General features: G+C 43.5%; 5 protein-coding genes across 8 annotated transcripts; 4 read left to right on the top strand and 1 right to left on the bottom strand.

Moving 5' to 3' along the window:
* Positions 1-37,502: 37,502 nt before the first annotated feature.
* On the bottom strand, positions 37,503-42,551 carry LOC110486238 (neurogenic differentiation factor 2-like). Of its 3 annotated transcripts, none has more exons than XM_021557684.2 (2): positions 42,360-42,551; positions 37,503-40,126 (listed from the first exon to the last, which is right to left on the bottom strand). In XM_021557684.2, exon 2 carries the CDS (start codon positions 40,117-40,119, stop codon positions 39,040-39,042), a length of 1,080 nt encoding a protein of 359 aa, XP_021413359.2. In that variant the 5' UTR covers positions 40,120-40,126; positions 42,360-42,551; the 3' UTR covers positions 37,503-39,039. The 3 variants fall into 3 exon arrangements, with proteins under 3 accessions (XP_021413359.2, XP_021413360.2, XP_036794124.1); XM_021557685.2 differs by lacking the exon at positions 42,360-42,551 and adding an exon at positions 40,942-42,277; XM_036938229.1 differs by lacking the exon at positions 42,360-42,551 and adding an exon at positions 40,743-40,909.
* Positions 42,552-54,416: 11,865 nt separating this feature from the next.
* LOC110538167 (protein phosphatase 1 regulatory subunit 1B) lies at positions 54,417-89,155 on the top strand. The gene is made up of 5 exons (XM_021624804.2): positions 54,417-54,946; positions 82,967-83,050; positions 83,166-83,241; positions 84,526-84,672; positions 87,263-89,155. Exons 1-5 carry the CDS (start codon positions 54,833-54,835, stop codon positions 87,409-87,411), a joined length of 570 nt encoding a protein of 189 aa, XP_021480479.2. The 5' UTR covers positions 54,417-54,832; the 3' UTR covers positions 87,412-89,155.
* Positions 89,156-89,604: 449 nt separating this feature from the next.
* LOC110538166 (stAR-related lipid transfer protein 3) lies at positions 89,605-104,963 on the top strand. 2 transcript variants are annotated; one of them, XM_021624801.2, is made up of 14 exons: positions 89,605-89,712; positions 92,461-92,705; positions 94,285-94,362; positions 94,577-94,654; positions 94,783-94,836; positions 95,404-95,521; positions 95,963-96,064; positions 96,217-96,365; positions 96,681-96,743; positions 99,164-99,259; positions 102,167-102,246; positions 102,419-102,523; positions 102,695-102,788; positions 102,897-104,963. In XM_021624801.2, exons 2-14 carry the CDS (start codon positions 92,487-92,489, stop codon positions 102,999-103,001), a joined length of 1,341 nt encoding a protein of 446 aa, XP_021480476.2. In that variant the 5' UTR covers positions 89,605-89,712; positions 92,461-92,486; the 3' UTR covers positions 103,002-104,963. The 2 variants fall into 2 exon arrangements, with proteins under 2 accessions (XP_021480476.2, XP_021480477.2); XM_021624802.2 differs by lacking the exon at positions 94,783-94,836.
* A 2,425-nt stretch (positions 104,964-107,388) lies between these two features.
* On the top strand, positions 107,389-111,402 carry LOC110538165 (melanoregulin). Its single transcript, XM_021624799.2, has 6 exons — positions 107,389-108,207; positions 108,335-108,431; positions 109,152-109,314; positions 109,797-109,887; positions 110,076-110,239; positions 110,473-111,402. Exons 2-6 carry the CDS (start codon positions 108,337-108,339, stop codon positions 110,692-110,694), a joined length of 735 nt encoding a protein of 244 aa, XP_021480474.1. The 5' UTR covers positions 107,389-108,207; positions 108,335-108,336; the 3' UTR covers positions 110,695-111,402.
* A 7,237-nt stretch (positions 111,403-118,639) lies between these two features.
* Positions 118,640-121,260, top strand: LOC110538164 (telethonin). Its single transcript, XM_021624798.2, has 2 exons — positions 118,640-119,043; positions 119,386-121,260. Exons 1-2 carry the CDS (start codon positions 118,895-118,897, stop codon positions 119,774-119,776), a joined length of 540 nt encoding a protein of 179 aa, XP_021480473.2. The 5' UTR covers positions 118,640-118,894; the 3' UTR covers positions 119,777-121,260.
* Positions 121,261-139,227: the final 17,967 nt, after the last annotated feature.

Here is a 139,227-nt window from a genome sequence, read left to right as displayed (position 1 = left end):
CTACCTCAATCAGCCTGACTAACCGGTGTCTGTATGTAGCCTCGTATGTAGCCTCGCTACTGTTACTATTCAGTTTTTACAGTTTTTTTTCCCCCTTACTTAACTATTGTTCACCTAATACCTATTTTTTACTTAAAAATTGCACTGTTGGTTAGGGCCTGTAAGTAAGCCTTTTTCTACACCTGTTGTATTCGGCGCACGTGACAAAGAAACTTTGATTTGATGTTAATGGTTTGTATGCTCAGTGTATTTTGCTTGTTAGAATTCAGAATGGCCACTAGGTGGCACATTGAATCATCTTTCTCTCACACATACACACAGGGCCGCTGGAAAACGTGTGGCTATGCATACACATACACACAGGGACGCTGGAAAACGTGTGAAAAGGCATACTTTACCACAGGACTTCTCAATCAGGTGTGGCGCTATTACTGATTTAGTTTAATAAAATGTATTGCCGCACATTTTTTAAAAGAGGGGCAAATAACCAATTTTTATTTTTTATTTTTATCGATTTGACAACTCATGCACAATTTCAGTACTAAACATCGAGTGCTGCTGCAGGCTCTGTGCGTGTCTTGATCAATCAGTCACGGAAATTGCAGTTTCGCGCGGACCAGGCACAAATCTCTCCTTTCTTCCGGTATTTATTTAGAAGGCGCGATGAGCAAAAACTCATACATAAATGTAGCAGCATTAGTGATCTGACATGCTTTATTGGATGGAAACGAGACAATTTTTCAGTCTGATCAACTGTAGGCTACAAACAGCAGCTGTCCCTCTGGCCAAGGTAAACGAAGCGGTAAAGTTGTGCATTTATAGCCCATTTGTTTGTGAGCATGTGAATGGGATCAAATTTGGTTTATACTGATTTTTTTTTTTAAGTAATCATTTCAAAGATATTACTGAGTTACAGTTCATATAAGGAAATGAGTCAATCTCGAGAAATTCACATGGCTGGGCAGGGGTGCAGCCATGGGTGGGTCTTGGAGGGCATAAGCCCAACACTTGGCATCCAGGCCCAGCCAATCAGAGTGAGTGGTTGGATGCACTGACAAATTCTCTAAAATTATGTTGGAAGCAGCTTGCAGTAGAGAAATGAACATTCAGTTCTCTGTCAATAACTCGTGTGGACATTCATGCAGTCAGCATGCCAATTGCACGCCCCTTCAACTTGAGACATCTGTGGCGTTTTGTTGTGTGCACATTCTCAAGTGGCCTTTTACTGTCCCCAGCACAAGGCGCACCTGTGTAATGATCATGCTGTTTAATCAGCTTCTTATATGCCACACCTGTCAGGTGGATGGATTATCTTGGCAAAGGAGAAATGCTCACTAACATGGATGTAAACAAATTTGCGCATCACATTTTTGAGAGAAGCTTTTTGTGCAAATGAAAAATGTCTGGGATTTTTTTATTGCAGTTTCCCATGAAACATAGGACAAACACTTTACATGTTGCATTTATATTTTTGTTCAGGGTATATTCCAATTTGGCAGACTAGGCTAGACTTTTTCAATCCCAAATTATTAACTGGAATGAATCAATAAACGCAATAGCTGACAAGACTGTAATTGTTTTATTAGACCTACAGTTGCATAGGGCAGGACTACGTGATGCAAACCTGCATGATGCAAACCTGCATGATGCACACCTGCATGATGCACACCTGCATGATGCACACCTGCATGATGCACACCTGCATGATGCAAGTTCAGCCCTGTGAGTTTTACTGTCCAATCATGTTGCTTTCTCTGTGTGTCACAGGAGGTTGGTGGCACCTTAATTGGGGAGAACAGGCTCATGGTAATGGCTGGAGCAGAATGTTATCAAACACATGGTTTCCATGTGATGATTCTATTCACTCGGTTTCAGACATCTATTATGAGCCGTCCTCCCCTCAGCAGACTACAGTGGCTGTGTTAAGGAACCCCCCAAGTCCTTCTTTAAGATACACAGCACCAGTCAAAAGTTTGGACACGCCTACTCATTCAAGGGTTTTTCTTAATTTTTTTACTAATTTCTACATTGTAGGATAATAGTGAAGACATCGAAACTATGAAATAACACATATGGAATCATGTAGTAACCAAAAAAGTGTTAGAAAATTATTCAAAGTAGCCACCCTTTGCCTTGATGACATCTTTGCGCACTCTTGGCATTCTCTCAACCAGCTTCACCTGGAATAGATTTCCAACCGTCTTGAAGTTCCCACATATGCTGTGCACCTGTTGGCTGCATTCCCTTCAATCTGCGGTCCATCTGTTTTGCATTTAGTGGGACTATCATTTGTTTCTCAAAAGTACAATGACCCAACACACCTCCGGGCTGTGTAAGGGCTATTTGACCAAGGAGAGTGATGGAGTGCTGCATCAGATGACCTGGCCTCCACAATCACCCAACCTCAACACAATTGAGATGGTTTGGGATGAGTTGGATGGCAGAGTAAAGGAAAAGCAGCCAACAAGTGCTCAGCATATGTGGGAACTCCTTCAAGACTGTTGGAAAAGCATTCCAGGTGAAGCTGGTTAAGAGAATGCTAAGAGTGTGCAAAGCTGTCACCTTTTATACAACAGATTAATCATGTCATACCATATTAGGTACAGAGTTTTACCTGGTTAGCTTATCAGATCAGGAAAAACTACAGGCCCCAGAAAATGATTTACATCACACACACACAATTCATTCAACTATTTTCTCTGTATACATCAATGATGTAGCAGCACCCACTCCAGCAGGTATATTTCACTGGTCACCCCCAAAGCCAATTCCTCCTTCGGCCGCCTTTCCTTCCTTCCAGTTCTCTGCTGCCAATGACTGGAACGAACTGCAAAAATCACTGAAGCTGGAGATTCCTATCTCCCTCACTAGCTTTAAGCACCAGCTGTCAGAACAGCTCACAGATCACTGCACCTGTACATAGCCCATCTGTAAATAGCCCATCCAACTACCTCAGCCCTATACTGTAATTTATTTTATTTGGCTCCTTTGCACCCCAGTATCACTAATTGCACACTCACTTCTGCACATCTGTCACTCCAGTGTTTATTGCTATATTGTAATTATTTTGCCACTATGGCCTATTTATTGCCTTACCTCCCTTATCCTACCTCATTTGCACACACTGTAAATATACCTTTTCTATTGTATTATTTACTGTATGTTTGTTTATTCCATGTGTAACACTGCTTTGCTTTATCTTGGCCAGGTTGCAGTTGCAAATGAGAACTTGTTCTCAACTAGCCTACCTGGTTAAATAAAGGTGAAATAAAAAAAACTGCATTAAAACACAAAATCAGATTTCATGGAATACTTGATATGATTAATCATGTAGTTTACAGTACTGTATTGCTAACAAGCAAACATTTACAGTTGAAGTCGGAAGTTTACATACACTTAGGTTGGAGTCATTCAAACTTTTTAATGGTTTTTCAACCACTCCACACATTTCTTGGTAACAAACTATAGTTTTGGCAAGTTGGTTAGGGCATCTACTTTATGCATGACACAAGTCATTTTCCCAACAATTGTTTACAGACAGATTATTTCACTTATAGTTCACTGTATCACAATTCCAGTGGGTCAGAAGTTTACATACACTAAGTTGACTGTGCTTTTAAACAGCTTGGAAAATTCCAGAAAATTATGTGGCTTTAGAAGCTTCTGATAGCCTAATTGGCATCATTTGAGTCAATTGTACCTGTGGATGTATTTCAAGAACTACCTTCAAGCCTCTTTGCTTGACATCATGGGAAATTCAAAAGAAATCAGCCAAGACCTCAGAATTGTTTTTAGGCCTCCACAAGTCTGGTTTGTCCTTGGGAGCAATTTCCAAACGCCTGGAGGTACCGTGTTCATCTGTACAAACAATAGTACGCAAGTATAAACACCATGGGACCACGCAGCCATCATACCGCTCAGGAAGGAGATGTGTTCTGTCTCCTAGAGATTAATGTACTTTGGTGCGAAAAGTGTACATCAATCCCAGAACAACAGCAAAGGACCTTGTGAAGATGCTGGAGGAAACCGGTACAAAAGTATCTATATCCACAGTAAACCGAGTCCTATATTGACATAACCTGAAAGTCCGCTCAGCAAGGAAGAAGCCACTGCTCCAAAACCGCCATAAAAAAGCCAGACTACGGTTTGCAACTACACATAGGGACAAAGATTGTACTTTTTGGAGAAATGTCCTCAGGTCTGATGAAACAAAAATAGAACTGTTTGACCATAATGAACATCGTTTTGTTTGAAGGAAAAAGGGGGAGGCTTGCAAGCCAAAGAACACCATCCCAACCGTGAAGCACGGTAGTCGCAGCATCATGTTGTGGGGGTGATTTGTTGCAGGAGGGACTGGTGCACTTCACAAAATTGATGACATCATAGGTAGGAAAATTATGTGGATATATTGAATCAACATCTCAAGACATCAGTCAGGAATTTAGAGCTTGGTCGCATATGGGTCTTCCAAATGGACAATGACCCCAAGCATCCTTCCAAAGTTGTGGCAAAATGGCTTAAGGACAACAAAGTCAAGGTATTGGAGTGGCCATCACAAAGCCCTGACCTCAATCCTATAGACAATTTGTGGGCAGAACTGAAAAAGTGTGTGTGAGCACTAAGTTACACCAGCTCTGTCAGGAGGAATGGGCCAAAATTCACCCAATTTATTGTGGGAGGCTTGTGGAAGGCTACCCAAAACGTTTGACCCACTCTAAAGGCAATGCTACCAAATACTAATTGAGTGTATGTAAACTTCTGACCCACTGGGAATGTGATTAAAGAAATAAAAGCTTAAATAAATTCTCTCAACTATTATTCTGACATTTCACATTCTTAAAATAAAGTGGTGATCCTAACTGACCTAAAACAGGGAATTTTTACTCGGATTAAATGTCAGGAATTGTGAAAAACGGAGTTTAAATGTATTTGGCTAAAGTGTATGTAAACTTCCGACTTCAACTGTACATTGCTTTAAATTGAAATATATCCTCTATTTCAGTTCTGATTACTGGGAGTTCGCTCAAGGGGCTGTTCTGTTGTCCACTGACAGAATAAGGTGTTGGATATGCCAGGCTAGCTGCAGCTCAGTGTTAGCCTGGAGCTGGGCCGTTACTCATAGTAGGTTGATGTCCGTGTCCACTGACAGAATAAGGTGTTGGATATGAATGTGCCTTGAATGTGCTGTACGTATAACATGTGGAAGAGATAGCAAGGGGTTAGACAAATCCATGACACATTCAACAAAAGTATCTATCTGAATATTAGGCTCATATAGTTCAAATATTGAAGTAGCCAAATTAAATATGTTAGCCTACTGAGAAAAGAGAAGATCCATTAAACAGTTTTGCTTACATATGAGAGCGGAGAAGGACACACCCTGGTCCTGTTCCGTCTCCTTCGCTTATTCCGGGGTGTCTTCTCAGTAGGCCTGGTCTCGTTCACTAACACCAGTCCAACGGAGGGTGCTGCCCGTCTTTGTCCTAGGGGAATAAGAAACTGACCCTGCGCGCTCTTCCGAATTTAGGTTGACAACCCGTTGGGACCTCCGTAGTCTAGGGAGGGCAATGTTTGGATCCTGAGGGACAGGGATGGGGTTTAGTCTTCTGGGTGGCACTGGCACATTAGGTTGCAAGGACTGTGTTGAAGACGCCGGCTCCGCATATGCCTCCTGTGGGGGCACTGGGGGCACTCACATGAAAAGAGTCGTTTGACAATTCTGAGACACCAAACCCATTTCGGTAGCAATAAAAAAATGGTGCGCAAAAACCTTAAACGTAATCCAGTTTAGACCTACCTATATTTTATCCAGACGGTAACACGATTTATTCGGTTGGAACCACAGACTATTTGTCTTCTAAAAATATCGTTGTCCTGTCCAGCACTTTATGGGCAGCACGGCCATTCGCACATTTTGATGAGGCGGGAAGCGTGAGAAACCGTGTTATTTACCTTGACAAAGACAACACTTGAATCGTCAAGAGCACATTGCATAAGCAATTGACTGGTGCTTCATTTGGGTAGGCCAAAACTGTATCTCATAGACTCCCAACGTAAATGCAGATGGTACATCATGTACGCAATTAATACCTACAGCATGCTATGGATGCTAAGTCATGAGAGGAGGACCCAAGGCCGAAACTGTAATAGATTGTCTGTCATTTTCTTAACTCCATGGCTTAAACATTTGGTTGCAATTCAAAAGTAGCTGGACATCATGTGAAATTGTGGATGATACCTGGTTAATTAAAGAGTTTGTCTAACTCAGGGAGGAACATAAGGGAAGCCAGGGGTAAGGTCACTCAATACAAGATACTACATACAGTAGGTTATATTGGACTCCAACAAGGCTTTATAAAATGGGTTTTGTCGACAATCTGTGCTGGAAAAGTACATTTGACACAGGGACATCCTTACAGGCTATATAGGAATGCATAGCTACGTTTCTGGAAGGATATTCTGAAACATTTGGGAGAATGGTCAGAATCAACGATCCCGGTTTCACCAATAATATGTCTCTTAGGTGACAACATAATTACCTAATGTATCAAATAAAGAATTTTCACTGATGGTATCATTACAGCTTCTAGATTGATCCTTCTACTTTGAAACAGCCATGCCACTCCTACTATGAAACAGTGGATAGAATCAATACTGGAAGTGGCATCTTATGAACAAATACTTACGCAAATCACTGGTAGAAATGAAAACGTTAAGAGAATCCGGACACACTTTCTTGGTCATGTCGTTTCTGGGACTGGGAGGTGATAGTCCAGGTTGAATGTTAATACTGTGCTTGTGAACCCATGTTGTATTGTATCTTATGCGATGCTGAAGTAGTATTAGATTGTGAATGCGTGTTATCCTGGAGGGTATGCCTGGATGTCATGCTCAATGTTTTTTATGGCTTTACAATGTGTTTGTTTGATTTAAAAAAAGGACTAAACTAATAACTTAAATAACCCCAATTTGTTTTTGCTGGACATCATTCTAGCCCATGTAGCCTAATGAACAGGAGGAAGTAAAGAATGGGGCAAATGTAGAGGTGGGGCTGAACAGTCTAATGGCAGGCTGTGTGTGTTGGTGTTGAGTTCTCCTCTCGCCCTATTTTGCCCACAGACTAGTTCTACATTTGGCACACGTACAGACACGCTTACCCCCTGCCCCACCAGCCAGACACAGGCCCAGCTGAGCCCTCTGGGTGAGTGATCCTTTATGAGTGGTGATGGTGGGGGGCTCACCTGCCCCAAATGCAGAGTGTGTGACTGAGAGGGTTGTGTGTGTGTGTGCGTGCGCATATATATATGTCTGTTTGTGCGTTCCCATGCTTGTGTGTGTGTGTGTGTGTGTGTCTGTCCTATAGGGGCTTTATATGATAGTAAATGTGCCCGCGGGGAGCTGCCACAGGAGAAGTAGTGGACATGCCAGTGCCAAGTCTTAGAGACAAGAGGAATACATTGAGGAGCGGGGGTAGACAAGGTTTTACCATCAATCAGGGAATGCCCATAAGTGGCACCCTGCCATTTTGATTCTCATACTCAGTATGGCCCATCCAGACAACCCATGGACTATGTCTGTGCTAAGACCCTCCATTTTGACTGTTGTCATCGGTTTCATCCCACAGCTTGTTCCACACGCTTCTTTTTGATATGGTTCTGGAGGAATAAGAAATATTATAAACTGGGTGGTTCGAGCCCTGAATGCTGATTGGCTGACAGCTGTGGTATATCTGACCATATATCCCAGGTATGACAAAACATGTATTTTTACTGCTCTAATTTTGTTGGTAACCAGTTTATAATAGCAATAAAGCACCTCTGAGGTTTGTGGTAAATGGTCAATATACCACGGCTAAAGGCTGTATCCAGGCACTCCGCGTTGCATTGTGCATAAGAACAGCCCTTAGCCGTGGTATATTGGCCATATGCCACCCCCCCTGGCCTTATTGCTTAATTCTACTACAAGTAATTTTTTGTACCCATAGAACAGTAGACCAAGATACTTTTATATGTTCGTCTGGAATATGGTGTTTGTGTGTGTGTGTGTGTATTTTTGTTGTTGTTGCTTATGCTTGTTGTTTGCTTGTGTCTGGGCCACAATTTCCTCCTGCGCCCTGCTAGAGTTTGATGTTCAGTTTGATGACTGAGGCTCTTTGATCCAAGGCTGTGTAAATTCAGGGAACGGAGACAGACTCCTGCGGCCCCAGAGCTAAGACATAGTTATATATATATATGCACGCACAGATACACACACACACACACACCACTGGAACACAGAGAAGGGAACAGGCGTCGCTGCTGAGCACGTGTCACGTTCAAAGCCCATATAGAGTTGCATGAACAGAAAAATTGCAACATTTTGTTTAATAATGGCTGAGCACTTACAACGAACCACTCTCATGGCTTAACCTATAGCGTTGCGGAGTCCTTACTTCCTTTTTTCCTGGGGAAACGGAAGTTAGGTTGAAAAATACTGCATCCCTGAAAACCAGAAACATCTGCTTTCTGCCAACGACGCTAAGGGCGCTCATGGCTAAGACACAGTTATAAACGTTGGAAAATGTTTGAAATATGAATTCAACTCAGGCCACGTGGTGAAAATGTAGCACAATGTTTAATTAGCTGTCTCTTCTCACCATCTTTGCAACCAAATTGTGTGTCAGTCGTTCCAGTTATGGCTACATATTTATTGATTGGGCTCTTTGAAAAACCCGTTGACTTTATTCCTCCAGTGATATATGTTTTACTGCTGCTGCAGAGTGCTTTATTGCTGTTTTAAACACCAAATACTAATCCTCCTCAGTTTATAGTTCACAGACAAAATGGTGCCACAGTTTCTTGTTCGCTGTTTCATCAATAATGAGTAACAGCCACAGAAAGACAGTAACAGAATCGCTAGTCGAACCACTAGACAGAGATGAGAGAAACCGATCAGCGTTCACAGTGTTTGAGGAGGGTGGGTTAAGACTGGGGTGAGTCAATAGAAAGCTCCATCGACCAAGTATAGACAGAGATGAGAGAAACCGATCAGCGTTCAGTGTTTGAGGGGGGTAAGACTGGGGTTAGTCAATAGAAAGCTCCATCGACCAAGTAAAGTCACTGCATAATCCCACATTTCCAGTGGATAAAAGTGACCGTTGTCACCCATCGCTCTGCCACTTTCTATTTCTCACTCAGGTCTGCCTCTTTAAGGGAGCAGGGGCTGCTGGGATGGCAGACTGTTGGGGTTGGGGGGGGGGGGGGGGTGGCCCTGCAGGACCATTTGTGCTGAAGCTCATTTGCACAGCGACACTTAATTGGCTACAACAATTAATTAATGTGTTGGAAAGTTGGCACAAAAAGTTCATTTAAGAGGGTTTTAATAAGCAATTAGAGGAAAACCAGGAGAGAAAGGGAATTACCAGACTGGAAAAGAGGAGAGATGGACATGAGAGATGGAGGGAGGAGGAGAAATAGAGATGGAGGGGAAAACCTGATCACAAAAGGCAGGTGTATGTTTTGATATAATATATCGGTCAAGTTCAACTCTCTCATGACCGAATGTGAAAAGCATAGTTTTCAATACATAACAAATGATCTGAGGTCATTATTCTCCTTTCTGACAATGTTGTTACTGTTATTAAGTAGACTTAAGCCTCATGCTATATGTAGTGTGTGCTGACCCCTGACCCCAGACCCAACTTGTCCCGGCGCCAGCCAGGCCCAGTGTAAAATATCACATGACTAATGAGAAGAGGTGGTTGGAATCCTGGGGAAGATGTCCTTGGAAGACGAATGCATTTTCAGCAGAATAATTAACTTAATTAACAAATTCACATGCATATTCATCAGCCTATTAATGTCTGCTCTGCGCTGCTTGATGAGCAATGCGGTAATAACCATTTCATTTGCATACTGCGATCACACTACTCTCTCCCGTCCCCAAAAAAAGAGAGAGGGAAGGAAATTCAAAAAACGGGCGAAATAGGACGCACTCATGAACACTCATACTGTCGCTCAAACTTACGTACACTTTCATATACTATACACACAGGTACATGTAGTCAGTACCCACAGTACTCACAACCCCACATTCAAACGTTCAGTTTAACTAGAGCTTCTGCTAGTTGTGTATGCAGTGAATAATGTAGTTCCTGCTGTCTATTAAGTTTCAACAGCTGTGAGTATTGGTATTAGGCTCAATAGGAAAGTGAGATGGGGGTCTACCCTCCCCAGCTGTCTCGGTCTTCACTCTCACTCCCTCTCTCTCTTGCTCTTGTTTCCTGTTTGCATCTCTCTTCTCCATGTTATTAATTCATCTCTAACACACTTGTCTTTTATTTATTTATTTGTTGCTTTTTGAAGTTTCTCTCGTCTGCCTGTCAGTCCGTGTTTGTGGGAGAGTGTTTGTGTGGATGACTGTGTGAGCACTTGTGACAGTTTTTTTTTTTTTTGTGCTTGTGAACGTGTGGAACCTTCTCCTTTTTACATGATATGTGTGTGTGTGTGTGCTTACGTTCTATCTCTCTCCATTGGTATTCTGAGTGGCACTGACTCTGTATGTGCTGTTGTCACTGATGAACTGTTTGTGTGTATTACCTCAGAGTCTGTACACGCATCATGGGCTTGCTTAGATGGCTGTGTAGTTCTGTTAATGTCTTTGATGGAACTTGTATTTGATGGTGTTTGAATTGGGAGATTGCATGTCAAAATACAGCTTGTTCTTTATCTGTGAGCTTGAAAGAATGAGTGTGTGTGGTTTAAAATTGAAAGTGTGTGTGTGTGTAGATCTGCACTTGTATGGGTGGGATCTTAAGTAAGTGTCTGTGTTTTTAGTGTGCCAGGGAGAGTGTGTGTGTGTGTGTGTGTGTGTGTGTGTGTGTGTATATAGATCTGTATGTGTATGGGTGGGATCTTAAGTAAGTGTCTGTGTTTTAGTGTGTGCCAGGGAGTGTGTGTGTGTGTGTATAGATCTGTACGTGTATGGGTGGGATCTTAAGTAAGTGTCTGTGTTTTAGTGTGTGCCAGGGAGTGTGTGTGTGTGGTGTGCCAGCTTGTGCTCAGACAGCAGCAGTTTGCGGAGCGAGAATAAAAAGTGAGGAGTGATGCCAAGTGAGTCCCAGGAGACAAATTCAGGGGATAGAGAGAGAAGAAAGAGGAAATAAAATAGGATTTCAGACACACACACACACACACACACACACACAAAGAGATGTGCTGTGTCGAACATACAATCTAACACACACAATGCACACAGTCACACCAACACATATAATTGTACTCATTTACAAACAAACATTTGAATACTTTCATCAATTCATACACCAACACATCAGCACTGAGAAGACCAAGTACACACAAACACACTTGCAGTCCATCCTTTCTTTTACCATCCCTCTCTCCCACTCTTTGTCAGAGGGTGGTGACACATTGTGTGCAGTGTGACACGGTGAGGTCTGGTTTGACTTCCAACTACTCCCAGCCTTCACACCTCTGCCCCCTACTGGGCTAGCCGCATCACAGCATCTGACCTTCTTCCCTCCCCCCACTGCCTGCCAACTGTGTCCAATAGAAATGAATGGTAAATAATGTGTTGTTTCATTTGAGTCTCTTTTATTATAATTAAGAATACAATATGTTTCTTAACGTTTCTATATGAATGTGGATGCTATCATTATTACTGATAATCCTGAATGAATCGTGAATATTGATGAGTGAGAAAGTTACAGATGCACAAATACCAAAATGCTAACCTCTCCTGTTATTGTAATGGTTAGAGGTTAGCTTGTCTTAAGGCTATGATATTTGTGCGTCTAACTTTCTCACTTATCATTATTCAAGATTCATTCAGGAATATCCATAATCATGGTAGCATCCACATTAATGTAGAAGTGTTTAGAAACTATTCTATTCTTATTTACTATAAAAGTGACTTCAAAATGACACAATAGATTATTTACCATTCATTTCTATTGGGCACAAAATAATCTGAAACAACCAAAACAAAACAGTCACAAGTTTAATCTAGGCATTGCGTGCTATGAATATGGTACTAAATACTTAACTTTTTATTACTTTAATACACAAGTGAATTTGTCCAAATAATTTTTGTCTCCTAAAATAGGGGTATAATATACAAAAAGTGTTGTAATATCTAAACGCTTCACCCGATATGGATGAAAATACCCTCAAATTAAAGCTGCACTTTAACCTCAGTCATTGCTTGATTTCCAATCCAAACTTTTGGAGTATAGAGCCAAATGAAGAAAAAAATCCTTCACTCTCTCAATACTTACGGAGGACATTGTATGTCATACATTGCCATAACTGTTGCTGCATACTGCTGTGTAAGCTCACCTCGGTCTCCAGTTGTACATGGAACCCAAAAGGTTTCTGAACGGAAACGGGGGGCAGGTAGCCTAGTGGTTAGAGCGTTGGACTGGTAACTGGAAGGTTGCAAGATCAAATCCCCGAGCTGACAAGGTAAAAATCTGTCGTACTGCCCCTGAACAAGGCAGTTAACCCACTGTTCCTAGGCCGCCATTGAAAATAAGAGTTTGTTCTTAACTGACTTGCCTAGTTAAATAAAGGTAAAATATAAAAAACAGAGCCCATTTTTTCTAAGAGTGTACATTTCATGAATATCACAATGAATTGATCCAGAAGTTGAGGTCAACACTTTATTGGTTGATGCAGCTGGAACCATTTAGTCACTTGTCAGTACACCTGTAAAAAATATTATATAAAACACAATTCTATACATATGTACAACAGCTAGCAATATCTATACCACAATGCAGTGGTGAGCATAATAGGCATTCATAATTATACTACAACATCAGTCCAACTGAATATGGATGTTGTGTTGGTTCCAGGCAGGTTCCAGAATGTTCTTCAGCTGGTGAACCTCTTCTTGTGTTGGGTAATGGCAGCTGGTTTAGCAGGCTTTGGCACTGTGCCGATGTTGGCAGAGATGTTGAGTTTGGGGAGCTGTGATTCAGGCTCCTTGTAGACAACCGTCTGGTTCTTTCTGAACTCCATAGCCAGGTGTACAAGCCTCTCGTACACTTTCTTCCCCACCCACTGCTTGGACCTCTTGCAGAAGATTTGTTTCTACTGCAAGTCTATTGGAAAGACATGAAGGCTGAACACAAGGATGTGTAAAACATGAAGGCTGAACACAAGGATGTGTAAAACATGAAGGCTGAACACAAGGATGTGTAAAACATGAAGGCTGAACACAAGGATGTGTAAAACATGAAGGCTGAACACAAGGATGTGTAAAACATGAAGGCTGAACACGAGGATGTGTAAAACATGAAGGCTGAACACGAGGATGTGTAAAACATGAAGGCTGAACACGAGGATGTGTAAAACATGAAGGCTGAACACGAGGATGTGTAAAACATGAAGGCTGAACACGAGGATGTGTAAAACATGAAGGCTGAACACAAGGATGTGTAAAACATGAAGGCTGAACACGAGGATGTGTAAAACACGAAGGCTGATCACGAGGACGTGTAAAACACGAAGGCTGATCACGAGGACGTGTAAAACACGAAGACTGATCACGAGGACGTGTAAAACACGAAGACTGATCACGAGGACGTGTAAAACACGAAGACTGATCACGAGGACGTGTAAAACACGAAGACTGATCACGAGGACGTGTAAAACACGAAGACTGATCACGAGGACGTGTAAAACACGAAGACTGATCACGAGGACGTGTAAAACACGAAGACTGTTGGGGATTTTTTTATTTTTATCAAGAGGGTATTGTGCTTTCATAAATACTGTTGGCTGTGCAGGTAGCCTAGTGGTTAGAGTGTTGGGCCAGTAACCGAAAGGTTGCTGGATCTAATCCCTGAGCTGACAAGGTAAAAAAAGCAAGGCAGTTAACCCATTGTTCCCCGGGCGTCGAAGACGTGGATGTCGATTACGGCAGCCCCCCGCACCTCTGATTCAGAGCTGGGTTAAATGCAGAAGACACATTTCAGTCGAACAAGCCCTTTCCCGGCTTGTTTAAAAGTCAGATGATGTTGAGCTTATTCCAGGCTGAAAGCTTTCATCTAATGGGTCTACAAACTCTGTACTACTAAAGCTGGGGTCAAGAACATCATCAACATCAACAGCAGGATTAGTAGTCAGTGATTTGACTACTTTGTCCCCATCAATACACACTCAAACAAGGTACTATATCCACCCACACACCTCATATCAATAGATCATGCATTTTAACCTTCACACGCAATACCCATCCCCAACAGGCACCAAAACCATCCCCAACAGACACCCGTCAGGCACCAACACCATCCCCAACAGACACCCGTCAGGCACCAACACCATCCCCTCCTCACTCATACCTCCTTTTCTCCAATTGAGACTTCAAGCCTTGCAACAGAGAAAACAACACTGACCATGTTTATTCCTAGCTCAAGTATATTGATTTTCTCATCATGGAGACATGGAAAGATTTAGTAGATTTTAGTCCGATTTTAGAAAGCATCTTACGCTAATTACTGGTGCTGAGCTTGATGTTGATTTGATAGGACACTAAATAGAACATATAGTCACATTGACCTCTGCGGTAGGTAGTGAGCTATTTTTCTAACTGTTAGCTAACGTAACCTAACAAAGCTAACTTTAGCTTGCAAAGTTACAATTGACATTGTCATATAGCAGCTGACTAATTACATTGAAATGCTTTGGAATGTCTAGCCAGCATATTATGAAAGCTAGCTAGCTAGATTTTGGTTCAGCCAAACAAATGTAGTTTGCCAGCTCGCTAGCTAACGTTAATTATCCATGTAAAGTTAGCTACGTTACCTCAGCTTGACTTATTTTCTGCTGCTCTGATGCCTTCCTCTTTGAAGGGGAAAGTCTATGGAATAGCATCACCTTTCAACATTCAACGACATCAGTTGAGACAGCCCCATCTGTTTTGAAATCCTCTGGCTGACAGTGCTGGCTACAAACACAGACATTTTCTACTGGATACACATCTATGGGGCGGTATGTCCTGAAATCGCTATGAATTCTGGATATTGTGGTATGCTTATAACTAGGAAATGTAAGCTGTCCCGTTTCTGCTGGTGAAATGAAGAAACGCTCGTATTTGCATGTTGTGAGGAAATTCTACATTTTATGACACATATGATATGTTAGTAACATATTAATGGGCATATATAGTGAAATAGAGCAGCTGTGAAATTTTCCTTTAAGCCAATCACAGTCTCACCAATTGCAGTCTGACTGTGGATCACCAGTGGGGTCATCTGTACATATGCTAGCCTGCCCTGTTGCCTTATGGGTAGATGAATGGGCTCAACTCCAGGAGGTGTGGCTCAGCCAACACTCTGAGTCATCACTCTAATATGGCTGAACTCTATGGAGGTGTGTGTGTGCACGTGTGCGCGTGCAGGCGTGTGTGTTCTTTGTGTCTATCAAAATCTGTATCAGTCTGTCGATGTCTGAGGATGATGCCTTTCCTTCACATGATGTATATGGTTTTGTAATTTGGGTTTGTGCAATGTGCTGATACTATAAACTATAAGTGCGTGTGTCCTGGCAGGGCAATGGCTAGCAGGGCCGGAGTGATTGAGATATAGAGCATTAGCTGGTGTCAGGAGTAAATGAGGGGCCAGATCTGTTTTATAATCAGAGCACAAGCAGCGTGTTAGAGGAATTAGGGCGACAGCTGCTGGGAGCTTTTTATTCCTCTCTCTCTCTCAGCCAGAGACAGGCAGAGCCCAGCTCAGGGACCACCTCTTTACTGGAGCCACCTGTCAACACAACAGAGTGTGTATGTGTATGTGTATGTGTGTGTGTGTGTGTGTGTGTGTTCCACTCCCATTTGCATGCACACACTCTACTCATACACGTATGGGTGCACACACATATTAGCAGTTAGAAGCTAGCGCATGTGCATGGACGTACACACACCATGCCGGTATGCACAAACGTGCGAAAACACACACATACACCGTCTGTTGGTACACTGACCTTTCTCCAGCTCTTACATTAATGACAGTGCAGGTTTGGTGTGTGTGAACCCATTGGTTAGTTTTTGTTTTATGTACAGTATGTGTGAAAGGGCCTGGTTCAATTTAAACATGGTAGTGCAGTGCGTGACCTTGCACATGTCGGTTTACTATGCAGATCAGGCCATAATGCAATGTGAAATTAGCTCTGGTTTTGTACCGCTCTATGGGGCAGTCTCAGGGCTTTAGAAATTCATTTGATATTGGCATCATCCCTCCTCGTGCCTTGCTGCCCACTCGCTCTTGTGGAAGCCCTTGTCCGTGTCCAATCAGAGGAAGCATGCAGGAATGCCAATGACAGAACGTAGAGATGCAGTGACCGAGAGAGGCGCCTCAAAGTGACCAGGTGGAACTGTAAGGAGGTACAGTGCCTTGCAAAAGTATTCATCCCCCTTGGCGTTTTTCCTATTATGTTGCATTACAACCTGTAATTTAAATCGATTTTTATTTGGATTTCATGTAATGGACATAAGCCATTTTGCCACAACATTGGAAGTATGCTTGGAGTCATTGTCCATTTGGAAGACCCATTTGTGAACAAGCTTTAACTTCCTGGCTGATGTCTTGAGATGTTGCTTCAATATTTCCACATCATTTCCCCTCATGATGCCATCTATTTGTGAAGTGCACCAGTCCCTCCTGCAACAAATCACCCCCACAACATGATGCTGCCACTCCCGTGCTTCACGGTTGGGATGGTGTTCTTTGGCTTGCAAGCCTCCCTCTTTTTCCTCCAAACATAACGAAGGTAATTTTGGCCAAAAAGTTATATTTTTGTTTCATCAGACCAGAGGACATTTCTCCAAAAAGTATGATATTTTTCCCTATGTGCAGTTGCAAACCGTAGTCTGACTTTTTTTTTATGGCGGTTTTGGAGCAGTGGCTTCTTCCTTGCTGAGCGGCCTTTCAGGTTATGTCGATATAGGACTCGTTTTACTGTGGATATAGATACTTTTTTACGTTTCCACCAGCATCTTCACACGGTTCTTTGCTGTTGTTCTGGGATTGAGTTGCACTTTTCGAACACCAAAGTACATTTATCTCTAGGATACAGAACGCGTCTCCTTCCTGAGCGGTATGACGGCTGCGTGGTCCCATGGTGTTTATACTTGCGTACTATTGTTTGTACAGATGAACATGGTACCTTCAGGCGTTTCGGAAATTGCTCCCAAGTATGAACCAGATTTGTGGAGGTCTACAATCTTTCTGAGGTCTTGGCTGATTTCTTTGGATTTTTCCCATGATGTCAAGCAAAGAGGCACTGAGTTTGAAGGTAGGCCTTGAAATACATCCACAGGTACACCTCCAATTGACTCAAATGATGTCAATTAGCCTATCAGAAGCTTCTAAAGCCATGACATAATTTTCTGCAATTCTCCAAGCTGCTTAAAGGCACAGTCAACTTAATGTAAACTTCTGACCCATTGGAATTGTGATACAGTGAATTATAAGTTAAATAATCTAACTGTAAACAATTGTTGGAAAATTACTTGTGTCATGCACAAAGTAGATGTCCTAACTGACTTGCCAAAACTATAGTTTAACAAGAAATCTGTGGAGTGGTTGAAAAACTACTTTTAATGACTTCAACCTAATGTAAATTTCCGACTTCAACTGTATGTATTCACCCCCTTTGCTATGAACCCCCTAAATGTTGCAACCAATTACCTTCAGAAGTCACATAATTAGTTAGATTGCACACAGGTGGACTTTAAGTGTCACATGATCTGTCACATGATCTCTGTATATTATATATATATATATATATATATATATATACCTGTTCTGAAAGGCCGCAGAGTCTGCAACATCACTAAGCAAGGGGCACCACCAAGCAAGCGGCAGCATTAAGACCAAGGAGCTCTCCAAACATGTCAGGGACAAAGTTCTGGAGAAGTACAGATCAGGGTTGGGTTATAAAAAAATATCTGAAACTTTGAACATCCCACGGAGCACCATTTAAATCCATTATTAACAAATGGAAAGAATATGACACCACAACAAACCTGCCAAGAGAGGGCCGCCCACCAAAACTCACGGACTAGGCAATTAATGCCCTCTCTTGGCAGGTTTGTTGTGGTGTCATATTCTTTCCATTTGTTAATAATGGATTTAAATGGTGCTCCGTGGGATGTTCAAAGTTTCAGATATTTTTTTATAACCCAACCCTGATCTGTACTTCTCCAGAACTTTGTCCCTGACATGTTTGGAGAGCTCCTTGGTCTTAATGCTGCCGCTTGCTTGGTGGTGCCCCTTGCTTAGTGATCTCACATTAATCAGAGAGGCAACAAAGAGACCAAAGATAACCCTGAAGGAGCTGCAAACTTCACAGCGGAGATTGGAGTATCTGTCCATAGGACCACTTTAAGCCTTACACTCCACAGAGCTGGCCTTTACAGAAGAGTGTCCAGAAAAAAAGCCATTGCTTAAAGAAAACAGGCATGTGGGAGACTCCCCAAACATATGGAAGAAGGTACTCCGGTCAGATGAGACTAAAATGTAGCTTTTTGGCCATCAAGGAAAATGCTATGTCTGGCGCAAACCCAACACTTCACATCAGCCCGAGAACCACATCCCCACAGTGAAGCATGGTGGTGGCAGCATCATGCTGCGGGGATGTTTTTCATCGGCAGGGACTGGGAAACTGGTCAGAATTGAAGGAATGATGGATGCCGCTAAATGTAGGGGAATTCTTGAGGGAAAACCTGTTTCAGTCTTCCAAAGATTTAAGACTGGGACGAAGGTTCACCTTCCAGCAGCATTATGACCCTAAGCATACTGCTAAAGCAACACTCTGGTGGTTTAAGGGGAAACATTTAAATGTCTTGGAATGGCCTTGTCAAAGCCCAGACATCAATCCAATTGAGAATCTGTGGTATGACTTAAAGATCGCATGTTGTGTAAATCAAATGATACAAACCCCCCAAAAAATCTATTTTAATTCCAGGTTGTAAGGCAATGAAGTCGGAAAAATGCCAAGGGGGGTGAATACTTTCGCAAGCCACTGTAAACCCTTGGCCCCATGCACACAACCTAACATACCCTAATCTCTCTCTCTCTGCCTCTCTTTCTCTCTGCCTCTCTCTCTCTCTGCCTCTCTCATTCCCCACCCCATGTCTCTCTCTCTTTTCCACATCCCACACACATGCCCGGCCACACACTCATACATACACACATCTACAATCAGAGGCCTGGAGAGGAGCCAGATCTGCAGCAGCTCAGGAGTTAAATTATTAACATCAACTGGGAGAGACAAAGAGAGGAGAGAAGCAGGGAGGAGATGAGAGCAGAGGAGGAGATGCAGGGAGGGAGAAGAAGAGGGGACATATAGGCAGAAGATGAGTGAGAGTAAAGAGGATCAATTCATAAAAGGGGTGACAAAAAGAAAAGCGAGAAGAGAAGAGGAGAGAGAGAGAGAGAGAGAATGGTGTAAAGACGTAGAGAATGTGGGGATGTTGGTTCTGATCCAGAGAGTTAATGTTGCGATCACTGATGGATAGAGTGCCAGCCGCGAGGCTCCTTACCCACACAAGATGGATGGAAGACCAGCCTCCCTCTCTCTCTTTCTCTCTCTCTCTCTCTCGGCCCTACTGAATCTAAATAACAGAAAGATCCAGATCACAATCAAAATCCCCATCACAAATCACACTCAACTCCTTCTCGTGGACAACCGAAATGCAGCATGTGTGTGCATGCTTCATGCAGCTTGTCATGTATGCGGCCTGTTTCACTGTTTTAATATGTATGGGGTGCAATATAAAAGTGTGTGCATGTGTGTTTGTGCGAGTGAGAGACTGTGTAAGAAAGAGAGAGTGTAAGCTTGAGAATTTTGTGCGTGCGTGCCCCCCCCAGCACCCCTCATTTCTGGCGGGGGCATCAGGGGTGAAGTGATCTGTGCGAAAGCCTCCTGTTCTGCTGTAGCGCGGGGCTAAGGCAGAGGGGAATTGTGGGTAGCTGTCTGCGGGGGGGGCAGCAGATGGCATGCCACACTGTGAGGGCCGTCGGCTGGCATCCAGAGGAGGGGGAAGGGGGCACAGGGATTGGAGAGGCACTGCTTCCAAAGTGCCAGCAGGCATCAGGAGAGAGGGAAAGGGAGACCGAGAGAGAGAGAGGGGCGAGAGGATTGGTGGGAGATGGAGTGACAGACAGACAGAGATTGAGCGGGAAGCGGGTGACAGCAGCAGGAAGCTGAACCCTGAAATGAGGGATTTACTAGAGCTTCAGTGGAGGTTTCAGGGCTAATTGCCTCCACTGAAGGAGAACAGAACGACAGATCTGATCTGCCTGGAATCCAAGCTCACTAGTGACTTTTGACCTTCTCAGCTCCGTACAGATAGTCAGGTGTCTTAAACCCCCACAGAACAAGTGATTTACATACGCACATACCAGATTGGGAGAGAGGAGGGGTGATGGTGGGTGCTCTGGCATAGGATTGATATAGGACTGCCATTAAGGGGGCACGAGGTTGGCGTGTGTGTGGCATAGGGTTGGCATGTGGAGGGTATGGATTTGACACTGGGTCTGTTTGGCAGAGGTCTGGTGTTGAGGTGGCATAAGATTTGCCCAGAGTTGGCACTGGGTTACTGTGTGTGTGTGTGTGTGTGTGTGTGTGAACATGGCAGGAACTCTCCCTGTCACAGTCACTCAGGAGACAGCACACAAAGCAGCTGAATATTTCATGGTTAAAACTTTGCCGTAATTTCGCATACAGATGTGAACTCACGTACACACACATCTATCGTTGCGTCTCTCGCCCACTCTAGCTCACACACACACACACAAATAGGCTTACACACTACCACACTTATGTGTTAAACAGTTGATTTAGGCACAGAAATTAGATAATCAGTCAATACATAGAAAATAACTCTGTCTGTCTGTCTGTCTGTCAAGGGGGTTGTGGACTCTGTTACAGAGGTGATCTCAGTGTCGTGGTGTTGAATGGTACTGTTTGTATTCTCTTGGTGTGTCTGAGAGCACTACAGGTTACCTGGTGTTATTGTTGAAAATGAGTCTCTGTCTACCTCTCATTAAAGATCCGGTAGCAGGACGCAGAACACACACACACACACACAGACACACTTAAATAACCAGCTCCTACTTCCGAGCTCAGCAGAACAGATGTTGAGGAATTTAAGATGCAAACTGCAACTGGGACTCTCCCTCCCTCTCCACCATCTCTCCCCACCCCACGTCTCACACATACATACATGCACAACATTATCATACATACCTAACACAGAAAGCACACAGATGCACACTGTCCGTCTCTCATAAACACAAGCATGCACGCGTGCACACACACACCCCTCATCCCCCTCCAGACTGGCCCTGCTCGTGGGGGCACCATGTGGCACTCCATTCCCCCCTGGTACCATGCTCCCACTCTTCCAGATTTGCATTGTCCTCTGCCGACTGGAGAGCAGGCACCCAGATCACGCCTTCTCTATTCCACTGTTATTTTCCTCCCTTTCTCTCTCTCTTTCCCCTTCTCTCTTTTTCTCTCGTTTCCCTTTCCCTTACTGAGATGGATGGCGGTGGCAAGCTTTTGGTCTCTGAATTGTAAAAAGTTCAGATAAATATCTGTGCGTTACTATGTGCCATTGGGGAATCCTATTTCCCATGACGATGCCGGTAGCTCATTGTTTTCTTTTGTTTTCTACTTTCCCAAACGGCCAAAATGAATCTCTGTACTTCCTCAGATAATTGATATGCATGTCTCCATTAGGACAATTCAATACTATACCAACATTATAGCAATATTTACTTTATTGTGAGCTGACATACTCAACTGATTCATTAGGGTCTGCATAAAAAAAAAAAAATCTTCAAAGTTATTTTATGCTGGTTTATTCATTGAGGAAAGGAGCAAAAATATAAATGTTTTGGTTGTTCGGTCATCATCAATGTGTATGCCTACTCAATTGACATAGGGCCAAATCACATTGAATCACAATTTGACATGCACTCACTCACATAACCTGAATGTATGTGCAAATATCCCACCGACATGAATGTTCTGTAGGACAATACAATTATTCAGCCCATGGTGCTGGCTTGGGTCAAAGAAACCAGGACCAGTCTGAAAGAGCAAGAGAACGCAATGGAGAGAAACTGACAATAAAACACCAAGGTTCCCATGATAGTAATGCATTGAGGATGAAGGCTGTTGGTTCCCTGCTACCCTGGAGAGTAAAGGGAACATGCTCTATCCCATCACAGATGTCGCTGTGCAGAGAGGGTCCATGGGGCTCGGGGTAGTTTAGCTAGTTTAGCTCCCTGTGTCTGGGTGAGAATTAGCCAGCTTTACCGCTTCGCCTTGCTCTCTAATCTCTTAATCTGGCCTTCTGAAGAAGAGAAGGGCTGCAGGGAGATGTGGAGACGAGGATTGACACCCCGTCATTCTCTCAACCCATTTCTATTTCCTGTCCTGGCTGGCAGTAGAGACACAATGATGGGAGAAAAGTTAACGGAGAGAGTGGGGAGGGAAGTTCCAGGTTGTGAGTTGTGCCCTGTTTTGATTTACAGAGAGAAAGTGGGAGGTGTGTGGGTGGTGTGAGAAGAGTGCATGAGGGAGCATGAATTAAGTGGTGCCTTGCTTGTGTGAATGATGGATGCTAATGTCTTCTTTAATATTACCCCAACACACATTAGGTGTATTAACATGGAACGATGGTCCTTGGATTCTTGGAGCTTGCCACTGAAGTCTTAACCCTTTTAATCTAATCATTGTAATCCTTTAATCTAGTAATGTGATCAGGTAAGGAATATATACAGTATATATGTATATTATATTTAGGGCTGTGACGATACTAGTATCGCATTATTTTTTCCATGGCAAAAATAAAAACATGAAGCAGACCAAACCCTTTGGTACTTTAAAAACCTGCTGGAGACTAGAGCTGCCGCTTTCAAGGAGCAGGACACTAATCCAGACGCTTATAAGAAATCCCGCTACAACCTCTGACTCCGACACTGTGGCAGAGCTTGCAAACTATCACGGATTACAAAGGGAAACCCAGCTGCGAGCTGCCCAGTGATGCGAGCCTGCCAGACAAGCTAAATGCCTTTTATAATCGCTTCAAGGCAAGCAACACTGAACCATGCATGAGAACACCAGCTGTTCCGGACGACTGTGTGATCTCGCTCTTCATAGCCGATGTGAGTAAGACCTTAAAGGTTAACATTCACAAGACCACAAGGCCAGGCGGATTTCCAGGACATGCACTCAGAGAATGTGTCTTCACTGACATTTTCAACCTCTCACTGACCCATTCCATAATACCTACATGTTTCCAGCAAACCACCACAGTCCCTGTGCCCAACAATGTCAAGGTAATCTGTCTAAATGACTATTACCCCGTAGCACTCACATCTGTAGCTATGAAATGCTTTGAAAGACTGGTCATGGCTCACATCAACACCATCATCCCAGACACCCTGGACTCACTAGAATTCGCATACCGCCCCAACAGATCCAAAGATGATGCAATCTCTATTGCACTCCACAATGCCCTCTCCCACCTGGACAAGATGAACACTTACACTGCATTTGGAAAGTATTCAGACCCCTTCCCCTTTTCCACATTTTGTTACGTTACAGCCTTATTCTAAAATTGATTAAATAAATACAAATCCTCATCATTCAACACACAATAACCCATAATCAAAGTAAAAACAGGTTTTTAGAAATGTTTGCAAATGTATTAAAAATACCTTATGCAGACCCTTTGCTATGAGACTCGAAATTGAGCTGCATCCTGTTTCCATTGCTCATCCTTGAGATGTTTCTACAACTTGATTGGAGTCCACCTGTAGTAAATTCAATTGATTGGCACACCTGTCCATATAAGATCCCACAGTTGACAGTGTATGTCCGAGCAAAAACCAAGCCATGAGTTCGAAGGAATAGTCCGTAGAGCTCCGAGACAAGATTGTGTCGAGACACAGATCTGGGGAAGGGTACCCAAAAATGTCTACAGCATTGAAGGTCCCCAAGAATACAGTGGCCTACATTATTCTTAAATGAAAAAGTTTGAAAACAGCAAGACTCTTCCTAGAGCTGGCCGCCCGGCCAAACTGAGCAATCAGGAGGAGAAAAGCCTTGGTCAGGGAGGTGACCAAGAACCTGATGGTCTCGCTGACAGAGCTAGAGAGTTCCTCTGTGGAGATGGGAGAACCTTCCAGAAGGACAACCATCTCTGCAGCATTCCACCAATCAGGCCTTTATGGTAGAGTGGCCCGATGGAAGCCACTCCTCAGTAAAAGGCACATGACAGTCCGCTTGGAGTTTGCCAAAAGGCATCTAAAGGACTCTCAGGCCAAAAGAAACAAGATTATCTGGGCTGATGAAACCAAGATTTAACTCTTTGGCCTGAATGCCAAGCGTCACGTCTGGAGGAAACCTAGCACAATTCCTACAGTGAAGCATGGTGGTTGGTGGCATCATGCTGTGGGGATGTTTATCAGTGGCAGGGACAGGGAGACTAGTCAGGATCGAGGGAAAGATGAATGGAGCAAAGTACAGAGAGATCCTTATTGAAAACTGGTTACAGAGCGCTCAGGACCTCAGACTGGGGTGAAGGTTCACCTTCCAACAGGACAACGACCCTAAGCACACAACCAAGACAATGCAGGAGATGCTTCAGGGCAAGTATCTGATTGTCCTTGAGTGGCACAGCCAGAGCCCGGACTTGAACCCAATCAAACAGACCTGAAAATAGCTGTGCAGCGACGCTCCCCATCAGACCTCACAAAGTTTGTGAGGATCTGAGGAGAAGAATGGGAGAAACCACACAAATACAGATGTGCTAAGCTTGTAGCGTCATACCCAAGAAGACTCGAGGCTGTAATTGCTGCCAAATGTGCTTCAACAAAGTACTGAGTAAAGGGTCTGAATGTTTATGTAAATGCGGTATTTAAAAAATATATATATATAAATTTGCAAACATTTCTCAACCTGTTTTTGCTTTGTCATTATGGGGTATTGTGTGTAGATTGATAAGGGGGGGGGGGGGGGATATAATCCATTTTAGAATAAGGCTGTAACGTAGCAAAATGTAGAACATGTCAAGGGGTCTGAATACTTTCCGAATGCACTGTATGTGAGAATGCTGTTCAGCTCACCATTCAAAAGCATAAGGCACTCCAAGCTCATCACTAAGCTCTGGGGCTGAACACCTCTGCCTGCAACTGGATCCTGGACTTCTTGACAGTCCGCCCCCAGGTGGTGAGGGAAGGCAACAACACATCCGCCACACAGACCCTCAACACGGGGACCCCTCAGGGGTACGTGCTTAGTACCCTCCTGTACTCCCTGTTCACCTACGTGTGGCCACGCACGACTCCAACACCATTGTTAATTAAGTAACACGCCCCATTCCACATCGGCGGGGTTGAAGTGAAACGGGTGGAGAGCTTCAAGTTCCTCGGTGTCAACATCACTAAGGGATTTTCATGGTCCACAGACACCAACACAGTTGTGAAGAAGGCACGACAACGCCTCCCTGCCATCCAGGACCTCTATACAAGGTGGTGTCAGAGGAGGACCTTAAAATTGTAAAATACTTTAGCCACCCAAGTCATAGGCTGTTCTCGCTTCTACCGCACAGCAGGCGGTACCGATGCACCAAGTCTGGAACCAAAAGGACCCTGAACAGCTTCTGTCCCCAAGCCATAAGACTGCTTAATTGTTAGTCCAGTTACAGTTGAAGTCGGAAGTTTACATACACTTAGGTTGGAGTCATTAAAACTTGTTTTTCAACCACTCCACAAATTTCTTGTCAATGAACTATAGTTTTGGCAAGTCAGTTAGGACATCTACTTTGTGCATGACACAAGTAATTTTTCCAACATATGTTTACAGACAGATTATTTCACTTATAATTCACTGTATCACAATTCCAGTGGGTCAGAAGTGTACATACACTAAGTTGACTGTGTCTTTAACCTCTCTGATCTCCCAAACCCGGATCCGGTATCGTGACTACAGCCTCAAGCTCATTACCATAACGCAACGTTAACTATTCATGAAAATCGCAAATGAAATGAAATAAATATGCCATCTCGCAAGCTTAGCCTTTTGTAAACAACACTGTCATCTCAGATTTTCAAAATATGCTTCTCAACCATAGGAAAACAATCATTTGTGTAAAAGTAGCTAGCCAGCAAAGCATTTAGCGTTAGCATTAGCGTTAGCATCCAGCACGCAACATTTCAACAAAAACATAAAAGCCTTCAAATAAAATCATTTACCTTTGAAGAACTTCTGATGTTTTCAATGAGGATACTCTCAGTTAGATAGCAGATGCTCAGTTTTTCCAAAAAGATTCTTTGTGTATTAGAAATAGCTCAGTTTTATACATCACATTTGGCTACCAAAAAAAACCCGAAAATTCAGTCCTCAAAACGCGAACTTTTTTCCAAATTAACTCCATAATATCGACTGAAAACATGGCAAACGTTGTTTAGAATCAATCATCAAGGTGTTTTTCACATATCTCTTCATTGATACATCGTTCTTGGACACATGGTTTCTCCCCTGAATCAAATGGTAAAGTACAAGCAGCTGGCAATTGCGCACCGAATTCCACGCAGGACACCAGGCGGACACTTGGAAAATGTAGTCTCTTATGGTCAATCTTCCAATGATATGCCTACAAATACGTCACAATGCTGCTAAGACCTTGGGCGAACGACAGAAAGTGTAGGCTCATTCCTTGCGCAATCACAGCCATATAAGGAGACAATGGAAAACAGAGCTTCAGAAATTCTGCTAATTCCTGGTTGATGCATCATCTTGGTTTCGCCTGTAGAATGAGTTCTGGGGCACTTACAGACAAAATATTTGCAGATTCTGAAACTTCAGAGTGTTTTCTTTCCAAAACTGTCAATAATATGCATAGTCGAGCATCTTTTCGTGACAAAATATCGCGCTTAAAACGGGAACGTTTTTTATCCAAAAATGAAATAGCGCCCCTAGAGATCTAACAGGTTAAACAGCTTGGAAAATTCCAGAAAATGTAATGGCTTTAAAAGCTTCTGATAGACTAATTGACATCATTTGACTCAATTGGAGGTGTACCTGTGGATGTATTTCAAGGCATACCTTCAAACTCAGTGCCACTTTGCTTGACATCATGGGAAAATCAAAAGAAATCAGCCAAGACCTCAGAAAAGAAATGTAGACCTCCACAAGCCTGGTTCATCCTTGGGAGATATTTCCAAACGCCTGAAGGTACCACATTCATCTGTACAAACAATAGTACGCAAGTATAAACACCATGGGACCACGCAGCCGTCATACTGCTCAGGAAGGAGACGCGTTCTGTATCCTAGAGATAAATCGCAAATCAATCCCAGAACAACAGCAAAGGACCTTGTGAAGATGCTGGAGGAAACAGGTACAAAAGTATCTATATCCACAGTAAACCGAGTCCTATATCGACATAACCTGAAAGGCCGCTCAGCAAGGAAGAAGCCACTGCACCAAAACCGCCATAAAAAATCCAGACTACAGTTTACAACTGCACATGGTGACAAAGATTGTACTTTTTGGAGAAATATCCTCTGGTCTGATGAAACAAAAATAGAAATGTTTGGCCATAATGACCATTGTTATGTTTGAAGGAAAAATGGGGAGGCTTGCAAGTCGAAGAACACCATCCCAACCGTGAAGCACAGGGGTGGCAACATCATACTGTCGGGGTGCTTTGCTGCAGGAGGGACTGGTGCACTTCACAAAATAGATGACATCATGAGGTAGGAAAATTATGTGGATATATTGAAGCAACATCTCAAGACATCAGTCAGGAAGTTTAAAGCATGGTCGCAAATGGGTCTTCCAAATGGACAATGACCCCAAGCATACTTCCAAAGTTGTGGCAAAATGGCTTAAGGACAACAAAGTCAAGGTAGTGGAGTGGCCATAGCAAAGCCCTGACCTCAGTCCTATAGAAAATGTGTGGGCAGAACTGAAAAAAGTGTGTGCGGGCAAGGAGGCCTACAAACCCGACTCAGTTACACCAGCTCATTCAGTAGGAATGGGCCAAAATTCACCCAACTTATTGTGGGAAGCTTGTGGAAGGCTACCCAAAACGTTTGACCCAAGTTAAACAATTTTCATGCAATGCTACTAAATACTAATTGATTGTATGTTAACTTCTAACCCACTGGGAATGTGATGAAAGAAATAAGCTGAAATAAATAATTATCTCTACTATTATTCTGACATTTCACATTCTTAAAATGAAGTGGTGATCCTAACTGACCTGAGACAGGGATTTTTTACTAGGATTAAGTGTCAGGAATTGTGAAAGACTGACTTTAAATGTATGTGGCTAGGATATATATATACTTCCGACTTCAACTGTAGCTATTTGGTTAACTATATAACTGTCTGCATTGACCCTTTTTGCACTAACCCGTTTAACTAATCACATATGCTGCTGCTACAGTTTACTACCATGTGATGTGACTCTGGATGACAACATGTTTGTTTCCAACTTTATGGCTGTTTTCCTAAAGAAGTTAAATCTGCTTCCTGTTTTGTTTCCTTGCCACAATACTAACGAGTATCGCGATACTGGTATTGTCCCAACCCTAATTATTGTCCTTTAAGGGTACTACCTGTATCATAACCCCTCTTCTTCTTCTTCTTCATCCTCCTCTCTCATGTTGTCTCTCTCCCTCTCTCTGTTCCTCCTTCTCTCAGACACATGCGACATATTGAGTGCCTGCAGCGAGATTCTTCCCCTTGAGCGGCATTCCAGAGCAGGCCATCCCATGGGGGGAGGAGAGTAGGACTGGACAGGGCGGGCCAGAGGCTCCTTAGAGTAGATGGAGCCTGAGTGGAGGGAGAGATCCCCATTGATGTACCCCATCATTACACACACACATACACGTGAGTACATGCACGTACACATACACAGGCACACACACGCACACACCGTCAGTGAGTGTGTTCTGGACCAATCTAGGGAGAAATGTCCCAACTCCCACATTGTTTGTCTGGTGTGGTTGGTTCTTGCATCAGCCTCAGTCATGCCAAGCAGGCCTCTCTCCAGTCCCCCAGTCTGCAGAGGGGACATCAATTCAAACAGCTCCTATCCACCTATAGGAAAGGCCTGTAGCTGGAAGAAGCAGGTAGTAGAGGCCCAGTTCATTGTAGTCTGTCTCTGTTGAGCATCAGTCACATGTAAATGAGTGTGAATGTGAATGATCATATGAAATCAAATCAAGAACACAAGCTATAGTTTAGTCTTTTCCGTCCTTATGTCCTGTTTTAGTTCACCCTGGCCTGTTTTCACCACAAACTGTAATGTATGTCCTGACACATCACATCATACTGCTCATATGGGAGTGTGTTAGGGTGAGTTCTGGATTCGTCAGACTCTGTTCCTTGCTTAATTCAATTAGAACAGGGACTTTGAGTGTGCGATGCAATGCTTATCCCTGTTTGTGTGTGTGCATTTTTGTCACATTATCTTATCACTTCTCTCGTTCTTTCCCTTCGTCCTTGCCTCTTTCTTCATTCTTTCTGTCTGCCGCTAAATATTTAATTTGCTGTGCAGTAGAGGCAGGCTGCTACATTAACCAGAGGTGCCAATTGAGCTCTCTGCTTGTGGCTCGCTGTATAAAAATAAACACACTCTACTTGTAATGAACAGATGTCACAGAATTTAAACGTGCACTCACCCCATCCTCTCCCTCTTCCTCCCCCTTCCTGCACATGCACACACAGCATACATACAGATGCACTAGTGCAATCACACACACACTCACTCCTACACACATAGCGCAACTCGGTGGCCATATTCACATGAACACTCTCTGAAACACACATACACACACGTACGCACACACATACATTAACATGCATATGTAGAGCACACACACACCTATTCCCATGTGCACTTTACTTGGGAAACAAGACTTCTGTCTGCCAGCTATGTCTCCCCTCTTCTCTCTCTCTCTCTCTCTCGCTTGCTCTCTCTCTCAGAAGGTAACACAGCATGTGGGCCTGTTGTTAAGTTATTGCATCTGCACTGTTTTCCTGTAGTCCTCCCATCTCTCTCCCAAAGCCAGCCAGCCATCCCAGAATCCCTAGCGACAGCATCGGCTCCCATGTCTGTGCCGAGGGGAAGGGTTGTGTGTGTGTTTCCCGACCCCCTGTTGTTCCCACCCTTTTCCCAGGGTGTGTGTGCCAACTCTCCATGTTTCCTGGCTGATAAGAGTGAAGGAGAGACGATGGAGAGACTTGCTACGTACCTGGAGACTCCCGGATGCCAAGGCTGGGCATGGCTTCCTCTAGCTGGGGATGAGCCTTCAGACTGCTCATAGCAAACCTTCACGACCTGTCTGTATTCAGAGAGCTGAGACGTCGGTATTAGTCCAGTAATACATGGCACATTAATTACAAGTTTTTATATTATTGTTAGTGACCTACATGTAACTGAACCCTAAGGAGTGAAGAGGTGGTAGAGGACTAGGAGGAGAGTTGAGAGGGTAGAGCTGAGGAGAGGAGTGGAAAGGACAGGTGGTGAAGTGTAGGAGAGGATAGGAAAGGGAGGAGAAGAGAGGAGGAGAAGACAGGAGATGAAAGGAGAGGTGCTGGAGGGATGGAGAAAAAGAGAAAAGGAAGATGGTGGAGAGGTCGTCAGGGGGGTGATCAGTGAGGTGGATGGGATGCTGTCTGACAGGTCCAGCTGGGAGACTGCCCGCCCCCCCAGTACTGCAAACTGGTCAATATGGAGGCCAATTACTGCTACCCATGTGACCGTAGCATCATCCAACCCTATCACACACACACACACACAAGCACGCAAGAGCACACTCACACACAATCCTATAACACATGCCATCTGTGCAGACCAGCAACAACCCACAGCTACCCCCTCTGATCCAACAGTGTCCCCATACACACTCCTACTTAACCTCCTAAACATGGTTCAACCACGCCCAACCCAGGGAGGGTCTCACTGGTGACCAGCCAGAACATAGCTACACTGCCCTCGACAGAGATGACTGACAGTTGTCAGATGGAAGCATCCATCTGCAGAGAGTAAACAATAAACTATAGTTACCAAGCCATTGTCCCCTATAGGCCTCACCCTCCCTGGTGTCTTCCCAATCTCTACCCCTGCCTGCATTGTCCCCAAAACCTCTAAACCTATGTGGCAACCCCCCTAAGGTTCCAAACCTACCTGGCACCCCTCCTAATCTCCACCCCTGTCTGTCACCCTCCCTGCTACCCTTCCTGTTGTCCCCCTCGTTCCTCCACTGGCATTCAGTCCAACAGTAGCAGATTCTCCATTTAGCTTCTGCCTCGTCTGCCCCCGTCGCCCCGTGCCCCACCGCCGTGCCCCATTGTGCGATAACAAACAGATGTTGTGGAATTTCCACTGAATCGCCTGCCAGTGACAGCCTTGCCTCCTTGTCTGGCGTACAGTCTGGCACGGGGGCTGAGCAGTGCATGCATGAGGCTGGCTGTGTCGGATTGTGTGCATGCTTGTATTCACTATGTGAGAGGCAAGATATTTCAAGTAAGCTTTCTCTCTCTCCCTGTGTGTGTGTGTGTGTGTGTGTGTGTGTGTGTGTGTGTGTGTGTGTTTCCAATGGCACTAGATATGACCTGATGTTGATTTCCTTTACTTACCTTCAGCATCATGGTCTCTTCTAAAAAAAAAAGCCGTCTCCTGTAGCTTTTATGATAATGACATAAAACAATTATGTATTTGTATTTTATTGATACACAGTATTATACGTAGGCCAATAGGTTCTTTAAATGTTTCCTGTTTAATTTGCTTTTCTAATATTTAGACTTGTTAATTGGAATTCACACCAGTTAAGGATACTTGTGACATTTTGATAATCGCACTATATTGCCTGTTATGTCGGACAAACACTTTTCTTTGATATCTTCCACCAAGTTTAGCGAGAAAAGAGTGGGCACACACGATAATTTAAACAGCGAGATGTATTCACTCACTTTGCAGAGGGCACGTGAATACTGTGTGTTCGGTTTGTGAAGTTCGTAGCCTTCAATACGATCTCTATTCCATTTCTGTTGCAGTGACTCCCTCAATCTCTCAAGAGCTGAGGATTGTGCTGCTGGTGGTCAACAATAAACACCATCCTGGGCAGAGAGGAGTTACTGTAAGGCCACAGTTTACGTTGGCCTAAAATATTTTCATACATATTTTTTTAAATAAATCAATGTTTAGAAAGAATATGAATTGACGTGTGGGAACCATCCTATCACCTGTGCGAGCTCGTGGATAGCCTAGGCACTCGCCCAGATCGGGAGCTCTCTCCATTGTGCAGCAGAGTAGCCTTCTGCCACTCTGTACAGGGTGTCGGCATCAGTCGTGGTTCGGGCAGAAATAAGGGAATGATTGTAATGCAAAGTTTTAGCCAGATAACACATTCGTTAACAATCCCAAAATGTAAATTCCTGCTATGTCAATTGATCAAAAAACAGCATGAAGACATTTTCACCAGAGAATTTCTTCAGCACTTACTCGGTGTGTGTGTTTTGAAGTCAGAATAAGAACTTTCTTTTTAAACGTGCTGGATAATGAACAGATGCCGTGAAATTAGGAAAGAAATACAGACTCCTCCCAGCAGCGCCACTTTGGCCGGCAAACTGGCACAAGGCAGCGGCGAGGCGCGCGGGTGTCCTCTCCAGAGCTCGTGCTGGTGCCGGGGAACATTAAGGAACTTGGCACACGCAGCTCTGCATGGCTGCCAACTTCCGCCTCTGGAAAGCGCGCACCTAACGCCGGACAGGGGAATATTTTGATAGATGCCCTCTCCAACTGGCTCGAGCCTGCTCCACCGCATGCACTGACTCAATAAACGCACCAGCACACTTCGGTTTTTGCTGATTTGCCTAAAAACGCATTTTAAAGAATAGACTACGCCTATAGCATTATCATATGCTATTTAACCTTTTTTATGCAATACATCATGCTGTACTCAACTTTCTGCACACAACTGTTTTATTCAGTTTGTCAAGATTGCCAAAATCGTTCCAGTAATTGTATTATCCTAAAGTGAGTGAAGGCACAATTTAGTCACATCACAGTCACGTGTACGGGAATGCATCAATGACCACGAAGCCTAGACTTTGGTTTATTTCACGTCCTCTCGCGCACTGTCATCGCAGAATGAAACGCGCGAGTGAATTGTGGTCAGTGTTTGGTTTGAAACGAGAGAAAGGAATAGACTAGCCTAAAAAATAGCCTAGATGATTTTAGACACATATACTGTATAAGCAAACTCAAGTATTACTGAGATAAATGCACTGGATTGAGCCTAGGCTACATCAGCCTAATTCCCATTTCATGCACATGAAGATCTCCTGCGTGCAAAATAGCCTGCTTTTGGGATTAAGTAAAGTTGTCTATTTTTATAGGCTGATATCCGATATGTAGTTATGTTCGTTTTTATATTTGTATTTAGTCTATTTGTGTAAAATGTAGCTAAACTTTTAATTTAGATTGCTGTCCAAATGCCACACCAGTTTTAGTCTAGCCTCTAATACAAATAGATAACAATAAAACTGGGGCTACAAAATTAATTTTGTCCATATATATGTTGTTTTATTATATTTTTAACAAGGCTGTTCTCAATTTATACTGTTGGCTGTGCTGGCCTACATTGCTGCCGGTCATCATCACTCCACGGCCCAAGTCCAGCTCCCTTTCTTCTGTGAGCAGGAGTGTTCTCAGCTAATCGCACCCTGGACATTTTGAGGAACATATGGGACCCGGGGCAGCGCTCCAAACCAAGCCGGGTGGCATCGTTTCATGCACAAGGGACGCGCGAGGGCAACTGCTGCCCCTTGCATAGTGCGTCTAGAAGGCTTGCCTCAAAATCACACGTGTGTGTTCAAAAATAATACAAATGAATGTCATTATTTTTTTCTTTTCTTCAGGTTATCATGGCATTGAATAAGCGTCATGAAGAGTTCAAGAGTTGCGACGAGAATATTAGACCGCCCGAGCTGCCTGACAATGATCGTATTTGGGACTAGGCCTGTTGTCTCTTAAATTACATTTTATTTTCTCATTCCGATATTTACTTTACAGCACATGTCAATGTGTTTTTAATTATAGTTGATAGTCAGGAAGTAATCCCCTCCGCGAATTTAGTCGATGTCTTATATGCTCCATTATATTTTGAGAGATAGTTGGCTATTATCTAGTGATGGAGGGGTGTGAATTAAAAAATATATCTATTTAGGAATATGAATGTTTTACTGTTGTTAATGTGCTTATGCTAAAAACTGGAACGTATAAATATGTGAGTGCAGTCATCAATACCAAAAGCATTAGACAGTGCGGGAGGCCATTCAACTAGTTGATAGTCAATTTTGAAAAGCATGTTTGCACATTCAAATACACGTTCATTCAGTGCATTTTACTCAAAATCCCAAAATGTAGCTCATAAGAATGCACCATATACATTTTTTAAGGTGTAAAATCAAATAAGGTTAGTGTAAAGATTCATTAAAAACAAATCATTTCAGTTGAAACAATAAGTCTACTGTATTTTCTGACAAACAAAAATCGACGAAAAAAGTTTTGCATCAAGGGAATACAATCACACAATACACTTTTGATAAAGGTTAAAAGCTGTAACTGTGACCTAGAGAATTAGCTACGCCTGGCAAAATAAATGCTAAAAGTCAAGCACAATGGAAATCTCTTATCTCTCAATTCATTTCAATTTAAGGGATTTATTGTCATGGGAAACATATGTTAACATTGCCAAAGCAAGTGAACTAAATAATAAACAAAAGTGAAATAAACAATACAAATGAACAGTAAACATTACACTCACAGAAGTTCAAAAATAAAAAACACATTTCAAATGTCACATTATCTGCAAATAGTTAAATTACAAAAGGGAAAATATATAAACATAAAAATGGGTTGTATTTACAATGGTGTTTGTTCTTGACTGGTTGCCATTTTCTCGTGACAACAGGTCAAATGTTGCTGCCGTGATGGCACAATGTGGTATTTCACCCAGTAGATATGGGAGTTCATCAAAATTGGGCATGTTTTCTAATTCTTTGTGGGTCTGTGTAATCTGAGCGATATATGTGTCTCTAATATGGTCATACATTTGGCACGAGGTTAGGAAGTGCAGCTCAGTTGACACCTTATTTGGTGGTCAGTGTGCACATAGCCTGTCTTCTCTTGAGAGCCAGGGATGCCTACAGCAGCCTTTTTCAATAGTCTTTACATAGTCAAAGCTTTTCTTAAGTTTGGGTCAGTCTAGTTTACTCAGTTTTTTTTGTTAATTCTTTCCAAAGTGTCATAAATATATTTTCGTTTTCTCGTGATTTGGTTGGGTCTAATTGTGTTGCTGTCCTGGGGCTCTGTGGGGTCTGTTTGTGTTTGTGAACAGAGCCACAGGACCAGCTTGCTTAGGGGACTCTTCTCCAGGTTCATCTCTCTGTAGGTGATGGCTTTGTTATGGAAGGTTTGGGAATCGCTTCCTTTTAGGTGGTTGTAGAATTTAAAGGCTCTTTTCTGGATTTTGATAATTAGTGGGTATCGGCCTAATTCTACTCTGCATGCATTATTTGATGTTTTACGTTGTACATGGAGGATATTTTTTGGCAGAGTTCTCTCTCAATTCAGCGGTCTTTATTGGCATGGCAAACATATGTTAACATTGTCAAAGCAAGTGAAATAGATAATAAATAAAAGTGAAATAAACAATATCAAATGAACAGTAAACATTGCACTCACAAAAGTCCCTCTCTATCTCTCTCTCTTTCGGTGTGTGTGTGTGAAAGTTATGGATGTTATGATGTCCTGCTTAGTCCATCCGGGTAGGCTATCTGTGGAGTAATAAAGGTGGGGTTGAATAAATGCGCTGTGGCAAATACATGACTTTGCTTGTTCCCAAAACATTCCAACATGGAGTACATGGGCTGTATTAAGGTCCTCGGCTGCCCGAAGTATTTCAGCCTCTTTCCAATGCCGTGTTTTGATGATAAATTATATCCTTTACTAGTTTGGAATCCTGTATGTTTCGTGCCTTTTTGGGCAACAATTTTCGATAATTTAATGTCAATGAATAGGGCTTTAGTCGCCTGTATTTCTTCCGCCTTTCAAAAATAATATCATATACATATACACCGCCCATTTGCCTCTATCCCGTGCATTGTGACTCTTGTGTCCGTTTGAGTCAAGTTTACCTTTGATGCCAAGAATATTCTGGCATGCGCTCAAAGGGAGCAGGCTGCTGCTTGTATGCACAAACGCAAAAGAAGCCCGAAAAACACACAAACGCATGATCTAGATCCGGGATGGGCACCATTGATCATCAGACTGCATAACTGCAAAGATTTGTCTTGGAAAATATGTAGAATTGCCGCAAACTTGCTTTGAAATGGCAACATTTTCTCTACCCCCCCCTGGCAAAATGTGTACAATTTCAGGAAATGAACTGTAAAACGTAAAGTTTTTCTCTTCGCTGTAAAGTCGGGTGCTAAAATGTGTTGCTCGCAAGGTGGGAGGGTCCCCAAAAGACTTGAACCGGCTCTGACTGCATATGGGTATGGATGTGGGTATGCAGACCCGCGAGCCACTGCGGCCCCTCATGATGAGTTCCTATGTTTTGTGACCCCACCCACATCAAAGTTGCACACCCCTGATCTAGAAGTTAGTTGTCATAGCAGTCCCTCCCTTTAAGGGAATTTGTTAGGCTTATAACGGTTCCCATATCATTTGACCATCCTAGAAATCCCCGAAAGCTTCAGACAGGCCCTTTGGTAACTGTTAGGGATTTTGGCTCGCCTGCAGATCCGGAGGCCGTTTCCCAATCTGTCCAGATCCTGCTGTTCAACTCATTAGAGTCCATTGCAGGGCTTCTTCGTTGACACATTTGTCTTTGTAATATGTTCGTTGTGTTCGGGAAAGATGGTGTTGGCCTGTTGATTAGATCCTATAATGCCCGTTCTTTCCTCCATGCCTAATCATTAGGAATGCTAGCATCTCCCACAGTGGAAGTCTTTCGAAAATGGTTTCGAAAACATTCTGCAACTCTTTTTGTGGGCTTAATTGAAGAATGGGATTTACAGCAACTTATTGATATGTCTGCCATATTAAACCATTGGATATAGCCAGCCGAACCTGTTAGAGTCACATGTCAAGTGACGCTACTTCTTGTAATCGGTCAACGCACTTACCGAAAGCATGAGCGATATGGGGATGTTAAATAGTAAACCCATTATTTTCCAGGCCACACTGCGTCATCTTTTCATAGAGCATTTCCAATGATGAGAATAATCATAGGAATAATATAATACAGTCCTTACGTAGTTGATTATTATGCTGATAATTTAACCTGCTAGCCAGAATATACTTGTTTTACACTATGTAATGGATCAAATTCAACGAGAAAAGATAACGTTTACAGAACTTGGATATAGGTTTAAAATGAAATGATGTAGCGCAAGTTCATGTATTATCATTTTATTTTACCACACACACATTGTTTAAATACAAAGTTTCAACTTTCACTTTCAATGAAAAATGCAACACATGTTGACGACTCTGGGGACCCTTAGTGGAAATATTTGCATTGATGAGTTATTATAGGCAAAAGGATGCATGAAATAAAACAGTTTGTAAATAATAATAACAATAATAGTAATAATCATGTTATTTCAGTGCAATATATCGACCTTCTGATATAACTTCGACTATTTCGAAATTGAGTGCTAAATCCTGGCCCTTACACTTTTAGAAATAGTCCTATTCAACAAGTCAATGTGCTCGATTGATTTAGAAAGTTACTTGACTTGCCATATTTGTTCCTGTGGCATGACATGAAATATTGTGTTTAGCATATTTAATATCGGCCTGTCCCATTTTCCGTCCAGTCACTGACAGGATTGTAGATGTATAAAGGCCAGTAGATGTATAAAGGCAAAGGCTATTGGCTTACATTAAACCATTTTCGATTGCATTAAAATGCAATCTAAAATCTAGTGCAAACTTGCAAATCCATCAAAGGTAGCCTCATCTAATGAACGTAAACACTATCGAATCGTTTACATTAGAAGGACTTGACCATCCGGAACCGGTAGCATGAGCCCATATCTGCTTCTTTAGAATCGTTCATTTCAAATGTTGGCTTTAGCCTTATAGGCCTACTCTGCCAAGTAGTGTTTCATTTTCCTTTGCTTTTCCTTATCCATTGGTGGTATTCTAGGGATCGAAAATTGTATTCTCTGTGTCATTATGGTGACTTGAATCCATGTCCCTCAATAACAAAAATAGACGTCAAGCAATTCCCCACCGTGTGTGTTATGGTAATCAGAATAGGGGCTGAGAAGCAATGAAAGTATATTGTTGAGAAGATTTAAATGAATGATTTAATGTACACTATTTTAGATATAGCCTATAGTTGGTCCTTGTATACTCGTTTGGCGTAGGCTAGTTCTTGCATAGATGTGAAATGTGTTTAATGATCAGACATAGCTGTTGCCAATTGCCGACATTTAAAAAATATATATCTTCCTATCTCTGCGACATGCTTGCTTTTAAGTGCACTGCTTGCTTCTTAATTGAATCCTCTATTTTCATATTAGGCTATTATTTCCAAATTAGTTACAGCATCATCGGTTGTTACAATGTTATAAACGTGACTATGCGGTTGCATTTTAACTATGTTCATCTAGCAATTTCAATAATAACCCATACGCCAATCACCGTCAAATCTGTACACATTCCATTTCAAATGCAACATTTTCACAGCATCCCATCGTCACAGAATAGAAACAAAATAAATACAATTATATAAAAGGACATAGAAAAACAATAAATAAAACGCTGTTTCCGCAATGATCAGTGTCTGGTGTCATAGTCCTTTGAGACTAAGTATTAGGGTAGGGGCTGGGGGGTGACCGTGCACGCTCCTTGCCAAAGGTGGGCAACTAATTGATTGTTGATTGCAAGAAGACTCCCACGCATGGCAATATTACTGCCGTTTCAGTTGTGGAAAAACGCATTGAGTTCATCGTATACGGGGACGGGGGCTCTTTCGTGGTGCAGGTGCATGTCGTGGTAAGGCGATACGTTTTCAGAGTGGATGCTGCTCCGCACACCTGAAGAACCGTATATGTGGCCAGCAGTGGGGCGAGAGCCGGCCAGGCCGGAGTAATGCATAGAGTAATGGTAGCCTTTCTCGGCTACCTCGGGGGACGTAGTGCCCTGGTGCTTCAGAGAAAAGTTGCCATTGATGCACACGGGAGGGGAGATGGGCCCCTCATACTCTGGGCTGTTGTATTCTGGAGATCCACTGCCACCGTACAGTGAATCGTAGGCTGAGCAGTACCCTTGTGTCCGTAAGGGATGCGAGTTGGAACCAGACTGATACTGAGGGCTGGAGAGGCGGGAGCACTGGTAGGGGTAAGGATGCATGGAGAAGGAGTTGGAGCTGGGATAGCGTCCTCCCTCCGGACACTGCTCCGTTAGGAAGTTTCGGGAGTTGAGCTGCAGACAACCCGCAACCAGGTTGGTCGTGGGTTGGGACAATCCTTTACACAGCGTCTGCACGTAGGACACAATATCAGGCTTCTTCCCGGAGCGCAGGATCTCAGAGAGGGCCCAGATATAGTTCTTGGCCAAACGGAGAGTCTCGATTTTGGAGAGCTTTTGCGTTTTGGAGTAACAGGGTACGACTTTGCGCAGATTGTCGAGCGCAGAGTTCAGATCGTGCATGCGCGTCCTCTCCCGTGAGTTTGCCTTCTGACGACGCAACTTGGAGCGCTCGATACGGGCAGGTGTCATTTTACGCTTCTTAGGGCCCCGTTTTTTGGGCCCGTCCCCCTCTGCACCGTCTTCTCCTTCGTCCTCATCCGCCTCGTCGTCGTCCTCGTCTTCACCGCCGATCTCAGAATGTGCCCGGCTGCTTCTCAGGTCCGGGACATCCATGTCGTCATCGCCCACGCGGCAGTGATCCTCATCCTCCTTGGTCTTCGAGTCCTCGCTCTCGCTGTCCTCTGCCCAGGCCGAATACTTCTGCATGTCGGGAAGCAGCGACGGGTCACTGAACAGCCTAGTCAACATTGCGGCACTGAAAGAGATAAAGGATGTTGTGTGAGGGCATTTCAAATCAGAAAAGGGCTAAAGGTAAGAAGAAGAACGTAATGAAATGCATTCAACAACAATGAGATAATACTCAAATGCGGATTAATATCTACATGATAAAGGCAGAGGACATGAATAGCCTAATAAGACTGAAATGATACGTGTTGGGAGGAACTAAAACAGCATGCCATAGGAAACATTTCAGTGAACACCCGGATCTATCGCCCAACCGTTCCCCTATTTAATTCCCTGCTGTCGTCCATGTGCTCCCCTTGCCCTCGCGCAGCGGGTCTCAACAGCAGAGGCCACATTACAGACCCGTGTGGCGCGCTGTGAAGCAACGTGCCCCTACTTTCACTCCCCCCCCCCCCCCCCCCCCCCCCGACGCCCACATACTTCTGGCTACATTCCAGCACTATTCCACCGCACTACCCACCTCCACAAAAAGCATGGCAAGAGGATATGTACAGTGTCTCTACCTCGGTGTTGATCATCGTGTCAGAAGATGACAAAATATTGTGTGTGGATATCGGAAATTATTTGAATTAATAGGCTATCGTATTTTTTTGTAAAATGTGACATTGAGATGACTTCTACCACACCTGCAGAGCCGCTGTTGTCTTATCACGCTCAACCTTATCCTTATATCCTACCAGAGAGCCCTATAGGATAACAAGGGTTAATATTATCCACAAAGATCCATTTTGATTGCCAATAAATTATTCTAATAATAATAATATTAATAATAATGTACATTGTTATTATGACACTCAATAACGATTTAATGTGTAAATATCTTACCCAAACGCCAATTAGAATATCATCCAAATGTTATAATCCAAAAATGCGAAGTTGATTGAGCCAGGCCTTTTTGAAAATGGCATCAATTATCACCAATTATCAATTATTATTTTGAATGTAAATAGCCAGTGCGAAGATATGATAGATGGACAGTTTAAACCATCTCAAACCAGTAACATAATTGTCACCCTAAATCACTGTAAATCTCTTGTATCTCTGGTAGGCTGGAGAACTGTGGTTGGGCTACGTGATGTTGTGTGGACCCAAAGTCAACCAGGAGGAATACGGTGCTAATTATCTAGAGGGTGTGCCAGAGGCAAAATCTCGTTTGGAAATTTCAGGCTCAGGAGATTTGCTCATTTAAAAAAAAAAAAAAAAAAAAAAAAAAAACGTTTAATTAACAGACCATGTAGACTACCTTACCAGAAAAATATTTCACACATAATTCAGTATGCACGACTGAGCGATTCCAAACCACTTTTAGTTGGAAAGGTTTGCAATTACAGATGGAAATTGCTTGTATCCTTTTAGCAGTCGTTAAATATATATCAAAAATGCATTTCAGAAAACAGATTAGTATTTTCTTGAAGTTGCAACAATAATCTCCTCTTGCATGGCCCGTGCTTGCGTGATTTAGGGGAGATATCGATGTATTTGGAATGTAAAAGGGTGTGCTGTTGATAGAATAATTATGGATGATAAAACTACACAAATAAATAATGTCCGTATTAGCCTACTGTACATTCACTTTCAATAACGCCCCACCCACCCTTTCCTTTTCTCCAAGATGAACACTCAGATAAAATCGTCGATAAATCTTCTCTCTAAGCCATGAGATGCAGAAATAATTAGCTGACGGTGAAGAATAATTCTACCTCCCCTCTCTCTACCTATGTATCTCTCTTTCTCTTCATCTCTCTGTTTCCATGGGTCCATGGAAACAGGTTTTATTTTGTATTTTTCACTAATCAAATGAATGCCTTATACTGTCTGACTATAGAAATGAATTAAATTCAGGAGGAAGATTGTTGCATTTTTTTCGATTGTCCGCAGAGATAGACGGTAAACTAGAGCTTGTCTTTGTGTATTGCTGTTTTCTGAACAAAATAAGCATGGAATACTAATATTGCACTCCTAGCCTATAATTAACACACAGAATGGAGGTCCGCGCTGTTAAAAGTTGAAGGACGAATGGAGCATAACATCGTGCCAAACGAAGAACCAGAGCTACACCATAATCCAAATGTTCAAAAATGGCATATAGCTGAGTGAACTCAAAACAGACGTTTACAGGAGGCACAAACATCCACCAAAAAAACGGTCACGAATTAACCTTGCATTATTCATCTCTATTTATTAAATTAATTACTTTCCATATTGGGAAGGTCACTCGTCGATTTGTTTACACTCCAACTTACCTCAGCGGGAGCTCTTGAAGGGGTGGAAAGCGCGTGAGTTCAGACCATCTTCTGGGACCGCGAGCAAACGCTCCTATAGGTGCGGCAGGGTGCTTTCAGTGTGCTATCCGCGCGCGCGCTCTGAGACTGTGGCATCGCTACCAGGCAGGGTTACATACCAGCTATGATGCCAGGCCATATGGTTGGCACGTCACTGGCAAGAACCATCACATGAGAGCCGGTGATTGACATGCGCCCGCATTCGGAGAGATTGTCTTCCCGAGGGAAGAGGGCCCCGCCATCTGTCACTGCGCTCGCGCTCACACAGCCAGAAAAAGAGAGAAACTGAGACGGAGGCAATACGAGTGAAAGAGAGGAAACAGAAAAGTGGGCGAACAAAAATGTTTGTTGTAGACAACGGATATTATTAGTGTATTTGCCTTTATTTTTTATTTTTGTACATTTAACCTAAGGGTTAAGTTAAACGATAGCATGCATAAAACAACGGTGCTCAAGGAGAGGGGGTTGGGGTGCATTTGCAGACCTAGGAACAGAAGGCGATATTGTTCATCTATTTATTTACCTAATTGAATGGCATTATAGTGATCTATTCAGGGGGGAAAATAATCCAAACAAACAGCATTGCGCGCAGACTCTACGGGCAGAATGATCAATGACACTCATCTTCAATAAAGACAGACAGACAGATAAATATAGGCTATTGAGACCCTATTGATTGTTTGTTATTTATAGGTGCTCGTGAGACGAGATCGGAGATTAGACGTGAGCAAGGGTAGGAGGGATGACGAGGTTGTTTGAGCGCTGGTGTTTTCAGAGTGAGACGCTGAGGGTGGCCTGGGGGGCGAGCGAGCTCCAGTCCTCCTGCACAGCAACAACGATGGGGCCCAGGTGTGCGACCCCACCAGGGACAGGATAAGGGCGGGGATCGGTGAGGGAGGGGGCCAGGGGTTGGTTGGAGCTGGCATCTGTGCGGTTGCCCAGAGTGGGAGGAGCGTTGGCACACTAACCAAATCAATGGCATTATAAATAAGAGAGGTTCAAGCCTGCGAATTCCTGCTTTTCTCTTCCCCACTTCTTGTGTCATTGGTATCTCTGAGTTATCTCTATTCCAAGTTCCAACTCCAATATCTCACCATTAGGCAGGCATTAGTGAATTTAATCTGGAAAACGAGCTCTGTGACCATCAGTTGGCATGCATGTGTCTGTCCATTGGCACAGCAATGACACACCATTGAGAGGTGGGAAAAGGGACATTTTGAAGCAAGAAAATAGCACCATGGGTTCATGTCCTTGGACCAGGTTCTCCTCCAACTGCCCAGAGATCCCAGTTAGACACCCACCAGGGGAGGGTCACCTGTGGGGTCAGCAGTAGTGTGGCAACAGCTGTGGCTACGGAGGTCATGATTCTGCACGTTCGATAATGTGTCCCATCCAGTCCCTGACGGGCTGAGAGAGAGGATGGCATCCTGGCACCACTCCAAAGGTGGGGGATGGAAGGCATCACGTCATCACGCCCTGCTGCCAGCCAAATCGGTGCCCTACCTCAGCAGCACTAGTGAGGCGGGAATGGAGGGCGCTGGGCACGGGTTGCCTTACCCGTGCATTTCAACAAGTCCCAATCGTCCTTCAAATCACCTTGCCAAAAGAAATGGCAAATGTCAACAGCATCGTTTTAGCCAATGACAGGCTAAAGGAGACAACAAACATGGCGGTTGTAAACTGGTATTAGAATACTGGGAAGAGTTTATGCAAAATAATGTGTTCGTGTGTATGGATTTTGTCAGATCAAATCAAATCAAATTTTATTGGTCACATACACATGGTTAGCAGATGTTATTGCGAGTGTAGTGAAATGCTTGTGCTTGTAGTTCCGACAGTGCAGCAATATCTAAAATGTAATCTAACAATTCCACAACAACTACCTAATGCACACAAATCTAAGTAAATGAATGGAATAAGAATATATACATATAAATATTTGGATGAGCAATGACAGAGTGGCATAGGCAATATGCAATAGATGGTATAAAATACAGTATATACATATGAGATGAGTAATGCAAGATATGTAAATATTATTAAAGTGGCATTATTAAAGTGACTAGTGATCGATTTATTAAAGTGGCCAATGATTTCAAGTCTGTATGTAGGCAGCAGCCTCTCTTTAACAGTCTGATGGTCTTGAGATATTAGCTTTTTTTCAGTCTCTCTGTCCCAGTTTTGATGCACCTGTACTGACCTCGCCTTCTGGATGGTAGCCGGGTGAACAGGCAGTGGCTCAGGTGGTTGTCGTACTTGATGGTCTTTTTGGCCTTCCTGTAACATAGGGTGCATAGGTGTCCTGGAGGGCAGGTAGTTTGTCCCCAGTGATGCGTTATGCAGACCACACCACCCTCTGGAGAGAGCCTTGTGGTTGTGGGTGGTGCTGTTGCCGTATCAGGCAGTGATACAGCCCGACAGGATGCTCTTAATTGTGCATCTGTAAAAGTTTGTGAGGGTTTTAGGTGACAAGCCAAATTTCTTCAGCCTCTTGAGGTTGAAGAGGCGCTGTTGCGCCTTCTTCACCACACTGTCTGTGTAGGTGGACCATGTCAGTTTGTCCATGATGTGTACTCTGAGGAACTTAAAAGTTTCCACCTTCTCCACTGCTGTCTCATCGATGAGGATAGGGGGGTGCTCCCTCTGCTGTTTCCTGAAGTCCACGATCTTCTCCTTTTGCTTTGTTGATGTTGAGTGAGAGATTGTTTTCCTGACACCACCTGCTCCCTGTAGGCTGTCTCGTCGTTGTTGGTGATCAAGCCTATTACTGTTGTGTTGTCTACAAACTTGATGATTGAGTTGGAGGCGTGCATGGCCACGCAGCCATGGGTGAACAGGGATTACAGGAGGGGGCTGAGCACACACCCTTGTGGGGCCACAGTGTTGTGGATCAGCGAAGTGGAGATGTTGTTTCCTACCTTCACCACCTGGGGGTGGCCCATTAGGAAGTCCAGGACCCAATTGCAGAGGGTGTGGTTGAGACCCAGAGCCTCAAGCTTAATGATGAGCTTGGAGGGTACTCTGGTCTTGAATGCTGAGCTATGAACAGCATTCTTACATAGGTATTCCTCTTGTCCAGATAGGATAGGGCAGTGTGCAGTGTGATGGCGATTGCATCGTCTGTGGACCTATTGGGGCGGTAAGAAAATTGATGTTGGTCCAGGGTGACAGGTAGGGTGTTGGTGATATGATCCTTGACTTGTATCTCAAAGCACTTCATGATGATAGAAGTGAGTACTACAGGGCGATAGTCCTTTAGTCCAGTTACCTTTGCCTTCCTGGGTACAGGAACAATGGTGGCCATCTTGAACTGGGGGACAGCAGACTGGGATAGGGAGAGATTGAATATGTGCGTAAACACACCAGCCAGCTGATCTGCGCATGCTCTGAGAACGCAGCTAGGGATTCCGCCTGGGCCGGCTGCCTTGCGAGGGTTAACACGTTTAAATGTTTTACTCACGTTGGCCACGGAGAAGGAGAGCCCACAGTCCTTGGTAGCGGGCCGCGTCAGTGTCCTCAAAGCGGGCAAAGAAGGTGTTTAGTTTGTCTGGAAGCAAGACGTCGGTGTCCACGACGTGGTTGGTTTTCCTTTTGTAGTCCGTGATTGTCTGTTGACCCTGCCACATGCATCTCGTGTCTGAGCCGTTGAATTGCAACTCCACTTTGTCTCTGTACTGACATTTCCCTTGTTTGATTGCCTTACAGAGGGAATAACTACACTGTTTGTATTCGGCCATATTCCCAGTCACCTTTCCATGGTTAAATGCAGTGGTGCGAGCTTATGAACCACCTGGGTGTTATCATTGTCTGTTGACGACCACCCAATATATATACTATAATTTAGAGACACTTCAATGGGTGTTTTCTCTATAAAGGTGTGGTCCTTTAGGTGTAGTCCTTTAGTTGTAGTTCTTTAGGTGCAACACTCACATGTACTTCAACACTGTGACTCTCATTGGCTGCATTGTATTGGTTTGTCAGATTATCTACCACAGGGGTGTCAAAGTCTTTTCGCCACACCCCTGTACCTGTCACCTCCCAGCGTCCCACACGACCACGATTCTGACCAGATTACACGTATTTCACTTTTCTGTCTGTGATGCAACTCCTACACTGCAACTTCCACGCACGCACACACACACACACACACACACACACACACACACACACACACACACACACACACACACACCCACACACCCTTCCTCCCCCGCCAGACTCCCAGACCCCATCTGCACTCTCCTCTCTCCAGCCTCCTAATTGCATATGCACAAATGCAAATGCCTATTAATTAATTACTTGACTAATTAGTGCAGTGGTATTAGAGAGCAATAAATCAAGTGGAGATGGGGCCGAGGATGAAGGGGCAGGAGGAGGTCTGTGTGCAGCCAGCATCCACAATGAACACACACCAGGGGGAGTGCTGCTACTGCTCATCTGTGTGTGTGTGTGTGTGTGTGCGCGTGTGTGTGTGTGTTTCTGTGTGCCCATAAGAGTGTGTGTGCACTGGAGCTTCCTAAAAATCATTAAAAGACTGAGGAAGTGAAGAGAAAAGAGCGAGTTTATGAATACGGAGTTTGTGGTTCAGCTCATGTATCAGTTTTGACGCTAATGGTCATGTAGCCTAGTTGAGAGGCATACAACAAACCTGGCAGCCCTGGCAGCTCTCTCTGTGTTTGTGTGTTTGTAGGTCTGCCAGGACACATCATAGGTGCCCATAGAGATCTCCAGTCTGAAATATTCATCCCTGTGCGCTCTCCGCTCACCAAGACAGTGTGGTCCTAATTGCAGCATCAGACAGCTCCACCTCTCTCTCTCTCTCTGTGCTGCCTGGCTCTGGCTGCCGTGGATACTAGCCGCATTTGTCTGTGTGTGGGTCCATGTGTGTCTGTATGGAGGTGGCGAAAGGTACTCACATTACGTTGTGCTTTGCTTATGTGTCTGTCTGTCTGTCTGTCTGTCTGTCTGTCTGTCTGTCTGTCTGTCTGGACTGCCTGACTGCCTGACTGCCTGACTGACTGACTGACTGACTGGGTGTCTGGGTGTGTGGCTACAGGGTGTGCGTGGCTCAGGGATTCTTCATCAGTTCCCGTGCCAGACCATGTCCGGCCAAGCTGAACCATCTTATGGGATTTCTGCCTTTTAATTATAGTAACGATAGAGGATTAATTGTGGCAGTGGAAACAAGGGCCCATAGATTATTGATGATATGTGTGAGGGGCTTGGGGGTGTAGAGGGAGGGAGGGAGGGAGGGAGGGAGAAAAAGAGAGATATAAAGAGAGAGAATGGGAGAGAGAAAAAGAGGAGAGAGAGAGAAAGTGAGAAGGAGAGGGAGAGAGAGGTACGTAGACAGAGAGAGAGGGAGAGAGAAAAAGAGCGAGAGAGAGAGAGCGCTAAATAAATCACTGCCTTAGTCACAGCCACCTCCTCTCCTCTGTCATAATGTCCATCGCCTGCTACAGTACCATGTCTAGATGTCAGTGTCGGGGGTTTATTCAAATGATCAAATATGAGGCAAAAGCGACATCTGTAGGATATTAAGTGACACTGCATCCTGGCATGGTTTCTGTTTGTTTCATTGCTGCATCTCCTTTTGTACCAGTAGATGGTGGACTTTGGACACAAAGTGTTCCTGCCGTGGATCTTTTCATCACTTCTTCCCCCTGCCTCGTCTGTAATCCACCTCTCACAGTGGACCTGGTCCATGTCAACATGTGCTTTGTGATTCTCCCTTTTCCCCTATTCTGTTCCTCTCGCTCTCCCTCTTTCTCCGTCTCCCAGGGATTATCCCATCATTCGGTTGTGCATGTTGTCCTAACACATTCCAGATGGATATTGGTCCAGGCCAGAGCCAGAGCGCTCACTTTCTCAGTATGTTCAGTGTCTGGCTTTGTCATCATAATAGTCCTTATGGTACAATAATCTCTTTCTCTCTCTCGCTCTCGCTCTCGCTCTCTCGCTCTGCCTCTCTCTCTCTCTCTCTCTCTCGCTCTGCCTCTCTCTCTCTCTCTCTCCCTCTCGCTCTGCCTCTCTCTCTCTCTCTCCCTCTCGCTCTGCCTCTCTCTCTCTCGCTCTGCCTCTCTCTCTCTCTGTCTCTCGCTCTGCCTCTCTCTCACTCTCTCTCTCGCTCTGCCTCTCTCTCTCTCTCTCTCTCTCTCTGTCTCTCTCTCGCACTCTCTCGCTCTGTCTCTCTCTCTCGCTTTGTCTCTCCCTGTCTCGATCTCTCTAGCTATCTCTGTCTCTCTCACTTTCTCTCGCTCTCCCTCTCTCTCAATTCAATTCAATTCAAGGGGCTTTATTGGCATGGGAAACATGTTAACATTGCCAAAGCAAGTGAAGTAGATAATATACAAAAGTGAAAAAAAGAACAGTAAACATTACACTCAGAGACGTTCCAAAAGAATAAAGACATTACAAATGTCATATTATGTATATATACAGTGTTGTAATGATGAGGAAATGGTTAAAGTACAAAAGGGAAAATAAATAAACATAAATATGGGTTGTATTTACAAAGGTGTTTGTTCTTCACTGGTTGCAGGTCACAAATCTCGCTGCTGTGATGTATATTGTGATGTATAAATCGGGTTTGTCTCTCTCTCTCTCTCACTCTCGCTTTATCTCTCTCTCACTTTCTCTCGCTCAATTTAAAAAAATTCAATTTGTTTTATTGGCATGACGTAACAATGTACATATAACCAAAGCTTACTTTGGATATTTACAATATGAAAATAATAAGAATCAAAGGTGTCAATGGGACAACAGTAACAACATTAACCAAGGGTCAAAATAACCAAAAATAACAATTAGCATACAGTAGAGAACATGTGCAGGTTGATTTGTCTGTCCGACACTCTCCCTCATCTTATGGCAGGCAGCAATCTAGTGTGCTGCCAACCCACAGCTCTCTGTGTCCTCCCCCAACAGGACGGGTAGCCTATTCTCATCAGAGATGTCTTTGGAACCTTGAAATAATTGTTTCAAATTTGGGGAAATTACACTCTAGTAGTTTTATATTTATATATTTTGGACATTTTGTCAGGAAATGCAGCTCTGTCTCAGGTTCTGCTGTTGTGCAGTGGTTGCACAGCCTTTCCTCTACATGGAGCCAGGTTTTCCTGTGTCTATCCTTCTCAATGGCAAGGCTGTGCTCACTGAGCCTGTACTTTTTCTAAGGTTTTGATCAGTAACCATGGTCAAATAGTTAGCCACGGTGTATTGTCGATTTAGGGCCAGATAGCACTGCATTTTGCTTGGTGCTTGTGTTTGTGTTTCCCAATAAGCAATGTAGTTTTGTTTTGATTGTGTTGTAATTTGTTTTATTCTGATTGATTTGATGTTCTGGTCCTGAGGCTTCAGTGTGCTAGTAGAACAGGTTTGTGAACTCAGCCCCAGGACCAGCGGGATGAGGGGACTCTTTTCTTTGCTCAGCTCTTGGTATTGCAGGGCTTGGTAATGATATGAGAGGTGGTCACTGTATTTTAGATGTTTCCAAAACTTAATTGCTCTTTTTTGACTTTTTATTATTAGTGGATATTGGCCTAATTCTGCCCTGCATGCATTGTTTGTAGTTTTCCTCTGGACATATAGGAGAATCTTACAGAACTCTGCATGCAGGGTTTAAATGGGGTGTTTGTTCCATTTGGTGAAATCTTGTTTTGCAAGTGGAAGCCACATCTCGCTGCCATAAAGTGCAATTGGTTCAATGACACATTCAATTAGTTTTAGCCAAATTTTAATAGGTATTTCAATTTGAATTGCTTTCTCTCTCAGTTCATTCACTGCCTAATTAAGGTGTCCAGTTGAGCTTATTTTTAAACCTAAGTCGTTGTAGTGTGTGCAGTACTCTATATATTTTGTACCAATTGAGAACTTTGGTCTAATTCCCTAAGATATGAGATCTTTCTCTCTCACTCCTTCTCTCACTCTCTCTCTCTCCTTTTCTCACTCTCTATCGCTCTCTCTCTCTCTCCCTGTCTCTCGCTCTCTCTCTCTCTCCCTGTCTCTCTCTCTCGCTCTCTCTCTCTCTCCCTGTCTCACTCTCTCGCTCTCTCTCTCTCCCTGTCTCACTCTCTCTCGCTCTCTCTCCCTGTCTCACTCTCTCTCACTCTCTCTGTCTCATTCTCTCTCGCTCTCTCTCTCTCCCTGTCTCACACTCTCTCGCTCTCTCTCTCTCTCTGTCTCACTCTCTCTCTCCGTCTCTCTCTCTCTCTCCGTCTCTCTCTCTCTCCGTCTCTCTCTCTCTCTCTCTCTCCGTCTCTCTCTCTCTCCGTCTCACTCTCTCTCTCCGTCTCACTCTCTCTCTCCGTCTCACTCTCTCTAGTTCTCTCTCTCCCTCTCACACTCTTCCTCTCCCCTTCTTTCTCTCTCCCCTTCTTTCTCTCTCCCCTTCTCTAGCTCTCCCCTCTCACTCCCTCTCTCTAGCTCTCCCCTCTCACTCCCTCTCTCTAGCTCTCCCCTTCTCTCTCACTCCCTCTCTCTAGCTCTCCCCTTCTCCGTCCGTCCGTCCGTCTGTCTGTCTGTGATCTCATAGTGGTGCTTGTACTCAATTGTCACCACATCACATACCATTATGGTGTGTGTGTGTGTTTCTACTTGCACGCATGACCGTATGCATATTCATCTGGTTTCCACAGTGCCATCCCTGTACTGACAGACAGGCCAGTAGATAGTGCCTAAACAATGGTCTGTCTCATCCTCAGTCCAGGAGCAAGGCAGGAGATACACAGGTGGATTTGAACTAGCTGCCTCACCTGTCCAGTGCTACCTTCCCAAACCCTATAATGACCACATGACCAGAATCATTGTATGATGTGAACACGTAGTTAGTATTTGCCAGCTGTGATGCGTCAGCAATGTAGGTAATGTAGGTGGAGAGCAGAGGGATGAGTTTAAGTGAGGACTGATAAACACTCTCTTTCTGTGTGACCTGTTATGAATTATGAGAACACCTGCCGTCCTGGGACAAAGCCTCTCTGTGATCCTTAGAAATGAATGATTTCACATTTTTACTTTGCTGTTGACGTCCAAACCCCAGGTGCTTCAGCTTATTACCGACAGAACACTTGGCTGGCGCTCATGAGGAATTAGGGCGGGGCAGGATTTGGACCGGACTGAGTGGGGCTGTGGATTATAGTTTCAATGCTCCATTACCTTTCCATAGCCTTGCCACCTCCATGTACGCAGGTATCTACGTTTCTTTACATCGTATGATCTTCTCTGTTAACAGGACCAGCCACAGAGGTTCTATAGTTGACTATTACGCCATTATATGGGACCAGCTCTCAAACCTCCACTCTTCTTAGTCTGAGCTCATTGAGCCAGAGCAGAGCTGAGCTGAGCATGGCTGAACTTGCCTCTGGAGGGGCTGTAATAACTCTGGGGAGAAAAATAATCGCCAAAATACAGTCTGGAAAACTATTTGTAATGCCATATTGAAAGTAAATGTAGCAATTATATGACATGGGAACAACATTCCCACCTCGTTCATGGCCAATAATACACGTTTTCTGATATTCTTAATGAAGAACGTTAACAAACTCAGGGCAGGAGTAATGCAGGGGCTTACCGGGGCTGAAGCCCCTGGGCCAAGGCCCGTAGGGGGATCCAAGAGGCAGCAACTACTAAACTTCAGCCATCGACGAGAAGAGGGACAACCTTCCACAGGCCACAATCAACAGCCTGATAAACTCTATGCAAAGGAGATGTATCGAGCTGCATGAGGCAAATGGTGGTCACACCACATACTGACCGGTTTCTGATCCACGCCCCTACCTTTCTTTGACGGTATCTGTGACCAACAGATGCATATCTGTATTCCCAGTCATGTGAAATCCATAGATTAGGGCCTAATTTACTTATGTCAATTGACTGATTTCCTTACATGAACTGTAATGCAGTTAAAATCGTTGAAATTATTGCATGTTGCGTTTTTATATTTTTATTCAGTATATATATAGTATATATATTTAGATTTTACTCAGACATCTGTGACCTGTTCAAAACCTCCCTTGACCCACCAGTTGAGAATCGCTGCTCTAAAGCCCACTGAGGAACTCCCCATCTGTCCTCCCACATGTAAGCAAGGCAAAGTGAATAACACGGCTGGCAGCGTTCCTCCTCTGACTGGCCCCCCCTGTCACCTAGTTGCAATCTTCCTCCACCAACCACCGTGCTGTCTCCCTCATCCCACTCCCAACCCAATACAACCAAAGTCCTTCCCTGACCAGGGGCCAAATCCACCCAGCTTGACTCTCCACTTTCCAAAACCCCTCCTGCCTTACGAGTGAAATTGCAGCATGGTCCTACAAATAACCCTGGGCCTGACTGGGACTTTCCCCTCTCCCTCCTTTATCGTGTTTTCCCCTCTCTCTCTCTCTCTCTCTCTCTCTCTCTCTCTCTCTCTCTCTCTTTATCTCTCTTTATCTCTCTCTTTATCTCTCTCTCTCTCTCTCTCTCTCTCTTTATCTCTCTCTCTCTCTTTATCTCTCTCTCTCTTTATCTCTCTCTCTCTCTCTCTCTCTTTATCTCTCTCTCTTTATCTCTCTCTCTCTCTTTATCTCTCTCTCTCTCTCTTTCTCTCTCTCTCTCTCTCTCTCTCTCTCTCTTTATCTCTCTCTCTTTATCTCTCTCTCTCTCTCTCTCTCTCTTTATCTCTCTCTCTATCTCTCTCTCTCTCTCTTTATCTCTCTCTTTATCTCTCTCTCTCTCTTTATCTCTCTCTCTCTCTCTTTCTCTCTCTCTCTCTCTTTATCTCTCTCTCTCTCTCTCTCTCTCTTTATCTCTCTCTCTCTCTCTCTCTTTATCTCTCTCTCTATGTGTGTGTCTATTTCTCTTTCTCCTCTTGGGCATTGGAACAGCTGTTTTTGTTGCCATGCTGTGATTGCGACCTTTTACCAAGCGTCAGCCTCGTCTTGTTGTTCCTGCTTCCCCAGACACTAAGTCCTCTAATGAACATTATGTTCCAGCCCACTCACCACTCTAACTCTAGACTTGCCTGTAACCGCCAGAACTTTACGGTCTGCCTTGTGTAATGAATGGAATATGTACAGTACCGTGTATACAGTAAAGGCATGTTGCTCTGCGGTTCATATTTCCACTATTTGTTCTGTTTCTAAGTCGTGTGTTCTCCCCGTGCTGCATGCTGATGTGTCCGAGATGTTGTTTTGGTGGCGAAGGTGCATAAAGATGGCAGCCCCCATGTACTTACCACGAATGCCTTGTTTGCTCAGTTCGTTTTTTTTTTTCTTTTTTCTTTTTTCTACACCGGCTTTTGCGCAGTATACATGATCCCAAGACAGTGGCCATTTGAAAAAACAATTTACCGGCACGGTGAACTCTGTGGACCAGTGGTGAAAAGAATGACGTAACATCAGAATTCCTCCCATCGTTATGCACCTTCGCTGTTGAACCATCTCGGCGCCTGATTCGCAACTCTCTGTGGAACAGAACAGGAATGAGACTGTTACCTTCTTCCTGCATCCTAAGATCTTTGTTCTTTATGGAAATTCATTAGATGAGTACCCAGCATGCCACGAGTCACCATCAGATATTCACAGCACCACTGTTCACTCAATTAGCCAGCCAATCATAGCACATGCCTCTCTGCCTCCATGCCTGATGCTGATTCCTCTGCATCTGTCATTATTTATTCCTTGTTTTGCTCGGTCACCTCTCTTTTTCATCCTTTCTTTCTTCCTTTCCACTCTCTATATCCCGTTGTCTCTATTTCTCCCTGTTTGCCCCCCCCTGCTCTCTCTCTTTCTCCTCCCCCTCTCTCCCTCTGAGAGCACAAATCTCTCATTCACAAACAGAGGCCAAAAGAGGCTCAGCTGATGGGATGAGATTATCTTTTTTTTCTGATTACAAATCAACGTCAGCTTAAATATATACAAAAACACAACTCCCCTCCCTCCGGTCCATCCCTCCCCCTCTCTCTTCCCTCCCTCACTCTAGCTTCCTCCGCCCCCTCCCTGCCTCTGTCCCACCCCCTCTCTCTATCTCTCTCTCTCTATCTCTCTCTCTCTCTGCCAGCTGTAAGGACGTGTCTCAATTACTCTTGTTGCACAGGTTGTGAGCGAGGGAAAGAGAGGGAGGAGAGAGAGATAAACACACACCACCTAGAACGTCAAACAAGAGTAAGTGTCAGACAGAAACAGGCAGAGAGGAAGAAGGGAGGGAACAGGGGAGATAAAGGATAGGAGAAATAGCTGACCGTGAGTGAAAGAGGAGAGCGACAAATATAAACAAAGATAACTTTTGAAGGGAGACAGTGGGAGAGAGGTGTGTGTGTATATATAGAGAGAGTGAGAGGTAGACCCAGCAGAAGCAGGACTGCTGTACAGTGTGTTGTGTTGGGACCTTCCTCCAGGGAGCCTAGTGGAGCAGAGCTTGGTGCCCGGTGAGAGAGACCCCCCTGGGACACAGACACAGCCATGGATCCCTCTGCGTCGGATGAGGTTGGGGACGAGTGCAAGGAGAGCAGGAAGATCCACTTTGCTGTGCAGTCCTCGGCACCCACCCAACTGGACCCCCGGCAAGTAGAGATGGTAAGTGAGAGAATTGGTTTGACCTGGGTAGAACAGTGTCTGTGTGTACAGTCAGTATGTGTTTAGCTTGTCCTCAGTCAACCTACTCGTGTGAGTGTGTGTGTTCATCGTGTTCCGTGTGTCCGTGCGTCTGACCTGTGTGTCTAGTGTGTTTTCTTGTATGCATCGTCAGTTTCTCGTGTTACGCACGTGTGCTACAGATGTTCGACCTCACAGCCAAGCTTAGGGACATAACTTATAGTTGATCATGGTCATTGTCAGGGTTGGAACTTGTGGTTTACCAGACTGTGACAAACCGCGCCATGTTGGACCGTCAGTCTTAACTGCGGTGTGACTTCTCTTTTTCTTTGTATCTTGATCTGTGGCCTGATCCTCTCTGTTTTTTTCTTTGTATCTTGATCTGTGGCCTGATCCTCTCTGTCTTTTTCTTTGTATCTTGATCTGTGGCCTGATCCTCTCTGTCTTTTTCTTTGTATCTTGATCTGTGGCCTGATCCTCTCTGTCTTTTTCTTTGTATCTTGATCTGTGGCCTGATCCTCTCTGTCTTTTTCTTTGTATCTTGATCTGTGGCCTGATCCTCTCTGTCTTTTTCTTTGTATCTTGATCTGTGGCCTGATCCTCTCTGTCTTTTTCTTTGTATCTTGATCTGTGGCCTGATCCTCTCTGTCTTTTTCTTTGTATCTTGATCTGTGGCCTGATCCTCTCTGTCTTCTTCTGCCACATGGTTGAGAATAAAGTGTTGTCATGTCTCCTTCTCGGCTGTTTCTCATACTTTTTTCTTCGGCCGATTTAACTACGTGTCCCGTTGTCGCTGAATGTTATCACTCTGGCCAGTTAAACCGTATAAAAGTCAACCATGGTTTGTGGTATCGTTGTAGTCACAGAACTATAGTTAATGATTATACAAGTGACTAATATTTGTCTTGGTCTGACAGATTTTTCTTTTGGACTGCTGGCCCTTCTCACTTCACTTCTTCTATTCACTGCTCAGTTTGTAGAGTCTGTTTCCCTGTTTCCCTGCCTGGTTCTTTTCTGCCGTTTGCCTGTAGTCATAAAAGATGGAACGGGACAATTCTGGTTCTTCTCCTTGGCCCTGCAGCCTGTCGACGGTGTGTTATATTTTAGTCCAGGAGAAAGTGGGTCAAAGTAGGAGTTGGTTGGTGCTGTGTGAGATCCAGGCCAGTGGCTCAGCCTCAAAAGATGCAGAGAGAGTGAGAGTGAGAGTGAGAGTGAGAGTGAGAGAGAGAGTGAGAGGAAGACAAGAACGCTATACGATGAAGGAGTGCAGAGAAAAAGGCACGACCTGTTTTCTCTCACTTTCACCTGTCTGGTGTCAGCTCCCTGAGCTGCTGTCCCTGTTACAGAGCTCTATCTCACATCAGCTAATAGTTTGGCAGGGCACCGTCTCCATGCTTTAGCCTGATTGAATCACTTACACTGTACAGTCTCTGACACAAGGGCACGACTGCAGCACTCAAACATCTTGGGATGTGAACCCATGACCCTCTCCTCTCCCTGTCCAACGGCCTTCTCTGCTTCAGCTCTGAAACCCTCTCTCTCTCTTAGAGAAGTGTTAAAACCCTCTAGTCTGTTAGTCAACGTTTTTATGTCTTTTTCTGTTGATGGCTCTCTTTCTTCAGAGGAACTGTTGCTCAATCTCCACTTACATCAGATGTTGTGATAGATTATTTCTCTCAGCCTGCAGCTGCAGGCAGGCTGACCCTGGCCTTTGCCTTTGGCCAGAGCCTCCTGTGGGGGCAGCTGGCTGGCTTGCCCCCCCCCACCCTCCATGGGGCATCGTGTCTGGCTGGTGCCCCCATCCGGAGAGCAGAGGCTGGGGTCATCTGGTTCAGATAGTTTGCAGTAAATTTCACAGTAACATTCACATCTAAAGAGAGGTGCAGGTTAAATGGTGCTGACTGTACTCTACTCTGGGAGGGGCTCCATGAAGGGACTGTTGTCTGTGAGGTGTGTGTGTGTGTGTGTGTGTGTGTGTGTGTGTGTGTGTGTGTGTGTGTGTGTGTGTGTGTGTGTGTGTGTGTGTGTGTGTGTGTGTGTGTGTGTGTGTGTGTGTGTGTGTGTGTGTGTGATTTAATGTAAGTACCCATGTGTACGAGCTAACTTGTGTGTTTGTGGGCGAGGTGTGTGTAGTTACTATACCACACAAACACACTGTCACAGGAACGACAAAAGGGAGTTTGGGGAGAGTGGAGGATGTTTCACAGCTGTGTGTGTGTGTGTGTGTGTATTACTGAAGATACAATCTAGCAGTGGTTAGTTTTGGGGCCCCAGGGACAATGGGGTGGGCATAGTTAATGAGACCCTCATTATCCCACAGCATTAAACACATCCACGCATGTATACAAACACACTCAAGGCCAGTGTTTGCTAAAGGGGTTTGATACACAAATCACTTCAATTATGTTTTAATGACAGCTATCAACTCTAACTTTGTAGACTGCAGTACAGTTAGTATACTAAACTAGCAGAGGCCCATAGGAGTCATTTACCCTGAAGCACAGCTAACATGATTTAACAAGCAGCACGGTCACACTGACCGGTTGCATACTACCGCAGGGTTGTTTCCATGACGACCGACAGCACAGCGACTTTCCACAGCCTCCCTCACAGATCACCTCTGAAAGGTCACTGTTTTAATGGAGGAATGTCTCTGTGTGGTTGGGTCGTTTGCATAGGCGCTAGCTTGCACATGTGTAAATGGAGGAGTGGGTCCAGGATCCTGATTTCTGCCCTGGGGGGGTTTTAATGTGAGAGCGGCTCCCATAGCTGACACCTAGTGTGCCCTGGACCTGACTCAGACACACAGAGAGAGAGCGAGAGAGAGAGAAAGAGCACAGAAACATGCCCATGGTAAGGTGACCAAATTTTGGATATGAAAACCGGGTACATATTTTGTTGTAGCTAGCGGTGCGAAAAAATTATAAAAACAATGTCATGGAACTATATTTAATACATTTTTCACTATAGTCCTTTCAAATACTTGTAGTAATTTTAACACAGAGATGGATTACCCATCCTAGACTATCTAGTAGTTTTCAAGTTTGGTTCAGTGGTTAAAATGTACCACTGATCAAATGTTTGGCTGAACATTCTCATAAAAGGGCTATGGCGAAGCCACGGGAGCAAACAAGTTTGGTACAGGGACAGACATGCAAATCTGATTGGATACAGTGTTGGATTATTGAAATATCAGACTCAATTTAACTCCAGAGTTGCTTTTTTCTTTCTGAGGGCCAATCGGGGACATTTCTGGGGACAGCTCTGGTTGGGGACAGCTCACTAAAATCGGGGACTGTCCCAAGAAATTGGGGACGTCTGGTCGCCCTACCCCATGGCCTCATTCACACTTAACACTCAGACCAACTAGACAAGACCCCAGCACGTCCACTGGCTTGGTACACGTGTAGGCTATGACCACTCAACATCTGTTTTAGGGAAACTTCATGCAGATAAGATTTGTGTTTCTTGACAGTCGTTTCAACATTAGATGTGTTCATCCATGCTCTAAGATTTTCCCAAATGAAATATACGATTTTAATAGGGAAACATGTAATGCAACTCCTGTGTCACAAAAGTCATTGTGGTGGCCAACAGTACTGGATCAACAGCACATGGCAGCGAGTGATTAACCTCCGTATTCCCCCATGTAATGCTCTGGGAGGGACTGGTGTGGGGGAATGTTCATAATGGACACAGATTAGGGTCATCGTTCAGACTGAGAGGCTCCAGTTGATTCACTCACAGTGAGTCGGCCCGCCCCATCCGTCTATGGACTAAACACACAACACGAGCCCTCTCCATACTAATCCCAATGTCAATCCACCTCTGATCCTATGGATTGATAGATAAACTCAGGGGACCAAGGGTATCAAAGTACACCAAAGAGCAACAACCGCCGGTCACCTATTTTAGGTCCAATCGAAATGAATCCAGCAGATGGGATAGAGAGCCTCTGTTGGGGTGGAAGGGTGAAAACCCTCACCCCATCTCACTCTCCTGAGTTACGTGCCCTTCCTCTGGCTGGGCATCACACAGCAACCTTTGGTTCAGTGAGTGTTTGTGTGGTAACACTGGATCTGATGGACTGTCAATATGCACTCCTAACCAGAGCTTCTCAGTGGGGGGCCCAGAGCACAGAGCATTCTGAGTTGGTAAGACTTCATGGTCATTTAGGCTGCATGTGTGCGTCATGTCACCGGAGTGGGTTCTAATCCGGAGGTGATTCGTTGATGCAGTTTATCTGCCAATGGGATGTTTCTAACGATGACTATTCCAGTCAATTAAAATAGTAGTAAAATATGTTATGCTCATTAAGGTGTTACATCAGTTATACCTCATTCACAACCAAAGGCGGTGCTTCCCCCCCCCCTCCCCCTCTGTGACATCATCACCAGAGCTCTTGTTGAGGAGTGTCTTGTTATCAATAACAGCATCAGTGGAATTGATTGGGCTGGTGTAATCAAAGCACTATGGATGGCCAATTGTGTGACACATTACAAAGTAACAGCTATTATTAATTATATACTATGGTCCCACAGTAACAACAACAAAAATATAGAAAACAATGGCTTAATCATGCCCATACCAATAAGGCCTTTATTTATTTTTTTACTTACACCATTTTGTTTTGTTGCATTAATTTGAAGCGTGTGTCTGTATGTCTACCTTAAAGAGCAACTGCCCCCCTAAAAAACAAATTTGGGTTGACTTTGGATATCACTATGGGGCTAGAAATGGACCATTGGTAAATTACACAATGTACATGCGACAATATATTACATTCCAATAGCTCAAAATTTCAATGACTTAAAACCTCAAACAAACTTTAAATTGTAGAAATTCTTATACAAATTTGGATAGCATTTCATGACAAAACTGCAAGGTTTGCAACATAAAAATGTCTCAATTTCATTGTGTAATTTATCAACGGTCCCTAACTAGCCCCGGAGATAGACTATCCAAAGTCAAACCAATTTTGCCACGATTGCACACCGACTGAAGCTAATTGACTAAATTATTTGTCTAACTCTTCCAACCTGCGAACACACACACACAAGACAATTCAGTCATGGCACCTAGCATTTCTTAATTTTACCAAAGTGAGGCCAAATCAAAGTGCAGTTGTCCTTTAAATCGATCAGGAGGAAGTGGCTATGCGACTCCCCTCCACAGTGACCAGGTCATTTGGTTGTATTGTGGTTGTGTCTGTTATTACAACTGTCAAGTGTTCCTCAGCATGCGTGTGTTTACTGTCCAGCACGTGTGCGCAGGTATTTGTGCAAGCTTGTATGGGGTTTTGCGTGCACACTGCTGTGAGCAGGGTTGGGTAGGTTACTTTCTAAATGTAATCCATTACAGTCCAAAATTGCAATCGGTAACATTACTTTTGGATTACCCAAACTCAGTAACTGAATCTGATTACTTTAAGATTACTTTTAGATTACTTTCCCTTTAAGAGGCATTTGAAGAAGACAAAAAGGATCTATCAAACGCATTTGGTGTGTCTTCATAGGGGTCTCTGACTTGTGGTCACGCTCGCTCAGGTGGAACAAACTTGTGCCATTTTTCAGTGCTGAATTGAATGTCATTGAGAGAACAGAAAGGTGTCATAATGTATTTTTTCACTAACATCCTTTCAGAATTTAGAAGTAATCCTCTATTTTTTTCAAAAAGTATCTGTAATCTGATTACAATCTTTTTTGCTGGCAACGTAACTGAAAATATAATTTTGTTTAATCAGATTACATGTTATCAGTTACTCCCCAACCCTGGCTGTGAGGTTGTACATTTGCATATCTAGATACAATCTTATTCTATTAGGAAATTGAATCCCATACTAGTACTGCTCCTCTTTTTAATTGAAACTCACTGATAGACTATTAATAAACTCAGGCTGATTGACATTCTGTTGTCCTTTACATGCTTCCTATGATCAATGTTTTCCATGTGGCTTCTCTCTCTCATTATTTAACTGTAGTCAATATTAATGTTTCTCTCTTGTATAGTATAGAAGACCTATTCCTTTTGTGTGACTGTATGCACTCATACTTGTGTGTGTGCCTGTCCTCTGTGAGTCTGCAGGTGTTGTATAAACAGGTAAAGCACAAATATTGAAAGTAGGCAGAGTGATTTGTGGTGTGATGACACTGTACACAGTCATCAAAAGATCAACCAGAGAGCACTTCAAGAGCATGAGGGCTTATTATGATGTAACATGTCTGTGTGTGTGTGTGTGTGTGTGTGTGTGTGTGTGTGTGTGTGTGCTGTTAAAATGCCACCACCCAACCCTGTGTTATGATAAACGAGTTCCCTGTTGCCTGTTGGATTTGGGTACACACGTATACAACACTGCAACAGCGCACTCCATAAATCACACCTAGCACGGGCCTATCTAAATGTCAACTCCATAGGAATTAACATTATATCCTGTGAAATGATTACCCAATGCCTCTGAATATAATTTCTGTAAAATGCATTAATTTACATAATCTCAGGCCCTATTCTAAACATGCACATCCACGTAGTAGGTTGTCTTGTGCACTCTTGTACTACCCATCCACTCCAGTCAGCCAGCCAGCCAGCCAGTCAGCCTGTGAGCTACAGGCTCTCAGCAGTGCACCCTGCTGCTGTGACAATAACAGCAATACCATTTCTGTTGAGGGGAGAGAGAGAAGAAGGATTATGATCTTACAGCTCTGTTGCAAACATCAGTGTTGGGGGTTCTGGATCTGTCATGCTAGCTGATGTTACCAGGAGTGGATCAGAGGGTTGGGTCAGTACCAGGACCAATAAATGCCTACAATGGGTCTGGGTTTACAGTGGCAAGAAAAAGTATGTGAACCCTTTGGAAATACCTGGATTTCTGTAAAAATTGGTCATACAATTTGATCTGATCTTCATCTAGGTCACAACAATAGACGAAACACAGTCTGCTTAAACAAATAACACATAAGCAATTATACGTTTTCATGTCTTCATTGAACACACCGTGTAAACACTCACAGTGCAGGGTGGAAAAAGTATGTGAACCCTTGGATTTAATAACTGGTTGACCCTCTTTTGGCAGCAATAACCTCAACCAAACGTTTTCTGCAGTTGCGGATCAGACCTGCACAACGCTCAGGAGGAATTTTGGACCATTCCTCTTTACAAAACTGTTTCAGCTCAGCAATATTCTTGGGATGTGATGTGAACTGCTCTCTTGCAGTCATGCCACAGCTTCTCAATCGGGTTGAGGTCAGGACTGACTGGGCCACTCCAGAAGGTGTATTTTCTTCTGTTAAAGCCATTCTGTTGTTGATTTACTTCTGTGTTTTGGGTCGTTGTCCACAAACAATGATGCTTCCTCCACCATACTTTACAGTGGGGATGAGGTTTTGATCTAGGTGTGCTGTGCCTTTTTTTCTCCACACATAGTGTTGTGTGTTCCTTCCAAACAGCTCAACTGTATTTTCATCTGTCCACAGAATATTTTGCCAGTAGCTCTGTGGAAATCCACTTTTGCAAACTTTAAACGTGCAGCAATGTTTACTTTGGACAGCAGTGGCTTCTTCCGTGGAGTCCTCTCATGAACACCATTCTTGTTTAGTGTTTTACGTATTGTAGACTCGTAAACAGATATGTTAGCATGTTCCAGAGATTTCTGTAAGTCTTTAGCTAACACTCTAGGATTCTTCTTAACCTCATTGAGCATTCTGCGCTGAGCTCCAGCAGTCATCTTTGCAGGATGGCCACTCCTAGGGAGAGTAGCGACAGTGCTGAACTTTCTCCATTTATAGACAATTTGTCTTACCATGGACTGATGAACATTAAGGCTTTTAGAGGTACTTTTGTAACCATTTCCAGCTTAATGCAAGTCAACAATTCTTCATCTTAGGTCTCTGAGATCTCTTTTGTTCGAGGCATGGCCTTGTCCCGGACCTGCTGTTTTCGACTCTCTCTCTCTACCGCACTTGTTGTCTCTAACTCTCTAACTCTGAATGCTCGGCTATGAAAAGCCAACGGACGTTTACTCATGCACCCTCTACAACCACTGTGATCATTTAATAATATTTTGGACCCTGCTGGTTATCTATGAACGTTTGAACATCTTGGCCATGTACTGTTATAATCTCAACCAGGCCACCCCTCAGAGCCTGGTTCCTCTCTAGGTTTCTTCCAAGGTTCCTGCCTTTCTAGAGTTTTTCCTAGCCACCGTGCTTCTACATCTGCATTGCTTACTGTTTGTTGTTTTATGCTGGGTTTCTGTATAGCACTTTGTGACATTGGCTGATGCAAAAAGAGCTTTATAAATACATTTGATTGATTGATTGATCCACGGTATAGCACGATTGGAATTTAAAGGCAATGTTCCTGCTGCATATGTCAGCTCAATCGGAAATAACCCTTACATTTCAACCGCACTATACTGCGGATTTTGCACGATGAGGATGGAATCGACCCCTTAGTGTATGTATAAGAAAGGACGAAGGTGAAACAGTGGAACAGTCCTGTGTTTGTATTCGACTGACTGTTGACCGATGGCTAATTAACTGAGCAGTGGGGTAGTGCAGTGGGCAGGTCAGTGAGGATGGGTACTGGGGTAGGTGTGACATCATACTGCCAGTAGCTATAATTACTTCCTGTCTCTTCTGATGTTTGCTGGTTACTCATCGAATCCCAGTGAATGGTGCCTGATATCATCATATATTCTACTGTGACACTGTGACGAGTGTGAGTGGATCTGACAGAGGTGTGACATGATAGAGCTCCCGAGTGGCGCAGCTGTCTAAGGCACTGCATCTCAGTGCAAGATGCGTCACTACAGTTCCTGGTTTGAATCCAGGCTGTATCACATCCGGCCGTGATTGGGAGTCCCATAGGGCGGCGCACAATTGGCAGAGCGTCGCCCGGGTAGGCCGTCATTGTCAATAAGAATTTGTTCTTAACTGACTTGCCTAGTTAACTATAGGTTAAATGACAAATAAAATAGAGCTGTGTAGCTACTGTACTGTATATGATTCTTAGATGTTAGAGAAGCTAGAGAGAAAAGGGCTGAGGTTCCTATAGGTAGGTGTGTTAAGGTTTAAGAAGAGGTACATGGAGACAGTATGGGGATGCTGGTGTTTTATTTATTAGGATCCCCATTAGCCGACATCAATGGCAACAGCTAGTCTTACTGGGGTCCGACACATAACGAAAAATACATTACAGACAAAATACTTTACAATTTATATACATTTAAAAACATGAAACATTAATGGCATCAAACACATCAAAGATGTGGTTTCCATGTGCTTGATGCCATTCCATTGACTCCATTCCAGCCATTATTATGAGCCGTCCTCCCCTCAGCAGTCTCCACTGACATACATGTCAGTACATACACAGGTCGGTCACATGGGGGAGAGGCGTTGTGCCGTGAGGTGTTGCTTTATTTGTTTTTTGAAACCAGGTTTGCTGTTCACTTTCACTATTTAAGATGGGAGTTCCATGCACTCATGGCTCTGAATAATACTGTACATTTCCTTGAATTAGTTCTGGACCTGGGGACTGTGAAAAGACCCCTGGTGGCATGTCTGGTGGGGTAAGTGTGTCACGCCTGCTCCCGCTCCCTCTCTCTGGTACTCGAGGGTGCCAGGCTACCCTTCTTTACACGCACCTGTCACCATCATTACGCGCAGCAGCACTCATTGGACTCGCCTGGGCTCCTTCACATTGTTGATTACCCCCTGTATATCTGCCTGTTCCTCGGTGGTGTTCCCTGTGTCCGCATTAATTGTTGTTATGTGTTCCTGTCCAGACGCTGTTCCTGTTCCGTTTCATGTCTGTCAGCTAATAAACCTTCACTCGCTGTACCTGCTTCTCATCTCCTGTGTCGATCCTTACAAAGTGTGTGTGTCAGTGCTGTGTGTAAGTCGACTATGCAAACCATTTGGAATTTCCAACACATTAATGTTTCTTATGAAAACAAGAAGTGAGGCAGTCTTTCCTCAACTCTTAGCCAAGAGAGATTAGCATGCATAGTATTAACATTAGCCCTCTGACTACAATGAAGAGCAAGACGTGCCGCTCTGGCTATAGGGATACTTTGACCCCCTATTTCAGTTTGTTTACACAAAGTTCCAACCTGCAATCTTCTATCCACATGCAGCCCGCATGTGCTGTACGTCTCTTCCTTCAAACACGATGATCATCAATGTCTCTTGTGTTTCAGTTCTTTTTAGTTCATAAGCTCATATCAGCAGCATTCTGTTCAAGTGGGGTGAGAGATGTTCTTTATTTCTCTGTTATATTTTGTTATCTGTCACCAAAAGAATTTCATTACTTTTCGGTCTGTGCTGAGTTTCCAAACCACGTCAGCACCACCAGGCTTTTGATTTAAACCTTTGATGGTTTTGTTCTTGACAGAAGTGTTGCCGCGTTGCTAATGCCTCTTAATAGAAAAATAATCGCAGTGCACAAAGGGAAGGATTACGTTTCACTTTATTGTGTCATTTCCTTTAGCACTTAGCGCGACCTAAAGGTCCAACCATTTCATTTGTCTGGGCTCTCCCAGGGCCTGACACAGAGAGGAAGGGTGATACCACTGAAGAATTGAATAGAGTGAGTCCTGCTGCCTTAGAGTTCAGGCAGACACAGAGCTGTGATAGCAGAGGGTGAATGAGGCTTTGCAGCTATGTGCTCTTAATCAGAGATGAAGGGGTTAAAGAGAGAGAGGGGGACAGAGATGGAAGTGTGGATTAGAGAGAGAGAGAGAGAGAGAAAATAGTAGCAGATGGGATATTGACCTGCTTGTGGGAGAGAGAGATTTGAATGAGTTGTGTTTGACAGTGTTAGGTTGGATGGCTGGTTAGTCACTCCTCAGTCGTGAGTGCGTGCCTGGTTGCACACGTAAGTATACTTTTAATTGCATAAAAGTTGCCATGCACATATGCAAACACTATTCCCGGTCAGTGTAGCCCATGCATGTCTGTGTGAGGCCGGGCATCCTAATTGTACAGTATATCAATCACTTGTAAATCTATATGCGTTTGAGTTGAATTATGGCCCAATCATTACAGTGAGAGAGACAAGGATGGAATGCCATTTTATGGGACCAAAGTGCTGTGTCCACCTCTATATCTGGGATCTGCCACACACTGGGCTAATGAGATGGGCTAATGTAATGAAGTAGTACCTACCATATACCTGGAGGACAGCCCCCTAGGGTTGACAGGGGAGTATAACATGGTTGGGTGTCTCTCATTGTGTTGTGTTGGCATTACAGGTGCTGGGTGGATATAGTGTCTCCCTTTAGAGATGGTTGGCTGGTATGATGTAGTAGAGCTCTGCTTAGTTTTAGCAGCATTAGCTAGAGAGAGCCTCTCTCTCGCCTACGCAGGGTCCACTGGGGGTCCTCAGATCTAGTTTAGGCTGTTCTACTGATGTCTTTTAATAGGCTGGCCTATCTACGAGGACCGCCTCTGGAGAGCAAACCCACATCAGCCAGATCTGCACCCCACTCAGCAATGCAAGGGGTGCTAACCCTCACACTCTCTCTCTATACACACACACACACACACACACACACACACACACACACACACATATACAGTACCAGTTAAAAGTTTGGACACACCTACTCATTCAAAGGTTTTTATTTATTTTTACTATTTTCTACATTGCAGAATAATAGTGAAGAAACTATGAAATACCAGATATGGAATAATGTAGTAAACAGAAAAGTGTAAAACAGATTATTCAAAGTAGCCACCCTTTGCCTTGATGACAGATTTGCACATTTGGCATTCTCTCAACCAGCTTCACCAGGAATGCTTTTCCAACTGTCTTGAAGGAGGTCCCACATGCTGAGCACTTGTTGGCTGCTTTTCCTTCACTCTGTGATCCAACTCATCCCAAACCATCTCAATTTGGTTGAGGTCGGGTGATTGTGGAGACCAGGTCATCTTGTGCAGCACTCCATCACTGTCCTTCTTGGTCAAATAGCCCTTACACAGCCTGAATGTGTGTTGGGTCATTGTCCCGTTGAAAAACAAATGATAGTTGCACTAAGCTCCATTCTTGTTAACCTCTTGGAACTCCCTCCGGATCCGGAAGAATTGTCATCAACTGACACTAATTAACATAACGCAACAGACAAAAAATATTACTAGAAAATATTTATATTCATGAAACCACAAGTGAAATAAATTGAAACACAGCTTAGCCTTTTGTTAATCACCCTGTCATCTCAGATTTTGAAATTATGCTTTACAGCCAAAGCAAGACAAGCATTTGTGTAAGTTTATCGATAGCATAGCATTATGCCTAGCTAGCAGCAGGCAGCTTGGTCACGAAAATCAGAAAAGCAATCAAATTAAATAGTTTACCTTTTTCACTCACGAGACTCCCAGTTAGACAGCAAATGTTCATTTTGTCCCATAAAGATTATTTTTATAGCCGAAATACCTCCGTTTGTACTTTACTCAACACGTTTGGTTGAGAAATCCACCGGAAACTGCGGTCACGACAACGGCGAAAAATATTCCTATTTTGATCCATAATATCGACAGAAACATGGCAAAGTTTTTTTATAATCAATCCTCAAGGTGTTTTTCAAATATCTATTCGATAATATATTAACCGGGACAGGTGGCTTCTTAGTAGGAAAGAGAGAAACAATGGGCGCATTTGTCTATTACGCACAAAACACAGAGTCTCCAGCTGACCACTGACGCAATGTTGTCGTTCAGGATCATTTTTGAAAATAAAAGCCTGAAACTATGTATTGTGACACTAGACACATTAGGGAAGCCATAGAAAAAGGAAACTGGTTGATATCCCATTCACTGCTCAATAGGGACGCATAGGAACGCAGAGCTTTCTAAATAAGAGTCCCTTCCTGATTGGATTTTTCTCAGGCTTTCGCCTGCAATATCAGTTCTGTTATACTCACAGACAATATTTTTACAGTTTTGGAAACTTTAAAGTTTTCTATCCTAAGCTGTCAATTATATGCATATTCTAGCATCTTGTCCTGACAAAATAGCCCATTTACTTTGGGGACGTTATTTGTCCAAAAATGCACACCAAGACAGTCGTGAAGAGGGCACAACAAAACCTATTCCCCCTCAGGAGACAAAAGATTTATCATGGGTCCTCAGATCCTCAAAAGGTTCTACAGCTGCACCGTTGAGAGCATGGCAACTGCACCGTTGACTGGTATGGCAACTGCTCGGCCTCCGACTGCAAGACACTACAGAGGGTAGTGCGTTTGGAACAGTACATCACTGGGGCGAAGCTTCCTGCTATCCAGGACCTCTATACCAGGCGGTGTCAGAGGAAAGTCCTAAAAATTGTCAGGCTCCAGCCACCCTAGTCATAGACTGTTATCTTTTCTTCTGCACAGCAAGTGGTACTGGAGTACCAAGTCTAGGTCCAAGAGGCTTCTAAACAGCTTCTAACCCCAAGCCATGAGACTACTGAACATCTAATCAAATGGCTACCCAGACTACTGGCATTGCCCCCCCCCCCCCCCCCCCCCTCCTATTTACACTGCTGCTACTCTGTTATCTATGCATAACTCATGTATATATATATATATTACCTTGACTAACCGGTGCCCCTGCACATTGACTCTGTACTGGTATATAGCCTCGCTAATGTTATTTTACTGCGCTCTTTAATTTGTTTGATTTTTCTTAACTGCATTGTTGGGGGCTTGTAAGGAAGCATTTCACTGTTGTATTCGGCACATGTGACAAATACAATTTTATTTTAAATGCATTCCAGGTGACTTCCTCATGAAGCTGGTTGAGAGAATGCCAAGTGTGTGCAAAGCTGTCAAGGCAAAGGATGGCTATTTTGAGGAATCTCACAAACTATTTAGGTTTGTTTAACATTTTTTGGTTACTGCTACATTATGTGTTATTTCATAGTTTAGATGTCTTCACTATTATTCTACAATGTAGAAAATAGTAAAAATAAAGAAACCTTTGAATGAGTAGGTGTCCAAACTTTTGAATGCATTGACACACACACAAGCACAAAATCATGCACACACACACACCAGTCAACCATGGCATATGAATCCTACCTGAGTCATTGTCACACATTGAATGCAGGCGTGAGGAGCAGAGAAGGGTTGTTGTGCCCAGTGCAGGTTTGACTTGGTCCTACCAGCTCAGTATAATCTTCCATACCTCGATGCTACTGATTAAAATACCATCACTGAGTCGACTCACACAGCCCATTAGTGCCAACGGTTTTATAGGAGAACGGAATAGAAACATCCTGTTAAGCGGAGTGACACAGGGAAACCCAAGAGCAGACCCAGATGAGGAAATAGGGATGCATGAACCAAAATATTTGTTACACAGAGAGATATGGAGTGCAGTAATTGCAATGAGAGGATAAATGGTGTCAGGCACGGGAACAGGCACAGCAGAGTAACAGAATCTTGAGTAATAATAAATGGCTAGACTCATGAACTGACTGAGCAGAGTGGAAGTGGCAGGACTGAGTATTTGTAGAGGTCTTGATTATGTAACGAGTTGCAGCTGGTAGGGATCTGCTCTGACTCCAGCACACCTGTCTCCAACCACACAAAGAGGGCGAGAGAGAACAGGGGGAGTAACTGCAGGTCAAGAAGACACCGGATGAACACCAGAGGGCGTAGCAGGAGCAGATGTGACAGTACCCCCCTCCACGGACGACACCTGGCGCACAGCCCGGCTTGTCTTGGTGTGAGGAATGAAAATCCTGGAAGAGGGAGGGATCCAGAATGTGACGACGGGGCACCCAGCAGGGCTCCTCAGGCCCGTATCCCTCCCAGTCCACCAGATGCTGGGAACTGCAGCCCCAACGGCGCACATCCAAAAGCCACCGAATAGCATAGGCAGGATGGTCGTTGATGAGCCGAGGGGGTGGAGGAGCAGCTGCAGGAGTGGACAGGATCAGACTGGTTTAATTAAGGATACATGGAAGGTGGGATGAATTTTGAGAGAGTCTGGGAGTTTCAGATGAACAGCCACAATCAATCTTAAAGGGGCCAATGAATCGGGGAGCTAGTTTTTTGGAAACCACTTTCAAGGGCAAGTACTTAGATGAAAGCCATACCTTTTGACCTGGAGTGTAGACTGGGGCTGAAGCACGTCGACGGTTAGCTTGAGATTGGGTCCTGGTGGAGGCACAAAGGTCAGCCTGGGCCCTCCTCCAGGTGCGACAAAAGCGCATGTGGTCCTGGACTGAGGGCACTGCTACTTCGACCTCTTGGGCAGGGAACAAGAGAGGTTGGTAACTCAGAGCCACACTTAAAGGGAGACATACCTGATGAGGCGTTGATGAGGGTGTTGTGGGCATATTCCACCCAGGGTAGCTGGGAACTCCAGGAGGAAGGGTTAGCCGAATTCACACAGCATGTTTCAGTTTCCAACTCCTGGTTGGCACGCTCGGTCTGGCTGTTGGTCTGGGGGTGATATCCAGGCGAAAGGCTGACCTTAATACCCAGAGCTGTGCAGAAGGCTCTCCATACCTGGGATGTAAACTGGGAACCTCTGTCAGAAACAATGTCACTAGGGATGTCATGCAGCTGCAAAACATGGGATACCAACAGGTCCACAGTCTCCCGGGAGGAAGGAAGCTTGGAGAGGGGAATGAAGTGAGCCACTTTGAGAAAAAAAGTAAATAATAGTTAGGATGACTGAGTTACCATTCGATGGGGGAAGGCCAGTGACTAAGTCCAAAGCTGTATGTGACCAGGGGCGACTGGGTATGGGAAGAGGATGAAGCAGACCAGGTGGAGATTTGGTGGAGGTTTTGTTCCGAGCACGCTCGGAAGTATCTCTCCAAGTATCTCTCCATGGTGGGCCACCAAAATCGCTGACGCAGGAAGGCGACAGTCCGGTTCATGCCAGGGTTACAGGTGAGGTGAGTAGAATGGGCCCATTGAAGATCAGAACGAACTGAATCTGGCACAAACAGAGCCTTACAAGGACCGTTTCTAGGATCCGGCTGGTTCAGCTGAGCCTGACGAACAGGGGACTCAATTTCCCAGGAGACCGCAGCAACGATGCCATAATGTTTCTAGCTCGGAACTTGTGTTTTCTGCGGTGAACTGACGGGAGAGGGCATCAGGCTTGGTATTCTTAGATCCGGGGCGATAAGTGAGTGTGAAGTTGAATCTTCCAAAAAAAAAAACAATGCCCACCTGGCGGTCTGGATGTAGACTAGATTTTTGTGATCCGTCCACACAATGAAGGGAATGACCGAACCCTCTAACCAGTGACGCCACTCCTCAAGAGCCAGCTTAACAACCAGGAGTTCCCGGTTACCCATGTCAATTTCTCTGCAAGTGAGAGCTTGCGGGACAAGAAGGCACAAGGAGGGAGCTTCTGACAAACTGGAGTTCTGGGTAAGGATTGGAGCAGAAGTGAAGCGGTGCTTGAGTTCCAAGAACGCTGCCTCTGCCTCAGGGGACCAGTGGAACGGAGGTCAGTGGTGAGAGGAGCTGCCAAATGCCTGTAGTCACGGATGAATAGTCTATAAAAATTGTCAAACCCCAGGAAACGCTCTAACTGCTTCAGATTACCAGGTACAGGCCACTCTGTGACTGCCCTAACCTTGGCAGGGTCCATTCATAGCTGTCCTTGAGCAATAATGTAACCCAAGAAGGACAGAGGAAACATGAAACTCACATTTCTCTGACCTTAACAGCTTATTCTCCAACATCCTTTGGAGAACGTGTTGCTTGTGAGCCTCAAGGTCCTTCGAAAGAATAAGAATGTAATCAACAAAGACAAAAACAAAACACCCAATGACATCTTTCAGGACATCATTAACAAGGCTCTGAAAAAGAGCAGGGGCGTTAGTGAGATCAAAAGGCATGACCAAATACTCAAAATGTCCAAGTGGTGTGTTGAACGCCGGTTTCCACTTATCCCCTTCACTGATGCGGACAAGGTGGTAGGCATTCCGGAGGTCAAGTTTAGTAAACACTGTGGCCCCATGGAGGTGGCAAAAGCAGCACTGATGAGTGGCAAGGGATACTTGTTCTTGACAGTGATACTGTTCAACCCATGGAAGTCTATGCATGGCCTCAGTGATCTATCCTTTTTCTTGACGAAAAAAAACACAGCACCCACTGGAGAGGAGGCCGGATATGTCCGACAGCCAGGGAGTCCTGGATGTATTCTTCCATGGCTTCTTGCTCGGGGCGAGAGAGGTTATACAACCTGCCACTAGGGAGGGGAGCTCCAGGCTTAAGCTCGATAGCACAGTCGTATGGCCGATGAGGCAGCAGAGATGTTGCTTACTGAATACAGGAGCTAGACCGTGATATTCTAGAGGAACAGAAGACAGGTCTGTGGGTTCTGGAATGGACTGGGGTGCAGACAAGGCAGGAGGAAGGGCAGAATGTAGACAATTAGAATGACAAAATGTACGCCAAGTAGTTAGCCTTCCGGTGGACCAGTCAATCTGTGGATTGCGTAGCTTTAACCATGGATGGCCCAGAGGTGAGTGAGAACAGTCGATTATGTGATAACTGATCTTTTCCTGGTGATTTCCAGAGAGACGCAGGATAACAGGAACAGTAGCTTTCCATTGAGAGCGTTGGCATCCAGAGGTGAAGTGAGCGAAACAGTGTCCAGACCCAACTGATTAACCTCTCTGGGATATGTGGGATGGTAGCGTCCCACTTGGCCAAAACCCAGGGAAAATGCAGAGCTCCAAATTCAAATAAATTCCTATAAAAATCTAACTTTCATGAAATCACACATAAGATACCAAATTAAAGTTACACGTGTTGTGAATCCAGCCAACATGTCAGATATCAAAAAGGCTTTTCGGCGAAAGCAAACGATGCTATTATCTGAGGATAGCACCTCCATAAACAAAAGAGAAAACATTTCAACCCTGCATGCGCGACACAAAACTCAGAAATAAAAATATAAATCATGCCTTACCTTTGACGAGCTTCTTCTGTTAGCACTCCAATATGTCCCATAAACATCACAAATTCTCCTTTTGTTCGATTAATTCCCTCTATATATATACAAATTGTCCATTTATTTGGCGCGTTTGATCCAGAAAAACACTGGTTCCAACTTGTGAAACGTGACTACAAAATATCTCAAAAGTTACCTGTAAACTTTGCCAAAACATTTCAAACTACTTTTGTAATACAACTTTAGGTATTTTAAAAATTATATAATCGATCAAATTGAAGACGGGATGATCTGTGTTCAATACAGGAAGAAAACAAACTGAGGCATGCTTTCTGGTCATGCGCCTCTATCAAACAGTACACATGAAGTTACCCTCGTTCAAGATGGCCGTACTTCTTCATTACACAAAGGAATAACCTCAACCAATTTCTAAAGACTGTTGACATCCAGTGGAAGTGGTAGGAACTGCAAGCAAGTCCCTTGGAAATCTGGATTCCCAATGAAAGCCTATTGAAAAGAGGGTGACCTCAAAAAAATTATCTGAATGGTTTGTCCTCGGGGTTTCGCCTGCTACATAAGTTCTGTTATACTCACAGACATGATTCAAACAGTTTTAGAAACTTCAGAGTGTTTTCTGTCCAAATATACTAATAACATGCATATCTTATCTTTTGGGGATGAGTAACTGGCAGTTGAATTTGGGCATGCTTTTCATCCAAAATTCCAAATGCTGCCCCCTATCCTAGAGAAGTTCGACCCCTCGGTCCAGAAAGCTCTCGTAGGCACCGGAATCAATGAAAGCAGGCAGAGGAAAAGCCTGGCTCTGCCACACAACATTGGCCTCAAGCAGGTGTCTGGGAAATGGGCAGGCGATTTGGCACAATAGTATATCCCCCACTACTGCTGAGCCCCTTCTTTTGCTGGACGCAGGGAACGAGTGGAGACCCGGTGACCAACCTGGCCACAATATAGGCAGCTCCTAGTACTGATACGCCACTGCCTATCGTCTGGAGATTGATGGGTCCGGCCGAGCTGCATGGGTTCAGGATTAGAACATGCCTGGAGATGTGATGCAGTTGGAGAAAGTGAGCAAGGCACTGAAGCAGATGTTATGGGACATGCAACCCTACCTCCCCTCTCCCTCCAACGCTTATGGAGACGGTTGTCAATACAGATAGTGAAAGAAATGAGTTCGTCAAGTCCATCAGGCTCCTCTCTGGACACTAACTCATCCTTGAGGGTCTCAGTGAGTTCGTTCCGGAATGCTCCCTGAAGGGCCTCGTCATTCCAGCCACTCTCTGCAGCGAGGGTGCGGAACTCGCATGTAATTTCAGCCACACTCTGGGAGCCTTGACAAAGGGACAGAAGTTGTTTAGCCTGTTGATGCCAGGAGTTCCTCTGGAGGAACACCCTCCCCTCCGTTCAGCTCAAACGGTGGCGCATGGAACGCAAAAATATTCTTAGAAATATTTAACCTCCACACATTAACAAGTCCAATAGCTCAAATGAAAGATAAACACCTTGTTCATCTACCCAGCATGTCAGATTTTTAAAATGTTTTACGGCGAAAACACACCACACATTTATATTAGACCACCACCGAAACAAAGACAAGCGGCAGCCATTTTGTCCCAGAAAATATAAAATTATAAAAGCAGGATTAAAAAATAAATCGCTCACTAACCTTTTGAAAATCTTCATCAGATGACAGTGATAGGACATGTTACACAGTACATTTTTTTTTTTCAATAATATGCCATATATATCCATAAATGTCCATTTACAATGTACTCATGTTCAGAAATTACTCAAAAATGCCCGCAGGAAATCTAGGTAGCTCGGCAAGATAACGTAAATAGACATCATAAACTTTGGCTAAATATACATGTTCTACATATAGTTAGAAAGATACACTGCTTCTTTATGCAACCGCTGTGTTAGATTTATTTTTAACGTTACAGAAATCGCACACTATTTCATATGCTGAGACAGCGCTCAGTTCCAAGCTACATTTCCACGTAATGTTGGAGTCAACAGAAACACAGATTTAAGCATAAATATTCCCTTACCTTCGATGGTCTTCGTTCAGAATGTTCTGGAAGGGTTCATACTTACCCAATACATCGTTTGGTTTCAAGTCTTGCGTCTTTGTATTAGCTACTGCTAATAACATCAGCTGAAATGCACCCAAAACGTCCTCCGGTCCGGATAAGTTGCGCATCAAAACTTCAAAATTACACATTATATGTCGACTAAACAGGTCAAACTAAGTGCAGAAGCAAGCTTTATGATGTTTTAGACGTGCAAAACAAACTTCAATTCAACCGGGCATCGTTTGCTCTTCCCAGGAGTGCTGGAACAAAGGAATGGCTGTGACCAATTCGCGCCCTAACGCACAGGTTTTTTTCTCGCGACACTTACTCCAATCACTCCTATAGGGCCAATTCTCGAACGATTGAACGCTCTAAAGAAAGAGGACATCTAGTGGAAGAGATGGAAAGTGTCCCCAGATCCATAAGTGGTCGGGAAGGGTGGGGGCCATGACGTCAAAGTTGCTCCAACTTTCATGGCCACAAATACTAGTGAACATTGCACAAGAAATGATCTGCAAGCGCCAAGATTACCATCACTCAGGAGTCAGAAAAAAGCCTCCCAGGACGGAAAAGAGGGACTTGACACTGTTTGTGAGCTCTGGGCGGAGGTTCACAGGCTCTGTGAAAACTCCTTGATGTTCTCCAGCAGTGTTTTCAGGGCTTGGTCATGTTGCTCAGAAGGGTGCCTTGACCAACAAGAAATAGTAGTGGAGTCTGCTGAGTTCATCTCTTGGCCAGATCGTACTGTTAAGCAGAGCGACACAGGGGAACCCAAGAGCAGACCCAGATGAGGAAACAGGGATGAATTAACAAAAATATTTATTGTTGCACAGAGAGGTATGGAGTGCAGATCCGGGGTAGCTCGGATGAGTTGCAGAAAAACCAGATGTGGAGACTAAGGTTGGAGTTGGCTGAGTAGAACAGGGTAAACAGGTCCTGAAGGGAATCCAAGGTAGTGATGGTGAGTAAAATCCAGAGCAAGGTAGTTGGGTGGTGAGATGAGGAACAGGAGCCAGAGCAGTAACTGCAATGAGAGGATAAACGGTGTCAGGTAGGGAAACAGACACAGCAGAGTAACAGGATCTTGAGTAATAATAACTGGCTAGAACCATGAACCGACTGAGCAGAGTTTACGATCTGGCAGAGTGGAAGTGGCAGGACAGTATTTGTAGAGGCCTTGATTATGGAACGAGTTGCAGCTGGTAGGGATCTGCTCTGACTCTAGCCCACCTGTCTCCAACCACATAATCACACAGAGAGCGAGAGAGAGAGTGTACAGGGGGAGTAACTGCAGGTCAAGAAAACACCGGATGAACACCAGAGGGAGTAGCAGGAGCAGATGTGACACATCCAAGGGGAGGTGTGAAAGTCGCATAAATCAAAGTAGGTTCAAAACGCTTTCATTTTCTGTTCACCATCACTACAGCTCTACACACACACACACACACACACACACACACACACACACACACTGCTGCTGAGGGGAGGGTGGCTTATAATAATGTCTAGAATGGAGTCAATGGAGTGGTATCAACCACATGGAAACCATATGTTTGACTTGGTTGATACCATTCCATCGACTCCACTCCAGCTATTATTATGAGCCGTCCTCCCCTCAGCAGCCTCCACTGATGTGCACACACACACACACACACACACACACACACACACACACACACACACACAGACACACACCTACCCTAGATCAGCATGTATCTGACCCACCTTCTGTTGAAATAAGGTCTCCTTTTCATTTAACCTTAGTTTAACCAGGTGAGTCAGTCAAGCACCTTCTTATTGATAATGATGGCCTGGCTCTCTTGAAGCTTAAGAGCTGTAATATTTCCCCTGTGCTTGTAGGCTCTGTGGGGGACAAAGAGTCCCGTGGGGACACATACCGGCTGTAGCCCCACCTGTGGAGCCCATGAGTGGCCCTGTGACAGCTCATCATCAGCCCATGTCTGTGTACCAAATGGCACCCTATTCCAAAATAGTGGACTACCTTTGACCAGGGCCCACTCTGGTGCACTAAATATGGAAAAGGGTGCCATTTGGGATGCATTCCTGCTCTGCATAGCTGCTGAGAGGCCAGAAACAGTGGGACTGATACTTAAGGATACTGAACAATGGCTGCAACTGAGGAGAGTTGGAGAGGGGGGAGAGGGGTGGGAGTGTAAAGTATAACAGGAGTAATCTCACATGCTGTGCCCCAGTATAAAAGCATAAGTGTGAAGGTCACAGATGATCTTATGTAACTACTGAAGTGGGGTGATTGAAAGACTGGAAAATTACAAGTGGCTGTGTGTTATATCATCTGGCCTTTCCCACCGTCATCCACCCTGCTGCCACCGTCACCCAGCCGGATGTGTGTGTGTATGAGAAATGCCAGGTGTGTCTGTGTGTTTGACCCGTACACAGTGCATATTATTCTTTGGAAATGGCATGTGTGCATAATCACTGTGCATTGATGCCTGTCACAATAGCTGTTACTCACCCTGACCCCTCTATGCGTTTATGGCTGTATATACTCACCTTCTCTATAATTGATGGTGACCTTTTCCTGGAAGCAACTTGACGCCATTCATTGGTCCATTACAGGAAGTCATTAATCACTCTAGCAGCCCTAGTATTAATCACTCTAGCAGTCCTAGTAGTCTACAGGTAGTAGTGACGGTGAAGAGGTTTAGGGTTAAACGTCACCGTCTCTCCATTAACACGGGAAGGCCAGTTGTGATGTCAGTAAGAGCTGAGTCACTCTCACACACACTCTGAGGGTCCACACACACACACACACACACACACACACACACACACACACACACACACACACACACACACACACATACATACTGTATGCATCCTTTTATTATACCATAATGACCTCAATTATCCAGCAACACCCTTTCAGCTCTAGGGCAAAAACACATACGCTTGCTCTATCCCCCTGTCTCTCTCGTTCTCTCATTCTCTATCTCTCTCTCTCTCTCTCTCTCTCTGTGTATGCCGCTTGCCTTCTCTACCTTTTTGGGCTCCCTTGACATTTGTTATTTTAATTTATCTTGCTCTGTCTACATCACTGTTCTTTTCTCTCTTCTCTCTCTTCCTCTAAAGAACAGCGACATCTCAGAGCTCACACCAGAGCCATAGGAAGATACCTGTATTGGTACTATGAGAGTCACACCAGAGCCCTAGGAAGATACCTGGATTGGTACTATGAGAGTCACACCAGAGCCCTAGGAAGATACCTTGATTGGTACTATGTATAAGACCACGAAGCATCCCAGTATAGTAGCTGGGACATGGGCCTGGTTAGCATCTGGTCTGCTGTGCTCTGTCTTACCCACTCTTCCACCACTACCTCAGGCAGGCGGGCAGGCAAGGGGGTTGGTTTTACCCAGCAGAGATATCAGGTATGAGCCAGGCTGACCAGCAGCAGCAGCAGCCCCAGCAACAACCAGGTCCTCTCACCATGTCAGTGGAGAGAGATGGAGACGTAGGGGGTCACACAGTGAGGGGGCCCTGCTGGGATGTCTCCCACTGAGGGAGTGGAGAGACGGCATTCAAGCTGAGCTCCATAATGAGATTACAGAACCCGGTGCGCACAGCCCGGTGATGTGGGGAAAGGGGAGAGAGATGGGTGAGAGACAAAGAGGAAAACGATAGGAGAGAGAGGGGGAGGTTGAGAGAGAAGGTTGTAAAGAAACAGACGAGTGGGGTTGAGGATAATGTCATGTCACTGTCAAGGAATGAAGAATGATATGTGGGGTGAACAGGATAAAGGGAGGAGAGGATGAGGTGGAATTGGAAGTAGGGGACGAGAGAGAGTGAGGGATAGAGGGGAAGTGAGGATACATATACAGAACCTTCATGAGGAGATTATGATGTGTTGTGTGGCCCACCAAGCCTGTGCTTTGGCAACAGTAACCTGCTTGCTTCGACGCACAGCTTCCAGACCCAGGATGTTTACCAAATGGAACCCTATTCCCTCTATAGTGTGCTACTTTTGACCAGAGTTTTGACCGGGGCACATGGGGCTCTGGTCAAACGTAGTGCTCTACTGTATGTAGGGAATAGGGTGCCATTTGGGATGAAGACCCTGTCTGCCCTGGTTAACCAGAGGAATGAGATCCACAGGATCGAACACGAACACATCCAGAGAGCAACTTCATGGAAAATAGAGAAGTGCTACTGATGTTGTGTGGCACCATAAACAGAGAGGAGCAAAGGTTCAGGCCAAGGTTGGCTGGTCTAGAGAGAACCCGCTGGTTACAAACGGGTAAAATCAACATTGTTTCTGTCACGTTCTGACCTTAGTTCCTTTGTTTAGTCTTTTGTTTTAGTATGGTCAGGGCGTGAGTTGGGTGGGTTGTCTATGTTAGTTTGTCAATGATTTTCTATTTCTGTATCTGTTGTCTATGTGGAAAATACATTGGATTTGAAAAAAGTCGTCAGCGTAAACTGTTGTTTTGAAGGTGAAATTTCAACCACAGGATTATGTGGTCATGGTAACCAATATTCAACATAGACCAACCGTGTATAAAATATGTTTAATTTGCACCTTTGAAACAACGTCATCTTTAATGTAATATCCACTATAAGATAGAAAGCAGTAGTCCGGGCAGCACCTCCTACTGGAGAGCACCTTAGAGGCTGCTGTAATATGTTCATGGACTTGAAATCACTGGCCACTTTAACCAAGGAACACTAGTCACTTAAATAAAGTTGACATATTTTGCATTACTCATCTTATATGTATATACTGTATTCTATACTTTTCTACTGTATCTTAGTCTATGCCGCTCTGGCGTTGCTCGTCCAAATATTTATACGTTCTTAATTCCATTTTACTTTATATTGGTGTGTATTGTTGTGAAATTGTTAGATATTACTGCACTGTTGGAGCTAGAAACACAAGCATTTCGCTACATCCGCAATAACATCTGGACGTGACCAATAACATTGGATTTGATTTGATCTACAGCTTTCTCGTAGTTCTCCCATCCATAGTTTTAACCAAGCCCAACACTGCTTAGCTTTAATATTTGTCACTGTCTATTACCAATGTGCTAGTAATAAATATGTTAGATTCACTTCTCCATTCAACCAAAAATAAAAGTTAAAGAATAAAGATGAAGTCAAATCAAACTCAATTTCGATTTTTGGTTGAAATTAAAAAGGGAATCCAACATATCAATTGTTAATTAATTTGTAGACAAGCTGGAATTAAAGCCAGGCTCAGTGGCACCGATGGGGCTATCCATACAGAAGATACATCTCCTTAAAAAGTTGATATTTGGTTGCATTGTCTACCAAACACGATTCAACATTACTTTTGTAAGACAGCAAATAGCCTAATGCGAAGGCTATCTTACCAACTAATGTGACAATATTTCTTCAACCTTAAAATGAGTGGCCACATTTTGAGGTTACTGTAACAATAAATGTCTTCTTATGTAGTCATAGAACGCGTGCGTCTATGTTCAGGTTTGCAGGTCTGTGGAAATCTTCACAACTGCTATAATAATCTGCATAGACTCTCAAACAGCATTGATTCCTTGCACCGGATATTTTAATGTAATCTCAACTAACTGCAATCCAGGTCATTTGGTCATGTGGTCAGATCAAACACAGTGATGACACATTCATTTGTTGTAGAAATAAACAAAACATCTAACATTGTATTCCCATTTGAATTTGAATGTGCTTTTAAAATGGTTGAAAGCGCAGTGATCACAAATATAAGTGACAACTAAACCAAATATAAGACATTGTTCTTTTCATTGGAATTTGGTTGTACCTTTTGGGGCCCGGGGACCCCTTTTGTGTTTGCAAATTCATCAGAGACCCGTTCGTAATCAGAACACAACTGGAATGCGTTAACAACAGCCTACAAAAGGTTTTACTATGACGTCTGCAGTACATGGCTGGACGAACCAAGTCCCGGGCCCAGGGAAAGAACATTTCAAATGTTCAGCAGTTTTCAATCTAATTCCCTGTCATTCTACACATGTTGTCATGGGACAGATGTTGTTTTTTTTTTACTGTTGCAGCTCTAAAGCTAATATCCTGCAATTCAACACAGATAGACAACTTTGCAGTTTTAAATGACAGTGCATTTATGTCAAATAAAAACAATTTGGGGGGGGGGGGGGGGGGGGGGGGGAATAGTATTGAATAGAAAAATGTACAATTGGTGGAGTACCGTGGATACCAATAACACTGTGAGTCTCCCAGGCCTATGTTGCCCAGTATTAAGAACATACATTGTAAGCATTTCACTGTTAGTCTACACCTGTTGTTTACGAAGCACGAACATTTTATTTGATTTGACTGGATTGATTCATAATTTTACATTGTGTTCTTTTACATATGTTTAACGTATTCCGCAGATCCTTGGACAAAAGTCATTTCATCTGTTGTTAGTAATATTCCCCCCAAAAAATTATGTAAAAAAAAAAAGAACCTCTGTTTTAGATGTTTAAAAATAATATTGATAACACATTGGGAATTCAACAAACCTTTGGCTGTCTTTCTGAGTGGGTGAAAATAGGTTGGAATCTCATTAATCAACATACTAAATATTACCCAATTGTGTGCCCAGTGAGGAGACTTGTCATGAACTTCTCTGTTTGACTTTCCAGGCTTCCATCCTTATAGTAGTGCACTATTCATCTGACCTGAATGCATGCATCCAAAACAACTTACCACAGTTAGTTTGCAAACTGTTTTCTGCTTGATCTATTTAGACTGTGGGAGACTGTGTTCGCGAGTCAATGCACTGTGAGTGTTGTTGCCAAACCTTCACAGTGGGGTTCTACCTGGAATTAAAACTACAGAACAGAAGGTCCTGTTCTCCTTGACCCTCTCTCTGCATTCCTTCCATGGGCAAATTAATGAACCTTGTACTGTAGCTTAAGAATGCCAGTGTTGACAGAATGAGAGAGCCGTCTGCAGCGTACTGTGAGCACCCAGTTAGAGTGGGTAGCAGGTTACCCATTGGGACAGAGAGTGTACATATAGTCATTTTAGGGAAATCAGTTAAGAACAAATTCTTATATACAATGACAGCCTACTGGGAACAGTGGTTTAACTACCTTGTTCAGGGGCAGAACAACAGAGTTTTCCCTAAGGGGAGTGAGCTCCAGGCTGCCTGCCACTGGTCTAGAGAGGCTGGAGAGAGGAGGGGCAAGAGGTGGGCAAAGAGGGGGAGAGAGGAGGGCAGTAATACCTACTATAGGGCCCTCACTGGATTTTTTTTTTATCAATTAGTCGCAGGTTTTATTTCTACATATTTTTGTTTGCAGACATGCAAACGTGAATTTATGATCACAGACTTGTTTGCTTGAGTGACATAGTTTTGCATCAAACTACTGTTCTGCAGTAAATATCCACAGGCACATGCATATTGATTGGCAAACTATGTTTGTACCATATAATGTATATATCAACCATGTACTAAGTACAATGTATGTAATGACTAAAGTAGAGTTCAGAGTGATACTGATTTCTCCCGGGGGTTTGCTCTGTTAAGTGGGCTAAATCAGGGTCACACAGAGAGTTTATATATATATATATATAAATATATATAGTTGAAATGTGAGTTTGCATCCCAATATTACACTTTACAAACATCACAGAAGACTGAAATATAACAAAACCATTTGACATAGAACCACAGGAGTTTTTGTGGAAAAACCCCCCTGTTTTTTATGAAATTATGAAAAATACTAATAACATTGCACCCATGAGGCCACTAGAGGACGCTTTGGTCAATCGACTGCAGAAAAGGGATCTATGTGACATAATTGGATGTCTTCTGTTCTGATGATCTCTTGTTGACCCCTAAACTCTGACCCCTGGCCTACCCCAACAGTACTCAGACTTGACTTCTTTCCTGGATTCAAATTAGGAGAACTGGACACATTACAAGCGCTGATGAGATGGCTTACACCCAAAAAAACAAATACCCGATTCTCTTCTTCTCTCTCGTGCGTGTCTAGATCCGGCGCCGGCGGCCTACACCTGCAACACTGTTCAGAGTGGCAGACCAGTGTTCCCCTGAGGATGATCAGTCCACCCATCAGGTAACAGAGCGCCCCTTGTGCCTCAGAGGATAACTGCATGTCGCCCTATAGTCATGTGAAGGGTTGCGTTATTTCAAAACTGTAGGCTACATTCAACTTTGTCTTCCTTCCACAGTGGATTGTAGGAGAGAATGGGGTACTCAAGCCCAAGAGAGTCAACCCAAATGTGTATCAGCCACCATCCCTGAAAGGTAAGCGTATAACTGACTGAGTAAGTAGTGTATACATGTCCTCTGTGTGGTGAATTCTCCCTGTGTTGATACTGTGTTTACCTTGCTTTACTGTTCTGTTGCCTCCTGATTATGTTCTTTGTGAAATGGGGGCAGTGGGGTAAGATACACGTGACAAAATAATGAATACAAGTCATGTCAATCAGTTGGAGTATCTTTATAAGAGTAGGTACTATACTGTATACACGTGACAAAATAATGAATACAAGTCATGTCAATCAGTTGGAGTATCTTTATAAGAGTAGGTACTATACTGTATACACGTGACAAAATAATGAATACAAGTCATGTCAATCAGTTGGAGTATCTTTATAAGAGTAGGTACTATACTGTATACACGTGACAAAATAATGAATACAAGTCATGTCAATCAGTTGGAGTATCTTTATAAGAGTAGGTACTATACTGTATACACGTGCAAGAGGGATTTCTTCTATGGAACTATATACACATGTTTTGCTTCTATGCACATATATATAGAGAGAGAGACAGCTGTGAGTCACTGAGTGTGAGTCTGTGCAGCTCTGGATCATCCAGGATTACCAAAGGAGCATATACAGCTGCAGATAGAGACACACACAGACAGACAGACAGACAGACAGACAGTCCGTCCGTCCGTTCGTTCGTTCTAAATGTTGCTTCATACTTGTTGTTTCACGCCGAGCCATAAACATAGAGCATGTGCTAGTAAGACCAGAAAAAATAAATTTGGAGGCTTGTCAGTAGATGTTAATTAAATAATTAAAGGGGGATTACTATATGCGTGTAGAGTGTTATTATAATAACCCAGTCTGTGTTCCTGTATCAGTATTTGATTGTTCATTAGCTGAGAGAGAGAGACACCCCAAGGTGACTTAGACAGAGTGGGATTAAGAGAGAGCAGGATGAGTCAACATTTTTTAGAGAGCAAAAGAACAGAGGACCAGACAGGAGAAATGAAAGGATAAAAACAAATGCAGGAAAGAGTAAAGACGTGTATATATAGGACACACATGTATTATACCAGTCCATTACTACAAAACATGAAAGTGCTGGCTATTCTGCCTTTAAATTTGTCTGTATGTCTGTCTGTCTTGCTGGGTGATTGGCTGGCTGCTTATCTGTCTGTCTGGCATGCATCTGAAAGCCCATATGACACATGGTAACGTTGACAGTGTTGAAGCCTGGTAAACCCAAAACAACCTATCCTTCTCTCCCTTTGTCCCTGTGTGTGTTCCTGTGTATCATGTGTATGTGTGCGTCCAGCCGTCCAGAAGATGGCTGAGGCACACATGCAGAACCTGGGTGTCTACCCCCCCTTGGAAGACCCCTTTGAGGGGGAGGAGTACGACGACTACCCCTGTCATGAGGAGAGGGAGGAGAGGGAGGAGAGATTCCCCACCAAAGCTGCTGGTGAGATAGGGATTTCATACACTGTCAACTAGTAACACACTATATACACTCACTCATATAATCACATTGATGCTTTGACCAATGGTGTAACCGGCTTACATGTTTAGCTGTGTGTATAGCCATTGTTATTCAGTGCCCACTTTTAAGTCAAATGGGATGAACGTGGCACTATGCCATGTTCAAAACAGCAGGGCCTCAGATAAATTCTTCTCTGCGACAAGTAGCAGTGGTATTATATTAGCACATATTAGCATCACTCCACCAAATCTATCAGAGAGCACAGCAGACCTCCCTGTGCCAGTCAGGGGGCCAGAGATGCCTAGCCACGGCTAACAGTCTATCTGCTTTCTCTTTGGCATCAGTACTGATGCTGGGCTACCAGCCCAGATGGCAGAGCTTCCGAGTGAAATCTCTCCTGTAGCATCGTTAAACGCTGTTTCATTGGATATTACTGTCATCGTTTTTCTGTAAATCTGTCGTTTGAAAGCAAAACACGGCTGCAGAGTGGCTGTAGTGTCACACATCACTAGACAGGGACTCTTAAAGATACATTGAAGTAGGGTGTGATTATCCTCACGAGAGCAATTGCCTAATTTGGCCTGCATACACATGCACATTTATACAGAAGACACTTTCATATGTACTGGTATGATTCAGACCTGTATACCATGTTCCACACACATGTACAGTGCCTTGCGAAAGTATTCGGCCCCCTTGAACTTTGCGACCTTTTGCCACATTTGAGGCTTCAAACATAAAGATATAAAACTGTATTTTTTGTGAAGAATCAACAACAAGTGGGACACAACCATGAAGTGGAACAAAATTTTTGGGATATTTCAAACTTTTTTAACAAATCAAAAACTGAAAAATTGGGCGTGCAAAATTATTCAGCCCCCTTAAGTTAATACTTTGTAGCGCCACCTTTTGCTGCGATTACAGCTGTAAGTCGCTTGGGGTATGTCTCTATCAGTTTTGCACATTGAGAGACTGACATTTTTTCCCATTCCTCCTTGCAAAACAGCTCGAGCTCAGTGAGGTTGGATGGAGAGCATTTGTGAACAGCAGTTTTCAGTTCTTTCCACAGATTCTCGATTGGATTCAGGTCTGGACTTTGACTTGGCCATTCTAACACCTGGATATGTTTATTTTTGAACCATTCCATTGTATATTTTGCTTTATGTTTTGGATCATTGTCTTGTTGGAAGACAAATCTCCGTCCCAGTCTCAGGTCTTTTGCAGACTCCATCAGGTTTTCTTCCAGAATGGTCCTGTATTTGGCTCCATCCATCTTCCCATCAATTTTAACCATCTTCCCTGTCCCTGCTGAAGAAAAGCAGGCCCAAACCATGATGCTGCCACCACCATGTTTGACAGTGGGGATGGTGTGTTCAGCTGTGTTGCTTTTACGCCAAACATAACGTTTTGCATTGTTGCCAAAAAGTTCAATTTTGGTTTCATCTGACCAGAGCACCTTCTTCCACATGTTTGGTGTGTCTCCCAGGTGGCTTGTGGCAAACTTTAAACAACACTTTTTATGGATATCTTTAAGAAATGGCTTTCTTCTTGCCGCTCTTCCATAAAGGCCAGATTTGTGCAATATATGACTGATTGTTGTCCTATGGACAGAGTCTCCCACCTCAGCTGTAGATCTCTGCAGTTCATCCAGAGTGATCATGGGCCTCTTGGCTGCATCTCTGATCAGTCTTCTCCTTTTATGAGCTGAAAGTTTAGAGGGACGGCCAGGTCTTGGTAGATTTACAGTGGTCTGATACTCCTTCCATTTCAATATTATCGCTTGCACAGTGCTCCTTGGGATGTTTAAAGCTTGGGAAATATTTTTGTATCCAAATCCGGCTTTAAACTTCTTCACAACAGTATCTCGGATCTGCCTGGTGTTCCTTGTTCTTCATGATGCTCTCTGCGCTTTTAACGGACCTCTGAGACTATCACAGTGCAGGTGCATTTATACGGAGACTTGATTACACACAGGTGGATTGTATTTATCATCATTAGTCATTTAGGTCAACATTGGATCATTCAGAGATCCTCACTGAACTTCTGGAGAGAGTTTGCTGCACTGAAAGTAAAGGGGCTGAATAATTTTGCACGCCCAATTTTTCAGTTTTTGATTTGTTAAAAAAGTTTGAAATATCCAATAAATGTCGTTCCACTTCATGATTGTGCCCCACTTGTTGTTGATTCTTCACAAAAAAATACAGTTTTATATCTTTATGTTTGAAGCCTGAAATGTGGCAAAAGATCGCAAAGTTCAAGGGGGCCGAATACTTTCGCAAGGCACTGTATTTCTACACACACACTCACAGGAGGCACATGTCTGACCATTAAATGACAGGTAGAACCAGATTACCATAGACTAGTTTAGGAGTAGTTATTATGATGTCCCATAAATTGATGAACCTCTTTTCCCTATTGCTGTTTGTTTACCTTCCCTGCATGTCTTTTCTGAAACACCAAAATCCACAAATCTAAGTAGTCATCAAGCTGACTTGTGTAAAAGGTTAGTGGTTTGATTTGAAGGAGACCAGTGTGTGCTGCTGTTCTTTGACATCACCTCTTGTCTCCTTAGACCCCCAAGCGACCAGCACCACAGATCAATCAGAGAAGCCGGATGAAGAGGAAGAGGGGGAAGAGAAAGAAGAGGAGAAAGAGGAGGAAAAGACAGAAGAAAAGACAGAGGAGAAGGCAAAGAAAGTGCGCAAAAGTGTAAAGTTTTAACACTAAACAAAAAAAAGGGAGAGATGGATGGTTGCAGATGTGTGAATGATTGAGTGAATGAATGAGTGGTTTAATGTGTGAACGTGTGAGTGAGAAAGAGAGCTTCTAAGTTTGAATTGTGCATATTCAAATTTAATGAATGAATGACTGAATGAATGTAGGTACTGTTAGCAAATCTGTGAGCAACAAATCTGTACATTGTTCTTGAAGGGGAGAAGGAGAGGGAGAGGGGGGGGGGGAGAGTGTAATAGATATTGCCCTTGTGAAGAGGTGAGGAGTGGCTCCTTAGAACTAATGAGACTAGTGGATAGGGCAAGGTCACCAAGGTAACTGTGACCTTGAGGTCCCTCAATGCAACGCTAGTCTTCTCTTCCATGTCAGGGGAACCATTCATTCACTTCTTAATTTCTAACTACACATGACACTCAAAATAACTGTAAACGGACAAATGCTGATGAACAGCTTCAGTATAGAACACACACACACACACACACACACACACACACACACACACACACACACACAGAGGAGATATCATTAGTCTCTGACTATCGGTCCAGACTATATTCTAAAGCTGCTCCATAACTGTGCAGATATGATAATACAGACTCCTTTTAAATCACAAAGACCTGTATTATGTGTATCAAATTTCACTCTGGCCTAGATTGGATATCTCTGCAGCCTAATCATATTGAGATCTTGTTCTTGGAAGAAGTGAGCAGCTGCTGCCATCTTGTGGCAAGATAGGGGATGTAGAATAACCAGAGAGTATATATCGACATGGATTTACATACAATAAACTGTGCACTGCATAGGCCTTCAGATAATATGCATCTATATAATTGAAATGATCTAGATTTGTAATGCATTTGAAACATTTATTTGTGATGCATTTGAAGTTATTTTTGGTGCCCATCAAAGCTATTTGTGTCAATGATGTACTCTGGGTGTATGTGAGGATGCCATGCTTTTGTAAAAGTAGTCCAATTTAGTTTTTTTTGTGAGAAAAAAACATGTATTAATTTTGTATACAGAATCAGATTTTTATTTTTTGTTTGTTTAAATCATTTCCTGTGTAAAGACCTATTAATCAACTTAGCTGTATATGGTCTCTCTCTGTTGAATAATTGTCACAATGTTTAGTAACCTTTCAGTCATGACTTGGATAACTGTGTTTTTCATATTCTCATGAAAAACAATACAGACAATACAATACATAGTGACTCTCTTTCTCTCTCTCTCTCTTCCTGCTGAAATGGAATGACACATTTGAATATAAAAATATTCACCCTCAGAATGTCATTATCATTGATTACTCATTGATAATGTCAGCCTAATAAACAGTTTTCTTTATTTCCATCACATCTGTTCTCCAACTGCAGGATTGCTTGAGTCAGCGGAATACATTTTGTTGTAGTGTCACAGTTGAATGTCTCAATCTGTACCAACTGTTAATATATAGTAGTTGTTTTGATTCTCTTTTTGTTGGACAAAGTGTTGAGACATATGGCACCTACTCCCTCCATTGTCTGGCTGGAGTGAGCATACTTTCCTTCTCCAAGTCTATCTATCCTCTATGGTCAATAGACGAGTGCCATGGCAAGAATGAACTCTAATCGCACTATTCTTCTTTATTCCACTTTTTGTTTTCGTTATTTTTTCTGTACTTGTTAAAGATGTAGACATTTCAATGTGAGCAACAATAACACTATCTAAATAAACACATTTTTCTGATTTGAAATTACTTTGTGTGTGTGTTCTGGTGTGTGGAACTAATCTTAAAATCCTAAAACTTTGAAAATATACTTTATAAAATAATATATATGACCGCACAAAATGATTGCCACAAGATGGTCATTATTTCACACCCTATGATGGAATGAATGAACATGACCCACATTCCAGAAGGAATTCTGATACTTGGAAGTCTGTATGTTTGCTTCTCAGATGGTATGTTCTTCAAGTGGAGTATGTCAGAAAACACCCTCATGGAAAACAAAACTGGCAAAGTCAACTGACAAATTAAAAATAGGCTTCCTAGAAAGTATGCTAATTAATTTCTTTGGACTGATGAGTTATTGCAATAATATACAAATATAATGGTAGGTCCTTTAATATTGCATGTGTAGCTTAAGTAGCCCAATGCTACTGTCAGATAAAAAACAAATAGCTAACATTGTACCACCATAGACATTAAAACCAGATTACCACAAGTCTAAACCGGAAGTGAGATAGTTACCCGTTTCATGTAGAAGGTATTCCCGGAAGATACGTTTCGTCGATGATGATGTACTAAATCAGGTGAGTTAAAGGCTCAGGACTACAGTTGTTCCTTTTTAAATTCAAACCTATTTCGTGTGGTCATTGTTCAGATGTGAAAGTTGTATCCTATTTATTTATGTTTAATTGTAATATATTCATGGGGTGTATAACGGGGTGTATACTGTGGCTATGTTGTTAGCTAGCTAATGGTAATGCTAAAGACAGCGCTAGCACTGTTGTTTGCTCCACTTGTAATGCAAGCCTATATCAATTAAATATCACCCCCCAGTATTATGTACTAATTCTACATGTGTGTACGTAAACGGAACCTGCATGTATTGCTAAGCCAGTTGTAGCTAGCCAGTTTCAGTTTAGCTGTCAGCTAGCTGGTTAGCTATCTACGGTAGCTAGTTAGCTATAGAACGTTGCCTAGTTATTGTACAGTTTTAGTACCATTTCTAATGCAGTGATTTATGTCGACTGGTTTTGATATGACTGTCTGAGCATAACTCATTCAAGTTGGTCACTTATGTAATTTGGCTGGCGGTACACAGGCCAGATCTCAGGGTTAAGTTGCTTGTCTGTAGGAGGGTAATTTAGCCTAATGTGTTGTGTTTAGTCTTCAACTGATGAATTCCATGTTAATCAATAGTGTAAATAGGCCTACTCAGAATCAGATAAATCAACAGCATTTGTTGTTATCTCTTAACAGTCGATTGTTCAAAGTAACTTGTTTACTTTATTAGAGGGTGGGACCGGCCATCACAGTGAATATCAACTCTTGTCTTATGACAAAATCTATCATCTTTACGCTTTCCGTGCATGTATGCCTTTTTTTTTTTACTGAAAACACTGTGTTACGTTTTCCTTGTGCGTTATTGACATTTTAATTCAGTCACTTTTTGACAGCACTTTTTGTACCTGAATGCCAAAACATCAAAGAGATAAATAAAGGTGCTCAAAGTTGACCCACTTTTGCATACCCCACCATACTATGAGACATCCATATCTTCATCACTGGAAAAGAAAACTGTTCAGATTGATACAATTTAAAAGCTTACAAACAGGGTATTGGGAAATTCAGAAGATCATCGGGCAATAATTCGGTATGATCTTCTGTCTAGAATAGAATATCATCATTGATGCTGACCAAATCATAATGTTACTGGTCGTCTATACACATAATTAGCAGATGTTATTGTGGGTGTAGCAAAATGTGTGTATTCCTAGCTCCAACAGTGCTGTAATATCTAACAATACACAACAATACAAGCTAACCTAAGAGTAAAAGAATGGAATTAAGAAATATAGACATATTAGAACAAGCCATGTCTGAGTCTGGAGTATAAATAAGTGTGTGTGTGAGAGATGTATAAGCAGTATGTGGATAGAAAATGTAATATATTTGAAGAAAACATAAGATACAATAATATATGCACAGCAATAGTTGAATAAGATGGCCTTGACTAGAATACAGTACAGTGCATTTGGAAAGTATTCAGACCACTTGACTATTTCCACATTTTGTTACAACCTTATTCTAAAATTGATTAAATTCATTTTTCCCTTCATCAATCTACACACAATACCCTATAATGACAAAGCAAAAACAGGTTTTTAGAATTTTTTGCAAATGTATTTAAGTAGAAATACTTTATTTTCATAATTATTCAGACCCTTTGCTATGAGCCTCGAAATTGAGCTTATGTGCATCTTGCTTCCATTGATCATCCTTGACATGTTTCTACAACTTGATTGGAGTCCACTGGACATCCCTTCAAATGAGTGATTCAGCTATTTCAGCCATACCAGTTGCTGACAGGTGTATAAAATGTAGCACAAAGCCACACAATCTCCGTAGACAAACATTGACAATAGAATGGCCTTATTGAAGAGCTCTGTGACTTTCAACGTGACACTGTCATAGGATACCACCTTTCCAACAAGTCAGTTTGTCAAATTTCTGCCCTCCTAGAGCTGCCTCGGTCAGCTATAAGTGCTGTTAGTGTGAAGTGGAAACGTCTAGGAGCAACAACGGCTCAGCTGCGAAGTGGTGGGCCACACAAACTCACAGAACGGGACCGCCGAGTGCTGAAGTACGTAAAATCGTCTGTCCTTGGTTGCAACTACCGAGTTACAAACTGCCTTTTGGAAAGCAAGGTTGGCACAATAACTGTTTGTCGGGAACTTCATAAAATGTGTTTCCATGGCCGAGCAGCCTAAGATCACCATGTGCAATACCAAGCGTCGTCTGGAATGGTGTAATGCTCGCAACTGGACTCTGGAGCAGTGGAAACACGTTCTCAGGAGTGATGAATCACGCTTCACCATCTGGCATTCTGACTGACAAATCTGGTTTTGGCAGATGCCAGGATGCATAGTGTCAACTGTAAAGTTTGGTGGACGAGGAATAATGGTCTGAGGCTGCTTTTTATGGTTCATGCAAGGCCCCAATGACATGGCAACAGTTTGGGGAAGTCCCTTTCCTGTTTCAGCATGACATTGCCCCCGTACACAAAGCGAGGTCCATACAGAAATGGTTTGTCGAGATCGGTGTGGAAGAACTTGACTGGCCTGTACAGAGCCCTGACCACAACCCCATCGAACACCTTTGGGATGAATTGCTCGTAGTGTATGATAATATTTTCCTCTTCTTATATCTCTAAACACTGGGCCAGTTTCCCAGACATTCAATTAGCTTTTTAGTCCAGGACTAGGCTTAATCCACTTCTGAGAGATCAGCTCACTGGCCACACCTCACCATTACTCCCCCTCTCTCTGTCCCAGGTGGATTGGCCCCTTTCTCAATAGGAATGCCGGGCGGAGTGGACTATGGGGAGTTTGGGGGGAGCCTTCCTGCCATCGCCTCTCTGAATGCGTCCTACTCCACCACTGTATCCCTCCCCTCCCCCCACTACCTGGTGGTGCCACCTGGGGAGAAGAAGGTCATCTCGGACGTCCGTCGCACCTTTTGCCTCTTTGTCACCTTTGACCTCCTCTTCATCTCCCTGCTGTGGATCATCGAGCTCAATGTGAGTTCACTCGTTGTCAATCTATTTCTACTCTCTTATTTTTTGTATTTAGTGTAACCTTTATTTAACTAGGCAAGTCAGTTAAGAATAACCTGGACAACGCTGGGCCAATTGTGCGCTGCCCTATGGGACTCCCAATCACGGCCGGTTGTGATACAGCCTGGAATTGAACCATGGTCTGTAGTGATGCCTCTAACACTGAGATGCAGAGCCTTAGACCGCTGCACCACTTGGGAGCCTGTTTTGTTGCTTTCTCTCATGTGTCTCATCTGTTGTTCTCTGCCCCTTGTTTTTTACTTTTTCTCAGTATCATTCTCCGTACTTATTTTCACTGTTTTATATTATGCCAATTGTATATATTGTGTGTGTGTGAACCACAGGGTATACACTGAGTATACCAAACATTAAGAACCCCTTCCTCTACAAGGTGTCGAAAGCGACCACAGGGATGCTGGCCTTCCCTTTCCCGTGTTCACTGTCAAGTTGGCAAGATGTCCTTTGGGTAGTGGACCATTCTTGATACACACGGGTAAAAAAAAAAAAAACAGCAGTGTTGCAGTTCTTTTTTTGTGTTTTTTGTTGTTGTTGAATTTTACCCCCTTTTTTCTCCCCAATTTCGTGGTATCCAATTGTTAGTAGCTACTATCTTGTCTCATCGCTACAACTCCCGTACGGGCTCGGGAGAGACGAAGGTTGAAAGTCATGCGTGCTCCGATACACAACTCAACCAAGCCGCACTGCTTCTTAACACAGCGTGCATCCAACCCGGAAGCCAGCCGCACCCATGTGTCGGAGGAAACACCGTACACCTGGCAATCTTGGTTAGCGTGCACTGCGCCCGGCCCGCCACAGGAGTCGCTGGTGCGCGATGAGACAAGGATATCCCTACCGGCCAAACCCTCCCTAACCCGGACGACGCTAGGCCAATTGTGCGTCGCCCCACGGACCTCCCGGTCGTGGCCGGTTACGACAGAGCCTGGGCGCCAACCCAGAGTCTCTGGTGGCACAGCTGGCGCTGCAGTACAGCGCCCTTAACCACTGCGCCACCCGGGAGGCCCCTAGTGTTGCAGTTCTTGACACAAACCGGTACGCCTGGCACATACTACCATACCCTGTTCAAAGCCACTTAAATATTTATTTCTTGTCCATTCACCCTTTTAAGAAGCATTCATACACAATCCATGTCTCAATGCTTAAAAATCCTTCTTTAACCTGTCTCTTCCTCTTCATCTAAACTGATTTGAAGAGGATTTAACAAGTGACATCAACAAGGGATCATAGCTTTCACCTGGTCGGTCTGTCATGGAAAGAGCAGGTGTTCTTAATGTTTTATATACTCAGTGTATTGCTTTTATCTCTTTACCACTTCCTTAAAAATGTGAACAAGATTGTTAGTCAGATGCCCAGCAGAGCTGTTAACAGTTTATTTAGGTTATTTTCTCTCCGTGTGTGTCAGTTACTTTCTCTCATTATGTCAGCGGTCCCCTAATGATGATGGTATGTATGTATGCAATAGAAAGAGCTTGCCTCTGGCTGCATGTTTTACATATGGTTCTACTCTTGCTTTGTCCCACTGCAGATCAATAACTCCATTTGGCAGAGCCTTGAGCTGGAGGTTGTCAAGTACAACTTTCAGTCCTCCTTCTTTGACATCTTTGTGAGTGTAAACGATTTAGCTATAATTGTAATGGGTCAGAAAGTCGTACGTTTGAATGAACTGAACGTACTGTCACGGTTATTCACCTGCCGATGCTTGCCTTTATTGAAATCAAAGTCGTCATGGCCAGCTCTCACGATCACATACGGGAATAACTTTTTAGTTTTACTGTGTTCTGGTTTGTCTTTTTTTTTCTCCTTCTTCTCCACCATAGCTCCTTGCCTTGTTTCGTTTCCTGTGTCTCCAGTTGGGCTATGCTGCTCTGCGTCTGAGGCACTGGTGGGTCATTGCGGTAAGAGTGCTCCTTGAGACGGACGGACCGACAGACTGGTACCTAAATGGACTGATAGTCATATGTGGTGGGCTGACTGCTCTCACCCAATACCAGCTGTTGTTTTTAACAGTGTTTCATTCTCATAGATCACCACTCTAGTGACCAGCTCCTTCCTTGTAGTCAAAGTCATTCTCTCCAATGTGAGTGCCTCCCCCTTTCCTCTTACCAGAAACAGTTTGGACTGAGCTCCACACTTGTTTGTGTTCAAAGCCACTTCACATTTTCACTTCTCTATTCAATTAGAACATTAATATATTGTCAGTTTGTCTGCAGTTGACCTTTACTGTGTACTCAGCATGGTGGGGATTATACATTCAAATCTATTCTGATCTGAGTTAAGCCGTTCTGCTGCCCTCTGTGTTTACGCGCCGTGTCGACAGCCTGAAGCCACACACCCCTACAATCTCTTCGCTATTTATTTATAACGAAGGGGAAGCAGACATAATGTTGCTGTTGTCAAGATACTGCTCAGCATAATTTCTCAGAAATGGCATAAGTAGTAGTGTTTATTCAAATGGGATATGGCTGTCCACACAAGTGTATGGTAGAGTCCCAAATGACACCCTTTCCTCTATAGTGCACTACTTTTGACTAGATCCTTATGTACCCTGGTCGAAAGTAGTGAACTAAATAAGGATTAGGGTGCCATTTGGGATGTAGCCTATATATACCACTTGTCTCAGACTGGCATGTCATTCCTCACACAGCTGCTATCCCAGAATGCCTTTGGCTATGTGTTACCCATTACCTCCTTTGTGGTGGCGTGGCTGGAGACATGGTTCCTGGACTTCAAGGTGCTCTCCATAGAGGCTGGTGATGAGAGAGGTGAGTTACAGAGTGATGGATACATTTGAATGGGTCACTGGAAACTCCTTGACACGTTTGTTCAGTCATTTTGCCAGAAAGCACATGAATATGCAAAAGAAGAGGACTGGCCACCCCTCAGCCTGGTTCCTCTCTAGGTTTCTTCCTAGGTTTTGGCCTTTCTAGGGAGTTTTTCCTACACCTGCATTGCTTGCTGTTTGGGGTTTTGGGCTGGGTTTCTGTACAGCACTTTGAGATATCAGCTGATGTAAGAAGGGCTTTATAAATACATTTGATTTGAAGAAGGTTTGTGCCCTCAGGAAATCCCCTCAGAAGGAGGAAGTGGGTTGTAGTAGACAGACCCAAGTAGGGAAGGAATGATGCATTGGATAATGGAATGGACAAAGAGGAGAGGAAGCTATAGTCTTTTACGTCTCTCTTTATGGTCTCTATCTCCCTCAGCCTACCTAGCAGCAGTGAACGCAGCGTCGGAGCGAGCTTCCATGATCTACCCACGCGCTGTGTCTGAAGGACAGTTCTACTCTCCACCTGAATCCCTCGCAGGTACCACACTACATCTCCCTTATAATTCTCAATGTCTTTCTTAATCTTCCATGTCTCGCCTTTTCTTTGTTTCACCTGTACGCTGTCTCTTCCCTAACTAATCTCCATTCTACCTGTGTCTGTGTGTGTGTGTGTTGTATTATGTTGGCCAGGGTCTGAGGAGGACCTGGATGAGGAGGGGCTGGGTCGCAGGGCAGTCTCCCCCCAGGAGAAGGAGCTGGTGAGGCAGGGTAAAGAGGCCATGGCCGTGGTGGAACAGATCCTGGCCCAGGAGGAGAACTGGAAGTTTGAGAAGAACAATGTGAGTGGCTAGTTCAGGGGCGTCAAACTCATTCCATGAAGGGCTGAGTGTCTGCTGGTTTCTGTTATTTCCTTTCAATTTGTACCCAGTTAAGACCTAGACAATCAGGTGAGGGGAGTTCCTAACTAATCAGTGACCTTTACAAGGGAGGAGCAGACACCTGGCCCTCCATGGAATGAGTGACACCTGTGCGCCAGCTGCTTCTAGTTAGCTACTTGTTGTTGTACGCTGTTAGTTTGTGGGTTGGACACGAGATGGTTTAATAGTGACAGATTTACTGGATGGCTAATATGTTGTTGTTTCTCCTTTTGTCAGGACGCCGGGGAGTCTGTGTACACACTGGAGATCCCCTTCCATGGAAAGACCTTCATTCTCAAGGTACATGGTCATCATTTTATTTCTGTGTATGGCCTTTGCTTTCATAACGTGTGGCTTGTCTGGTGTAAGTACAGTGCCTTGCGAAAGTATTCGGCCCCCTTGAACTTTGCGACCTTTTGCCACATTTCAGGCTTCAAACATAAAGATATAAAACTGTATTTTTTTGTGAAGAATCAACAACAAGTGGGACACAATCATGAAGTGGAACGACATTTATTGGATATTTCCAACTTTTTTTAACAAATCAAAAACTGAAAAATTGGGCCGTGCAAAATTATTCAGCCCCCTTAAGTGAATGCTTTGTAGCGCCACCTTTTGCTGCGATTACAGCTGTAAGTCGCTTGGGGTATGTCTCTATCAGTTTTGCACATCAAGAGACTGACATTTTTTCCCATTCCTCCTTGCAAAACAGCTCAAGCTCAGTGAGGTTGGATGGAGAGCATTTGTGAACAGCAGTTTTCAGTTCTTTCCACAGATTCTCGATTGGATTCAGGTCTGGACTTTGACTTGACCAATCTAACACCTGGATATGTTTATTTTTGAACCATTCCATTGTAGATTTTGCTTTATGTTTTGATTCATTGTCTTGTTGGAAGACAAATCTCCGTCCCAGTCTCAAGTCTTTTGCAGACTCCATCAGGTTTTCTTCCAGAATGGTCCTGTATTTGGCTCCATCCATCTTCCCATCAATTTTAACCATCTTCCCTGTCCCTGCTGAAGAAAAGCAGGCCCAAACCATGATGCTGCCACCACCATGTTTGACAGTGGGGATGGTGTGTTCAGGGTGATGAGCTGTGTTGCTTTTACGCCAAACATAACGTTTTGCATTGTTGCCAAAAAGTTCAATTTTGGTTTCATCTGACCAGAGCACCTTCTTCCACATGTTTGGTGTGTCTCCCAGGTGGCTTGTGGCAAACTTTAAACAACAGTTTTTATGGATATCTTTAAGAAATGGCTTTCTTCTTGCCACTCTTCCATAAAGGCCAGATTTGTGCAATATACAACTGATTGTTGTCCTATGGACAGAGTCTCCCACCTCAGCTGTAGATCTCTGCAGTTCATCCAGAGTGATCATGGGCCTCTTGGCTGCATCTCTGATCAGTCTTCTCCTTTTATGAGCTGAACGTTTAGAGGGACGGCCAGGTCTTGGTAGATTTGCAGTGGTCTGATACTCCTTCCATTTCAATATTATCGCTTGCACAGTGCTCCTTGGGATGTTTAAAGCTTGGGAAATATTTTTGTATCCAAATCCGGCTTTAAACTTCTTCACAACAGTATCTCGGACCTGCCTGGTGTGTTCCTTGTTCTTCATGATGCTCTCTGCGCTTTTAACGGACCTCTGAGACTCACAGTGCAGGTGCTTTTATACGGAGACTTGATTACACACAGGTGGATTGTATTTATCCTCATTAGTCATTTAGGTCAACATTGGATCATTCAGAGATCCTCACTGAACTTCTGGAGAGAATTTGCTGCACTGAAAGTAAAGGGGCTGAATAATTTTGCACGCCCAATTTTTCAGTTTTTGATTTGTTAAAAAAGTTTGAAATATCCAATAAATGTCGTTCCACTTCATGACTGTGTCCCACTTGTTGTTGATTCTTCACAAAAAAATACAGTTTTATATCTGTAAGTTTGAAGCCTGAAATGTAGCAAAAGATCGCAAAGTTCAAGGGGGCCGAATACTTTCGCAAGGCACTGTATTTGGCACATTGGGCTATATGCCTTCGGAAAGTATTCACACCCATTTTGTTACAGCCTTATTCTAGAATGGATTAAATACATATTTTTCCTCAGCAATCTACACACAATACCCCATAATGACAAAGCGAAAACAGGTTGTTCGACATTTTTGTAAATATATAAGAAATACATAAATATGAGACTTGAAGTTGAGCTCCGGTGCATCCGGTTTCCATTGATCATACTTGATGTTTCTACAACTTGTTTGTAGTCCACCTGTGGTAAATTCTAGATTCACAGTGGTCTAAGGCACTGCATGTCAGTGCTAGAGACGTCACTACAGCACCCTGGTTCGAATCCAGGCTCTATCACAACCGGCCGTGATTGGGAGTCCCATAGGGCGGCGCACAATTGCCCCAGCGTCGTCCAGGTTTGGGCGGTGCAGGCCATCATTGTAAATAAGAATTAGTTCTTTAACTGACTTGCCTAGTTAAATAAAGGTTACAATTCAATTGATTGGACATGATTTGGAAAGGCACACACTTTGACAGTTGACAGTGCATGATGAGGGGAATAAATGATTTAATCCATTTTAGAATAAGGCTGTAATGTAACAAAATGTGGAAAAAGTCAAGGGGTTTCAATACTTTCCGACGGCACTGTATATCGTATATTCAAGGTCTTCCTAGACTGTTTTGTATTTATAGCTATGTGTTTGTGTGTGTTGTCTGTCCCAGGCCTTCATGCAGTGTCCAGCAGAGCTGGTGTACCAGGAGGTGATCTTACAGCCAGAGAAGATGGCCCAGTGGAACAAAACTGTTTCTGGTTGCCAGGTAACCTGCACTATCCTGTCTCCTCTTTTTCTCATGACCAGTCATCAGACAAACAGGCTTAGCCTAGTACAGTGGACCTACTGTGAAAACCTATTTGTTATGATTCGGATAAGTTGTTGTGGCCCGTATGATGGTGATGTAGAGGTTAACCTAGGCCCTGTGTGTCCCCAGGCGCTCTCATTTGTTGACTTCTGCAACCGTAAAAGCCTTGGTTTCATGCATGTTAACATCAGAAGCCTCCTCCCTAAGTTTGCTTTATTCACTGCTTTAGCACACTCTGCCAACCCTGATTTCCTAGCCGTGTCTGAATCCTGGCTTAGGAAGGCCACCGAAATTTCCATCTCCAATTACATTTTCCATCAAGACAGAACTGCTAAAGGGGGCGGAATTGCAATCTAATAGAGAGAGAGCCTGCAGAGTTCTGTCATACTATCCAGGTCTATGTCCAAACAGTTCGAGCTTCTACTTTTAAAGATCCATCTCTCCAGAAATAAGTCCCTCACTGTTGCCACTTGTTATAGACCCCCCTCAGCTCCCAGCTGTGACCTGGACACCATATGTGAATTGATTGCCCCACCCATCTATTGTCAAAGTTCGTACTGCTAGGTGACCTAAATTGGGATATGCTTAACACCCGGTCGTCCTACAATCTAAGCTAGATGCCCTCAATCTTACACAAATCATCAAGGAACCTACCAGGTACAACCCCAAATCCGTAAACATGGGCACCCTCATAGATATCATCCTGACCAACTTGCCCTCTAAATACACCTCTGCTGTTTTCAACCAGGATTTCAGCTGTCATTGCCTGTATCCGTTATGGGTCCGTGGTCAAATGACCACCCCTCATCACTGTTAAACGCTCCCTAAAACACTTCTGTGAGCAGGCCTTCCTAAACGACCTAGCCCGGGTATCCTGGAAGGATATTGACCTCATCCTGTCAGTAGAGGATGCCTGATTGTTCTTTAAAAGTGCTTTCCTCACCATCTTAAATAAGCATGCCCCTTTCAAAAAATGTAGAGCTAAGAACAGATATAGCCCTTGGTTCACTTCAGACTTGACTGCCCTTGACCAGCACAAAAACACCCTGTGGCGTACTGCACTAACTTCGAATTGTCCTCGTGATATGCAACTCTTCAGGGAAGTCAGGAACCAAAACACACAGTCAGTTAGGAATGCTAAGGTTAGCTTTTTCAAACAGAAATTTGCATCCTGCAGCACTAATTCCGAAAGTTTTGCGACACTGTAAAGTCCATGGAGAATAAGAGTACCTCCTCCCAGCTGCCCACTGCACTGAGACTAGAAAACACTGTCACCACTGATAAATCCACGATAATCAAGAATTTCAATAAGCATTTCTCTACATCTGGCCATGCTTTCCACCTGGCTACCCCGACCAACAGCTCTGCTAAAGTCTTCGAAAGCCAAGTGAACAAACAGATCACCGACCATTTCGAATCCCACCGTACCTTCTCCGCTGTGCAATCTGGTTTCCGAGTTAGTCACAGGTGCACCTCAGCCACGCTCAAGGTCCTAAACGATATCATAACCGCCATCGATAAAAGGCAGTAAGTACTGTGCTGCCGTCTTCATCGACCTGGCCAAGGCTTTCGACTCTGTCAATCACCGTATTCTTATCGGCAGACTCAACAGCCTTGGTTTCTTTAATGACTGCCTCGCCTGGTTCACTAACTACTTCTCAGATAGAGTTCAGGGTGTCAAATCGGAGGGCCTGTTGTCCGGACCTCTGTCAGTCTCTATTGGGGTGCCACAGGGTTCAATTCTTGGGCCGACACTTTTCTCTGCACATATCAATGATGTTGCTCTTGCTGCGGGTGATTATTTGATCCACTTCTACGCTGCCGATACCATTCTGTATACATCTGGCCCTTCTTTGGACACTGTGTTAACAAACCTCCAAACGAGCTTCAACGCCATACAACACTCCTTCCGTGGCCTCCAACTGCTTTTAAATGCTAGTAAAATTAAATGCATGCTCTTCAACTGATCGCTTCCGGCCCGCTCGCCTGGCAAGCATCACTACTCTGGACGGTTCTGACTTAGAATATGTGAACAACTATAAATACCTAGGTGTCTGACTAGACTGTAAACTCTCCTTCCAGACTCATATTAAGCATCTCCAATCCAAAATGAAATCTAGAATTGGCTTCCTATTTCATAACAAAGCCTCCTTCACTCATGCTGCCAAACATCCTCGTAAAACTGACTATTTTACCAATCCTTGACTTCGTCGATGTCATTTAGAAAATAGCCTCCAACACTCTACTCAGCAAATTGGATGCAGTCTATCACAGTGCCATCCGTTTTGTCACCAAAGCCACATATACTACCCACCACTGTGACCTGTATGCTCTTGTTGGCTGTTCCTCGCTACATATTCGATGCCAAACCCACTGGCTCCAGGTCATCTGTAAGTCTTTGCTAGGTAAAGCTCTGCCTTATCTCAGCTCACTGGTCACCATAGCAACACCCATCCGTTGCACGCGCTCCAGCTGGTATATTTCACTGGTCATCCCCAAAGCCAACACCTCATTGGCTGCCTTCCATTTCCAGTGCTTACCGATCGCTGCAGCTGTACACAGCCCATCTGTAAATAGCCCATCCAACCAACTACCTACCTCATCCCCATATTTGTTTTTGTTTTTCTGCTCTTTTGCACACCAGTATTTCTATTTGCAGATCCTCATCTGCACATGTATCACTCCAGTGTAAATTGCTAAATTGTAATTACTTCGCCACTACGACCTTTTTATTGCCTTACCTCTTTACTTAATTTGCACACACTGTATACAGATTTTTCTATTGTGTTATTCACTGTACGTTTGTTTATCCCATGTGTAACTCTGATGCCAAAGGCTGACATTGCTTTCACTTTGTTCCTTTAGATCCTCCAGAGGGTGGATGACAACACCCTGGTGTCGTACGATATTTCTTCCGGAGCAGCAGGGGGGGTAGTGTCTGCCAGGTAACTCAACACAACATGGACTACCTCGAATATGGAGTCACCCTGTTCCCTATGTGGTGCACTTTGGGTCAGAAGTAGTACATTCTATAGGGTGTCATTTTATATAGGGTGCCAGCCCTCGTTTTGTCCATGTTTTGAATGTAAAAGTAGTTCATGCCCTTGTATCCCTTAGGGACTTTGTGAATGTGAGGCGGGTGGAACGCAAACGAGACTGCTACATCTCTGCTGGCATGGCAACCGACCATGGCGCCAAGCCTCCGCACAGTCGCTATGTCAGGTCTGGCCTTGCTTCTAGACAGCTTCATTTCACTGGGAACAATACTGAAAGCAGATCAAGTCAACCAAACCATTCATGCTAATTAGCTGATATGTGATACTACCATCCCTCGCCCATCTATCTCTTCTCCTCTCCTCCCTACCATCCATCCCTCTCCTCTCTCTTCCCTAGAGGTGAGAATGGTCCAGGAGGGTTTGTGGTCCTGAAGTCCAGCAGTAACCCCTCTGTTTGTACCTTTATCTGGGTGCTCAACACAGACCTCAAGGTAAGAACAGCCTGTTGAGGATGGTTTGTGCGTGCTTGTTGCTTTGATGTATTGTCGGTGGGCTGGAGAAGCAGTTTAACTTTCATGTCTGATCTTGTTTTGTCTCAGGGTCGACTTCCCCGCTACCTTATCCACCAGAGTCTGGCTGCCACCATGTTTGAGTTTATGGCCCATCTACGCCAGCGCATCGCTGACCTACGGTCCACTCGCTAGACGCCCTCACTTTCTTCCTGTAGGGAAGCTGATGCCTGCAACCCACAGCGCCACCGCAGGTTTGGTGGTGTCACTGCAGATTTTTAGGAACACCTACATTTGGAAGTGCACCTGAGATTATGGTGGATATCAATTTACTTAGACTAGAGGAAAGTCAACAGCATAGCGAATGGGAGACTGCTGTGTCTGCACTTTCACCTGTCTTTTAGATGTGAGGAGGTCTGGGGCTGTCAGAGGAGATGTTCCTCCCCTCCCATGGACTCCATGTTGTTTTTAAACATAGTCACACACATTTTTATGTAACTTTTCTGCTGTTTCTCTCACTGGGACGCTAGTGCTGGATGCATCTCCCTCCAGCCAAGAAGTCTAACAGTATTGAAAGTGTAATGGAGGTCGGATTAGGACGATGCTTGACGAGACTTGATGAAGGTGGACGTCTTTTTGACTGCGTAGGTTTTCTTTCCTCTCTCACTGGAAGAGAACTGGTGCAATGACTGTGGGTTTGCTGCATCGGACCTCTAACTCTGAGCCTTATTCTGCCGCACATTTATTTTAGCCATAGACTGTCTGTTTTGCTTTTTTCTTGTTATTTACACTGTCTTCACTGTCATTCTCTTGTAACCGGGGAAACCGCTACATTATGAACAAAAATGACCACATTATGAACAAAAATTGAGCTGTTGGAACACGATGAACCCACAATGTGTCCCTTTTTGGCCTCGTTGACCCTCACTGCATTGGAAGCTGACTGTCGGAGTGCTGTGGTCCTCCAGCCAGTAGGGGGCGACACCACCACTCATCTACTAACAACAGGAGACCACCTACTTAATGGAGCTCAAGATGGGTGGTTGTGATGATTTACCGGTCGCTCATGGGTTCATAAAGAGTTTCAGATACTCTACTCGTCTGTGCCAAGCCTTTAGTGGCCTTTTTAGCTAGAGGGAATCCATCTGCCCTTAATGATGGTTGATCTAAGTTATAACTGTATTGGTAAATGTATCGCAGCCTTCTGAAATAAGCCTTTACTGCAGACATACTATAGATAGAGAAGTGTCAATAAATTTAATGATGTGATTATTTATGTTAAACATTTATCATTGTGGTGGATGCAATATTGAAATGGACTATAATTGGAGTTCTGATTCTCTACTGTCTGTATGTAATTAAAAATATGCCAGCTCCTCGATGGCAAAGCAATCTGCTTCGCATATCACAACCTTCAGCCATCAGCCTGCTGTGTGCATGTTGATGCAGTGCTGAATGTCTGGTATGTCAGGTCATTGAACATTACGTGTGTGAGAACTCATGTTCCCCTCTCATGCATTGCAGTCCTGTAAAAAAAAAAAGAAGTAATAATTGGAACTTGTTCTGTTTTTGGCTCCACTCTATTTTAGGGCCCTAGTTAACAGCCTTAGCTACATCATTATTGTATCAGAACAGAACCAAAACATGTTGAACAAAGAAACAATGTTTTAAAAAAAATTACGGGCTGTCTGAAAGTGAAAATAAGGTCTTCGATTTCCATGAAGAAGAAAAAGAAAGTCTGAAGTTAATTTGAACAGTTTGCCATCTGTGTGAGTGGGAGTTTCACACTTAAGTCAGTTCTGTAAATCCCTTAACTAATAATTGGGCTGAGAAAGCAGTTGGTTGGTTTTGTGCCTTTGTCACAGTGACAGAAATGGGCATAGTGTCACTGTGACCATACTATTCTTTCACTGTTAGGACTTGTCTATTAATACAATATCACTTTTTTGCTAAAGGTCGTTTCTTTTTCAGTTTTGTATGTTTTCATTTCTGTGATTGTTCTGATGTTTTGAAATCATACGAACTGCAGATAATTTACAAAAATGTGTCAATTTAAGATCGATTTCAAAAATTTTAACAGGATACTGACAAACTTTTTTTTAAACAGAAGATTAGCCCACATCAAATCTCTAATAAAATGTTGAAATTAGTTATTGATGAAACGTCCTGACTCCCATTTCTCAGCCTTACCAGTAAACCCTGTCAACCCTGTAACACAAACTGTCCAAGATGCCTGGGTGAGTAGGTTATCCTGTAGGCCTACATAGAAAGGCCCAATTTTACAAACTGTACACTTGTGATGTTAGGAGTGACTCCACTTAAAGGGAAGACTTCACAGGGAAGGTGTCTGGGATCACAAGCAGTTGATTTTAAACCACTGTGTGTTTGTTAATTGGGTTGATGCAGGCAATATACAGGGTTTTGTCCATTAGGTGCCAAACTGAACAAAGAGGACTAGAACATGGAGAGACTGCCTGGACTTGTCCACAGCAACCTTTGGTTTGCTAGACGTTCACGTTATGTGGCCGACCAACCAAACTACTTTCATTTTTGCCTTAAGTAACCTTGGGTGTTATGTAACCATACCAAACGTGACATGTCATACTAATATGAGCATCCCGGATTTTCGTTTACTATGTTACGCCTAGTCTGAGACCTGGATGTCCAATAAGAAACACATTGTTTTAAAAAGTTTCTTATTGCGTTCCCTAATGAACATGGTCTCTCTCTTTCTCACCATTTCTACAATTTGTATGGTTCTCTGTGCGCTCATGCTTGAGGCTGAGGTGTTTTATATCATGATTATAACACTGACTAAAGTTGGCCTCACATGAAAGTCCCCCTGTCATGGGAGCTGTCCATTAACTTCTTACGGCTGAAATCCCGTTAACGGGATCAATTTGACAACAGCCAGTGAGAGCGCGAAATTCAAACAACAGAAATCTCATAATTAAAATTCCTCAAACATACAAGTATTATACACCATTTTAAAGAAACTTGTTAATCCCACCACAGTGTCCGATTTCAAAAAGGCTTTACGACGAAAGCATACCATGCGATTTATTTTAGGTCAGCGCCTAGTCACAAAAAAACACAGCCATTTTCCAGCCAAAGAGAGGAGTCACAAAAAGCTGAAAAAGAGAGAAAATGAATCACTAACCTTTGATCTCCATCAGATGGCACTCATAGGACATCATGTTACACAATACATGTATGTTTTGTTCGATAAAGTTAATATTTATATCCAACAATCTCAAACTACATTGGCGCGTTATGTTCAGTAATGTTTTGCCTCCAAAACATCTGGTGATTTTGCAGAGAGCCACATCAATTTACAGGAGTACTCATCATAAATGTTGATGAAAGATACAAGTGTTATGCATATAATTTAAATATATACTTCTCCTTAATACAACCGCTGTGTCAGATTTCAAAAAAGATTTATTGAAAAAGCACACCATGCAATCTGAGTACAGCGCTCGCCACCATACAGATACCCGCCATGTTGTGGAGTCAACAAAAGTCAGAAATAGCATTATAAATATTCACTTACCTTTGATCTTCATTGGAATGCACTCCCAGGAATCCCAGTTCCACAATAAATGTTTTTGTTCGATAAAGTCCATCATTTATGTCCAAATACCTCCTTTTTGTTTGCGCGTTTAGTCCAGTAATCCAAATGCACAAGGCGCGAGCACTAGGTCCAGACGAAAAGTCAAACTTCTATTGCAGCTCAAAGAAACATGTCAAACGATATATAGAATCAATCTTTAGGATGTTTTTATCCTGTCTTCAATAATGTTTCAACAGGACAATTCCAGTTGAACATAGCCTTTAGTTTAGTAACGTGCACGCGCTTTCTGCCAGACCCCTGACTCAAACCGCTCTTATTTGCTCCCCCTTCATAGTAGAAGCCTGAAACAACGTTCTAAAGACTGTTGACATCTAGTGGAGGCCTTAGGAAGTGCAATTTGACCAGATTTACACGGTATATTGGATAGGCAATCACTTGGAAAACTACAAACCTCAGATTTCCCACTTCCTGGTTGGATTTTTCTCAGGTTTTCACCTGCCATATGAGTTCTGTTATACTCACAAACATCATTCAAACAGTTTTAGAAACTTCAGAGTGTTTTCTATCCAAATCTACTAATAATATGCATATCTTAGCTTCTGGGCCTGGGTGGCAGGCAGTTTACTCTGGGCACGCTTTTTATCCGAACGTGGAAATAGCGCCTCCCAGCCATAAGAAGTTAACAGTTACACTTCAATCTGCTATATTGTCCTTTTTTGCCTTTTGGAGTGTGGTAGATATAATTTTGTGAACCATGCGTACCTTTGGTCTAGAATAAAAAGAGGTCCACTCTGCATGGATAGAATCTAGAGTCTTTTTATAATAGGGGCACTGAATATCTTGTTTACTGATGAAACGGTTCTCTGATATATTTGCTATTTTACCAGTTCCACTATGTGTAGAATACATCCAGATTGTTGGCCTAGGGGCGATGACATCTTACAACAAATATTTTACTTCGAAGAAGTACATTCCCTAAACAAAAGCTTGTTTTGTTTGAAACATGTAGCCTAGGCTTCTTTCATCTGGGGAGTGTGTGGTTTTAAGTGTATATGATTGGATGAATAAAGGAGATAAGAGTGAGGGTACAGGAGCTAGGGCCTTGCTATTGCTGCTGGGGGGCAGAGGATCGTTCAGCTCACATGACTGGGCTGTGACTGAGTTGGGTCTTGTGTGGATCTGTGGTGATGAGTAAGAGGGGAGAGGCTACTCAGTTCTCTCTTTGTGGTGAGACATTCCCTGGGTCATCCTCTCTTCCAGCTTCTCTGATCCAGGAGGAAAGTCTCTGGGCCAGGATTTGGAGACCCTAGCTAGTGACCTCTTCTGGACCTCAGACATCAGGATCTGGAATGAGAAGAGGATTCCACACCAGGATATACAGAGTGGATGTCGAATGGAGATTGGAGCCCATAGAGCTGTAACTTTTGTGTCTGGAAACTAGTTGAAAATGACCTGTTCACTCTTGACTCTCTTTAGAATGGTTTCTGTCTGACCGAGATATTTTTATTGAAACTCATTTTGTCAGTGTGGAGGCAGAGTATCAACAGAGTGAGAATCGTGGGTGTTCCAACAGCTCTGTGAGTGCTTGACAAAATTTTTCTCTTTACTCCTGTGGATATTGTTTTGGAGTCAAACTCGGAGGGTGTGACCAAGGTTCCAGGTCTGAGCCCTCATTCTACACCACTGGGTCACCTATCCTCAGCAGCCACCACAGGGAACTGGGAGACAGAAAAGTGGTTATAGTGTGTTGGGCCAACTACACCGGTGGAGAGGACCTTTATTTACCCCTTCTTACCTGTCCTGTACCTGGATAGGACTTGGAAAACGGTACCATATGCCACCTCTTGTTTTAAAGATGTTAACCATATCTGGACACTAGACCTTATCTGGACCTCAAATTGTTCTCACACTATCTTCTCCGACTGCTCTACTTCCCTCTCTGTCTCTCCATCAGAGATGGGGGCTGCCTTCAAGAGGTTCTGTGCTCGGTTCTGTTGCTGCTGCTGCTGTAGCGATGATGAAAGTGAGGAGGAGAAGGAGCCTTTAATCAGGTATGCAATCCATGACACAGTGACATACACACTTATCACCATGACAGCCCATGACACACTGACCTACACACTTGTCGCCATGACATTCACACTTATTGCCATGACATTCACACTTATCGCCATGACATTCACACTTATCGCCATGACATTCACACTTATCGCCATGACATTCACACTTATCGCCATGACAGCCCATGACATACGCACTTATCACCATGACAACCTGACACTTCCACCACAGGAGGCTGCTGAGGGGAGGACGGCTCATAGTAATGTCTGGAACGGAGTGAATGGAATGGCATCAAACATGTGTTTTGATGTATTTGATATCATTCCACCTATTCCGCTCCTGCCATTACCATGAGCCCTTACTCCCCAATTAAGGGGACACCAACCTCCTGTGACTTACACACACTTATCGCGGCACACAATGTGATGCTTAAAAAGAGTCACAATTCCTCATGTGATTTCTCACCCTCCTTATTTCTCTCCACACCAGTCCATAGATTTGAGAGAGATGTCATGCTCTCCATCCACAGCCCTCAGATTTAGTCACACTAGTGTAATACACAGGTGTGGAACCAACCAACAAACAAAGATCCTCTCTATATCTATTGAATTGATAACAGCTTCACAGTCATCCTGATGTTCCCCTGATAGACCACGCGCCTGTGTGTGTGTGTTTGTTTGTTTGTTTGTTTGTTTGTTTGTTTGTTTCAGTCCTGACACTTTGGAGTACTTTGACCGCGAGGCAAAGAAGCGAAGGGAACAGGAACAGAACCTATGGAGTGAGCCAGGCGACCCGAGCCACTCCGAGAGAGACGATGACCGGATCCTGTACAACCTCATCCAGAACAGGAACCAGACCCGCAGGGGCTCACTGGTACCAGAGGGGGGACCCAGGGAGGGGGACAGGGGACACTTACTGTATGACAACAGAGAGTTTGGGTTCCTAAAGAGGGGGAACAACCCACTAGGCACACACTGGTTGAATCAACGTGGAATAGACGTTGAATTGACATCTGTGACCAATGGGAGGTGGACAAAATGAGATATCTTGGGAACAGAGAGGCAGGGTGAAGTTAAGCTAGATTGTCTGCTCTGTCTACAAGGTTTTTGTAGGGCAGCATACAACACTTTACCTCCATCAGCCAGTAGATGGTGCATTTTATGCGCTCTAGTATAATGTAGACCTACATTATCCAACTGGTACCATGCCTGTCCTCTGTTGTCTCCTGTTTGTTGGGTGAATGTGCTGCTATCTCACATTAGGCTTACCTTAGTTGATTGACCTGTGTTTGTGGTGATGGTTGTGTACTAGGTTAATATTGTTTGTATGTAACCCTGCACCCTTTCCCTCTGTAGGCGCACCGGCGTCTGAGTGTGGACATTGAGGGTATGAGAGATCTGCGTCGGGAGGTCAGGGACAAGTGGAAGATGATCCTGGAGAATTTAGGTGAGCGAGAACAAATGGAAGGGTAAAATGAGAGTGAGCGAGAACCAATGGAAGAGTAAAATGAGGGTGAGGGAGAACCAATGGAAGGGTAAAATGAGGATGAGGGAGAACAAATGGAAGGGTAAAGTGAGAGAGAGACAAAATGAATGAAATCTCATCTCAGCAACTGTGAACTCTCATTGGCTCAGGGTTCATGGCGGAGGCGGAGTCTCTGCTGACGGTGTCTGCCAGTGCGTCGTATGACCGTATGAAGAACGCCTCGGCGTCACGCACACTACTGCACACGCTCCACTCTGAGACATCTATCTTCAACACCCGGGAGGCCCCACCTGAGAGATACCTCTTCATCCTGGTGAGAACAAAATCTAACAGATTCATTCATTTTGTTTCATGGTTATAATGTCTTCCACTTCACTTCTTTCTCCAAATCACTTCCTGTTTGATGATGATGACTCTTATGTCTCCCCTCTTCCTCTGTTTACTCTTTCTTCCTTCCCTCTTTGGGTCTTTTCTCTTTTTCCTTCACTATTTGTTTTTCACCCTCCATCTTCCTCTCTCTTTCCCTCCTCTCCCCTTTTCATATAGGATCGTCTCATATACCTGGATGCTGCTGAGGACTTCTTGGCGAAGGCTAGACGCTTCTACCCCAAGCGTGATACTGATGATGAAGATGAGGACAACCCATTAGCAGTCAACCTGCCGTTGCTACTGGCCAGAGTGAACCGCACCATGAACGGAGAAGGGAGCGATGATGAGGACGAGAGGCTGGATGAGGAAGATGGGAACGGAAGAGAGGACAACTTCTAGACAGAACAGGAGCTGCAATGACCTCAAACAGTAGACAGGGGGCAGCACTTAGTTTATGTTGCAGAGTTGGGAGTATGCAGTACTAGGATGTCTGATTCTGAATGTACTCTGTTGAAAATACTCTCCCAATTTGCACTAACGCTAGGGGCTCTATTCAATCTGTGTTGCTGAAGTGTTACAAATTGTGCAATAGAAATGTAAAGGTCATTTTTGACTGAACAGACATACAGTGTTTACTGTGAAAGCAGTCTCTGCTAACACGGGAACATTGCCTTCACATTTCAATCACTCTGTAACGCTGCACTTCCGCGATTCAAATTTAGTAGAGCCCGAGGTTTGAACAAAAATATACAGCTTTCCTTTCTCCTCATCAGAACCGTGATCCAATTTGATTCTGGTTTTCTTATTTTTCTGTTTAGGCATACTTAGCTGGGTCTCAGGTATATCAGGGAGAGTTTGAGGTTTTCACCCTGCCATTTTTTATTTTTATCCATCCAGACCGTGTTAGTTACCCAGCTCCCTGGGCTGTTCATTATTGGTCTCCGCCAGGGAACACAGTGGACACAGTTAAACCCAGCACTGAAACCCGTAGGGCACAGCTGTCCTGTTCCACATCAGCACTTTGTCTCATGATTATCAGCACTTGTTTTATATAGTCACAAGACAGTCTTTTAAAACCAGTAGTTGAGATTACCTTGGAATAAATGTGTCGTAAACAAATTCAGTCATTTTTGTGTTGTCAATTTCCTCACGGACCATGCGTATCAAGAGGTACTAGTGTGTTTTTAGTTCATGAAGTTTACAGAGATGAGTTTAGTAACAAAATGACTCAACTTTGAGTGAGTGTGTGGGTCTGTATGAACAGCGGAGGTTGCAGTATGTGGTTATCTAATGGTCACTTCAAGTACATGTCAAGATTGTGAGAGCGTTTGGGATGTTTCCGTGAGTTGAAGGGGATGCAGCATGTGTCTTATGTTCTATTGTAAAGTTGATATGGAAAATAAAGTGGCAACCTGATACTGCAGACCAAGTTGTTTGTTTGTTTGTTTGTTTGGCAGGGTTAATGTGTCCACGGGGAGCTCTAAACTCCCAGTCACATGTCGGCATAGTGTGGTCACAGCTCCAACACTGTGGCTCAGCCATGCCTGCTGTGAGCCACGCCCCACACAGATGGCCTCTGACCTGGCCTGTCCTGGGCGTGCTCATCCCTCTGGGTTCACAGGGGTGTGTGGATGAGGATGTTGATGTTTTGATGGTCAGCTGTCTGTAATGTTACGTGAGAATGACACTGGTGAGGGTACATCTCTCAACACGCCAGCAGTCTGTCTCTTAGAACAGAGACGGTGGATTCATGCCCACAGGGGGAACAAAGCCACACGCTCCCTCAGATTTGTCCTGTTTTTAAATTTTTCAGATGTTAAATTAATTACTCAACTTCATTTTTAAGCCCATGTTTTATAATTATAAAAATATATATATTTAGTGGAGGTGGCACACTGACTGGACAAGGCAAAGTGTACCCCCCCCCCCTTCCTCCTAGTAAGTGGTTCCTTCCAAGGTGCACAGAGCAAAGAGGTGCCTAGACAAGATGCTAGATACTCTAGTCTAACAGTTGCAGTATCGTCAGTGGAGGAGAGAAAGTGTGGAGTGACACTGGATTTTAGCTGCCAGTGATGGGCAGGAGGTATGTTTGTGAATTAATTTGATTAAGCTGTGTAGCCTATTGATTCCTTCTTGATGAAAAAATAAACTAATGTTTTGCTGTTTCTCTGTAATACTTATTTTGATAACTCTTTTGTTGTTGATAATTTTCCTACACAGCAGTAAATGCAAAGTTTTCAGTTTTAAAAAGTTTTTCAGAAAATGCCCATTAATTACAATCCACATAATTTACATTTCCTGTTGCTCAGGAATATATTCCTGCTGTAGAAAACAGGTTCAAATTAAGATCCTACATCCGTAGCCACCTATCAATTGTATGAAGTTGGAAATTCATAGACAGAGCTATATATGCAAAGATTGACAGACATTTAGATTGTTCTTTAAAAAAATGTAATGACAATAAACAGACACAATTGACTAAAATGTATTTAATTATTGGCTTATGACACTATATACCAGTGTGCCAGTTGTACTTAACTCCTAAGGCATAAAGATTCTTAAAGAATCAATGTCCAACGTTCATTTAAATGACAATTGAACCGGTAAAGAGGTACACACATACAGTTGAAGTCAGAAGTTTACATCCACGTAGGTTGGAGTCATTAAAACACATTTTTCAACCACTCCACACATTTCTTGTTAACAAACTATAGTTTTGGCAAGTTGGTTAGGATATCTACTTTGTGTATGACACAAGTCATTTTTCCAACAATTGTTTACTGACAGATTATTTAACTGAAAATTCACTGTATCACAATTTCAGTGGGTCAGAACTTTACATACACTAAATTGACTGTGCCTTTAAACAGCTTGGAAAATTCCAGAAAATTATGTCATGGCTTGAGAAGCTTCTGATCGGCTAATTGACATCATTTGAGTCAATTGGAGGTGTACCTGTGGATGTATTTCAAGGCCTACCTTCAAAAGGGGGGCAGGGTAGCCTAGTGGTTAGAGTGTTGGACTAGTAACCGAAAGGTTGCAAGTTCAAATCCCTGAGCTGACAAGGTACAAATCTGTCGTTCTGCCCCTGAACAGGCAGAACGACTGTTCCTAGGCCGTCATTGAAAATAAGAATTTGTTCTTAACTGACTTGCCTAGTTAAATAAAGGTTAAAAAAAAAAAAAAAAAATTTTTTTTTTTTTTTTTAAACTCAGTGCCTCTTTGCTTGACATCATGGGGAAATCAAAAGACATCAGCCAAGAACTCAGAAAAAAACTTGTAGACTTCCACACGTGTTGTTCATCTTTGGGAGCAATTTCCAAATGCCTGAAGGTACCACGTTTGTCTGTACAAACAATAGTACGCAAGTATAAACACCATGCAGCCGTCATACCGCTCAGGAAGGAGACGCGTTCTGTCTCCTAGAGATGAACGTACTATGGTGCGAAAAGAGCAAATCAATCCCAGAACAACAGCAAAGGACCTTGTGAAGATGCTGGAGGAAACAGGTACAAAAGTATCTATATCCACAGTAAAACGAGTCCTACATCGACATAACCTGAAAGGCCGCTCAGCAAGGAAGAAGTTACTGCTCCACTACCGCCATAAAAAAAGCCAGACTACGGTTTGCAACTGCACATGGGGAGAAGGATCGTACTTTTTGGAGAAATGTCCTCTGGTCTGATGAAACAAAAATAGAATTGTTTGGCCATAATGACCATCGCTATGTTTGGAGGAAAAAGGGGGAGGCTTGCAAGCCGAAGAAGACCATCCCAACCGTGAGGCACGGTGGTGGCAGCATCATGTTGTGGGGGTGCTTTGCTGCAGCAGGGACTGGTGCAACTTCACAAAATAGATGGCATCATGAGGCAAGAAAATCATGTGAATATATTGAAGCAACATCTCAAGACATCAGTCAGGAAGTTTAAAGCTTGGTTGCATATGGGTCTTCCAAATGAACAATGACCCCAAGCATACTTCCAAAGTTGTGGCAAAACGACTTAAGGACAACAAAGTCAAGGTATTGGAGTGGCCATCACCAAGCCCTGACCTCAATCCTATAGAATATTTGTGGGCAGAACTGAAAAAGTTTGTGCGAGGAAGGAGGCCTACGAACCTGACTCAGTTGCACCAGCTCTGTCAGGAGGAATGGGCCAAAATTCACCCAACTTATTGTGGGAAGCGTGTGGAAGGCTACCCGAAACATTGACCCAAGTTAAACAATTTAAAGGCAATGCTACCAAATACTAATGGCATGTATGTAAACTTCTGACCCACTGGGAATGTGATGAAATAAAAGCTGAAATAAATCATTCTCTTTACTATTATTCTGACATTTCACAAGGTGCATGTAAACTTCCGACTTCAACTGTATTTAAAAGCTGTTTCGTGTGTTTGAAAAATGCAATATTCTCCAACCACCCCCATCACATACTTCGTGCCCCCTCTAAACATAATGGATGCATTATGAACATGCACACACAGAATCATTATCCCTCCCTCTGTCTGATCTTGGTTTTAACATTTCTCTCTCTCTCTCTCTCTCTCTCTCTCTCTCTCTCTCTCTCAGTTCATTTAAGTGTCACTTCCCAGCAGCTGAGGCTGATTGTATAGTTATGTAACAGAGAGAGCATTCCCTGGCACTGTGGAGGGGGACGGAATGATAAGCCTGGCAGGATCACCTTATCATTGCTCACCCTTAGGGAACTTCTACAGCGAAGGCCTCATTAGAATAGTGGCGTCACAATTAATCCATGAACAGAGCAACTTTGATTACCCATGCGGGTCCCTATCACACCTACTGTCAGGCAGCTGCGTCCCCGCCAGACATGTGACTTGTGTTGTTGTTGTTGTGTGCTTAAAGAACCCATGCAGCCATTTTTATTTCAATATCTAAGCATTTCTGGGTCACAATTAAGTAACTTGCTGTGATTGTTTTCAAATAAAATGGTAAAAAAAATAAACAAGAAAAGCTTCTTAGCAAAAAGCTATTTCTCAAGCAATAATTTTGCAAGCACTGTCTGGAGTGAGGAGACGACAACTGAAAACTAGCTGTTGTTGGCAGACAGGTTTGGAACTTTCTTTCATTTTGGTCTATCAACTAATTTACAATATACCACAAACCCCAGAGGTGCCTAATTGCCATTACAGTGGGCAAAAAAGGTACACTAGCGGAAACATTTACAGCTGCAATTAAGTTAAATAATATACCATCAGTTTGCTTGTTCGATCTGACGAAGACCGTTTAGGATGGAATTGTTGTCAATAATGTGGTGAATTGGGAGCTTCAACAGTGTGCGGGCCTTCTTGTTTTTTACTCTAATTAGTTTTGAACAAAGAGTTTTATAAATTCACCACATACAGTGGGGCAAAAAAGTATTTAGTATTTAGTCAGCCACCAATTGTGCAAGTTCTCCCACTTAAAAAGATGAGACAGGCCTGTAATTTTCATCATAGGTACACTTCAACTATGACAGACAAAATGAGAAAAAAAAATCCAGAAAATCACATTGTAGGATTTTTAATGAATTTATTTGCAAATGATGGTGGAAAATAAGTATTTGGTCAATAACAAAAGTTTATCTCAATACTTTGTTATATACCCTTTGTTGGCAATGACAGAGGTCAAACGTTTTCTGTCAGTCTTCACAAACTTTTCACACACTGTTGCTGGTATTTTGGCCCATTCCTCCATGCAGATCTCCACTAGAGCAGTATAGTATATTATAGGCCTCTCTCATGTTTTTAAGTGGGAGAACTTGCACAATTGGTGGCTGACTAAAAACTTTTTTGCCCCACTGTATTTGTGAACATAGCACCAAAGCAATAAGAAAAGCTGTAACACTGACTCATATGACAGTCACTAATGTACTGTATGTGCGAGGTGAGTGAGTGTCAAAAAAAGACTGATTGACTTATCAAATGTCAAAATGTATTTAGTTCTGTTTTTTGAAAAGGAGAACGATCTCACTGCAGAAGTATGCCTCGAGACTTACTAGGTTTCTGCAATTGGAATCCTGAACTGAAGTGATATTTTATGGTTACCATGGCTGCATAACACATAGTGTGTGTGTGTGTGTGTGTGTGTGTGTGTGCGTGTGTGTGTGTGTGTGTGTGTGTGTGTGTGTGTGTGTGTGTGTGTGTGTGTGTGTGTGTGTGTGTGTGTGTGTGTGTGTGTGTGTGTGTGTGTGTGTGCGTGCGTGCGTGCGTGCGTGCGTGTGTGTGCGTGCGTCTGCGATGTGATATCTCACATATGTTGTGTCATTACGGTACATGTCTTAGACGTGAGAATAGGAAGAATTACTGTACTAAGGGGACATTTTTAAGAGGTTTTATTAGAGGACAGTTAAACTAAATGAAGTACATGAGAATATTAATTGAAACTAATAAGTCATAGCTAATAATATAACCTAAAGTTGAGCGAGAGGAACAAATCTAATACTTTATAATTGTTTGGATTATCCGATAACTATGCAGCTGTGTAAAATATTGTACATTGAAGAATACATGAATGTTCAGTTTCAATATTAATTTGAAAGCAACGGGTACATGTGTAACTTTACATGTATTCTTGTTATGCGGGTGTTATATATTGGATGATATCAGTGACTGATGAGGAAGAGTTAGTCATTGACAGAGTGGCTGGTAGTGACACCGAGGCGACATTACATGTGTGCGTGTGTGTGTGCGTGTGTATTTTGTGTGTGTGTGTTTTGTGTGCGTACGTGTGTTTTGTGTGTGTGCGTGAGAGAGAGAGAGAGAGAGAAAATCTTTAAGACTGTAACCCGAGAGACTCTTGGCTGGAGTGGGTCTCTGTCATCAGACTAATAAATCAAAGTTAGAAGTCACAGTCCTTGACAGACGAAACACGGCTACAACACAGCTAATAAGCCCAATAACAGATTCACAAGGTACTGTTTTCCAGTCAAATAAAAATGACTTGTGTTTTACTGACTGTATTTTATACAAGAAAATAGTTGGTCACTTGGTCAATGCCTTGGCCTGGTATCTGTTCCGTAGCACGTATAGCTTTGCTTTATCCAAAACAGACTGACCACCTGCCTACAGAACATCACCTTTGATCTTGAGTCTCTAAAAGGAACTTTTACCCCAAATATAGCCAGGCCGTACATGCCAGGGCACTCCAGAGTTCCTGAAAGAGACAATCTTAAACTCAGCAGTTTCACACTGCTAGATATCAAGATAACTGTCAGTTTCAAAATCTGTATGTATGTTTATGTACAGTATATGTACATGTCCGCTGAGTATACCAAACATTAGGAACACTTTTATATTATTGAGTTGCCTTTCGCCCTCAGAACAGCCTCGATTCGTCGGGGCACGGACTCCACGAGGTGTCGAAAGCGTTCCACAGGGATGCTGGCCCATGTTGGCTCTAATGCTTCCCACAGTTGTGTCACGTTGGCTGGATGTCATTTGTGTGGTGGACCATTCTTGATACACACGGGAAACTGTTGAGCGTGAAAAGCTAAGCAGTGTCGCAGTTCTTGACACAAACCGGTGCACCTGTCACCTACTACCATACCCCGTTCAAAGGTGCTTACATTCACCCTCCGACTGGCACATACACAGTCAATGTCTCAAGGTTTAAAAATCCTTCTTTAACCTGTCCCCCCCCCCTTCATCTACACTGATTGAAGTGGATTGAACAGGTGACTTCGATAAGGGATCATAGCTTTCATCTGGATTCACCTGGTCAGTCTGTGTCATGGAAAGAGTTCTTCATGTTGTGTATGCTCAATCTATGTATTCTCTCTTGGGGCAATAGAGTTTCCCCTCAGCACCCATCATTATTAGCATGAGTTGATCTCTTTCCACATTAGTGTTCTGCCACTGGTTGCTATATGTACATCAAGACCTGAGCTCTATTCAGATGCCAGCTCTCAAAAGTCCCCCCCTGTGTGCCCGTGTGTGTTTACATGTCTCTGAACACTGGGTCTGATGGTGCTCTTATGAGGGAATCGTTCTACTTCGTTTGATAACCAGATGTCCCTCAATTTAGCATGTTAGGTCGAGGTGATTATAGAGGGGATTGGGGGTATAATTTGGGTATCAGGGGATTCTGAGTACAATTACCGGTAACCCACCCACTCCCATTTCTTTACCGCACTCTCTTTCTCTCTCCCCCAGTCACCTCCCTCTCTCTTTCTCTCTCCCCCAGCCACCTCCCTCTCTCTTTCTCAACAGCTGCCCTGAGTGAGTCAGTTCTAATTCCCGGGACAAAGTCAGAGACGGGCCGCTCTTGGTGTCAGGTGTCAGCACACACTAGCTGTGGAGTGACAACATGGCTTAGAAATAGCACCAGGGCTTCTATAAAGGAGATAGACGGGCATGGTCCCAGACACAAACATCAGAGACCACCAGACCATCACCATCACCACAGAGGCAAGAGAGAGGAGAGAGCTGCCTGAACCGTCACAGATTACCTTGGCTAGCAACAACAGACAGACAGATAGTCCCAGAGAGAAGAACACCGAACACAGAGATACCAAGACAGACAGAGAGAGGAGTCTGAGAAACTAACAGAGGTGATAAATCCGAGATAAGGACAGAACTTCACCCACACGGAACCGTGATAATGCAGGTGTGTACTGTTATTGAGAAGCGTGCTGGGGCCGTGGTGGGGGCTGAGCTGGCCTGCAGCGTACGGGAGGAGAACCAGGCTCAGAGGGAGAGCTACAAAGCCGACTGGAACAGCGTTAACATGAAGACCCGGGCCATGGACAGGTGAGACCCAGCCTTTGGACAAACTGTATTCATTTCTTCTGGTAGATGTAACTTATTGAACAACATTAAGTAATTTCTTCTTCTATAAAATCGTCGATATCAATAAAGCTAGACGTCCTCCTATATTACCTTGTGAGTCATCATACTCAAGACTAGACTACTGTATCATTTATCTTAGTTATAATAACTGTCAGGCTAATCTATCAGCTGACTGTAAAATGCAATGATTTTCATTTTGCTGGTAGGATTCTCAGCTTGATACTGAGAGAGATTTGAGTTTGAAAATCACTGAGCAATGTCCAACTGTTCATTCCTAACTGTGACGGTCTCATCTCTCCACAGGCAGACAATGAACATGAACGATGACTCTCGTCGGGAGACCTACACTCGTCGGTGGGAGGCTCGCTCTCTGGCCCAGGCCTGTCCCTCAGGGGTATACAGAGTGGGCACCGTGGAGAGGGGTGTGAGGGAGCACCAGCTCCTGCCCAAGAGGAACACCCTGCCCCTGCCCATCTTCACCCCTGCACAGCTGGGCATCCGGCTGGGCCGCGGAGCACCACACACCCAGGAGGACCTCCGTCCCTTCTCCGTCCCCGACGGTGCCTGCCCTGGCAAGAGGGCCGTAGTCGAGATCACACAGGACCTGCCCCCCGCCAAGCCACTCAGGATGGAGTTCGCCAAGGCGCCCAAAGCACTGGGCCGCTCCGTGTCACAGGAGGTCCAGAGAGGGTGAAGGAAGAGGAGAGGAAGAGGAAGATTGGATGTTAGGGAGAAAGGTTCCTTGTGGGGCTCAGCCCATCAGATAACAGCATGGAGGGATGTATATAGATTTATTCCTAGTGACATGTATTCCATCCCTATTCCCTAGTAGAGCCGTCACACAGTGCATACCTTTCCTGTTTCATTACTGTAGGTATTGCATGTCCAATGTCGCACTGTTTGTTATACAAGGTATTATTCGCTTAGAGATCTGATGGCATCTTTTGATTGACAGAAAGGCAGACAAATGCTCTGTTCTTTCAGCTGTGCCATCAACTAATCTCCCTGCTGACTGGAAAAGACCAGACTGTCCTTGTCACATCTACACACTGAATGAACTGCCCCTGTCCCCCTGCCTGGCTAAAGCCAGCTGTGGATAAGCCACACAGCATAGTATGGCATTCTGACCGCATTGTATGCAGTGGTACATTCTACCCCACTTGTCATGTTATGGCAATGACACCTCACAGTATTGAGACAGCAGGACGTTTGATATGCTCAACCAAAGTGTGTATGAGGATGTATTTATGGATGCGTTCATGTGGAATGACCACGCACAGATGAGGGAGGTGAAGGAAGGGAAATATGAAGATATCAAAGACGCTTCAAAAGGGACAGAGTGGGAGAGAGCAAAAAATTATTGGAACTGTATAGAGGAAATTAACAAGAAAGTGGGCAGGGAGGGAGGGGTCGGCTCAACATACCTTGGCATCCATCCCTCTTCTTTTGTAAGAATGGAGAGCTGGTGAGCCTCCAGACCTTCAGAAGTCCTTGACACACTAATCCTGGGTGAGAGGACAGAACGGTACAACACGATCCCACACTGGGAACCCAGACAAAGGAGCCCCCTGGGCACAGACGTCGATTCAACATCTATTCCACGTCGGTTCAATGTCATTTCATTGAAATGATGTAGGAAACAACGTTGATTCAACCAGTGTGTGCCCAGTGGGAGGTGTGTGTGAGCTGACAATTCATGACTCAAGTCATTGATATAGACTGACTACCTGTATGATCAAGACTTATTGTCTATATTTTAACAAAGTGTAATTTGACCGTGTATGAGCTGATCGGCCCACCTAGCTGTGTGTTAATGTTGACATCGGATGTATCTGGTAGAGTTAGTGAACAGATCATACAGAATGATGTGAGTCTCTACTGTTGTAGAGGAAAGTGGGGTAAGTTGAGCCATTTCTTACATTCAGCATCACTCTGTCAAGGGAAATATAGTATTCTTTCTAACAAAGATATCTACATGTATTTCAGGATGTTGTGTATCCCTGGAAATAAACAGAATTCATGTAAACATTATAGTTTTGAAAGCATAGTTTGTCTCTTGGCACAACTTAGTTGAGCTGGGGGCCGGGTAAGTTAAGTTAAGCCGTCTACAAATGTCTGTACTGAATGAAATATTACCACTACCTGTTTCCCAAATACAATTCAACACCATCATAATCACTTTTTTGTCTTGTAATAATTTTAAGCATCTTTTAACACTTGCCATTGGCTCAATTTACCCCATTGGCCATTGGCTCAATTTACCCCATTGGCCATTGGCTCAATTTACCCCAAGGCAAACATTTTGACAATATCAGCCCAGACAGTTACAAGGATGCACTTTCATGCTAGGTTTAGGACCTCTTGTTGAAGCTTATACAGACCCCACATTATGTATAGAACAATCTTTCACAGACTCCATGAAATGATGGCCTCTTCCTAAATATTTAGTCAAATGATTAATTTTGTGTATGGTTTCCAAGAAACAGCTAACCCCTTTGGCTCAACTTATCCCCCTCTCCACTATCTGTTTTCATGTGTTGTGTTAATGTTTTTAGAATTATTTTTGTATAATAAAATCTGAAGTGCTTTTCACTTTTCTTCTGTGTGTTGACCTGTCTTAATAAAAAAGGTTGAGTACAACCATCACAAAGACCACACACACACACACACACACACACACACACACACACACACACACACACACACACACACACACACACACACACACACACACACACACACACACACACAGAGAGAGTAAATGGGGAGTGGTGATGATAGATGAATCCACTGATTATTAGCTGTAAACAAAATGGCTGACTCATGATCCTGCACCTACTGGCTTCAGTTCAGGCTGCAACAGCTGTACTGGGTTAGACAATTCAACATACAGCTTTATTAGTGGGGTAGAATAAACATGGTCAAGCTCTGGACTAAGGAGAGTACAGATGTAAGCTCTTCATTTTAGCAAGTTTTTTACAGCAGGAAACTAGTCCTGCAGTAACAAGAAATGTGAATTATTATGTTGATTATAATTAATGAACATTTTTGTAGTGGCTTCTATATTTTTTCGCAAGGAAAATCAAGTCTGAAATTTCAAAGTGGAAATTAAAAACTTCAGAAGATTTCTCAAACTTCAAATACACTACAAGTTTTACATTTCCTGAAAGTTCCACTGCAACAGGGTGATACAATTGGTGCCTAACATCTTACCGTAAAGATGGAAACTTGTAGACTGACTGAGCTGGACATCTCTCATCTCTTTCTCTTGACTTTTTCCACATTTTTGTTAAGTTACAGCCTCATAATAAAATGTATTACATTGTTTCCCCCCCTCATCAATCTACACACAATACCCCATAATGAAAAGCAAGAACATGTTTTTAGAAATATTTTAGAAATATTACATTTACATTACATAAGTATTAAGACCCTTTATTCAGTACTTTGTTGAAGCCCCTTTGGCAGTGATTACAGCCTTGAGTCTTCTTGAGTATGATGTTACAAGCTTAGCATACCTGCATTCAGAGACTTGTCCCGAAGTCATTCCTGCATTGTCTTGGCTGTGTGCTTAGAGCCGTTGTACTGTTGGAAGGTGAACCTTCGCCCCAGTCTGAGGTCCTGAGCGCTCTGGAGCAGGTTTTCATCACGGATCTCTCTGTACTTTGCTCCGTTTATCTTTCCCTCGATCCTGACTAGTCTCCCAGTCCCTGCCGCTGAAAAACACCCTCACAGCATGATGCTGCCACCACCATGCTTCACCGTAGGGAGGGTGCCAGGTTTCCTCCAGACGTGACGCTTGGCATTCAGGCCAAAGAGTTCAATTTTGGTTTCATCAGACTGGAGAATCTTGTTTCTCATGGTCTGAGAGTCCTTTAGATATCTTTTGGCAAACTTCAAGTGGGCTGTCATGTGCCTTTTACTGAGGAGTGGCTTCCGTCTGGCCACTCTACCATAAAGGCCTGATTGGTGGAGTGCTGCAGAGATGGTTGTCCTTCTAGAAGGTTCTCCCATCTCCACAGAGGAACTCTCTAGCTCTGTCAGAGTGACCATCGGGTTCTTGGTCACCTCCCTGACTAAGGCCCTTCTCCCCCGATTGCTCAGTTTGGCCGGGTGGCCAGCTAGGAAGAGTCTTGGTGGCTCTAAACTTCTTCTATTTAAGAATGATGGAGGCCACTGTCTTCCTGAGGACCTTTAATGCTGCAGAAACTTTTTGGTAACATTCCCCAGATCTGTGCCTCAACATAATCCTGTCTCGGAGCTTTACGGACAATTCCTTCGACCTCATGGCTTGGTTTTTGCTCTAACATGCACTGTCAACTGTGGGACCTTATATAGACAGGTGTGTGCTTTTCCAAATCATGTCCAATCAATGGAATATACTACAGGTGGACTCCAATCAAGTTGTAGAAACATCTCAAGGATGCTCAATGGAAACAGGATGCACCTGAGCTCAATTTCAAGTCTCATAGCAACGGGTCTGAATACTTATGTAAAGAAGGTATTTCTGTTTTTTATTTGTCCCTGTCATCTCTCTTTATTGTGTTTCCCCCAGTAGGCTAATATCTCTACCGGCTCTCTGCCCAGGACACACTGTTCCAGTCTCGACCCACAAACTGTGACCTCTCTACTACTTTCTCTCCCCTGTCCCTTCATGTTTACTCTCCTTCCAACTCACAATTTCTCCAACTGAGATTGTTCATTTTCTCCCACTTCCCTTTCTTTTGGTCTTTCTCTCCATCTGTCCCTCTCTCTATCCTTTTTTTCAGCCCACCCCTTGTCTCTCTGTTATGGGGTCTAGTATGGCTCTGTGTAGGGGTCTAGGTATTATTAGCAGGGTAAACATTGCTATCACTGGAGAGACAGAGCCAGAGAGACAGCCGTATCTGCCTGTTCTTCTCCTCTGAGCTCTTAATCCCTCACTTTTTAATCAGAGCTTTGGTTCATCTGTTCTGCTTCCTTTCCCCCATATCTAGAATATTACCCCCCTCTACCACCCCCCTAAACCCTATCTGCCACAGCCACACCCCAAACAGGCCGAGACAGAATCCACCATAGACGCTGCCAAGTCATGAAACTCCCCTCCAGTAGCCAAGGAATGTCAGTTGACACGGAGAGTGAAGTTCATGTGGAAAATCTCTACACAACACAGACTCCCCCAAGTCTCAGTCCATCAGATAGCCCTCATCCCATGTCTCCTACTCCATCCAGTAAGTGTACATGCATTCTAGCACAGATATCAATATTGTGTAACTCTAGCTTGATTGAATTGATCCATCCATCCATTTTGTGAATTACCAGTATGTGCTGTATCGTCTGCCATTTCAAGACCGACCCCACATTTCCTTGTATTTTTCATCACCTTCAGGGTCCATGGAGTCAGTTTGCTTTTGATCTCCTGCCTTCTAACCCCCCTGTGGACTCATCACATTACATTTAAACCCCCAGGGGGTCATGGGAGGTCATACCGTGGTGAAGTACTGTAGAATGAAGAGTCACTGTGAACGCCTGTCCAAACATGTGTTCTATTCTCTTCTGACCTATCAATAGGCTCTCAAAAGCACTTATGTCACACCCTGATCTATTTCACCTGTCTTGTGCTTGTCTCCACCCCCATTTGTCCCTAATATCTCCTGTGTATTTACTGTGTACCTGCGTTTTCTTTTTGACTTTTGCCAGTTCGTCTTGTCCAGTCATGTCCTACCAGTGTTTTTTCCCCCAATTTTTGAGTTTCCATAGTTGCTGTTTTCTAGTCCTCCCGGTTTTTCCAACATCTTCGGACTACTAAACAGCTATTGATTTAGAACAATGGAGGTACCACAAGTCGAAAAGAAAACAGGAGCTGCCTCCAATATTGCAGCACCATTTCAACTTCATCCTCTAATCCCCTATCCTCTAATATAGTGACAACTAACATATACCAAAAAAACAATTTAGTTCAATCAACGTAAGCTAAATATGATGTGGCTGTCCATGTTACTGATTTCTGTGTGTGCATGCAAGTAGAAAAACACATGTTGACTGACCCTACATGTAGAGAAACGCCAATGCCACCCTCCTCTTTCATGTTGCCTAAATAGTCTGACTGTCATACAGTACACACTTTTAGTTTTTATTGTCATAGGCTACCTGTCTAAAATGCTTGCTTCCTAGCCTAACTTCCTTTCATTGACAACGATGCGCCAGGCCATCTAGTTAACATTAGCATACTACATCTAGCTACATGTTGAACTTCCATCCTCTCAGGCCAGGGGCACAATGTATGAATTTATGGTTGGATCAGAATCGCCATTATAATGATTGGCCAGTATGGAGAATTAAGTAAAACCACAAGTCCAAATTCCTATCTCCATCCATAGCTGATATAGGAAAGGCTGATTTTAGCTAGCTAGCTAAACACCGGAGGACATTGACATAGAGAGAAGCAACAAATCAAGTTTTTTTTCTGTCAATGACATTTGGTTTCTGATGTGATGTGATTGGTGTGATGCCAAATCCAAACTGGCTTCCCTTGACACTTTTTGGGGGGTGAGTCAGAACCATCTTTTTCTTCTTCTTTGGTATCAAGGTATTTGCACATTTTGTTTGTGCATGCCGCCACTTACTGTGTGTTCAATCGCGTTCCATTTGTGATACAAAAATAAAAAGGAAGGGGGAAAAAAGAGAAAATTGCACCACCAACCAACCCTACACATACAGTGCCTTGCGAAAGTATTCGGCCCCCTTGAACTTTGCGACCTTTTGACGCATTTCAGGCTTCAAACATAAAGATGTAAAACTGTATTTTTTGTGAAGAATCAACAACAAGTGGGACACAATCATGAAGTGGAACGACATTTATTGGATATTTCAAACTTTTTTAACAAATCAAAAACTGAAAAATTGGGCGTGCAAAATTATTCAGCCCCCTTAAGTTAATACTTTGTAGCGCCACCTTTTGCTGCGATTACAGCTGTAAGTTGCTTGGGGTATGTCTCTATCAGTTTGCACATCGAGAGACTGAAATATTTTCCCATTCCTCCTTGCAAAACAGCTCGAGCTCAGTGAGGTTGGATGGAGAGCATTTGTGAACAGCAGTTTTCAGTTCTTTCCACAGATTCTCGATTGGATTCAGGTCTGGACTTTGACTTGGCCATTCTAACACCTGGATATGTTTATTTTTGAACCATTCCATTGTAGATTTTGCTTTATGTTTTGGATCATTGTCTTGTTGGAAGACAAATCTCCATCCCAGTCTCAGGTCTTTTGCAGACTCCATCAGGTTTTCTTCCAGAATGGTTCTGTATTTGGCTCCATCCATCTTCCCATCAATTTTAACCATCTGCCCTGTCCCTGCTGAAGAAAAGCAGGCCCAAACCATGATGCTGCCACCACCATGTTTGACAGTGGGGATGGTGTGTTCAGCTGTGTTGCTTTTACGCCAAACATAACGTTTTGCATTGTTGCCAAAAAGTTAAATTTTGGTTTCATCTGACCAGAGCACCTTCTTCCACATGTTTGGTGTGTCTCCCAGGTGGCTTGTGGCAAACTTTAAACAACACTTTTTATGGATATCTTTAAGAAATGGCTTTCTTCTTGCCACTCTTCCATAAAGGCCAGATTTGTGCAATATACGACTGATTGTTGTCCTATGGACAGAGTCTCCCACCTCAGCTGTAGATCTCTGCAGTTCATCCAGAGTGATCATGGGCCTCTTGGCTGCATCTCTGATCAGTCTTCTCCTTGTATGAGCTGAAAGTTTAGAGGGACGGCCAGGTCTTGGTAGATTTGCAGTGGTCTGATACTCCTTCCATTTCAATATTATCACTTGCACAGTGCTCCTTGGGATGTTTAAAGCTTGGGAAATCTTTTTGTATCCAAATCCGGCTTTAAACTTCTTCACAACAGTATCTCGGACCTGCCTGGTGTGTTCCTTGTTCTTCATGATGCTCTCTGCGCTTTTAACGGACCTCTGAGACTATCACAGTGCAGGTGCATTTATACGGAGACTTGATTACACACAGGTGGATTGTATTTATCATCATTAGTCATTTAGGTCAACATTGGATCATTCAGAGATCCTCACTGAACTTCTGGAGAGAGTTTGCTGCACTGAAAGTAAAGGGGTCTGAATAATTTTGCACGCCCAATTTTTCAGTTTTTGATTTGTTAAAAAAGTTTGAAATATCCAATAAATGTCGTTCCACTTCATGATTGTGTCCCACTTGTTGTTGATTCTTCACAAAAAAATACAGTTTTATATCTTTATGTTTGAAGCCTGAAATGTCGCAAAGTTCAAGGGGGCCGAATACTTTCGCAAGGCACTGTATACCACTATTTCATACAAGTTAAAAACCTCAGAACATCTTATAACTCTTCTGCAGTAAAATCTCATACACCCAGGTACTTCCCTGCAGCTGCCACCTACACTCATTAAAAACCCACTGCCCCGTTCCACTTCTTTGACCCGATCTGCTCCTGAACCATACCAACAGCCTGGGAGGACTGGACACCACCACTCAACACCCCCTGTAACTCTTCTGACGTCAGATCTCGTATACCCAAATACTTCTCTGCAGCTGCCACCACAACATCTATTTTCTGTGATTTACTTCCCTCACCCTTGACCCATCCTCCTCTACTTTCTTCACTGCCACAGCATACGACACCTTCTGCACTACTCTGATTCTGGCCACTTCAACCGGCCTCTATCGCACCGGACACTTTCGATCCCCAGCACTGATCTTTACCCAAGTTGCATGACACTGAGAACCTGCTCCCTCTGGTCAGAAGAAACACAAACAAATATCGCAAGTCCATTACATATTACCTTCACTGATTCAACTGCACCCAACTCCTTTCTCAATCACCCTGAAACCACAAATGGAACCGTCAAAATGCAAGGATCCACTTTCTCCAAAAATGTCACTCCTACTGGACCAGATTCTTCTTTATCTATTGATGCCAGGCTCGGGTTCCGAGCTCTTCACCACACCTTCCACCTCACTTAACTCGCCCTCATTCACTTCCATTTTACCTCCAGAACTCGGGTCTGGCTCATGGCTCACTCTGTTTGCACTTGACACCAAGCTTCTTCGAAACCCCATGTCCATGTTTAGCGCCATCTTCCTCAGATTCAAATTCAACATCTGCTTTCCTCATTCTCTTCAACCTCTTCATCCTCTTTCTCCGCCTTCATTCCTCCTCAGAAACTCACCTTTATGTCTCCCTGTTCCAAAATTCCTGGTCCATGATTCCTCCTACAACGGTTTACAAATATATGTTATCAATGTTGCCTCTGTTGCATCAGGAAAGCTGAGCTCGCTCAGTTTAGACCAACGCTGATTGGCTATTATTATTATTTTTAAATATCAAGGGAGGCAAAATGCTCTCTAGCTTCCCTTGCTATGGGCAACAACCATGTCATACTCTTTTTGAACAAACAGCATCAGATAGATGAGCTACACATACTTGAGATAAAGGGTCTCTGTTTTGTTTGCTCTCTCCACTGAGAAATAGTTTTTATTTAACTAGGCAAGTCGGTTAAGAACAAATTCTTATTTACAATGACGGCCTAGTGGGTTAACTGCCTTGTCCAGGGGCAAAATGACAGATTATTTACCTTGTCAGCTCGGGGATTCGATCTAGCAACCTTTCAGTTACTAGCCCAACACTCTAACCACTAGGCTATCTGCTGCCCCAAAACTCAGTCTCTTGCTAATGTTTTCTTGTTACATTTTTGGGGGAAGCACAGGGGCCCTCTCAGATTTGTCCTGTTTAATAAAAAATGTATAATTTGTTGTTCATTTTGCTGTTGTTTCTCTGTGCCACCTAGCAATTTTATGAAGTTTGCTTTAGCGAGCCCAGATAGTTATGAGGTTGGGAGATTAGGAACCTAACTACCAAAAAGGCAATTCAGGCTATCAAGTTAGAGTAGCTAGCTTGTCTAACTGTCTCAGCTGGCATGCCGATTGGTAAACCTTAGAAAAGCAAGCAATAACGAAATGTGCTGAATAAATCACATTTCTTTCCAGATTTTAGTAGAGATGCAGAGAACCATATTTTGTTTCTTTAAAAAGAGTAACAACTAGACTGGATGATACAGACAGCTCAAGGAGTATGCTTGGATATGCAGAAAAATATACAGATTTTTTACATACACTAAATATACAGAAGTATGTGGACACCCCTTCAAATTAGTGGATTCTGCTATTTCAGCCACACCCATTGCAATCTCCATATACAAACATTGGCAGTAGAATGCCACCTTTCCAACAAGTCAGTATGCAAATGTCAGCCCTGCTAGAGCTACCCCGGTCAATTGTAAGTGCTGGTATTTTGAAGTGGAAATATCTAGGCGCAACAACGGCTCAGCCACAGAACGGGACCACTGAGGGTGGAGGGGGGAGCTGGGGCTGGGAATAGCCAAATGAGCTGAGAGCTGACATGGTCATGGTACTGAAGCGTGTAGAGCGTAGAAATTGTCTGTCCTTGGTTGCAACACTAACTACCGAGTTCCAAACTGCCTCTGGAAGCAACGTCAGCACAAGAACTGTTCATTGAGAGCTTCACGAAATGGGTTTCCATGGCCGAGCAGCCGCACACAAGCCTAAGATCACCATACGCAATGCCAAGCGTTTGCTGGAGTGGTGTAAAGCTCGCCGCCATTCCTGTTTCAGCATGACAATGCCCCCGTGCACGAAGCGAGGTCCGTACAGAAATGGTTTGTCGAGATCGGTGTGGAAGAATTTGACTGGCATGCACAGAGCCCTGACCTCAACCCCACTGAACACCTTTGGAATGAATTGGAATGCGGACTGCGAGACAGGCCTAATCGCCCAACATCAGTGCCCGGCCTCACTAATGCTCTTGTGGCTGAATGGAAGCAAGTCCCTGCAGCAATGTTCCAACATCCAGTAGAAAGCCTTCCCAGAAGAGTGGAGGCTGATATAGAAGCAAAGGGGGGACCAACGTCATATTAATGCTCATGATTTTGGAATGAGATGTTCAACGAGCAGATGTCCACATACTTTTAGTCATGTAGTGTATATATGAACTTGTCAGATACTCACTGAAATAACAAGTGACATGCTGATAGACATGCCAGTAGACATGGATATAAACGAGCGGCTTGACATTTATTGTCATGAATCTTGCCCTGGAGGCAAAACTGAGCGATTTCCGCTAGATGAGCCAGTTGCAAAGTAAAAATTGGCTATATCATAAACATGTACGATATGAATGCAAAAATTAGTTTTTTGGTCTTATTTTAAGATTAGGGTTAGGCATTAGGGTCAGCAGTGTGGTTATTGTTAAGGTTCGGGTTAGAGTTAAAATCTGATTTTATGATTTTGCGGCTGAGTTAGCTAGTGACCTATCTGCAGCGCTGCCTCCAGGTCAAGATTCATGACAATAAATGCCAACCTGCTGCGAACCAACTCACATGCTCATAGAAAAGCACCCTCTGACTTTGTCATGACAAAGATGATGCTGCCTCCTGCTGGGTGTTTTATGTAATTGATGTAGGAATAAGGCCCAAAACTGCTGTAATATTGGATAAAATATGCCATTTAGCAGATGTATATCCAAACCGACATACCCTTTATGTATGGATGGTGTCAGGATCCAAACCCACAGCCCTAGTGTTAAAAGTGCCATGCTCTACCAACTGAGCTACAGTACGAGTCTGGAAGTGAGCTTAAAAACATTGAACAATGCTGAACGATGACGATCTTGGCCTTTTCTTTACTTGAAATAACATGTAAAGGAACAACAATCTAAAAAGACCCACGTTAAAAGGTGTAAAAAAAAAAAAAACAGAAATGCGGTGAACATTCTACGACTTCTGCAAGATACACAAACATGATGTCATGAATGTCCACTATAAAGAACAAAACTGCCCGTGCCTCTGAAATGTATTTCTGTTTACTACGAGTTTAGAAGGACTCTATCTTATAAGGCTAATGATGAATGGATGCTGTAGATTTCTGCTCTTGATGTCACGGTCTTCTCTCCGTAGCCTCATAGTAATCTACACATTCACGAGACGAAGAGAGACATGGAAAGCCTCTGATGAACACGTTCTTCACAAGTGTTTAGTATAATCAGCCTCATTATAACTCACAGTATCACAATCACCAGCACTGTCAGCACCCTCATCAGCATCATTATGATCCTCCACCAACCAGCATCACAGAACTCTCACATCATCTAACAGAGGGTGCTAATGGGATGTTAGATCCATAGAATTAGGAATTAGTAGTAGTAGTAATTTAATAAGACATCTATGGTTAGATCCTACATGTTAGAAGAGTGTTACGCGGCCCCTTACGTGCCCAATAAGGGCTTTGAGACTTCCCATCCCCCAGAACAACGTTCTGTATGTACAGTACCACAAATTATTGAGTCATTCTATTTCTATGGTAACTCCCTCCCATTGTTTTATCTGGTGTTCTGCTATGGACACCCATGTGTTAACGTTAGTGCTGCGATATGTGTTATACAGACATACAGCAGAGATGTACAGAGTGTTCCAGTTGTGTACCTGTTGCTGGAGGGACGTCAGCCCCCACAGTCCTGGTAGCGCTGGGTGGGGGAGGAGGTGGGACCGCCCTCCTGGATGACATCACACATGCATATCATTGTTATCTCTGGCCCACATTGTTTCAAAACATCAGTCTATGTACGTGTGGGTTCAGTAGGGGTTATGAATGGGGTTGTGTTGGGATTCACCTGATGGTGTCTCTGTGTGGGTAGGGTGCTAGCTCTAGGGGTTCAGCAGTGTTGTGGTAGACCAGGCTAGGGTGAGGCTGGGGTGGAGGCAACCAGGTTGGGTAGGCCAGGTAGGCCGGGGTAGTCTGGTAATGATACACCTCTGGATCCTCCTCCTCCTGCAGTATGTAACCCTTATTTAACTAGGAAAGTCAGTTAAGAACAAATTCTTATTTACAATCACGGCCTACCCCAGCCAAACCCTCCCCAAACCTGGACGACGCTGAGCCAATTGTGCGCCGCCCTATGGGACTTCCGATCATGGCCGGTTTTGATACAGCCCGGGATCAAACCAGGGTTTGACGCATCTAGCACTGAGATGCTGTGCCTTAGAGCGCTGCACCACTCGGGAGCTGTAAAATCCCTTGGGGACAGCTGGCCTGGAGGGGAGGATAAAAACAGCCTATTCAGAGACAGCATGTGTCAAATGGCACCATATTCCCTAGTAGTTCACTATATAGTGAAAAGGGTGCCATTTGGGGCTCATCCTCACTCTCCACTGCAATGGGTTGGATGACGTACTGCTTATGGATCCTCAACACAACCACTAAACTGACTAGGAGCAGTGTGACCAAAAACAGACTCCAAAAATAACTTTTAGGTGCATTAACCAATGTGAGGAGCCACTCTGACCTCGGTCTGTTTACTTTTCCAGATTGTCATATCAGATTAAGTATGTCTCTACCTACTGAAACACATGTTTTCAGATGAATGATGTAAGATGAGTGTGCTGCACACAGACAGGCTGGATGATAAGTTGGCACATGTGACTAACAGTAAATGTACTTCAGGGGTGGAGGGTGGGGTTGGGGCTGGGAATAGCCAAATGACTGAACCTCAGAGGTAAACGGAGGGTGGAGCTGGGGCTGGGAATAGCCAAATGACTGAACCTCAGAGGTAGACGGAGGGTGGAGCTGGGGCTGGGAATAGCCAAATGAGCTGAGGGCTGACATGGTGACCTGGTGCATCTGGGCATTCTGGATCATCATCAGCTCCACCAGGTCTGAAGAATAGCAGAGAGCAACGTTATACACACACACACACACACACACACACACACACACACACACACACACACACACACACACACACACACACACCTGCATGGAAGCTAAATTCTTCTATATGCCTGTTGTGCTGTCTTTTATCCTTTAAGTGACAATCAACCCATTTCAACCTGCATAGTGTCCAATCACAAGTTATAAATCAGATCTACCATCCTAAATGTTTTATCACCTCCATTCCTCAATCTCTGTCTGACATCCTTCCAACAATAGGAAAACACAGATTTTGCCCGCTGGCTGCTTGACAGGGTACTCTGGCGACAGCCTGATGCAACATTTAGCAAAATGACACTACATTATACAACGCGGTCAAAACGAGAGAATTCCGAACTACTCATTGAATAATATCAGAAATAATGCCAATACTGTAATGACCCTCAATATAAGTGAGTTGAAAGTAAGAGGAGCAGAAAGGTCTGTCAGAGCAAACAATCACTGCCCTGGCCTGAGCGACCAACAGACAGACAATGATGAGGCTAGAGGTGGAGAAGGAGTGCCATAAAGAACATGACTGTAATTATAGATGGTTGAGCTCTGGCCCTTAGGTCCAACTGGCACCTGCAGTGACATTCACAAACACAGAAATCAATCCACACAGATAACGAGTGAGGCGGGCTCTGTCTGAAAAGGGATCTTGACAGCCTGCCTGCCATACACACCCTGCTTGACATGTGCTGGCCCGGTGGAAGGAGTGGGAGATGACGTGGCAGCAGGGAGCTGCTGGGAAGCCTGGGAAGGAGACACGAGACTGTAATGAGGATCTCTTCCTGGAGGCATATAGCCAGGGAGAATATCTATCTCCCATATCTAATACTGCCATGGATGAACTACTGTTGAGAGGCAGGCAATATCAGCCCACTCACTCAACACAGTTAACAGTAGCAATGCATGATAAAACATCCAATTAAAAACAATAAAAGTAGTGAGCCTGAGATATGCATCAAGAAGATAGGACTCATCAAGCTATTAAGACAATACTCAAATCACAGCTGTTGTAGGCTAAAGATGCCTCCCTTGATGATGCTGAGCGTGATGTCAATGGCATGTAGAGAGCCAACTTTCTCTGTAAATGAGTGTGGGTGTTCAATATCACATAGAATTACAGCTTCTATGATATGCCAAGTATACAGGTCAACTGGATTTTTTGCTATATAAAAATCCATGTTGGCCACACTTACAGGCTGTTGATTTATCTTCACATTCTGTGCGTCCCGGTTCCACTGCTGAAACTGTGGGTAAGTATCATCTGTCCATGCCATTGAGTTTCATATGTCGGTAAAAATAGAGCTGTAAACAGTAACTGAAGATACACCTTGTTTTGATCCAACCCAGGCTTGGAGTATACACACTAGTTGGGCTGCCAAGGCGTCAAAAGCGCAAACAACAATAGCGAGAAATATGCGCAGGTTGTTGAGCGCATATAAGCTGGTGCATCACTCACTGTAATGATTATGCTGCTATGAGATATTTAAACTAGGACTAATTAGTCAGTCTCTCTATCGCATGTATTTTCTTACCATTTAGGCCTATCTGGTGTAACTGACTTTTTAAAAGTTTCTAAAAGAGCAAATGAGGTGGTCACACTTGATTTTGATTTTGACAGTTGTGGCACAAAGGTAGCCTTCTTCCATGCAGCTAAGTGAGTGAATTCCTAAAAGTAGCCTATAATTGGGATTTCCCGCCCCTAGACAATGAGCCTGGCAAGTCCATATGGTCACATGCATCAACGTTGACGGAAGGGGCTGGGAACAGGTGGGCTGCCGCCACGTAGGTCTCTCACTCTAAATTGAGTGGGCTAAGTATTGGACACCTGGGATAGGCCTGGACCAGCTCGCTTTCACTTCACAGACCACTAATTACTGCTTCCATTTGACAAGTTTTTCACTCCGACTCCTGCTATCTCAGCTCTCCTCCTCAGTGTCTCTCTCTCCACTCCTTCCCTTCTCCTATATGCTGTCACTGTCTCCCACGCGGATCCCATCCGCCCCCCCACCGCAGCATTTCAAACGGTGTAATTAATCAATGTGTGCGCCATCTCAGAATGATCGCCTCTATTTTTAAAAAGCCCAGTCACCAGGGCCATTTCTAGCATTTTTGGGGCCCTATGTGAGATGTGATTGTGGAGCCCCACTACCTCGTGGACAAACCATTTTAGTGGCCCCGCTCTCGGCAGAGGAGAGGAATAATCGCAGCTTTAAATTGAATATCCTCCAATTCTCCAAAAATGTGCCATGAGGCATAAAGAAATTCTTGCAGTTCTACAGATTTTGTCATGGGATGGAGAGAAAATGTTGCCATTTTAAAGCTAATTTCCTGTAATTCTGAGTGATAGAGACTAATAAAATCAACGGGGGCCCCCTGTAGGTCAGGGTCCCTGGACACCAGGGTTGGGCTCAATTCAAATTGAAGGAAGTCACTACACATTTGAAATAAATAGCTTCTACTTTGAGTTTATTGAGAAGTTGTGGGAATAAATCAATATTTTTAGATTATTGAATTGTGATTTTAGTTTACTTCCTAAATTGACTGCTGGGCATGTGTCTTGTGATTCGGGCCATGACTACTACAAGGTTAACATCGCTAGAAACATACCTAGCAATCTATAAAACATCAGCTGACATGGGCTAACTGGGTGACTGTCAACGACTGACATAGAGTAAAACTGTTAATGGGTCTTTCTATAAACTCGGGGTACCAGTGAGCATTTCTTGTAGTGGACAAGTGTTTGGAGCTGTTACAAAGTCATTAATAACAATTCCCTTCTTTTTTCAAGTGACCACGTTAAGATATAAATGGGGAACATAGATACATTCAATAGAATTAAATGAGTTGAATGAAAACCGATGTTTAAAACCCTTTCTCATGCTTGGAGTCTTTACAGATTTGGAGAAAATCAGGTGACATTAAAAAAAAAAAACATTGACATTGATCCTGTGAAATTCCTGGATATTGCTGTCAGACTCTTTTTTTTGTATGGATGTCTCACCAGTGTACTGTAACCTTTTAGCATTTCGTATCTCCCTATCTTATGGTGTGAAAACAGTTTTATGGACACACATATTCAAAATAATGTATGTGATTGCAAAATTCATGCTTCAAACAGAAATAGTATCTTTAATATGATTAATAAAACAAAAATAGACACTGTCCTTAATGAGGTTCTTTAATAATTATGCATAATAGTTTTTTAATGTGCTTTTGCAGCCTGGTCTCATAGACTAGACGTAATCTAGTAAATGTAAATCCAGGACACTCAAATTAGTATGATACACTACACGGCCAAAAGTACGTGGACACTCCTTGAAATTAGTGGATTCAGCTATTTCAGCCACACCCGTCGCTGACAGGTGTATAAAATCTCGCACACAGCCATGTATTTGTAACTGTAATTGCTGTTAACTATAAGTGCTGTTATTGTGAAGTGGAAACGTCTAGTTTGCAACACTCACTACCAAGTTACAAACTGCCTCTGGAAGCAACATCAGCACAAGAACTGTTCATCGGGAGCTTCATGAAGTGGGTTTCCATGGCCGAGCAGCCACACACAAGCCTAAGATCACCATGTGCAATGCCAAACGTTAGCTGAAGCAGTGTAAAGCTCGCTACCATTGGACTCCAGAGCAGTGGAAACACATTCTGTGGAGTGATGAATAACGCTTCACCATCTGGCAGTCCGACGGACGAATCTGGATGTGGCAGATGCCAGGAGAACGCTACCTGCTCCCATGCATAGTGCCAACTGTAAAGTTTGGTGAAAGAGGATTAATGGTCTGGGGTTGTTTTTCAAGGTTCAGGCTAGGCCCCTTAGTTCCAGTGAAGGGAAATATTAACGCTACAGCATACAATGACATTCTAGACAATTCTGTGCTTCCAACTTTGTGGCAACAGTTTGAGGGAAGCCCTTTCTTGTTTCAGCATGACAATGCTCCCGTTTACAAAGCAAGGTCCATGCAGGCTTGTCGAGATTGGTGTGAAATAACATGACTGGCCTGCATAGGGCCCTGACCTCAACCCCATCAAACGCCTTTGGGATGAATTGAAACGCTGACTGCGAGCCAGGACTAATCGCCCAACATTGCCTGACCTCACTAATGGTCTTGTGGCTGAATGGAAGCAAGTCCCCGCAGCAATGTTCCAACATCTAGTGGAAAACCTTCCCAGAAGAGGGGCTGTTATAGCAGAAAAATGGGGGACCAATTCTATATTAATACCCATTATTTTGGAACGAGAAGTTCCATGTAGTGTATTATGTAGTGCCATGTAGTGTATTACATTACGTTTGGTATGGTTATGTGGCGGTGGATGGGTAGGCGTATAACACAAATGTCTCGCAACCCAAAGGTAGCGAGTTCAAATCTCATCATGGACAAATGTATAACATATTATACGTTTTGCAAATTCATAACATATGATACGAATTGTAATTCGTAACATATACTAAATGGGTTGTCTTGGATTTACGTACAGAATAATACGAAATGCTCTGAGACCAGGTTTGCGTTTGATTTCTGAATGACATCAAGTGATAAAGAGCTCATGTGATACTGCACTCAATTTAAAAAAAAGCCAAAGTGAATGAATTAATATTGATCTGGAGGATTGACAGAACATTTTGGTGTCTATGTTGTTAGACGTTCAAGGTAATTTGCCTATTTCATTAAAGCAAGATTCCTGAGGTAAGATTAAGGTCTATGTACATTTTGATCCTTGTTTTCTAATGAGTAATGGGGAGCATGAGAAAAATAGCATGTAATTTGTTTTTGCATATGAAATCCAAAAAATGACTTGATAATTCATTGATAAAATGTGGGTGGGGTTAAATATGGAATACCTGGTCAAGTGCACGGCCAACACTTCCTGTTCTTTCAAAGTTGGAAGTCACCCTTCTGAATCCATTCTATGAATCTATGAATTAATTGATTAATAGCTGCTCATACTATGCAACAGTGCCAAGATAAGGTAAGGTCAATTTCTGCATAAGATTTAGTGTGTATTAACTTATTAATGAACTGCTGTTACTGTTAATGGTTCGCTGACTGATATATCCAAGTTACTTAACTAACCATTGCTAATCTTATTAAATTATGGCAGACAGAGCAGAGCCCCAGCTGTTTTGAGCCCCCACTGTTGAGCAATTTAAAAAATATATTTATTGGTTGTATATTGGTTGCATGTGTTTCACTCTAGCTCAGTGCTTTCTGTGGTGGTGGGGCAGCCAGCGGAAAATACGAAGAGTAGGGGTTGGTAATGTTCTCTAGTTTTGCTGTGATTGGCTCAGTGTTCTGTCACTCATGGGGACACATACCTCACCTCAAAATCTACGGAGAGAGCTCGGAAATTCAAGCCCATTGGGTGCTGCCATAGATTTACATTAGAAGTGCCCATCCAAGAAGGCTCAAGGTCATTGGCCACAGATAAAATGACGTCGAATGACATTATACCTACCATAGCTTTGATTGGACTGATCATGTCAAGATCATACATTCAAAATCTTATCTAGTAAGCTAGACAAGCAGTCATCATCATGATCCAAGTCGATATTCTACTGGCAAATCCTTTTCAATCCTTGTCATACGAAGAAACATTATAGATAAAAACGTATCAGTGCTCATCCTTCATTGCACATAAACATTACACATGTTGGAAATCGCAAAATCAACAATGAGTGGTTTGGAAGGAATCAGTGGCTAACTGCAAGCATAGAAAAGCAATCACTAGGCTGCTATTCAGTGGAGAGGGTGTGTGGTCCAAGTCTGTGTTTGTCTCTTTTCCAAGCTTAAAAAGATAAACATTCACATGCAACACCATGGACTAGAAAAGGTTGAATACATTGGCCATGCTATCAATCCAGCAGGACTTTTGCTGCGTTCAAGACAACTGGGAGCTAGGCAAAAAATGACCTCCGACTGGGAAAATACATTTTGAACGGTCATCCGACCTGAAGATCACTGACTTCATGATTCAACCTTGTTTTTTTTCAGAGTTCCCAGTCTTCTTGAAAGCACCATATGCCAGACTTTGATGACAAAGATTGTTGACAGGAAGGACCGCCGCACCACCTTCCTGCTCAAGTGAGCACAGCACAACAAGGTGAGTCCAAAAATGTATTGTATGCTGCTGCATAAATGATGTAATATGCCCGGGAGATATGTATACAGTAGCTAAGAAAGTAATACTAAGTGTATGTTGTGTAGTAAGCTATTAGAAGCCCATGTGCCTCACCCTAATAATTTGGTCCCTTTCCCCCTCATAACTTAGCCTACTGTTCTGACTTGGCGGTAGCCCGTGTAGACTATAGCCTGTTTTAGAGACATGCAATCATCGAATATTG

The sequence above is a fragment of the Oncorhynchus mykiss genome, chromosome 12 (genome assembly GCF_013265735.2).
Source record: "Oncorhynchus mykiss isolate Arlee chromosome 12, USDA_OmykA_1.1, whole genome shotgun sequence".
Classification (NCBI taxonomy): Eukaryota; Metazoa; Chordata; class Actinopteri; order Salmoniformes; family Salmonidae; genus Oncorhynchus; species Oncorhynchus mykiss.
This window is presented reverse-complemented; position numbering and strand designations above follow the sequence as displayed.

Bases quoted from the DNA above. Each gene is read 5' to 3' on its own strand.
- LOC110538165 (XM_021624799.2), top strand. From the start codon at position 108,337: ATGGGGGCTGCCTTCAAGAGGTTCTGTGCTCGGTTCTGTTGCTGCTGC. The intron at 109,888-110,075 runs GTGAGCGAGAAC...TCATTGGCTCAG, and splicing joins GATGATCCTGGAGAATTTAG to GGTTCATGGCGGAGGCGGAG. The intron at 110,240-110,472 runs GTGAGAACAAAA...CTTTTCATATAG, and splicing joins AGAGATACCTCTTCATCCTG to GATCGTCTCATATACCTGGA.
- LOC110538164 (XM_021624798.2), top strand. From the start codon at position 118,895: ATGCAGGTGTGTACTGTTATTGAGAAGCGTGCTGGGGCCGTGGTGGGG. The intron at 119,044-119,385 runs GTGAGACCCAGC...ATCTCTCCACAG, and splicing joins AAGACCCGGGCCATGGACAG to GCAGACAATGAACATGAACG.
- LOC110538167 (XM_021624804.2), top strand. From the start codon at position 54,833: ATGGATCCCTCTGCGTCGGATGAGGTTGGGGACGAGTGCAAGGAGAGC. The intron at 83,051-83,165 runs GTAACAGAGCGC...TTCCTTCCACAG, and splicing joins ATGATCAGTCCACCCATCAG to TGGATTGTAGGAGAGAATGG. The intron at 84,673-87,262 runs GTGAGATAGGGA...TTGTCTCCTTAG, and splicing joins ATTCCCCACCAAAGCTGCTG to ACCCCCAAGCGACCAGCACC.
- LOC110486238 (XM_021557684.2), bottom strand. From the start codon at position 40,119: ATGTTGACTAGGCTGTTCAGTGACCCGTCGCTGCTTCCCGACATGCAG.
- LOC110538166 (XM_021624801.2), top strand. From the start codon at position 92,487: ATGCCGGGCGGAGTGGACTATGGGGAGTTTGGGGGGAGCCTTCCTGCC. The intron at 96,744-99,163 runs GTACATGGTCAT...TGTCTGTCCCAG, and splicing joins GAAAGACCTTCATTCTCAAG to GCCTTCATGCAGTGTCCAGC. The intron at 102,524-102,694 runs GTCTGGCCTTGC...TCTCTTCCCTAG, and splicing joins CCGCACAGTCGCTATGTCAG to AGGTGAGAATGGTCCAGGAG.